General features: G+C 41.3%; 2 protein-coding genes and 1 pseudogene across 13 annotated transcripts; 1 reads left to right on the forward strand and 2 right to left on the reverse strand.

Annotated features, from left to right (window-relative positions):
* Positions 1 to 12189: 12189 nt before the first annotated feature.
* On the reverse strand, positions 12190 to 41798 carry ankrd13a (ankyrin repeat domain 13A). Of its 2 annotated transcripts, XM_078554395.1 has the most exons (15): positions 41558 to 41798; positions 38339 to 38474; positions 36045 to 36169; positions 33816 to 33861; positions 32108 to 32251; positions 31166 to 31355; positions 28105 to 28171; positions 27350 to 27431; positions 24635 to 24699; positions 24026 to 24156; positions 22040 to 22197; positions 21046 to 21165; positions 19246 to 19409; positions 17138 to 17205; positions 12190 to 13369 (listed from the first exon to the last, which is right to left on the reverse strand). In XM_078554395.1, exons 1-15 carry the CDS (start codon positions 41648 to 41650, stop codon positions 13180 to 13182), a joined length of 1779 nt encoding a protein of 592 aa, XP_078410521.1. In that variant the 5' UTR covers positions 41651 to 41798; the 3' UTR covers positions 12190 to 13179. The 2 variants fall into 2 exon arrangements, with proteins under 2 accessions (XP_078410521.1, XP_078410522.1); XM_078554396.1 differs by lacking the exons at positions 38339 to 38474; positions 41558 to 41798 and adding an exon at positions 38194 to 38332.
* On the reverse strand, positions 34270 to 34859 carry LOC144687857 (ATP synthase F(1) complex subunit delta, mitochondrial pseudogene; annotated as a pseudogene).
* A 507-nt stretch (positions 41799 to 42305) lies between the features above and the next one.
* On the forward strand, positions 42306 to 118635 carry git2a (G protein-coupled receptor kinase interacting ArfGAP 2a). 11 transcript variants are annotated; one of them, XM_078554407.1, is made up of 21 exons: positions 42352 to 42551; positions 57711 to 57844; positions 59419 to 59531; positions 62403 to 62508; positions 65373 to 65459; positions 66359 to 66489; positions 70145 to 70239; positions 71864 to 71909; positions 79752 to 79803; positions 81413 to 81485; positions 83898 to 83995; positions 85211 to 85322; positions 90041 to 90180; positions 91276 to 91425; positions 98051 to 98299; positions 101831 to 101920; positions 105312 to 105394; positions 106949 to 107137; positions 109637 to 109768; positions 113747 to 113810; positions 115736 to 118634. In XM_078554407.1, exons 1-21 carry the CDS (start codon positions 42500 to 42502, stop codon positions 115946 to 115948), a joined length of 2409 nt encoding a protein of 802 aa, XP_078410533.1. In that variant the 5' UTR covers positions 42352 to 42499; the 3' UTR covers positions 115949 to 118634. The 11 variants fall into 11 exon arrangements, with proteins under 11 accessions (XP_078410531.1, XP_078410533.1, XP_078410523.1 ...); XM_078554397.1 differs by lacking the exon at positions 109637 to 109768 and having other exon boundaries at positions 115736 to 118635; XM_078554408.1 differs by lacking the exon at positions 109637 to 109768 and having other exon boundaries at positions 42398 to 42551; positions 79755 to 79803.
* The last annotated feature ends 2333 nt before the right edge of the window (positions 118636 to 120968 follow it).

Genomic DNA, 120968 nt, shown 5'->3' on the forward strand with positions numbered 1-120968 from the left:
GAGGGAAGCAAGGGCATGGACTACTTTGGGCAGAGCGTTTCAAAGTCAATCGCTAAGAGTGGCTCACTGAGCTGATGGAGTCCTGAAGAATACAGTTGTCAGATTGTGCCTATCAGATGTTGGTTCCCTCACCATGGGGAACTTGAGCTCATTCTCATCTGTTGCCGACACCTTCCCATAATAAAATTGGCAGAGGTGACCATTGCATAGTGCTTGTGAAGGCATCCTCAATCATACAGAGTGGCACTATTGTAATAAGTTGGATTGATTTACAGTCCAAAACTGTCAGCCATTATGGCACAGAAGGAGGCCATTCAGTTTACCCAGCCCATGTTGGCTATCTGTAGAGCAATCCAGTCAGTCCCATTCACTGCTCAATCCCTGTAGCACTGCAAGTTTGTTTCTCTCGAGTGCCTATCCAATTTCCTTTCAAAATCATTGATCATCTTGCCTCCACCACCCTTGTGGGCAGGGTGTTCCAGGTCATAGCCACTCCCTGCATAACAAAAGTTCTTCCTCACATGCCCCTGTGTCTCTTGCCCAACCTTAAATCTGTGTCCCTCGCTCCTTGTATCATTAACTAATGGGAACCAATTTTCTTTGTCCACCTTATGTAAACCTGTCATAATCATGTAAACCTGTCAATCTTGTACACCTCTAATAGATTCCCCCTCAACCTCCTTTGCTCCAGGAAGAACAACCCCAGCTTCTCCAACCTAACCTTATAGCTAAATTTCTTCATCCCTGGAGCTATTCTAGTAAATCATCTTTGCACCCTCTCAAAGAATTTTACAACCTTCCTAAAGTACAGTGACCACAACTGGACCCAATACTCCAGTTATGGCCTAATCAGAGCTTTACAAAGGTTCAATATAACTTCGCTGCTTTTTTGTTATTCATTCACAGGATGTGGGTGTCGCTGGCTAGGCTAGCATTTATTGCCCATCCCTAATTGCCCTTGAGAAGCTGGTGGTGAGCTGCCTTCTTGTACTGCTGCAGTCCATGTGGTGTACACCTACAGTGTTGTTAGGGAGGGAGTTCCAGGATTTTGACCCAGCGACAGTGAAGGAATGGCAATAATTCCAAGTCAGAATGGTGAGTGTGGCTTGGAGGGGAACTTCCAGGCGGTGGTATTTCCATGTATCTGCTGCCCTTGTCCTTCTAGGTGGTAGTGGTTGTGGATTTGGAAGGTGCTATCTAAGGAGCCTTGGTGAGTTGCTGCAGTGCATTTTGTAGATGGTACACATTACTGCCAATATGCGTTGGTGGTGGAAACAGTGAATGTTTGTGGATAGGGTGCCCAGTGGGCTGCTTTGTCCTGGATGGTGACCAGCTTCTTGAGTGTTGCTGGAGCTGGAAGGAGCCAGGAGTTGTTGCTGCCTTTTGCTTCAGGCCTTTATTTGCCTGGTTTGCTGCTGCCAAGGGGACACTCGGAGGGTGCAAGACCTTACTGCTGGTGTTTTTGCCGGGGCTGCAGGGGCCTGAAGCCTGCAGGCTTGGAGGAGAGAGAGGGAGAGGAGGTGCTGCAGGACAGGGAGGCCAGGAGGCATGGACTTTTCCTTAAATAACATCTGAGGTGGGTGTCTATTTGGTGGGGGCAGAAGACAACCTTGTGCTCTGTTGGGGGAGGAAAGAAGACATTTGGAGAGACTTGGGGAGAAGGGATGTGTGCGTTTGTTTAAGATCTTGTCGCCCCCCCAGCCCCCGTCACTTCATCGGTGTCTAAGTTGAGGTAGCTGGTACTGCCTGGTGAAGAGCGACGATGCCGAATTTTGTGTGCCAGGCCAGGAAGTACTGGCTGCCTGGTGAACTCATCGTCCTCCCCCCACACGAAGATTAGTGAGACTTCCACCACCCCTACTCCACCAAGAGACACCCAGCCACCCTGCACCCTTTGTGTCACCCTGTCCTTTTTTCCCCTCTCCCTCCTCTCCTCCCTGTTTTTGCCATTCTGGAGGGTGAGGTCACACTATCCCCCTCTCCCCTGGGTGGGATATTTTTGACTATAGAGCATGGGGTGGGTGTGGCTCTCCCCGTATGGCGGCGACAGGGTCGCCTATAGCCGGGTCTTCCTGGGCAACTCTGGAGGCGGTGCTGTCACCAGCGGTGGGGTCCCCTAAAAAATCATATACGGGTGCAGTTGCTTCTGCTGACCCTGCTCCTCCTGTGGCCCCATTACCTTTCCTCCTCCTTGCAAAAACCTGGGGTTTAAGAGCTCCACCCGCCCTGACATGACAATCGAGGCGTGCGTCAAGGTTATGGCTGAGGTCGTCGGCCCCTCAGCCGTAGTTGCCACCTCGCAGATGTACGGCAAAGCCGTCTTTTTCTTGAGGTCAGAGCGGGTGCACCTGGCCCTTGTAAAGGGGCTCACTGTGGGCGGGACATTTCTGGCGGTGGACCCCTTGGAGGCCACCGCCCAGAGGATAATTTCAAATGTCCCGTCCTTTGTCCCCAGTGAACTCTTACTCCCCCATCTCCATCAACTGGGGGAGGTTAGGTCAGGGGTTGCGCCAATCCCACTCGGCCTCAAGGATGCGGCCCTCCGCCATGTATACGGCAACAGGTTTTGTCCACCTGGCGTGGGGGGAGTGCAGGGAGTGGGGCTTTAGTGCTGAGCACAAGGGGGCCGCCTACAGGGTATTTTGGATGGCGGACGGCCTGCAAAGAAGTGGGGCACGTTAGGAAGAACTGCCCCGCCTCCAAGGCTGCCAGTACCACCCAAGTGGCTGGGACTGCCACTTCCCTGCCTCCCCCTGCCACCAATCCATCTTCCCACAGCCACCGTCACCTCAGCTGCCAGCAAGGCGGGGGTGGGGTGGGGGGGAGGCGTGGAAGAGAGACCCCACCCCATTAAAAAGGTGCAGTGGAAGACCCACCATGCCAAGCTGGCACCCCCCCAGGTCCCCCCGAACCCACTTTGATCCCCAGACCCCCTGAAAACAGCGGCTTGGGGGAAAAACACCTTCCGGCCCCTGTGAGGTTCCAGCATGAGCTCCCGGGCCCATGTTCGCCTCAGAGCCGTGTGTGTGGCCCGGTGTCGTCCCTGCACGGGTTCCTGAGTCCTGCAGCGATGAGGTGTAAGACCCCCGAGCTGGCGGTAGTACTTGAGGGAGTAAAACTGCCAAAACCCCAGAGGTCGGAGGGTCCCCAGCCTACCCCAGAAGAGATGACATTCATTGGAGGGGGAGGACCTCGCGATTCATGGGGACCATTGTGTCTACCCCCCGCCCCCACCAGTCAAAAGGTGGTGGTGTCTCCTCCCCATAAGTCCTCAATCTGCCCTCTGGGGAGAGCCCGAATCCCTGACTCCTTGCCGCAGTCTCCTGAGCAGAGCCCCTCGGGGGTTGGTGAGGGTGTCGCCCTTGAGGCGACGCCCCAACCTGACCAGCCCTATACCCCCGAGATGCCACCCGGCCCACCAGGGACTGCGGTGATTCCCCAATTGCTGGGTCATTGGGTGGCGGTGGCAAGGAGGGCCTCCCCACTCCATCTCAGCTGGGAGCTACTGTTATGGATCCAGAACTTTTTCCAGATTCACCGGGCGACCTGGTGCCATAGGCAGAACGGGTCTCTGAGCCACTGCCACCCTCTGACCCAGAGTCCCGAGAGAGGACTCCTCTGGTCTTGATCCTGGGATGGGATTGAGGCAGAGCTAGAGCCAGTTGGTGGCTCTGGATCAGCCTCTGCACTCAATGCGGGTGAGGAGTTGGAAACTGGAGGCGACGACCTGGAGGAGGAGGCGGCTTTGATAGCAAGCACCGCCGACAACCTTGAGTCATTGGAGCCAGGTGAGCTGATGGAGGCTTTGGTGACCGCTATCGACTCCCCCCGCCACATCCCCCATTGGAGAGCTCCGGGATTTTCCTGTGAGCAATCGTGGTCACTGAGACAGGGTCCAGTTGGCCTTGGACCGGTGGTATTTGTATCCACTGGTGTTCTGGTCCGCCCTTAAGGCCCTAAAACCCCCTGAGCTGGACCGGAACACCTGACGGAGAGTCCACACCTTTCTCACTGGGCTCCTGGAGAGGAAGACTTAAAAAAGTCTTCTCCTTCTTGCACTCACACTGGGTAGCACATACTTCTGGCAATGAAGGCTACCATAGCTAGCCTCAACGTCAATGGCAGCAGGGACGCACAGCACAGGTTCCAGAACTTCTCAGTCCTCAGGGACGGGAAGTATGTGGTGTGCTTCCTGCAGGAAACATACACCGCTCTGGGAGACAAAGCTACGTGGCTCCTGGAGTGGCAAGGGGGGGGGGTCTACATGGGTCACCTAACCTCCAATTCTAGCTATATTGTTGGCCCCACATTTTCAGCCAGAGGTCTTGGGGGTCAAAGTGCCAGGCCGGTTGCTGCACCTTGCTGTGCGCCTAGGGGGTGCGGCACTTCACTTTGTGAACGTGTACACTCCCCTGGGCATGCAGCTGCAAGTGAGCTTTTTTGAGGAAGAGCCCACCTATCTCAGCTCCATCAATGCAGTTGAGTGCATAGTCCTCGGCAAGGTGGGGTGGTGGGTTTTAACTGTACCATCGGGACCAGGCACCGTCTTGGTGCCCGGCACCGCATGTTAGGTGTGAATAATTTGAGGGACCTGGTCGGGTCCTTCAACTTGGTGGACGTCTGGCGACATCTCCATCCTGACTCCAGCGTTTCCACTTTCCTGTCACCTGGAGTCGGAGCGTCCAGGCTCGACCGCCTCTATGTTTCTAAGGCGTTTGTGTCCTGCGTTCCATCAGCTTCTTTGCAGCAGGTGCTGTGCTCAGACCACCGTCTGGTGTGGGTGGAACTCATTCCGTGCTGCGCTCGGACAACGTCCGCGTACTGGCATTTCAACAACCTGTTGCTGGAGCACGAGCAGCTCCTGGACTCGTTGCGTCGTTTCTGGGCCGGCTGAAGAAGGAAGCAGGGAGGCTTCCCCTCTTTGAGGCTATGGTAGGACGTGGGCAAGACCTACATCCGTGTCTTCTCTCAGGAGTAGGCAAGGGGGTCGAGAAAGAGGCAGAAATCCAGGGTCGAGGAGTTGGAGAAGGAGGTGCTCGACCTGGAGGCATGTCTCCGTCAGCCCGATGCGGACCTGGCTCTGCGGCTGGCGTACAAAGAGAAGAAGGGCGCGCTGTGGGACCTGCAACTCAGGGGGCACACGTGAGATCACGGATCCAGTTCCTCAAGGACCTGGACCATAGCTCCCCCTTCTACTCGCTGGAAAAAAATGCATGGGGTCCATCAGCAGCTCCTTACGCTGCTAGCCAACGACGGATCCCGTGTCTCGGATCTGAAGGCCATGAGAGCCATTGCCAAAACCTACTACACTGCCCTGTTCTCACCAGCGAGGCTGCTCATAGAGTTTTGTGGGAGGACCTGCCACAGGTCGGCCCGGAGGGCATTGGAATGCTTGACTCCTCTATAAGTCTGGGGGACCTGACCGGCGCCCTCGACAGCCTCTCCAGGGGCAAGGTCCCGGGACTGGGCAAGCTGACCGTGGAGTTCTTCAGGGTGTTCTGGGACATCCTGGGGAACGACTACACAGGGGTCCAGGGGGAGAGTATCATGACCGGGGAGATGCCCCTCTCGTGACACAGGGCCGTCATTGCCCTGCTGCCTAAAATGGGGGATCTCCGCCACCTTAAGAACTGGTGCCTAGTCTCCCTCCTCAGCACGGATTACAAGATCTTTGCCAGGGCAACGTCTTCTCGCCTTGGCACCGTGCCGGACCACATGATCCACCCTGACTAGTCCTACACGGTCCCGGGCTGCACCATCTTTGATAATATCCATCTGGTCCAGGACATTATCCACTTTTCCCAGAGGACTGGTCTGTCGAGTGCCTTCCTGTCTCTTGAGCAGGAGAAGGCATTCGACAGGATGGATCACGAATATTTATTCAGGACTCTGTGAGCATTCGGGTTCAGCACGCATTTCGTCACCCGGATCTAACTTCTGTACGCTGCCGCAGAGTGTCTAGTCAAGGTTAATGGTCCCAGATGGCGCCCCTTCACTTCGGGAGAGGAGTGTGTCAGGGCTGTCCTGTCTGGTGAATTGTATTCTTTCTGCGTGGAGCCTTTCCTGCGCCTCTTGTAGAGGAAGTTATCGGGATTGGTTCTGCATGGGCCGGGCATCGGGGTGGTCCTCTGGGCTTATGCCGATGACGTGCTCCTCATGTTCACCAACCCGGTTGACCTGCGGAGGATGCGCGAGTGCCAGGAGATCTACTATGCCACGTCCTCTGTCAGGATCAACTGGGACAAGTGTTCTGGGCTCCTGGTCAGTCAGTGGCAGATGGACCCCCTACCTGAGGAGCTCAGGCTTTTCACCTGGAGCAGGACCAGTCTCCTCAACCTGGAGGTCCACCTCTGCCCTGCTGAGGAATCCTGGCCGGCAAACTGGCAAGAGCTGGAGGCCAAAGTCACCACTCTCCTGCAGCACTGGACAGAACAGCTCTGAATACTGTCTTACCAGTGTCAAGTGCTGGTCATAAACCAGCTGGTTCATGCCATGTTGTGGTACCGGCTGGTCACTTTGACCCCCCCCCCCAGATTTTGTCACAAAAATTCAGAGAATGCTCATCTATTTCTTCTGGGACAAAAGGCTGCACTGGGTCACTGCTGAGGTTCTGAGTCTCCCGCTTAGGGAGGGCAGTCAGGTGCTGGAGTGCCTTCACACCCAGGTGTCGACTTTCGGCCTTCAGGCCCTGCAGCAATACCTTTATGTTGAGCCCCCTCCGAGATGGTGTGCCCTGGCGACATACCTTTTCCAGCAGGTGCACAGCCTGGATAATGACGTGCAGCTCCTGTTTGTAGACACGAGGGGCTTTCGTGGGTCCTTGCAGGCGTTGCCCGCCTTTTACCCTATCAAAGTCTGGAACATGGTTGCCTCATGACGCAGCTCTCCACCGTCAGGAGTAGCGTTTATCGTCAGAGAGCCCCTGCTCGGGAATCCGCACCTCTGCCATTTTCAGTGGCTGGCGGAGAGGAGAGCTGTGTCTGCTGGGGTGACCAGGATCAGGGACATGCTGGGTGGCGGAGGAGTGGGCTGGATGGGTTGGCGCATCGTGCGTCGGTGGACGTTCGGCTCGCGGCCAATGCCACTTAAGCCCTTATGACGGTCATGCTGTGCCCCGATGTCATTACTGGGACTCGAGGTGGCACACGTGCTTGGTGGTCTTCCGTCCGAGTGCACCCCTGTTCGGACAGACTTCCACATTCGCCCGGAGCCCGCAACCTGAGTCACTCCCGGAAATACCCTCCATGTCCTTTAGCATGGCACAGAGGGGTTTCCAGTATGGGCTACTGCTGCACACCCTTCACTTCTTTGTCCTCGCCCCCATCCGGAGACACCCTGGCATGCCTTCTTGCCGTCCGGCAGCAGAGGTCCCCGATGGGGGACTCTCTACACAGGAATCCTCCCCCTTTCCATCAGGGACCTGGGATGGAGCATGCTGCATGCAGCAGTCCCATACAACCGTAGGATGTATCCGTTCATGGACTCCCAAAATGCCTGCAACTATTGCAGCCTTGTGAAATCCGTGGACCACGCTTGTATAGGTTGTTGTAGGCTTCCCCACACTCCTGATCTACAGGCACCCTGTGGGGAAGGGGGTGAGGAGGGAGGAAGACCTCCTCATGAACCTGCTCAAGTTGGCCATTAACAGGCCCAGGGAGCGGACGATTGAGGGGGTCGTCTGGCTCGACTGTCTGCCCCCTTCCGCGGCTATGTTCACGACTGGGTGTCCCTGGAGAGGGAGCACACGGTATCCGCCGGCACCATGGGGACTGGGGTGTTTTGTCAACCCCATTAATCACATTTTGATTTAACGTTGGTAATTTTCCTTTAAATGTTGTCTTTTGTTTTTCCAGTTTATATTTAAGGGGCTGCCTTTTAATTTGTCCTCTGATTTGTTAATTTGAGTCAAAATCAAATAAACTAAAACAGTTAGTGTTGTTAGGGAAGGAGTTCCAGAATTTTGATCCAGCGACAGTGAAGGAATGGTGATATATCTCCAGGTCAGGATGGTGTGTGGCTTGGAGGGGAACTTCCTGGTGGTGGTGTTCCCATGTATCTGCTGCCCTTGTCCTTCTAGGTGGTAGTGATCGTGGGTTTGTAAGTTGCTGTCTAAGGAGCCTTGGTGAGTTGCTGCAGTGCATCTTGTGGATGGTACACACTGCTGCAACTGTTCGTCGGTGGTGGAGGGAGTGAATGTTTGTGGATAGGGTTGCTTTGTCCTGGATGGTGACCGGCTTCTTGAGTGTTGTTGGAGCTGCACACATCCAAGCAAGTGGAGAGTATTCCATCACATTCCTTACTTGTGCCTTGTAGATGGTAGACTGGATTGGGGGAATCAAGAGGTGAGTTACTCATTGCAGGATTCCTCGCCTCTGACCTGCTGGCATGAAGCTATTAATGTATATATTATTGGAAAATATTTTTCGTTTAAAATGTAGGTTGAGTCTGTGGGTGTGTCTTAATTGGATTAAAGACAGCTAGTCTGGGTGCTTTGTGTACTAGTTTGAGATGTAAAAGAGGTAGAGTGTATTTGCATTTTTTTGAATAGAGTATTCTAGAAGTTGGGTGAAATCTGGCACCTAGCTAGCAGAGACCAAGCAATATGTTTATATTACTAATAAAATTGGTATTATGAAAGGGATTTTGTTAGAAGAGGTGGAGTTCAAAGGGGCTGGTGATACAATGAGAATTTACATTCAATGAGCTGTGTTTGGTATAACAGACAGCAGTTTTGTGTGTGCTGGGCAGAGGCAATGTAAGATCAAAGTAGCTGTAAGTCTACAACTGACTCCACAGGAACCAAAGTAAAAGGAACCTCATTTTGAATTTGTAAGGTGAAAATGCTTTGCCTGGTGTCTGCTGAAAGTCTTTGGGTTGCTGTTGCCTTAATGGAGATTAGTTTGGGAATTTTTTAAAAGTTATGATGGTAATAATTCGTAGCCATGTGTATATATTTAACTTGTGTAAATTAATAAAAGTCTCATGTATTTTGATATAAAACCCCTCGAGAACTGGTGGTCTTATTCCTGAATTTAGAGCTGCATCTCAAACATACAAAAATAAAAATATAAGTTATGACAGTTGTTTAAAGTTTCCCCTCTGGGATTTTTAAATAACTCAGCTTTACCAACTGCTGGGTCATAACACCTGCTGTTGTAGCCACAGTATTTATATGGCTAGTCGAGTTCAGTTTCCGGTCAATGGTAAGCCCCCCAGGATGTTGATAGTGGGGGATTCAGTGATGGTAATGACATTGAACATCAAGGGGTGATGGCTAGATTCTCTCTTGTTGGGGATAGTCATTGCCTGGCACTTGTGCGGTGCGAATGTTACTTACCACTTGTCAGTCCAAGCCTGGATATTACCCGGGTCTTGCTGCATTAGGATCTGGACTGCTTCAGTATCTGAGGAGTCGCAAATGGTGCTGCATGTTGTGCAATCATCAGCACTTCTAACCTTATGATGGGAGGTCACTGATGAAGTAGCTGAATGGTTGGTACTAGGACACTGCCCTAGGAACTTCCGCAGTGATGTCCTCCAACAACTACAACCATAATCTTTTGTGCCAGGTATAACTCCAACCAGAGTTTTCCCCGATTCCCATCGACTGCAGTTTTACTGGGGCTCCTTGATGCCATACTTGGTCAAATGTTGCCTTGATGTCAAGGCCAGTCACTCTCACCTCACCTCTGAAGTTCAGCTCTTTTGTCCATATTTGAACCAAGGCAGTAACGAGGTCAGGAGCTGAGTGATCCTGGTGGAACCCAAACTGAGTGTCAGTGAGCAGGTTATTGCAGACCAAGTGCCACTTGATAGCACTGTTGATGACCCCTTCCATCACTTTACTAATGATCGAGAGTGAACTGATGGGGAAGTAATTGGTTGTGTTGGATTTGTCCTGCTTTTTGTGCACAGGACATTCCTGGGAAATTTTCCACATTGTTGGGTAGATGCCAGTTTTGTAGCTGTACTGGAACAGCTTGGCTAGCAGCACAGCAAGTTCTGGAGCACAAGTATTTAGAACTATTGTCAGAATATTCAGTGCCTTCAACTGTTTCTTGATATCACAAGGAGTGAACTGAATTGGCTGAAGACTGGCATCTGTGATACTTGGGACCTCTGGAGGAGGCCGAGATGAATCATCCACTCGGCCCTTCTGGCTGAAGATTGTTGCAAATGTTTCAGCAGTACTTGTATATATGAAGCCCAAGATCCCATATGCTTTTCTAACTATTATCTCAATATGTCCTGCCACCTTCAAAGATCTATGTACATAATTCCCCAGGTTCCTACAAACTCTTTAGAACTGTCTATATATTGTCACTCCTTATCCCTTGTGCCAAATTGCTTCACCTCACACTTCTCTATTAAATTCCATCTGTCACTTGTCTGCCCATCTATGTCCTCTCAGTCGATTGGATTCATCCCGTTTGTTACACCAAGCTTGGTATCATCTGCAAATTTTGAAATTTTATTCTGTATTGCAAGATCCAATATATATCAAAAAAGCAGTGCTCCCAGCACTGACCCTTGAGGAACACTGTACCATCCTCCAATGTGAAAATAACTATTTACCATGAATTGCTGTTTTCTGTCCTGAAGCCAATTTTTGTTGGACCATTCAATAAGCTGATTTAAGCTGCAGTCTTCGGATGGTTCCAACTGACTTATAGGAATAGTTACCGAGGAAAGGTCAGAAGTATCCAAACCACTTCTAACTCCTGGGTAATTATAGTACTGCCCCTCACCCTCAACACCTCCTCGACTACTCTGCCCATCCATCTCGACCACCCATTCCACTAATCAGCCCCTCAGCCCCACCACCCCACTGAAGATATCCCCCCCATCCTACCTACTTACCTTATACACTTACCTTCTCCCTGGCTTCTCAAAGTGGCTGGACCTTTAAACTTACCTGTTTTGCGGCGGCTAATGCTATATTAAAAAAAACGGGCATGTCTTCTTTACCCTGGACTCTCCTGCACTCAACAGAAGGCCTTGGGAACCCGCTGCACTACACCTTTCTCACCTGGCCTGAGTCGGAAGGTTGGGCGAGAAAGGTGCGGCTACATTTCAGTGTAAGTAACTGGAGCGGAGTGACAATTTGCCTGATTGTCACTCCATGGAAGTTATGGCCCATTGTATTTGGCCTGTTTCTCACTTGAAATGCATCATACATGCTCTTTTTGTTTCATCATGTTCTCCACCTCCACACCCAAGCAGCCTGGCTTTGGTTGTCCTGCCTTTCCGTCTTGTGGAAATGTACCTAGCCTGAACCTGAAAGATCTCTTCCTTAAAGATTACCCATTGTTCCATTACAGTTTGAGAGAAACTTTTGTTCCATTTCACTCTAGTTTGATTATCTTTTGTCGATTGAAGTTAGCCCTCTTTCAATTGGGCATCCATCAGCAGTAGCAGAATTGTCTTCCAGCACACCCTAAAGTCATGGTCTGGCAGATCCCTCACACTGACGGCCATCTAAGCCAGGAGACCAGCTCTGGCTCAATGTGGAGTCTAGAAAGGCATGCTAGGACCAGCACTAAGAATACCTTAAAGTGAGATATGATCTAAAAGATGCAGTGCAGTAACTCACTAATGTTACTTCACTAGTTTCACCCCGTAACCTCTACTGTGAAGAGGATCAAGAGCAGCAATGTTGTGGGAGCACCTTCAAGTCACACACTATCCTGACTTGGACATATATTGGCATTTCTTCAAAATCACTGGGTCAGAGTCCTGGAATTTTCTACCTAACACCATTGTACAAATACCAGCACCTCAAGCACTGCAGTGGTTCGAGGGGAATGCCCAACACCTTCAAGGAACTAGAGATGAACAATATACACAATCTTGTAGATGTTCTGGGTTGTCAGGTGATTGCCTTTGGAAATCAGTAAGTATTTATGTGGAACTTTACCTCATAGAAATTTGAGTTAGGTAGAATTTATAACCAGGCAGATTATGTACAGTTCTAAGAAGTAAGGTTTAGGAAAATAACCTTCCTTGTTTTTAGGTTAAAGAAGATACATTAAAAAGAAACTCACTGAACTAAGGCAGATTTTTTTTACTAATATAATTATTACATCATTCAGAGAAAAGGGTAAAAGCACACTTCTGAAAACTACAGTGTACAGTTTCATTTCAAAGTATAAGTTAAACATTTTCATGAATTTATGATATATGAAATGATTAGGATATAGGTTTTATTTTCTGCCTTTTAAATGGATAAAAAATAATTTCACACTGCACCACAGTCAGAGCTATGTAGAAAAATAGGAGTGTGGGGCATTCACTTCTGCAAAACAAGAAATTGGCAAGATCAAATGCTACATTCATCAGTTATAGTCTGCAAACAAAGCTCAAGTGATTACTCAACATAATCCTCCCCGTTGGGTCTTTGGAGCTGGTCACAATATTTTGCTAGTACAGATGCGAAAGGTTCTCGAGCTGATCCTCAGGTATTATAAGCTTAACTCAGCTAAAGCTTAGGGGTGAAATAGGGCCAGGATTCCTGCTCCTGATCACTTTCCAGCAAGCACTGTTAGAAAGTGTGCAAATGCAAAGATTGCCTAAGCACAGGGTGAGACATGACAATGGGGTCCTCCCTTCCCCATGATCAAATGATCTGCAATCACTCTTCTCAGGCAACTACCTTTGGGGCAATAAATGTGGCTTTGCCTGCATTACCCCTGGTGCAGGGTTCAAATTTAATGCAGCTTCTATGAAATTCAGCATCATAAGTGCAAGTGTTTGCATACACACGTATTTTGTTGAAAGTTGTCTGCTTGCTGTTTGGAAGGTAATTTCAGTGCAGGAAGAATCTGGCTGTTTCCAATCACGCAATGTCATATTATAGCACTTTCCAGTGAGCTCAACAGCAAGACCATCAAAACAGAAAACTCATTGCAATGAATTTATACTTTGGAACCAAAACAATAGATGATATTTTGGCTTCTAAGGCAAACTTCGACTGCTGGGTTTGGGTGGGAGGCTAATTCCCATGGGAGCTGAATGTTATATTCCGATCAGCACCTTGAATCAGAGGAGGAAAGAATTGTCAACACAACCTGTTGGCTAAGTGTATATATACACACACCTTAAGAAAAGTCAGATTAATTTCATGGTTGTAACAGATTAATAAAGTGCTGTGCACCCGTTTCAATTGGCCATGAGGAGTCTTCATTTCTCTTGCAGAGAAAGCTCCAATATTTGCTTCAGCACGGCCTCCTCTTCTCTCAGTTTTTCCTCTTGCTCCTCAAGTTCTTTGGCAGAAAGCTCCATGGCAATTTGCAACTGAGTGCTGTAGCTGGAGTACCTATCTATGGAGTGAGAGTCATGGGAACCCGCTATAACGCTTTCATTGATCACCCTAGAAAAGTTGAATTCACAGAAAGGTGATGGTAACACTTCAGAACCATTTCAACAGAATAATTCAATTAAAGCAGCCTTTTCCCTGACTCTCTTTGTTAATGTATTCATCAGAAAGATCCCAATTCCAATCCTCAATCTCTGTTAACTGAGCCGAGCTTTGCAGAAAAGTAGCAGTGAAAGTTGGTAAATCCCCTAGACCTGATGATCTACATCCCAGAGTGTTCAAAGAGGTGGCTGTAGAGATAGTGGTTGCATTGGTGATCACCTTTCAAAAATCTATAGATTCTGCAATGGTGCCTGCAGGTTGGAAGGTAGCAAATGTGACTCCACATTTCTCACAGGAGAGAGAAAACACGGCTATAATCAGAATTCTCTGCCCCAGAGGGCTGTGGAGGCTCAGTCATCGAGTACATTCAAAGCAGAGGTCGATAGATTTCATCAAAGGATACAGGGATAGTGTGGGAAGATGACGTTGAGTTAGAAAATTAGCCATAATCTAGTTAAATGGTGGAGCAGGCTTGAGGGGCCAAATGGCCTACTCCTATGTCCTACGACCTACAATTGGTTGCAGTGCCTCTGCATTAGACAGGAAGAACCTAGTCAAATCTCTCTCTCTAGCAGTCCCTCAAAGCAAGGAAGACACTTGCCACTGAGTACAGTGGCAAGAGCTTGTGTGTGGAATCTTCCTGAGTAAAACAATTTCTCCTCATCTCTTCTTTAGATCTTTTGCCAAGATTTTAAATCCATGTCCTCTGGTTATTGGCCCTGTGTGCCAGAGGGAATAGTTTTTTTTCTTCATTTACTCTATCAAACCCTCTAATCATCTTGAATCTTGTCTCTGAAAGTGAAAAAGCATGTAATTTTCGGCACTGAAAGGTTGCTCAGAAAGTCAATTCCTTGGGTGCATCCAGTGCACGATTTTTGTTATTGCCTAGCTTGTATGGGCCTTGCCTTATATAAGGAGTCTTCTGACTTCTGATCTTGAACTCACACCTGTTGAATCAACTCCATCCATGTAAATTAAGTGATTCAATAGCAAAGGGAAATATGAAAAACATCACCACCCTCACAGTTACCAAACCTCCAATGTGAAATTGTCCATTTTGGGGACTGTTACACTGCACCTACCACATGTTTCTGGCTGACCAGGAAATGCTCCGCTTCTCAAATCAAATTATCAGGGTTCCCAATCTTGATTGCAAATCAGTGATTATCCTGCAAAGTGTGTGAATGTGGACACCAAGCATGAACAGGATTCATCTCCTTCCCCAGTTAACTAGACTATCAGTAATAACTATCTGGGCTCAAATCTGAAGGGCTATACATCTATTGTACTGTTCCCAGCACAAATCAGCACCATCAGGACAAGATATATAAAGCTTTTTGTCAGAGTTGTACAATATTTGCCACAATTTACATTCTTCCCACTCAACCATCCTGGCCTATAAAAAATGTGATGAGTAAGCCAAAAGAACATCAATGTTATCCTGCTCACAGATGTATTGGAGGAACAAACCACAATCCCAAATGTAGAAACTCAAGATTTATCTCCTCTCCCAGTCTAGAGACCCAGTTGAGGTTGTTAAGGCTTCCAAATCCCCAATTCACTTTTAAAACAAGTCCAAAGGCAAAGGTCAGTGAGAATATCAGACAGCATTTTGATCTGAGGCAACCTCTCTCTAGTACCTTATGTTCCCTTTACCTTAGTATCATCAAAAGAGCACAGAAGGAGGCCATCAAGCCTGTGCCGGATCTTTGAAAGAGCAAACACACTTAGACCCAAACTCTCACTTTTTGTCCATAGCCATTTAAATTCCTCATCCTCCCTTTCAAAATTATTTCGGGAATCAGCTTTCCCCACCTTTTTAGGTAGAGCATTCTTGATCCTGACAACTTCCTGTGTAAAACAATTTCTCATCTCCTCTTTAGATCTTTTGCCAAGATTTTAAATCCATGTCCTCTGGTTATTGGCCCATGTGCCAGAGGGAATAGTTTTTTTCTTCATTTACTCTATCAAACCCTCTAATCACCTTGATTTTTCACTTTGAGACAAGATTCATGTAATTTTAGGCACTGAAAGGTTGCTCAGAAAGTCAATTCCTTGGGTGCATCCAGAGCACGATTTTTGTTATTGCCTAGCTTGTATGGGCCTTGCCTTATATAAGGAGTCTTCTGATCTTGAACTCACACCTGTTGAATCAACTCCATCCATGTAAATTAAGTGATTCAATAGCAAAGAGAAATATGAAAAACATCACCACCCTCACAGTTACCAAACCTCCAATGTGAAATTGTCCAGTTTGGCAGGAAGATTAAAAAAAGCATATTATCTAAATGGTGCGAGATAGCAGAGCTCTGGGATGCAGAGAGATCTGGCTGTCCTAGTGCATGAATCACAAAAGGTTGATATGCAGATACAGCAAGTAATTAGGAAAGCTAATAGAATGTTATAGTTTATTGCGAGGGGAATCAAATACAAAAGTAGGGAGATTCTGCTTCAGTTATACAGGGAATTGGTGAGACCACATCTGGAGGACTGTGTACAATATTGATGATCTTATTTAAGGAAGGATGTAAATGTGTTGGAAGCAGTTCAGAGAAGGTCTACTAAACTAATACCTGGAATGGGCAGGTTGTCTTATGAGGAAAGGTTGGACAGGCTAGGCTTGTATCCAAGTTTAGAAGAATAAGAGGTGACTTGATTGAAACATAAGATCCTTAGGGGTCTTGACAGGATGGATGTGGAAAGGATGTTTCCTCTTGTTGAAGATCTAGAACTGCTTAAAAATGAGGGATCACCAATTTAAGATAGAGATGAGGAGAATTGTTTTTCTCTTAGAGGATCGAGTGTCTTTGGAATACTCTTCCTCAAAAGGCAGTGGAAGCAGTTGAATAATTTTAAGGCAGAGGCAGATAGATTCTTGACAAGAAAGTGGGTGAAAGGTTATTGGGGGTAGGCGGAAATGTGGACTTGAGGCTATAATCAGACCAGCCATGATCTTATTAAATGGCAGAGCAGGCTTGAAGGGCCGAGTGGTCTATGCCTCCTCCTAATGCGTATGTTCCTATGCTCCCAATTGCAATATAATTCAATGTCAACTTTGTGTGCCTGTCACCCAAATCCAGCTGTTATAGTTACAGGAAGAGCCTCACACTAGCAGAATATTTCTGGGGTTTTGGCGGGGGGTGGGATTGGCACTGGGGGGCTGTTTAAAATGAGGGAGAAGAAATGGAAAAAGTAACTGCTCATCAGACATCATTGTAAAAGTAAATGCCAGCCCTCCTGGTTATTAATAATAAGATAGTAATAAAAAAAATCAAAAACTTGCATTTTTATAGCACTTTTGACATGGTGAAAACACTACAAGGCGTTTCACATGAGCATCATAAGGCAAAATTTGACTCCAAGCCACATAAGCAGATATTAGACTATGACCTTCCCAAACACCAACCAAGGAAATCCTGTGAACCCGACTCCCTACTCTCAAGGGTGGAGAGAGAAAACATAGCTGTCCTAATAAAGATTAGGATAGTTGGTTTAACAAAATAGGATTGCATAATACTCTGGGACTTCGATACGCTGTATTCAGACCTGGACGTAATATTTTTCCCCATCTCTTTTGTAAATTTCTGATTTTATCCCAGGTACACCTCCACAGGAAGGAGGAAAAACCCCTAGCTCACTTCCTGCTCTTTACTGATTTCAGTATCAACAAAGAATGCAGAACAGAAAAAAAAAAAATTTTTGAAAAGTAACATTTCTTACCTTTCACTATCTTGGTCCAAGTTCTGCTCCAGCTGTAAAGTCCTGCTGGATGGCATCTCCCATATGCCCTAAAACACAACAACACTAAGAGTCACTTTTAATTGCTCCCAAAAACAAAGTTATTTACATTTATTTAATGAATTTTGTCTGGATTTCAAGAATTGCAGAATGAAGTCTTTGCCACACATCACAATTATGAGGTTTAAAAGATTGTTATGTTTTGGGACTTTTTTAAAAATTAAAGATAAAATGAAGGGGATCATGTGACCTGTTCTGAAGTCTGCCTGACAGCAAGCCTGGGTGGTTTGACTATTAGAGATTAAAGGAGGTCCATATTGTTTAACTGGGAAGAAGATGCAAAGTGTTTACATCTGGGGACAAGGGTGCTAAAAGTGGGTAGACTGCGAATCTCTAAAGTCCCAGAAAAATGTTGAAAATGTCAGGTTGTAAACTGTTCTGTTTTAAACTGTCCATTCACTTACAAGATGAGAGAGAGTTGGGCTCTCAAGAATAGCTAATCAGCATTTCTATCTGGATACAAGGCCCATGTGATCCATGTTGCCATGGAGATGGGCTTTGAAAGGAGAAGGGTTTGGAAGATATCCCTGAAAACTCTCAGACCAAATTAGTTTATTGGGATCCGGCAAAGGGAAAGCAGCTATAGGCAGCAAAATGCTTTAATTCACCACTCAGGAACATGGGTGGGAGCTCATGCTTGGACTGAAAAGAGAATTCATGAGTTAGAACGAGGCTGGAAGATCGCCTAGCATGCGCTAGAAGAATTATCTCTGGGGGAAAACCCTCATTGTGAAAGATGGTTCTAAGATCAAAAGTTCCCAGGCTGACAAAGGAAAAGAACAGAAGTAAACCCTCAGGAGCTAAGAATCCCTTTGGACTGATTCCAGGAAAATTGAATGTCTACTTACAGGAGAGAGTGAAGTATATCCATGAAGTTTGTTTTCGACGGTGTTTAAAGGGGCATGTTCTGTTTTGTGGTTTAAAGTATAAGCTGCCTACAGAAGAGACTGTTTAGTTAATAGTAATTTCAATCTTCTGTTAGAGTAAAAGTCTTAAGATGTGAAATCTTGTTGTGTCATCCTTTCAGCTATTAACTTTTAAAAAGAAATTCGAACGTCCAGTTATCAGTCTCTACGGAGATCATAACACACATCTTATGGAACAATTATATTGGAGTTTTGTGTTGAAGGGTTAGCTTGACTCAGTTGGTAACATCTTATCTGAGTCAGAAGGCTATGGGTTGAAGAACAAGGACAGACCTTTACACATAATCAGTACAGTTAAATCACAAGTTAATCTGATCCCTATCTATTTATTCAGATAGATGTCAGAGATGCCTTGGCAGTACTGAAATGAAGAACGGGAAGATCCTGGTGGCCTGGCCAACATTCCCCAACACCACCAAAACAGATTATCTGCTTATTTATTCACCTGCCATTTATTGGAATTTCCTGTGGGCAAATTGGCTGCTGCATTTCTCCAACTGTTAATCCATTAATTTTTCATTTTAAAGCTATTTAGATTTCTTAAGGAACTGAAAAGCAGCAAATGAATGTAGCGGACTTTGAATTTTTGGGAAATGGTGAAGACTTTTCAGGTGAAGATATTTTAAACTACTTGGGTTTGGTGTCAATTGCAGTGTAAATGGAACTGGTCTGAGCCGCCTTTTAAAACATTATAAAAAAAAAGCAAAGCACTCGGCCGGGTTTGATGCCTCACTTTTGCTCATCTCAAGCTAGATACAGTCTAGCCCCTTTTCTGCTTCAAGAATAAAATCCCAGATCCTCGCTTCAGATTGTTCTCCAGGATCCTTATTGGAAATTGTGTGTGTGTATGTGGACATTAGTTAAGGTTCAACTCTGATGGATTGCACAGTTACAAAGTTGGCTAGCCTCAAATACAAAGAGCTGAATCATGGGTGGCTACAATTATATTACCCACAGAATCATACTCCAGCAACAGAAACAGCAGAGAAGAAAACCTTTGGGGGGGGGGGGGGGGTAGCGGAGGAGTGAAATGAGGTGGGGGAAGAGAAAGACAGTGTCCCATTACACGTCTAGGCATTATTTCCTCCTCAATTTCACACTCACTTCACCACCATCAGGACGAGAATCCAGCAGACTCTGCTGGACTGCAAACTGAACCAGCCGATCATTCTCATCTTCAACTCCATGCACCACGTTCCTGCCATTGCTACGGACGTGGTAGTTTTCCGGTATGGCAAAAACAGATGGATCCACTTTAAAGTTCGAGTCTGAAGAGAGTGGAAAAACGGTACAGATTAACTCCACAAGCTGCAACTTGGCACATTAAAAGTGTTTGGGGTAAACATCGTGCAGGCAGCATTGCACGTAGCTAAATACACCAACAATGACACTGTGTTCCTTCAACAGGTTAAAAATTTAATACCAACGCAGGCAGTGCCTACCCACGTTGTTCAACAACAGTGACTTTGCTCCATAAGTTTACTATTAGTTTTATGAAACTGGAGATGGTTTGCCTGTACTGACCCAGTATGAATCTGTTCTAGGTGAGCTGCACTTCATGGAGATGTTTCCCCTCTACTGAGCTATATGGCTCAATTGGTTATATTAGCTTTCTTTCTACTTGTAATGTTTTCAGCAGTCTCAATTCATTTCTACTGCGATTCATCTGCAGCACCCAGGTGTCTCTACCAGTGTATGAGATTAACTGATCTCTTTCAGACAGGCTACCAGCAACTGGAAATGTATTATCAGATTGGTCCAGTAGCGGGCGCTCTCATTTTGCTGCACCTGATCTGGGAATGCTCAAGGCAGACATGAAATTGAATATTTTCCATTCTACATAACCAACAACCCTCATCTTGAGCACAGTTCATTAAAATATTGGCTCTGCAGGAATGGCAGCACAGCACAAGACAAAAAATAAAACCAACTCATGAAAAACAAAAGAGAAAAGGAAACGAGAACAAGAGATAGGGAGAAGAACAAGGAAGTGGAAAAAGCAGAGGGTAAACCAAAGACATATGTCATATATCCAAGAAAGACAAAGTGGGGAGAGAGGGGGGGCAAGGGCGAGCGGGAGGGGGGGCAAGGGCGAGCGGGGCCAAGGGCGAGCGGGAGGGGGGGGGCCAAGGGCGAGAGGGAGGGGGGTGGGAGAGAGAGAGGGAGGGAGGGGGGTGGGAGAGAGAGAGGGAGGGGGGAGAGTGAGGGGAGGGGGGAGAGAGAGGGGAGGGGGGAGAGAGAGGGGAGGGGGGAGAGAGAGGGAGGGAAGAGAGAGAGGGAAGAGAGAGAGGGGGGGAGAGAAAGAGGGAGGGGGAGAGAGGGAGGGGGAGGGAAGGGGGTGAGGGAGTGAGGTTGAGGGAGGGAGGGAGGGGGAGGGAGGGGGTGAAGGAGGGAGGGAGTGAGGGAGGGGGAGAAGCAAACCAAACAAATGGGAATCCAAAGCTGCAATTGATGTGCTGGATGCCAGCGCTTGGTTCCAGTGATGAACCTTTCCTAGCCCATGATTTTTTAAATGCTAGGTTAATGCTGGGAATCAGATAGAGCTCCACCTCAGAACTCTGGAGTGCTATCGTTAACAATATACAACCTGTCAATATAATCTTCCTAGTAAACAGTTAGTTCTGTTTCAATGCAATTTTTCCTCTCTCCAGATTTCCCTTCTTCTCAATATACTTTTTTAACTCTAACCTCACAGGAAGATTTAACTGCATCAGTGCACGTGCTTTTCATTTACTTATTTTCCCATCTCAGGTTAATGTTTATGATGATCTTATGGGGAAAAAATGCATATTTTTATAATCCTCAAACAAAAAGAATTTCCAAATTGCCTATAACATATACAAGAATCAAATTAGGAACTTTAAACAGAGTTGTTTAGCAGGGCAATGTACCCAGTATACAAACCTCCATTTGATGTCGGCACTTCTAAGTTGCTCTGTGATCCCTGATGTGCCTTGACAGTGCTGCACGCATTCACGTTTCCAAACGTAATTCGTGCATTCAATACATAGAAGAGTGGTATTTCTGGGACAGATAAGATAGTTTAGGTTTAGTTGTTTATTCAAATTATACTTTCTTGGCAATGGGTAACTGAAGTGTCTCAGCTAAGGCAAAACTGTTTTATAAGCATGCAATATCAACTCAAACTTTGATGGCCCTGCAAACAATTGTAGAAACTTAGTGACTGACATATACCCAGAAAGAAAAAAAAAACAAGCTTTCATTTATATAGTGTCTTCCATAGCCACGGGCTGTCCCAAAGTGTTTATAGCCTACTGGTTAATTAATTAAAGTGTAGTTGGTGTTGTAATGTAGGAAATGCGTGCATCAGGTCCCACAAACAACAATGAAATAAATGAACAGATTATCTGTTTTTTTGGTTAGTTGTCGGATAAAAGTTTGGCAGGACGCTGGGAGAATTCCCTGCTCTTCACCGAACAGTGCACCGGGATCTTTTATGTCCAGTCGAGAGGGCAGACGGGGCAGTGCAGCACCCCCTCAGCACTGCATTAAAAAGTGCCAATCTAGATTGAGCGCTCAGGTCTCTGGAGTGGAACTTGAATGCATGACCTTCTGACTCAGAGGCGAGATGCTATCACAAGTCAAGGCCAACAACCAGTTTACTTGCCCCCTCTCTCTTCCCCCAAAAACCCCCCAATCTTTTCTCCTCCTGTATCGACAGTGCTGACTCTTGATGAGATACAGCTCCATAGTTGCCAGGGTTTCCACTTCCTCATCCAAATGGGCAGTGATTTATGTCCGAGATATACAGCAAATGCTTGAAGAGCATTTTACATGGAAGGCAAAACTGATCCTCACCAACTGTGAACACACAGGTACATTCCTGCAGAGATTCCTGGATAGTAAGGACAAAAAAAAGTAGTAATTTGAATTTTACCTATTTTGACAGGAAATCCTGGTGGCAATTGCAATGTGATGAAGTCCCTGAGTTTTGCAAAATGTACACTGCTCCTTGCCATAAGATCAATGATTGGAATCACCTGCTCCACAAAGGACAGTGGGTATTCCTCGCAGAGCCACAGTGTTGCTTTAAATCTGCTTAGACCGGAGAGAAATAAAACACACTGAATAATGTGAAATAATAAAGCCCTGGATTTCACCCAAATTAAGTTATATAGTGCTGCTAAAGTGGAAAAAAAGTAGGAGGGGCAACACAGGAGTGCAATTCGACAAAAGGTTAAAACCAAGCAAAAGAAAGATATTGGGAACAGTAAATAAAAGTTCGGTCTTAAGAGAAGTAAGATGAGGAAAGTGAAAGGCAAGGAAATTTAGGGAAAGAATTCCAAATGCAGAAGGATTGCAGAGTTTTTGGAGAGATGAAGGACTGGAGACAATTACAGAGATGGGGACAGGGTGGGTGGCAAGACTAGAGGGGTTTGAACACACGGCTGAGAACTGTAAATTCGAGGTGTTGGCAGACCGGACCCAATATTGGTCAGCAGGTACAGTAAGTGGTGGGTGACGATATGGCAGAATTTTGGATGAGCTTAAGTTTATGGAGGGTGGAAGTTGGGAAGTCAGCCAGGTGAGCATCAGAGTAGTTGAACCTGGAGCTAACAAAAACATGGGTGAGGGTTTCAGCGGATGAGTTGAGCAGTAGCAAAGATGGATGATGTTACAGAGGTGGAAGTTTTGTGGTGGTGAGGATTATGGGGTGGGAAGCTCATCTCAGCACCAGACAGGGCTTCAAGTTTGTAAACACTCTGATTCAACCGGAGATAGTAGCCAGGAAGCAGGATGTAATTGGTGGTGAGGTAAATAGTTTCCGAGGAGAGAAAAAAGTGTTCCTAATTCCATTTGGCAAGGAAAACTTCAATCCACAGTGTGCAGCAGCAAGTGGGACTTGGGAGTGGAAACCAACAGTGAATGAGGGAAGATTGTTTCTGTGAACAGGGAGAAAACGGAATAGGAGCAGCATCTCCGATCAATGTACATTCACAAATATAGTTCAAAGCTATTATACATTTTGAACGTACCTGCAGTGTGCTGAGGCCATGGGTTAAATTTGGGACTCACCTTCTCTTTATTGGGACCTAAGGGGCAAATAGATCTGCATAAATCTTCTACAGCTGTCTTGGCAGACCAGGAATTACAAGTGCAGATATTCCTGAAAACGAGTTGACTTGAAATAGAGAAAATAAAGCAAAAGTAAAGTAGGAAGAAGTAAAGTCTGTGGAGAGGAAGGAAAGTCTGTAGAGAAAAAGAACACACCATGTGATAACAGTGAAACTGGTAAGCGACTTTCAAGTTGGGGCCAGTAATTTACTGTGTGCCTGATCTGGTTCCTAGACTAGCAACTCAAAAATGCATAGAATAGACAGATTCCAGTTAGAAATAGTCACCTAAAGAGGCTTCACTAGAAAGAGTTTGGTAAGCTGCTCTTTTAAAATGGTGGGGTGGGGGGGGAAAAGAAAGGAGGTGGCCAAATGCCAACTTCGCCCCAATGTTAGCTCAAGGTGACAAGTTGACCTGTTCCAACATCGGTTTCCTGGCCACGTCTTGTGTTTGCAAGTTACCTTCCTTTCAAGTACTTGTCCATTCCTCCCCCATTGACAAATCTATTTTCTTCAATTCTTTGGGCATTCTCCAACACTGCTCCCTGCCACCACCCCCAGTACCCCTGCCGACCTGTTATATTCCCCAACTCCCTGACCCCTATCAACTTGGCTATTTAACCGGATGATGGAGGCTGCCTTGCACTCTAATTTTCACCCTCATCAATAGCTTTCAAGTTAACACCTTTCTCAAAAGCCAGACTAAAATATTATAGGCGTGAACTGGGTATTCTACCACTCTGCAACATCTTGCAATTGCTCAAGACATTTGCTCTAATACTATTCTTCGTTATTGTTAAGGATCATACTTGCGTAATTTGGTACAGAGTTCCATGGGTCGACCAATATCTCGGTCTCCAAGATCAAACTCTGGGTTGAAATATTCTTCCGGCGTGATGGATGTGGGGTTATTAACGGTTGCGGTTTCTGTAATGAGGTGCTGCAAATAACAAAAGACAGTATGTAAGACTGTCACCAGCAAAACATTCAAACACATCAACTACCACAATAAAGGTACACGTGTGCATGGAAACCAGGACATATGACTATATCTGGACACTTTTGCCCAGAAATTTTGACTGGCCACACAATTAAACTAGAGAAACCTCAATTCACTGGGGTAATGTGTGTGTTCATGCTATCATCAAGGGAATGTAGACAATGCATTCAAAAATTTTACACAGAATTGTTCATGTGAATTGTTGAAATCTATCATCTAACTAGGTCTCAAAACCATGTCCATCAGTTGTCTAAGGACCAAATAGTGGCTACCCTACTTATGATGTTGTGGGGGCGGGGGAGTAGATGAGGAGGAAAATGTAAACATCTCCTCTTTGGCATTATGTTGATTTCTAGCAACCTTGAAATGGAAAATAAACACATGAAAGCCTGACAAGAAAGTTTTCTATGCAACTTACCTCGTTCGTTGGGTTGACGTGCTCCTCCACTTTTCCCAGCAGAGATTCAAGTAGATTTTTATCATCTGTAAGATAAACAAAATACAGTAAAATTAGGAAACAATGGGCGGTGTTTTGATGATTTAAAATTGAAAGAAAGCAAACTGCTCAGTGTTCAAATTGATCTTGTGAAATTGGAACCAAAGTGTTTGAAGTAAAGTGGTGAGAGCCTCACTCTATATTTACTTTGTGTTATACAAACTGCAAAGCTGCTAGCTCACTATAGCATCTCGTGGTCTAGGAATCAAACAGCTCTCAATGTTTAGCGTGTAACTAGAGCAAGGGCTTTTTCTGAAAGCTTTGATGTTTGATAAACAGTTGATTACTGATTCATTACAGGCAGATTTAAATGGGGAACAGTCAGATAAAACAGGTATGCAAAGGCCAAGTCCATTATTCCACTGAAGTGCTTATCTACATTCTTCAAAAAAGGTTGTAAGCTCACCTTTTCAGTTCTTCTGTTTGGCCAAAAAAAAGTATTGCATTTATATAATGCCTTTCACAATCTCAGGACATCCCAAACTGCTTTACAGCTAACAAAATATTTTCTGAATTGTAACCACTGTTCTAACGTAGGAAACGTGATAGCCAATTTCCAAAGAGCAAGATCCTATTAAACAATGGAACAAATGATTAGCTTAACTGTTTTAGTTGTTGGTTTAAGGATAAGTGTTGGCCATTACACTTTGAATAGGGCTGGAGATCTTTTCTGTCCACCGAGAGGTCAGACAAGAGCCTTTGTGCAACTTCTCACCCAAGGAACAGCAGCTCTTTCAGTGCTACACAGAAGTGCCAGCCTAGCACTCATGCTCAAGTTACTGAAATGGAGTTTAAACCTACGACCTTCCGACTTGGAGGCAAACATACTACCACTGAGCCAAGGCTGACAGTTAGTGGCAAGCACTGCTGGTTTACTCTAAACCAAACAAGTGGAGAAGACTGCCTGAGTTTACAACCCTTTTTGAAGAATGTAGGTAAGTACTTCAGCGGAACAATGGACTTGGCCTTTTCATACCTGTTTTATCTGATTATTCCCATGCCTGTTTTATCTGATTGTTCCCTATTTGTATGAAAGGGCAAAGAGAACCTCAGTAATTGTGAAACTCTTTCCTCAGTTTTCTCTTCCTCCTACAATTTACAGGCTTTTAGATTCAAGTTTGGCATCACCTCATTGCTACTTCTTCCAGTTGTGCTCCACAGTGTTGTCCAATAAGTCTCACATGTGGCGAATTGGCCACACATGGGGCAAATTGATGCTCTCCATTTTTGGAGCCACACAATACACAACTGTGTTAAAGTTGAAGCTGAAGGACCACTTGCTCAATGAAACAAGAAAAATAGTTGTCATTTGTTACCTTTTCTGTTCCTGTTCTCTTTCTGTGTGCCTCTAAATTACGACACATTTAGATCTGCTCTGTGAAAGCAGGGTTGCCCTTCAGAAGGACAGTGGTCCGATTGCTCTAGAAATTTCCTTGGGGAAGCTATTAACACAATATTAACTATTAACTGAAGAACATGTTTTTGTTTAGTTGGTGTTTGGAGTTTTTCACAAAACAGTTGAGGTAGGTGAGTGAGTGATGGACAGCGCTGCATAGTTACCAATGAGGGTTGAAACATGCAGTTTTGACAAGCTGGGGTGGTGCAGCAACATCCAAATGTCTTCAGCCTTCAACTTAATAGATCTGTAGAAATGAGCTTTTAAAAGGCATACAGCGTTTTGGTGTAAAAGGAGAGATTACAGGAGGTTGGCGATGAGTCAAAAGTCTTTTAAATAGCCAACTGCTGTCTTTGGAAATGGCAGGAGTAAGCAAAGCAAGAGTCAGAATGCAGATGCAAATACGTAGAGATTTGCCAATTCTTTTCCCTTCCCAAATCTCCTAATATATCAATTCTGATCAAAAACTCAGTTTACTCCTGAAGAAATTTGTTGTTTTTTTTTTTAAATAAACTGGAGCACACTGTCAGAAACAGGACACTTCAGTTAACAGATTGTCTGTCTGTCTCTCTCTCTCTCTCACAAAGGATAGTGAATGTACACAGCAGGCATGCTTTGCAAAATCCTTTTGAAACTGTTCTGCTGGCTCTGGCAGTGTGTGCACCAGTAACCTACTTCAAAAGGTTGTGCATTTGTTTTGTTAATACTGGATATATTTTGTACCACGTGGTGAATATGGTGACCTGGTCACCACAAGTTTGACGAGCATTGAAATCCTATTGGACAACATAGGTTGGACAACATATGGCTCTTCCTCTTTTCTATAAGATATTATAGCTCTGGTCCTCATGAACCACAAGAACATCAGCTGTGGTGTACAACAGGTCAGAGTTGATTGTAATGTTAGAGCAATAGCCTGGGATTTCTGCTCCCATTACATCTGGGGAGGAATTTTTTCTACCTCTTAAATTTTACACAAATTCACTGGCCTTCCTTGGGAGATTAAATAAGATGCTGTTTGGGGCCGGGAAGGCGGGGGGGGGGGGGGGGGGGGGGGGGGGAGAGAGAGAGAGAGAGAGAGAGAGAGAGAGAGAGAGGGAGAGAGAGAGGGAGAGAGAGAGAGAGAGAGAGAGAGATGCAAAGAAAAATGTGTGCCTGCAAAGTTACACAAGGTTAAAGAAGCAGGCTGCATGAATCAGCTGTTCTATCCTAAATTTCAGATTTCTCATTTCTACATGTACCTTTATATTTGGCCTTCTCATCATCAGTCAGGTGTTCTGTTCTGCTCCTGGTCACCACATTAACATTGTTCACAGTGAAAACCTAGAGTAAAAAAAAAAAATCCAAGTTCATAAATATAAGCATTAATTTCGCCTCCTTTAATCTCCTGGAGACGGAGATTCACAATGTGAAAGCCTTTTAGCATTTCATCGAAATGGTTATTCTGCATAAAAAAGACTAAACCATGACTGCTAACTTTCCAAAACAAAATTACTATTGATGCTGGAAATCGAAACTAAACACAGAAAATGCTGCAAATACTCAGCAGGTCAGGCAGCGTCCGTGGAGAGAGAAACTGAGTTAACATTTCAGGTTGTGACCTTTCATCAGAACTATCAAGTCTATTTGTTTGTGGAGAACATCACTGTAGGTGGATTGCCAATATTCTTATCCAATACCACTCAGTTCCCTTAAATTCTGCACTAATTTTTCTTTTTTACCCTCCTGCACACCTTCCCCCTCCAAAATAATTATCTAGCTAGAAGATATGGAAGTCCGTTTGGATTTTGATAAGCTATTTTCACATTGTCTCCTTCTCCTGACATCAATGGGACAGGGACTATACCCCGAACATGAAGTGATCACCTCTCAGAGAGTAAGGAGCTGAACAGGAGTAGCCCAGGATGCCTCCCTCCAGAGTTTTCAACTATGCGGAACACAGAAAATAAAGAAAACAGCAAAATAACTAATGGTGAAATTTTCTGTTTTACTCTACCTTGGCCTCATGTGCTTGGACAACATCAGTCTTGTCTGTCCGCCAACCCCAGAATCCAGACTTATTCCTGTAGGACAAGTAGAGAGTTAAGTACTTCACACTTCTCACCTTCTTAATACCATCACTCTGCCTTCCATTCACCTTTGAGAAGTACAGCTATCAACAAAACACACCTGGCTTTAAAATATTGAAGCAACTTTCTTTAAAAGTCATTTTTAAAGTCATTGTCTTCAAAAAAAATACTTGTGAGATCCTTAAAGCATGAATGTCACCATTACTATCTATATGATAATCATCCCTACGATCTGGGTAAGACTCTTAATTTTTTTAAACCCCATGAGACTTAATCCCATCTGCCAGGTTTTTACCCTATTCCAAAAAGGTGAAAGAGCAGCATTATAAATCCTGACCCCAAAACAGCATACTCTTTGATCCCAAGCTCTAAAGATACAACTCCACCAGCTCTTCCTCCTCTTGGACTCTTACTGTATTGGAAACAAGTCACATCCAATCTTCTAATTCAGTTACGTTAACCTCACAAAACTGGAAAAATAAATCACATGCAGATTAAGAGCCACAAACTTTAAAGTAGACTTGCTGATGTTTGCAACTATGGTTAGATTAGTCTATCTTATGAGGGGCTCATTGCTATTTAAAATGTAAAAATGTTGTTTATGGTAAGCAACATTTCAACTGTTGAGTGTCATTCAGAGGTGAAGAATGAAATGTTCTCAAGATACAAGATGTCACCCTTTTCAAATGAGCAATTATTGAAACTATACAAGGAACATTCAACAATTTTCAACTTCAAACGAAAAGCACTCATGTGACGTTTCCAATTATCAGACGTCCACCTCGGTCCGATTTTGTTAGTCATGAGAATGAAAACATGTTGGAAACTCCCATTTTGTTTTAAAGCAACAATTTCTCAAAACGAAACTATGTACATGTTTTACCTAAGCTTGATATTGTCCAACTTATTCAAATTCTCGTCCTGCCCCAGTCAAAAAACACCATTTTTCAAACAAGGATATTTTTTCAACAACTAAAAGAATTGTTAAGCTTCTCCACATGAAGACTGCACGTGACTTCTAAATATAGAAGCCTCTCGGTGTACCCCATTTTCCATAGCCATTCTTAATTGATTTTTCATTTCAGTGTGACACAAATTAAATGCTCGTCAGTGTCAGAGTTTTACAGCACGGAAAGAGGCCCTTCGGCCCATCGTGTCCGTGCCAGTCATCGAGCCCTATCTACTCTAATCCCATTTTCCAGCACTTGGCCCGTAGCCTTGTATGCTATTGGGGCTTCAAATGTTCATCTAAAAACTTCTTAAATGTTATGAGGGTTCCCACTTCTACCACCCTTTCAGACAGTGAGTCCCAGATACCCCCCACCCTCTGGGTGAAAACTCTTATCCTCTAAACCTCCTGCCCCTTACCTTAAATCTATGCCCCCTGGTTATTGACCCCTCCACTAAAGGAAAAGCTTCTTCCTATCTACCCTATCTATGCCCCGCATAATTTTGTACACCTCAATCAGGTCCCCCCATAGCTTTCTCTGCTCCAAGGAAAACAACCCCAGCCTATCCAATCTCTCTTCATAGTTGAAACGCTCCAGCCCAGGCAACATCCTGGTGAATCTCCTCTTCATCAGAGGTGGGGGGAATGAAACTTCTGTTAAGTAACTGCCTTCTTAAGTACATTGTGAAATTGCAGAAGATGGCATTATTTATCATAACATACTAATCAAAAGTATGACAACTTAGTCTGTGTGTTCATCACACCTCAAGGTGTCAAAAGTGTTTAAAACAAAGAGCAGTCTTTTCTTGCTGCTTTCATTTGAGGTGGAACTAAGAGATTATAAGTACATCCAATTCAAAAACTTCTCTCACCAAAAAAGGTTAATCCTTGACCAACCTTTGAATTCCCTCTTCCAAGATTTAGGCGACATTCATAATTTTTTAAAAATTCATTTATGGGATGTGGGTGTCACTGGCTAGGCCAGCATTTAATGCCCATCCCTAATTACCCTAGAGAAGGTGGTGGCGAGCTGCCTTCTTGAACTGCTGCACCCCATGTGGTGTAGGTACACCCACAGTGCTGTTAGGGAGGGAGTTCCAGGATTTTGACCCAGCGACAGTGAAGGAATGGCAATATATTTCCAAGTCAGGATGGTGTGTGGCTTGGAGGGGAACTTCCAGGTGATGGTGTTCCCATGCATCTACTGTCCTTGACCTTCTAGATGGTAGTGGTTGTAGGTTTGGAAGGTGCTGCCTAAAGAGTGTGGGATCGTTCCTGCAATGCATCTTGATGATGTGTGTGGGTCGGTGTGAAGGAAGTGAATCTTTGTGGAAGGGGTGCCAATTAAGCAGGCTGCTTTGCCCTGGATGGTGTCAAGCTTCTTGAGTGTTGGAGCACTCATCCAGGCAAGTGGAGAGTATTCCATCACACTCCTAATTTGTGTCTTGTAGATGGCGGACAGGCTTTGGGGAGTCAGGAGGATAGTTACTCACTGCAGGATTTCCTAGCCTCTGACCTGCTCTTATAGCCACAGTAGTTATATGGCTAGTCCAACTCAGTTTCTAGTCAATGGTAACCCGCCAGGATGTTGATAGTGGGGGATTCAGCAATGGTAATGCTATTGAATGTCAAGGGGCAATGATTAGATTCTCTCTTCAAGGAGATGGTCATTGCCTGGCACATGTTCGGCGTGAATGTTACTTGCCACTCGTCAACCCAAGCCTGGATATTGTCCAGGTCTTGCTGCATTTGGACACGGACTGCTTCAGTATCTGAGGAGCCACGAATGGTACAGAACATTGTGCAGTGATCAACGAACATCCCCACTTCAGACCTTATGATAGAAGGAAGGTCAGGGGAGGGGAGCGAAAAGCAAATCACTTGCACTAGAGGGTCCTTGGTAATTCACATAGGTCTTGGAATAAAATCTTCTCACCAAACCAGACCCTTAATGACTTGTTAAATATTCTCTTGTCACACTGTACACTGAACCTCAGTGATGACTAGCATTACAGGTTACTGTGCAAGGTTAACATTACCTCTCAAAGGAGATGTCTTTTGTATCAAGGCATGTAGAAACAATTGGGGATGTAAGACGATTTGCAATCTGATCCTTTGTTGGTTTTATGGAGGATAGCGTGAGCCCTTGTTGCTCCTGTGAGAGCGAAAAGTGTTCTCGGTCTATGACCTGGTTATCGTGGTCTACCTCTATAAACTCTGCTGAATCAGCTGTCATCAGAAAGGAAATCAAGGCAATCTTAATGGTAATGAGAAACTTAACAGGATATCATTGTAATTATAAAACCATTTATATAATTAGATGAAAAATATTTAAGTTATCGAAGACACATGGGTTCAGTTCTGATTTCTTTTGGCTTTAAAAACTTTCCTGATACTGATTTTCTCCCCTCATCATTTGAAGTCACTAACTCACACTGGGAGTACATCGTTACAAGGGTGGGCTGACCTCCTGTAAAAATGGAATTCTTCATGCGTGAACCTAGACAATTTGTACATGCGGATTATGTGGCAATGAGAATCATCACAAGTAAACTTGATACTGTCCTTTTCCAAGGTGCATCCATGCACGTTTTCCAGCAGGTGTTAAGGTATAGCAATCAGTGGGGGGGGAGCCCTGCCTGATTTCTCCCCTTCCCCCAATTCCAAGTCTATGAGCACAGAGGGGAGAAGCCAACTACAACACCGCTAATGCCACCCTAGTTAAGATCAGTGCTGACAAAGGATGGAACCTGAGATCTATTTAGTTGGTATGACTGGGAGTTGAACAAGGCAATGCATTTACCCACTAAACGAAGAGGTGATGGTCTTAATAGGCCTAATTGCCTTTCCTGCTCACTATACACTTAAGAATTCTGATTAGTTAATTGCTTGGTTTGCAATGTGGATTAATATAAAAGAAGGGGGAAAATAATTTTAAAGAACAAAAGCTAGCTACTTGACCTTGAAACTATAATACTTACCCTTGCCCTTAAAAATGTAGCTGCGACGGCCCCTTTCCCACTTCATATTCTCGAAGTTCAGTAAGGTTGTATCCACTCGCAAGTTGGCACCACTCTTCCACACACGGTACACATCGTTTGGGCACATCTTTGACACCAGGGGAACTGGGAAAATTGAGAAAAATGGAGGAAATGTGTAGAGGCAAAAGGAAGGAAGAAAAAAAGTGGGTTCATGAGAGAAAGGAAAAAAATAAATTGTTTTTATTCTTGCATTTTTAGCAACCTTAACTACCATGAAGCGTGTGCTTGTAGTGAAAATATTACTTTTGATTTGGTGTTCTCTCTTTACATAGTCACAATTCACAAAAAGTTTAAGAGGTAACTACAGTCAAATTGTGTCACCACTCTAAATTGATACAAATTTTGAAAGGCTTTGTCAGTCGTCCTCAAGGTTAGAACCTTCAGAATGCAAGCAATCCACATAATTCAATGTTGTATGATTGTTTTAACTATAAGCACGATTGACAATTACAGTGGCTTTTTTTTTTATATAGCTATCTGTTATTTAAATCCACTTGGCCCTGGCAACTGTTTTAGGGGTACTTCTGTTGATTCTTTCATATCAGGAGGAATTCAAATGTTTGAGTCCAGAAGTGGACTTGAAACTAAAACCAAAGGCATCAACGGATGATCCTAGTTCTCAGTGCTTTGAGTTACTGTGAGACTCGGTGGAGGAAGCGATACCAGCTGAGTCCAGTTCAAATAGACAAGCAATAGATTCTTACTGGATCCAATCAAATTATCTGTGTTAATCCTTTCTCAGGATTCCCTTTTCCAAAGACGTTGTTCTCCCTTTTGTGAGGCTTTAATGTTGACTATGATCAGCATCTTGGGATGTTTTACAATGTCAAAGGCGCTGTGTACATATAAGTTGTCATTCCAATGCATTGTAGCATAGGGTAATATGGAAACCTCTCAATCTTTATAAAACTCAAATAGTATGTAAATGATTGAGAATTTAATTCAACCTGACAATTTATGACCTATAGACTTTAATTCAAAATGCAGAGTGCAGTAGACCTTATACTTTTATTCTGTAAATTACAGAAGGCCTGCATTTTGCAATATATTGTAATTTGTTGTACACTGAATGTTCATAATTGTGCAATATTTTTATTTTAATGATTGTATAACATTGTTATAGACAGTGTGATTACTTGTTTCATCATCATAATTCAGCACATGCTGCCATGATGATTTTTCAATAAACCATATCTATCTGAGACAAGACCCAAGCTGAAATTAATTGTCTTCCTATTGCATCTCCTTGCACCCAGCTCAGGTAGAAGCATAGGAGTAGGGTGTCTGCCCACTTTCTTAGCTGGAAAAAAAAAAAATCCACATGGTGGCAGAGAAGGAAAAGATCATATCACTTATAGCACTACACAATTTTTTGTACCTTGGAAGCTCCAACAGTCAGAGCAGGGTCCATGCTCACAATACCCACATTAACCTCATAATCTAAGCTATGCCACTGTCATAGCAAGAATCCAGATATCGGCCCTTATAGGGGGAGAGTCACTTCAAGTAGCTCATTATCTTAGTAGTTCACTATTAGGGCAGCTTTAACTGGGAGCAGATGACAATGAAAACAAGAAAATAAAAGCCACCCGCAATAAATTCACTATCAATTTTGACATAGAGAATTAGTTAATTTAAGAACACTTACTCCAGCTGGTAAACTCCCATTTCATCTCCACGTAGAAATCAGAAGTCTGTTAAGATAATTTTTAAAACAAACGGAGGTTAGGCACATCAAGTATGAATGTAGTAAAATCAAAAAAGTGTATTAAAATTTTAAAAAAAGTTGAATCCAACATCTAAGAGTCCTAAGCCAGTTAATATAATTAAAATATATTGTAACATTCAGCAGATCAAAAAACAAATATTTTAATTTAAGTAGTCACTACTGAGAGATCATCAAGGGAACCAACAATGAGGTGTGACAAAGTCAATAAAGTGCCAAAGTTAATTTAGCAACACAGTCCACTGTCCTTTTACCTTATTCTCAGTTATTTTTAAGCACTGTAAATTAAGAATCATTTTGAAAGGGGAGAAAATACAAAAAGTCAGGAAGTGAGGGATTTTTTTTTTTGGTTGTTATATATTTATTTTTATAAATTCAACCCATTTAACTGTAAAGTTGTCTTCTTCCCAAATGAAGGTCAAACAATCAGCTTCATGACACACAGTTCGTCCCATTAATCAAGTCACTCCAGCGCTTTTATGATTGCTTCATTAGCTTCTATGCCCATTCTATCTCACCAGAAGCAATGATAGTTCAGCATTGGCCTTGCCCAGGTTAGATTTGGCAGCAGTTATGTCTAATTTGTCCAGAGCTGCTGCTTTTTCAGCCAAGAGCTGAACAGATGAATCTGCATTCACTGTCAAAGAACCACTGCTCACAAAATACTTGGGCTGTGCACCCTCTTCATCAAACACAGTTACAACTCCAGGTTTTAGCACCTGTAGCGTGGGTACATGGGCAGGGAGAATGCCAAAGCTTCCAGTTAGTGTTGGAACATCAACTTGCTTCATGCTGCCTTTATTATAAAACACCTCAGTGGGAGAGGCGAATGTAAAAGACATCTTGAGGGCCGAGGAAGCCGATGGTGCCACAGCCCCTGGTGAGAATTGCCCGGGCCAGGTGCAGCTGCTTAGGGTAGACGATGGAGCGAATGGTGGCTGTGAACATCCCAGGGGTTTATTATTGCTGGGAAATTGACTAATTTATCAAGTGGCATCAGGTATTCCTAGGTTAGATGGAGCAGGGGTTACAAGTCAAGCTTCCTCCATTAAACCCAAAAACGCCTGACTTCATAAAAAGCACTTTACAATATTGTGCAATATTACCATTTTCCCATTCTGGTTACCTTTATAATTTTATCTTAATTATCTCAGCTATGCGTTCTTTATTCACACCTACCCGTGGTCCAATTCAATTTGCCAAATTTAGCCAAATGGGTGCAAAGGCATTCATTCATCCTAAAAGTCTGGGCTGAATTTTAACCTAGCACCCTCCACAATGTGATTGGCAATAACTTAACTAAAAAAAAATTACTGCCCATTTTAAACATTATTTACCCAATCATGGGACTTGGGCACTGCTGGCAAGGCCAGGATTTATTGCCTGTCCCTAGTTACGTTTTTTCAGGTGGTGGTGGTGAGCCACCATTTGAACCACTGCAGACCATGTGCTGTCAGTACACCCACAATACTGTTTGGTCAGGAGTTCCAGGATTCTGCTCCAGCGATGGAGCAACTGCTCCAACGGTGAAAGAACAGTGATATATTTCCAAATCAGGTTGGTGTTTGGTTTGCAAGTGGTGGTGTTCCCACACACCCGATTCCCTTTGCCCTTCTAGGCAAAGGAGGTTGCAGGTTTGGGAGGTGGTGACGAATAAGCTTTGACGAGTGATATCAATCTTTCAGAAGCAACATCTCTTAAACAGACCGAAAATTTTCTGAGCAAACATAGAAAGGCAATAGGGGTGATCCCAGTACTCACTGCTTTGAGTTACTGTTCAAAGTTCAGAGGACTCAGTTTACCCAAACTGGGAATGATCAACAAGGAGACACAATGCATGTGTTTAAGGTTACAAAGATAGGATGGAAACTAAGCAGTGCTGTTTCTAAACACAGAGTTTATTATGCAATTCCTGCTATGATGTAAATTGAAGTTGAGCCAGACAGATCAGGAAAGTCCTCAGAATGTGCAGGGCTGACATCTCAGCAGCTGAGTTCTACAAGACGCTAAATTTTGAACAGATTTATGTTCTGAATTTAATTCTGAATACAGAATCACAATTGAAATGATAAGCCATAGCTGAATGGCCTTTATCATATCTAAAAACCTATACCTATGATACTAAAGCTTGAATGCAAGGGCAGTCTTTACCTTTTGTATCCTGCTGAGGAGTTCTGGAACTCCATTCAGCTGTGAATTTATTTGATTATAATCTCGATACTGAAGAATTTTCTCCAACAGCTCAGGATCTCCTGTGCTGACTGCCTCTTGTAGAACTGAAGAGAGTGAAGTATTAAAACCAATAATTAGAAATTGAGAATGTGCTTACAAGATCTTCTAAGACAAGAATGGATAGACAAGACTGGTACCTATTACCCTCCATGGTGTCAAAAACAATTTGTCTTTATGTAGTATCTTTAGCATAGTAAAGCATATCGAGATGCTTCACAGGAGCAATAATAAATAAAATTTGATACCAAACCAAAGAAATATTAGAGCAGATGACTAAAAGCTTTATCAAAGCTGAAGGCACAGCTGTCGACAGTGGAGCAATTAAAATCAGGGATGTGCAAGGTATCAGAATTGGAGGGGTTCAGAAATCTGCGGGTTTGAAGGTTGGAGGAAGTTCCATAGACAAGGAGAGCTAAAGAGTTTTATGCCAATGTGGCATCTTTTACAAAAATTCTAACATCTGGTTGGCACCAAGTTAGTTCATCGCAGCTGAGGCAGCTGCTGGTGTGTTACAAAATCGGGCTCAATGCCCATGGGTTGGGGAACATTGTCAACTAGGATTCCTACTCATGACTGTTATCAAATAATCCTTGTTGGACAGGACTGGACTCATCCAATTTGAATGGAAAAGTGAAGTCGGGTGGCTGATCCACAATGCCAGTTTTATGTCTGGAGGTCACGTCGATAATCTACTCCAGTATCTTCAGAAGAGGGAAACAAAGTGTAAGGGGAAGAAAAACTGGAAATCATTCCAACCAATATGGATTCTAGGTGATTTCCTGTCTTTTCAGCCTCTGCCTTAAATGCTGTTTCCTTGCTACCCAACTCCAACAACTCACTTGAACTGAACACCCAGCCTGCTTTTCAACCTCAATCTGAATTCAAACTCAACATCTATCCATCATGAAGACCACTTAATTCCATCTCCATGATATCATCCTGCTCCATTCCCACCTCAGTCCTCAAAACACTTTTATATCAGATTTCTCCAATGCACATCTTGCCAGCCTCCCATTCTCTGCACAAACTCCAATCTATCCTAAACCCACCTAACCATATCCATTGCCAGACCAAGCTCTACTTGCCCGTCACCCCATCCTCGCTGATGTCTACTGGCTCCCTGTCTCCCAACGCAATGAATTTAAAATGCTCATGTTGAAATCCCTCATTGTCCTTGTCCTACCTAGCTCTGCAGCTTTCTCCAGCCCTATAGTCCCCTTGAGTCCTCCAACGTAAAGATTTTGAGCATCCTGCTCCTTTTAGTTCCCCTACTGCTAGCAGAACCTTGTGCCACACTAGCCTTTCCTCAAATCTCTCTCTGCACTCACTCGTGCAACTATTAAACTCACTTTTCCACCAAGCTCCCTCTGCTAAATCTTCCACCATGGTTCTGCCCCCATTGCATGGCCCCTTTCATCTATTTTATTTTTCTCCCTCGCCTCCGAAGCATCTTAATGTTTTTTTACGTTGAAGATACCAAATGAATGCAAGTTTTTGTACCTGTATTTTACATGGCACTACTACTCATGCAACTCTCAGTAAATGGGCTGTTACAGCCTCTTTGTAAAAATGAGGTAATAAAGTGAAAAGTCCATTGATTTGTTGTGACAGTCAGCCCTGGAGAGCCAACCAGTTCTTCCCCATCATTAAAGAAGGCCTAAAAGCCATCAATTCAAAAAAAAAATAGGTCTGTTGACAAACTGAGAGAACAAAGCCAATTGTCTGTCAAGAAACATCCAAATTCAGGCCTGCTTAGCAAGGCTGCTAGAGTTAATTTTGATTCAGATTTCCAGTGCCTGCAGTATTTTTGCTTTTGTGCTAGAGTTAACGTGTGTTTTACTGAAGAAAATCTTCCTCTTCCCGGGTTGTTTGGTTTATTGCTGTACTGCCACCTGACCACAGACTATTAGGATGTGGAGTAACATGTTCAGTTTCTCACAAGTTTCAGCGTTTCTTGTCATGTTGGAAGCTAAGCACTTACTCAGGTTGGAGGCAAAAAAAAAGGAGGGAAAAGCAGGGCACCGCATAGGAGCAATGGGTCATAGTAAAAAAATACAAATTCCCTGACACTTTAGGCCTTTGGTGATCTTGCCTCTTCTTCTTTCTTGTGAAAATGGTGCTTCCCTCCTCCACTTCCTCCTCAGAGGCTCTCCCCACATGCCCAACATTGTCTTTGGTTCTGTGCCTTATGTTGGCTTGTTACTAAGCCTGACCTGTCCATCCCTTGGCATTCTCCTTGTCGACAGAGGCATTGTTTCGAAGCAGCACAATGACACATTCCAAGTGTCCTAGTGAGACAGCGAGATGCAATGGCGTCCGACCCCGTGGATCAACTGCTTCAATATCATGCTGCAAGGACAAAATGATAGTTATCTGATATCACAAAGTGCCGAAAATTGATTTTGAAAATGGTTCAAAGTGCATCACAATGTGGCACTGATCCACGAACCAGGAAAGTTTCAGGTTCAGTCCCTGGTCTATGTTGAGTTAGCAGATCTCAGAAAAGGCAGTGGAACCTGAGCTATGGGAGGCATGAACAGAGCTTATTGCCCTCTAGCTAGGAGAGTTTAAAAATAAGTAATAATCAGAGTCCAGACTTCTGATCCCTTTCCAATGACTCCTGTTCAAAAAAGTGTGCGCGCGCTGATGTCGGCTGAGGATTTGATCAGGTTCCGTTCCAAGTACATTCAATCTCTCATAATCTGTTCACGCTCATTGTCTAGGCTCGCGTGTGACTTTGGGCCCTTTGGCAAAGATGTTCAAGGGATAAAGAGGTAAAGAAAGAGGAAGTATTTAAAAGGTTGGCAGTGTTCAAAGTTGAAAAGTTACCAGATGGGAGACATCCCAAGTTTCTGAGGGAAGCAAGGGTGGAAATAGCAGAGGCTCTAGCCACATTGCTAAAATCCTTCTTCGATACAGGAATGTTGCCAAAGGACTGGATGGCTTCAAATGTTACACCCCTGCTGAAGAAAAAGGGGAAAGGATAAACTTGACAACTACGGTGGTGGGAAACTTTTAGGGACATTAATCTGAGACAAAATTAATTGCCGCATGGAGAAACAGAGATTAATTAATAAAAGCCAGCACAGATTTATTAAAGGCAAATTATCCCTGTCAAATTTAAATGAGTTCTTTAACATAGTAACAGAGAAGGTAGATGAAGCTAGTGTGACTGATGTGCATATGGACTTTTAGATAGGGTTTGAGCACCACATAATGCAAATTTGGTAACAAGTGTATCCCATGGGGCTAAAGGGTGAATATAGAATTGGCTAACAGACAGAAAGAAGGCTGGAGCAAAGTTTGCAGTTGTGTCCCCAGGGGTCGTTATTTATGACCACTGCTTTTTTTGATACATATTAACAACCTGAATTTGGATATAAAGGGCATAATTTCAAAGGGTGCAGATGACAAAAAAAAACTCGGGAATATAGTAAACAGTGCGAAGGATAGTAGCAGTCTTAACAAGGACATAGAAAGACTGGTAAAATGGCAGACATATGCAGATGAAATTTAATGCAGAGAAATGTGAAATAATACATTTTGGAAGGAAAAATAAAAGGCAAAATAAACTAAATAGGACCATTTTAAATGGGGTGCAGGAACAGAGGTTGAATTAAACAAGTCTTTGAGAGTAGCAGGATTAGTTGATCAGGCTGTTGAATAAAGCATATTGGACCTTAGACTTTATGAATAGAACACAAAAGCAAGGGAGTTATGCTCAATCATTATAAATCAATTGTTAGGCCTCAGCTGGAGTATATCTGGGCACTACACTTCAGGAAGGATTTCAGAGGAAAGTTATTAGAATAGTACCAGGGATGAGGGACTTCAATTATGTTGAGAGACTGGAGAAGTTCCAATTATTCTCCTTAGAGCAGAGATGGTTACAGTGAGATGGTCAAAATGATGTAGGGTTTTGATTGAGTAAATAGGGAGAAATTGTTTCCACTGACAGGAACCAGAAGGCACAGATTTAACAACTGACAAATGAACCAGAGGGGAGATGAGAAGATTTTGGTTTTTTTTTCAAATACAGCAAGTTGTTATTACTTGAAAGGACGTGGAAGCAGATTTAATAGTAGCTTTCAAGAAAGAATTGGATATAAAGTTGAAGGGGGAAAAGGGCAGGAATATAGGGAAAGTGCAGTGTACTCTCTTTCAGGGAGCTGGCACAGGCATGATGCACGTATTGACCTCCCCTTGTGCTGTTTGATTCTCTAACTATATTAAAGGGTTAAGTAGTCAATGCCTTCTGGTAAAGATGGTGAAAATGGTGAGGCCAAAAAATGTATTCTGATTCAGTGTTTTATGAATATTCTTCAGCACAAACTTGGATCAATTCCTCATCCCTCCAATTATCAAAAAGGGCAAAATAAAACAAATATTAACAAGGATGGAGAAAATTGGGTGGGAAACAAAACAATCATGCAAATGCAGATAGAATCACAGATTTATATTTTACACTCAAAGTGCTGACACATTTTTAAACAAAAGAACTATACATCACTTACATTTTTTTCCTAATTTAGGCAGAGAAAAAGCTAACCTATATGTTACTATGATTCAAACCTTATAATGATAACTTCTGATGTTGGAGAACTAGAGATAATATCCATGGAAGTACCAGTTACATACATAATTTATTAAAATGATAAATGACATTGGCAGAGTCTGCCCTCTGTTTAAATAATAAACAGACTTCACATTATATAACTGTAGAACTAATTGTAAATTTATACCATTCCTCATAGTGGAGGGGAACAATGGCTTTTGGAACTGTCCTTTCTTTCCACCTCACTCTGCAGGCCATACGTAAAACATAAATAGAACAGCTAATAGAAAAAGATTTACTTAGGGACAAGATAATAAAGCATGAAATGCTGAAATGAGAAAAGGTATTTCAGCCTATCAAGTTTGTTCTTCTCTCAGCCAATGTATTTTTGCTTGATTTTTCATGATAGGGGAATTTTATTTTAAATCAAGGCTGGATTATGTGTTGGTCTCATATTTCTATTATTCATCCCCAAACTTCTAACCAGATAATCAAAGGAACTAAATTAGCTTCAACTGTCTAGCTTGAGGAAAGAGTTCTAATCTTGCCTTGAGAATTTTTTTTAAATGTGTTGGCCTCAAAGTTCCAGCCAAATAGCCTTTTACATTAACTACTCAAATACCTCTGAACATATTAAACACACCCTACTTCAATAACAACTGAACGGAAAAGGGACCCGTTTGTTTACGAAATGGTGAAACTTTTCAGTTCAGAAAATTCGATCTTCAAGACAGTTATAGCCTCCAAATAATAATTTCATCTGTAAACACACACAATAAGTTGTTGGGGTTTTCCAACAGTTACTGCGAAGTTAAACTCCTTTCCAATTGTGATCATACATTGAATAAAGCCTTATCCATTTGTATCAGTGACCTACCTGTTTCAGTTCTTTCTCAGCTTCTCTGTACTGATTGTGCCAGACCAACAGGTGAAGTTTGTATTTATTCCTGATGTCTTCCAATGAACACATCCTAGTTCTTCGGCTTCACCGTGCAGTGGACCCCCGCCCCGTCCCCTTTAACCCTCTCCCTCCAAAATGAAACAGCAGCGGTGGGAGGTGAAGAGAAACCAAAAACAAAACTTCTCAAACTTTCCAACACAAAAACTTTACAGGAAGAGATACACAACAAGGAAATGCAATCCGTCCAATTTAGAGGAGAGGGCAATGAAGGCATACAGGCAGCTCTTTCAATACCTGTTGGCATCTTTGCCCATCCGTGCACTTACTAAAGCAAAAGTTGCCATTTATTGCTCCCCGAACGATCCTAAGACTTTGTTTCATTTTCCTAAACTATTAACCATTTAGAAACCATCAGCATCCCCTCGTCCTCCTTCACAGTGTGGTTCGGTCCAAACTGAAGTCGCCTGTGCTGCCAGCAGGTAAACACTGCTGATAATTACCCTCTCCACCTACCAACAAATTGACATCCACACATAGTTTATTCAACCTGACACTATACTTAAAAGTATTATGATTACTTTTTGAAGAACAGAATGCTCTGTGCCAGGATTTCCTCAGGAAACAGCATTCAAAAATTCCAGTCCCCCCCCTCCCCACACTCGGGTGTTTGGATTCGTCGGCTGGCGCATGCGCGGCAGCGGGCGGCCCTCCAGGATCCCAGGATGCCATTCGGCGGGTTTCCAAGCCGCCGCTTCGCTCGAGCTGGGGGCGAGTTTGACAGGAACTGCAAGCCGGACGCAAACTGAACGCCCGATGGCAGCTCGCCGTCAGGATTAGAATTTCGGACCTTTCCTTTCCGTGCATCAGGCCTATTAAAAATCCAGATTGAAAGATACAGTTGCTCGACTGCCTCTGTCCATGTCGAAAAGATTGAGGAGTAACGACATCTGCGCCGACTGCAGCGTCTCCGGTAAGTCCAGTACCGGGGGGCTGGGGCCGGGGGCCGGGGGCCGGGGGCTGGGGGGGAGGGGAGGGGATGTAGAGGAAGGGCCCTCCCTTTGTTTAAAAAAAAAATGTTTTTAAAAATCGAGGCTTATTGTGCTGAGAACCGGGGGGTGGGGGGGAAGGGAACTGGGAGAGGAAATGCAAGCAAGCCCCGGTCCTCTGTTAATGTAACGCGCGCACACACACAGAGGAAGTGAGAGAGCTCAAAGATGCATAAAAACTACAGTCCAACCAGGATGCAGTCAGGAAATATCCAGTGCCGGTTTGTGTTCTTTCATTTCCTCCCGACCCCCCCCTCCTCTCACTCTGGGACCGTATTTACAAAGATAAATATGGCTTTCAGTATATACACACACACACACAAAAAAAATCATCCCTCGCACCCACTTCCTCGAACTTGTGGCCTCCCTATCTACGTTGCACAACCCAGGCTTCAGCTGTTAACTATTTGATTTTTTCAAATGGGGTCCGGTACGTTACAAAGGGTGCCTGGAGCACCATATTCCTGTCTGTCTGTCGGAGTGCACATTGTTTCCTGTGACAGCCGTTTGTGTGTTCTGTGCTTGATCCCCCTCCTAAGATATTGACTCACAAGTTTCTCATTCATTGCTGTACTTTAATAAAATGCATTTTCCGTAAGGGTGGCACACTTTCCTTTATGTATCAGATGGTATATTTTGGAAGTTAAGGAATTCCTATAAATGTATCAATATTTACAGGTATCCCATGTAAAATAACTACATAATTGTATACTGCCTTTGTGCAAAGAGTAATAAGCTTTAAATTAATTACAAATACAACATAATGCAAATTACATCGAGTTAAATTATGATGAAAATGTATTTCTGTTCTCCCTCCAAAGCAATGACAATTTGTCAATATTTGGTGATAATATCTTAATTACTAATTAATTTCTTCCTCAAGTCTTTTGAAATCAAAGATATTGTTCAATTGCAGATTGCAGGGTGTACCGTACATTTTTCAACAGCATGTCAGCCAGTAGCCTGTAGCTACAGTAGCAGAGTATTGAGTAATGAGGCAGTTATATAAACTTATGAAGTGACATAAAAAAAATTGACATTTGTCTTGCTACATTTTTGTATTTTGCCTCTCCTCCACTTCTACTCTTCTGCTGTTTCTAAATTATCAGACTGCTTGAGCAACATCCAGTACTGAAATTTCCTCCAATTAAATGTAGAGAAGACTGAAGTCATTGTCTTCAATCCCTGCTACAAACTCAGTTACCTAGCTACCAACCCCATCTTTCCCCGGAAACTGTCTAAGGCTGAACCAGACTGTTCGTAATCACAGTGTCGCACTTGACCCCAAAATGAGCTTCTGATCACATTGATGCGCCACCACTAAGACTGTCTATTTCCACCTCCGTAACATCACACGACTCTGCCCCTGCCTTGGCTGATCTGCTGCTGAAATCCTTATACATGCCTTTGTTACCTCGACTTGACTGTTCCAGTGATCTCATGGCCAGCCTCCTATATTCTATCCTCCCTAAATTTGAGTTCATCTAAAACTCTGCTGCCTGTGTTCTTACTTATGCTCAGTCCTGTTCACCCATCAATCCTGTGTTTGCTGACCTATGTTGGCTCCCTGTTGTGCAACATTCAATTTTAAAATTTCCATCCTTGTTTTCAAGTCGCTTCTTGGCTTTGCCCCTCCCTATCTCTTTAATCTCCTCCAGCCCCACAGCTCTCCAAAGTAACTGTGTCCATCAAACTCTGGCCTCTTGAGCATCCCTGATTTTTAATTGCTCCACCATTGGTGATTGTGCCTTCAGCTGCTTAGGCACCTAAGCTTTGGAATTACTTCCTTAAACCTTTCTACCTCTCATTCATCCTTTAAGACACCCTTTAAAACTTACCTAGTCGACCAAGCTTTTGACAATCTGCCCTAACATCTTATATGGCTCGGTATCAAATTTTGTTTTTTGGTGCTCCTGTCGGGCATTTAATTACGTTAAAGGCATTATATCAGTACCAATTATGTTCTATAATACCAGCCATTTCAAATCTCAAGATTGAGGGAGACTCTACAACTGCTGGACATATAAAATAAAAGAAGCCAGAAATACGGGGCAGGCTAGCCAGAAGCTGAAGGAGAAAGATGGGTTAATATTGAGTGAGATCCATCATCACTGTGTGTTGTATTTTGTGAAGTACTTTTATTTTGTTTAATAATTAGAAACTGTTAATATGACTACACCAGCTTTGCATTTATGAACTTATCTATTTTTGTAATGCACCATGGCTGGTTACTGTGTATTTTAAATAGTTCAGTAATAATTGAATATGGTTGTCTTCAGTTTTCAGTTGCCTTTTGATCTGAAAATAATTAAGTTATTTTTAAGACTGTTGGTGCTGGTGAATGTGGGTTAGCTGTCATATGATTGGAAGAGAAAAACAGCTCTTGGAGAGCCTAAAAGGTTTGCAGCATTTGGTTTGCAGTACTGCTGTTAGGAAAGGGCAAGAAATACAGTTTGTTCTACTTCCCTGACAAAGGTTGAATGTATCTGTTGCCTTGGGGTTAACTCCCAGCACATACTATACAGCTTGAGATGATAAACTGAATACGTCAATATTTTTATTTGCCTTTGCAGTATGTGAAACTGTTAGATATGTGCTCAGTTGTCTTTTGCAGGAGATTCAAGTTAGGTTTTTCATCCATTTTATTTGTGATGTGAACCCCAATTTGAAGTATATATCAGTCTATCTGTACCCTAAACAAAGGACAATATTTCAAAGTTGGTTTGTACACTGACTAGTATGTATGTCTTTTTAAAAAATATTCCTATCCTTTAAAGTGTCTGAATTATCTTCTCTAAAGGCCTGCAAATTTCACTCCTCAAAGGGCAATGATTGATTTTACTTTCCAAGTTTCAGTTGAAAATGTATGTGACACTCGTCCATGCAAAATCAGTGCATTCATCCCAGTATCTTGTTAGTCATTCCTATGTCTAATCCTTTGTGACTATATTATTTCTTTCCTACCTGTTAACTGTCTCATTGTCTATGTTTAAGATATTTCGTATTTTTCTTTTACTTCTCCAAATTAAAATAAAACAGCTTACAAACTTCAATTATTTGCACGTTTTTAAAAAAAATGTCTATTTGCAACACAAAGTACGAGCTGCTTTGGTTAATTTTAGATTGCTCCTACTGTTCATCTACACAGTAAGTTAATTGCAGTTGCAAGATGACAGAAGCCAGGTTTTGCCTTGAGAAAAATAAAGTCTTACAAGAAAGAAAGAATTGTATTTATATAGTGCTTTTCACAACCACCAGATGTCTCAAAATGCTTTACAGCCAATGAACAATATAGTCATTGTTGTAATGTAGGAAATATGGCAGCCATTTTGCCCTCAATAAACTCTCACAAACAGCAATATGAAAATGCCCAGATAATTTGTGTTTTGTGATTTAGATTAGGGGATTACGATTGGTCAAGACACTGGGGATAACTCCCCTGCTCTTCTTTGAAATAGTGCCATGAAATCTTTAACATCCACTTAAGCAGGCAGATGGGGCTTTGGTTTAATGTCTCAGCCAAAAGATGATACCTCTGACAGTGAAGCACGCCCGCACTGTAGTGTCAGCCTTGGTTTTGTGCTCACGCTCTGGAGTGGTACTTGAACCTGAGTGTTTCTTCAAGTTTCACTTGGATTTTAACAAGCAATCATGACTATGTGAACTTTTCATACCATTTCCTCTTGAATTGTGGAAGAACCTAATTAGTAATTATTAACTGCGTCCTTCAAAATATTGGTCAGGTAAGGAGAAAACATTCTGAGCTACACAATAATAGGATGTTGGTAATAGGCCTGTTACTGGTGGTGAGAGTAATTTGATGTCATGCATTAAGATTGTCCCACAAAAAGTGGCAGTGTGCTACATTGAAAAGTATTGGTTTAAATGCATTTTCTTTAGCCCACCTCCATAGTATCACTATGCTAAATAATCCTAGTGCTAGCACTGGTGCCATCCATACCACTCTTTCAAACCACTTTTTTGTTTCTTCATGGGATATGCACCTCACTGACGAGGAATGGTGATATAGTTCCAAGAAAAGATGGTGAGTGACTTGGAGGGGAGCTTTTCAGTTGTTGCTGTTCCCATGCATGCACTAGGTAATGACAAAACACTGTTGGTTTTCTGATAGGTACAATAGACTGTAAATGATGTATGATCTCCTGTACAAATTAAGTACTGTTTGAGACATATCGTGGCATACACAAAATATTCCTGGTGTTCTTACACTACTTTGAACTAAAAGTTTACATCAGTAAATTAATTTCAAAAAGGCTATAGGCTCATAGTGTGTTTTAGCTTGCAATTGTTGAGATTTTAGATGAAATCTTTCATTAATTAGAATTTAGTTTCTGCAGAACTCATGTACTGCCAAAAGTATAGCAAAAACCCCCTTGTTGATTGTTCTCAGACAGTGAAGTCATTGAAAGAAGTTAGAGGATGATGTAATCCTCCGCAATGTGTCTGTATGATCACTCACCATGTTCTGTCTAGAGAAGTTTAAAAAGGTGACTAAAGGTACCTTGCATGATCATGACTATTTGCATCACTTATTGTCTCTGAGGCTCCACTTGCTTTGGTAGAGTTGTCTTGCAATCAAGACTCCTGGCGGAAATGCATCCGGCTAACTTAGCAATTAGTCCCTCGAGGAAGTGTTTATTTAAAAATAGATGTAAGTGTTTTTACAGACTTGGGCTTTAAATTATTTAATTACCTGCCCTCCTCCAACCATCCTTTTAATTACAAGGTTAGAGTATAAACATGGAAGGAGGTAGAGACTTACCTGGCAGGAAAGAAATGGTAAGGTTGCAAAATAGAATATAATTTTATGCCAAGCTTTTAAAACATTGCTGAACATATACTGTTTATAGCATATTTCAGGCCCTGACTTTGAGATCTGGAATCGTGCTTTATTCCAAAACCATTACTGACCTAGAAACTGGAGTGACTTCCTTTTTCAAATCTATCTAATAAATTGATATGTTTATGTGTGAATGAAATTGATTCTCTTTATTTCCCTGTTCTCTTCTTTCCCCACCACCCCCCACCCAACCCAAATGAGCTGGAACACAGTCCTGTGAACCACTCGTTGTCTTCCAGGATCTCAGTCAAGTTGACCTATGAGGTTTGGTAGATTACACAACTAAGCAGGAATTGCTGCTGAGCCACATCCTGACCTCTTACCCAAAGTCCTGCACTTGTAGGAGTGTTCGAATAGCTATGAAAAGCAGGAATCCTGGCTGATTTTCCACTCCCTACACAAGGGCACGGAATTGTAGCATGACAACTGCTACTTGGTTGATATGATCTAACTCAGCATAGACTAGGGATCCAATTAGTGTCCTCCAGCAACTCACTTTCTGAATCACTTGAACTGTATGAAGAATGATTTATTCTTCACTTATGCAACCACTATTTTGTGCAATAGTCCCACATGTCTATTAACAAGAATCTCGACATAGTTATCAATGGGACTGGAGTTAACCAGCTTTTGACTTTACACAAAATCATGAGAGGTGTATTTATAAATAATTTAGATAAACACAAATCTACTTGCAGGGAAGTGCAAGATTTTAAGCAGACTGCATTCAACACCACAAAGTTTGAAGGATTACTATTTTGGATATGGTAGATTGTGGGAAGTGTAATCCTTCTTATCCTACAGATGTGATGTATCTCTTGTGTTTATTTTCTTAGAAGTAATTTCTTGGATTCACTAGTAGATCTCAGAGTTGTTCACAGGCTGACGAGGCCCATAAAAAAGAGGAATTGGCATTTATGTAATACCTTTCACTTCCTCCCAATGTCCTAAAGCATTCCACAGACAATTAAATTCTTTAAAGTGTAGTATTTTTATTCTATAGGAAAATGCAGCTTCCACAAACAGAACATGTGACTAGTTAATCTGTTATAATGGCGGCGGTGGTAGTGGTTTGGGGAACTTTTTTAATGCTTTCACTGGGTGTGGGCATCGCTGGCTAAGTCAGCATTTATTGCCCCTCCCTAGCCAGGAAGGGTCTCAGTTTAACATTATATCTGTAAGACTGTACCATTGACATTCCAGCACTTTCTCAGTATACCTCAGTAGACAGAAGGTGGCCAGTTTAACACCTCATTGAAAGACAATACCTCTGGCAATGCAACGTTCTTTTAGTTAAAAGCAAAATACTGCGGATGCTGGAAATCTAGAACAAAAACAAAAGTACCTGGAAAAACTCAGCAGGTCTGACAGCATCTGCGGAAAGGGATACAGTTGACGTTTCGAGTCCATATGAACGTTCTTTTAGTACTGCTCTGAATTGTCAGCCTAACAGTAGAATGGCATCAAAGATTGAGGTTGGAAGTGTGATGGGATAGAGATGAGGATGTGCTAGGGTACTGAAAAATAGAGGTATTTTTGTATCTCTGTTGGGTTGTATACAGATTGAAACAGAAGACCATAAGACATAGGAGCAGAAATTAGGCCATTTGGCCCATTGAGTCTGCTCCGCCATTCAATCATGGCTGATAAGTTTCTCAACCCCATTCTCCCGTCTTCTCCTCGTAACCTTTGATCCCCTTACCAATCAAGAACCTATCTATCTCGGTCTTAAATACACTCAATGAACTGGCCTCCACAGCCTTCTATGGCAACGAATTCCATAGATTCACCACTCTCTGGCTAAAGAAGCTTCTGCTCAACTCTGTTCAAAAAGGTCTTCCCTTTACTCTGAGGCTGTGCCCTCGGGTCCTAGTCTCTCCTACTAATGGAAACATCTTCCCCACGTCCACTCTATCCAGGCCTTTCAGTATTCTGTAAGTTTCAATCAGATCCTCCCATATCCTTCTAAACTCCATCAAGTATCGACCCAGAGTCCTCAAACGTTCCTCCATATGTTAAGCCTTTCATTCCTGGGATTGTTCTCGTGAACCTCCTCTGGACCCTCTCCAGGGACAGAGCATCCTTCCTGAGATACGGGGCCCAAAATTGCTCACAATATTCTAAATGTGGTCTGACCAGAACCTTATAAAGCCCTGCTTTTATATTCTAGTCCTCTCGAAATAAATGCCAACATTGCATTTGCCTTCCTAACTACTGCGTCAACCTGCAAGTTAACCTTAAGAGAATCCTGGACTAGGACTCCCAAGTCCTTTTGCACTTCAGATTTCTGAATTCTCTCCCCATTTAGAAAATAGTCTATGCCTCTATTCTTCCTACCAAAGTGCATGACCTCACACTTGACCATGTTGTATTCCATCTACCACTTCTTTGCCCATTCTCCTAACCTGTCCAAATCCTTCTGCAGGCTCCCCACCTCCTCAATACTACCTGTCCCTCCTATCTTTGTAACATCTGCAAACTTAGCCAGGATGCCCTCAGTTCCTTCATCTAGATTATTAATGTATAAAGTGAAAAGTTGTGGTCCCAACACTGACTCCCTGCGGAACTCCAATAGTCACCGGCCGCCATCCTGAGAAGAACCCCCTTATCCCCACTCTCTGCCTCCTGCCAGACAGCCAATCTTCTATCCATGCTAGTACCTTGCCTCTAACACCATGGGCTCTTATCTTACTGAGCAGCCTCCTGTGCGGCACCTTGTCAAAGGCAGTCTGGAAGTCCAAGTACATAACATCCATTTGCTCTCATTTGTCTAACCAACTCGTTACCTCCTCAAAGAATTCTAACAGATTTGTCAGGCATGACCTCCCCTTGATGAAACCATGCTGACTTTGCCCGATTTTACCGTGCACTTCCAAGTATTCTGAAATCTCATCCTTAATAATGGACTCTAAAATCTTACCAATGACCAAGGTCAGGCTAATCGGCTTGTAATTTCCTGTCTTTTGCCTCACTCCCTTCTTAAACAGGGGGGTTACATTAGCAATTTTCCAGTCCTCTGGGACCTCCCCTGACTCCAATGATTCCTGAAAGATCACCACTAACGCCTCCACTATCTCTTCAGCTATCTCCTTCAGAACTCTGGGGTGTAATCCATCTGGTCCAGGTGATTTATCCACCTTCAAACTTTCCAGTTTTCCTAGCACCTTCTCCTTGGTAATGGCCACCATACTCACCACTGCCCCCCGACTCTCTTGAACTTTGGGGATGTTACTCGTGTCTTCCACCGTGAAGACTGACGCAACGTACCTATTCAGTTCCTCCGCCATTTCTTTGTTCCCCACTATTACTTCTCCAGCGTCATTTTCCAGCGGCCCAATGTCCACTTTTGCCTCTCTCTTACCCTTTATATATCTAAAAAAAAACTCTTGCTTGTCATGTTGGTTGAAAGGGAGTTGAACATTTTGATCCTAAGTGTTTGTGAAGAGCATTTGTTTACACAATGGAACACTAAATGAATTACTTAAAAATATCAAATATCGGATTTCCAGCATCTGCAGTTTTTTGCTTTTATTTTTACTTAAAAATATATCCTGTTTCATATTAGAAACACTGAACCCAGCAGAGCAGAAGGATGTTTTGCTTTCTCCCCCCCACCTGTCCCTTCCCCATTCTGTGAGTGGTTGTTTTTCCTTCGCAAATGGTTGAAAATGAGGCAGCCTTCACATGTATACTGGTGAAACTCAGCTTAAACAACTGTTGCACTGCTGTTGAATATTGAGTAGTGGCTGACCAGAAATTTGTGCAGCTTAACATTGGCAAGATCAAGGCTACCTGTTCAACTCCTGCCAGAAATGCCATCTCTTAGATGTCTGCCCCACCTCCACATTCCACACTCCCAATTTCATCCCTTCTTCTGGAGGCCCACCTGAGTTCACTCTGGCAGTGTGCACACTCAGTATCTTGCTTAAACCTGAGCAGACCTCCAAATCTCATCCAGTCCTATTCACCATTGACTTCTATTCAGGGAAAAAAAATACCCTGTCCGACCCATCCCCCTCGCCTCTGCCCTCACACCTTCCTCTCCCTCCCAGAACCATGATAGGGTCCCCCTTGTCCCCCTTCACCCCACCAGCCTCCGCATTCAAAGGATCATCCTCTGCCATTTCCACCAACTCCAGCATGATGCCACCACCAAACACATCTTCCCTTCACCCCCTCCCCTGAGGGTATTCCGCAGGGACCGTTCCCTCCGGAAAACACTGGTCCACACCTTCATCACCCTCAACACCTCATCTCCCTCCCATGGCACCTTCGCATGCAACCACAGAAGGTGCAACACCTATCCCTTCACCTCTTCCCTCCTCACTGTCCAAGGGCCCAAATACTCCTTTCAGGTGAAGCAACGCTTCACTTGCACCTCCTTCAATTTGGTCTACTGCATTTGCTGCTCCCAATGCAGGTCTCCTCTACACTGGAGAGACCAAATGCAGACTGGGTGACCTCTTTGCGGAACACCTTCGGTCTGTCCACAAGCATGACCTAGACCTTCCTGTCGCTTGCCATTTTAACACCCCATCCTCCTCTCATCCCCTCATGTCCGTCGTTGGCCTGCTGCAGTGTTCCAGTGAAGCCCAACGCAAGCTAGAGGAACAGCACCTCATCTTCCGATTAGGCACTTTACAGCCTCCCAGACTTAACATTGAGTTCAACAACTTCAGACCATGAACACTCTCCTCCATCCTCACCCCCTTTATATCCCCTTTTTCAATATTAATTCTCATTTCTTAATTTTTATTTTTTATCCACTTATTTTTATTTAAATTGGTTTTTATATTGGTTTTTATTCATTGCTTTATCCTATTTTCAATTTTTTTTCCACCATCGTCCCCTCCCCCCACTCCACCCCACCCCACCCCATCCCCACCCCACCCCCACAAGGGCCATCTGTTACTTGTTCATGTTCTTTCCAGGGTGCTTACCCTTGTCCTGCCATTATCACATTCTGCTCTCTGACCTTAATGCCACCACTAGCACCTCTTTTAGCCAGTACCACTATCATTAACACCCCTTTGTTCTTTTGTCCATGACACCTCTGGCAATCTCTCCTTTGCCTCCACCTGTTGCTGGCCTTCTATCCAACTTCACCCGCTCCACCCCTCTTAAACAGTATAAATTTCATTACATTTTACTTCTCTTTAGCTCTGAAGAAGAATCATAAGGACTGAAGAATCATAAAATCGTTAACTTTTTTTCTCTCCATAAATGCTGTCAGACCTGTTGAGTTTTTCCAGAATTTTCTGTTTCTGTTTTAAAAAAAATACCCACCTCTGTTTCTGCTTTAAACTCATTGCTGGTGAAATCTTCATTTGTCATGTTCATTTCCATATATTTTATATACCCTCTAGTAAAGAGGGCGTATAATGGAGTTGAATCATATGCATTTCTGCAGGCAAGTGAGGCCTGTAGACCTGCATATGACATCAACTCCATCTCATCCAGAGCACCACCCCTCTCCTCCTCTCATCTTGTTCTGCATAAAGCCCTGTTCACACATCAGTCTATTCCCATTGACCTTAATTTGCTACCCATCCCTCAGCATATCAACTTCAAATCCTTGTCTAGAAATGCCTCCTCTACAATTTCTGCCACCTTCAACGCCCACTTTTCTGTATGTCTATTTACACACTTTGCTCTTCCAATTCTAGAGTACCGTGAGCTCCACCGCACACACACCCTTGCCATCCACCAAACACACTATCTTTACCTTCAGTTGTCTTGCCCCCACTTTCTGGAAATCTCTCCATATCAGCCTTATCTGCTTTAAAGCTCTCCTGGAAACCTAACTCTTTGGACACTTGCCCTAATTTTCCTCAACCCCAGCTTAGTGTTTTGAAGTGTTTTGGGACATTTTGTGAGGCATTGCTTTAACAACTTGCGCTTATATAAAACTAACAGAAAACCCACATAAGATAACACACAATTAAATTTAGGTGAGCACTTGAAACGCCATAGCATACAGGGCTACGGGCCAAGCGCTGGAAAATGGGTGGAAACTGTAATTAGAATAGATAAGTGATTGATGGCTAACATGGACTTGATGGGTTGAAGGGCCTGTTTCTGTGCTATGTAACTCTGACTCTATGACTAAATATTTACTCCCTCCACCACTGGCACAGCGATGCACGATGCATTCCAGCAACTTGCCAAAGTTCCTTCAACAGCATTTCCCAAACCTATAATGTCTACCACCTGGAAGAACAAGGGCAGCAGACACACAGGAGCACGATCACCCCCAAGTTTCCCCCCAAATCATGCACCATCCTGACTTGAAAATATATCAATGATTCTTCAACATTGCTAATTCAAAATCATGGAACTCCCTACCTTCACCACATGGACTGCAGCGGTTCAAGAAGACCCTCGCCACCACCTTCTCGAGGACAATTAGGGATGGGCAATAAATGCTAGCCTTGTCAGTGACACCCATGTCTTGTGAATGAATTTTTAAAAAATACACAAAAAAACTCCTGTTATCCACAGATAAATTGGGATTACAGGAATGTGGCATTAAAACAGAAACTCATGGCCTGCTTATGGCACTCTCCCTTGTTTTCCTTAATTGGTAATGCTACTTCTGTGGGCTGGAATTCTAGAATAGACCTACACTTTGTGCATATGCACAGGCAGGCCAGAATCTCTGGAGATAAAACAATCTGCTTTGAGTGTTTAACCTGCATACCTTAGATCTTCCAGTTTACAGAGTGATGAGGAAAATTACTGATGGGGTCACTTCTACTCCAATGCTACTAACCAATTGTCGTAGCCACATGGGGCAGGTTCTCGTGTCTGGATTCAAAAGCAAGATACTGTGGATTCTGGAAATCTTAGATAAAAACAAAAAATGCTGGAAATACTCAGATCTTGTAGCATCTGTGGAGAGAGAGAAACAGAGTTAACATTTCAGGCCTGTGGCCTTACATTGGGGTTCTGTTCATTACTGCCATTGGCAGAAGGGAGTTCCAAACTCCCACCACCATCTGCATGTAGAAATATTTCCTAATTTCAGTCCTGAAAGATCTGGCTCTATTTTTAATCTATGTCCCCTAGCCCTAGACTCCTCAACAGGTGGAAATAATTTTTCCAACTATTCTGTTTCTCTTAAAACCTTGAAAATGTCAATCAATCACCCCATAGCCTTCTAACTTCCAGGGAATGCAACTCTAGTTTGTGATCTTTCCTCCCAATTTAATCCTTGGAGTCCAATTTATAATTTTGATAAAGTTGTGCTGCATTCCTTTGAAGGCCAATATATCCTTCCTATGATGTGCTGCACACAGTTGAACACAGCACTCTGTGTTGTCTTACTTGGGCTGTATTGCTGTAGTTTGTATTCTAGTAGTCCGGTTATAAAGCCCAGTATCCAATAAGCTTTTTGATTATTTTCTGCAACTGTCCATGACATTCTAATGATCTATGTGTCTTGACCCCCAAAGTCTCTTTGGACCTCCACCATTTTCAGCGTTTCACCATTTAGAAAAAGTGTTCTATCCTCTTTAGGTCTAAAGTGAATGATCTCTCACTTACATTGAAATCAATTTCCACATTTCTGCCCATTCACTTAATCTCTTAATATCTCCTTGTAATTTAATGCTTCCATCAACACTGCTCACATTGCAGCTTATTTATTGGTCATTAGCAAATTTGCTTACGTGATTCTTTAGTCCATTGTCTAAATCATTAATAAACACAATGAATAGTTGAAGCCCCCACACTGTTTCTTGTGGGGCACCAGTAGTCATCTACAATGACAGCTTTTATTTATGTAGTGCCTTTAACATATTGCAACATCCCAAGATGCTTCACGGACATTACAGAACAAAGTATTGACACCAAGGCACATAAGGATATATTGGGCCAGATGACCACAAGCTTAGTCAAAGTGGTAGTTTTTAGGAAGTATCTTAAAAAGGAAGGTGAGGTGGAGAGGTATAGGGAGAGAATGCCAGAACTAATTCCAGCTAACTGGAATACCTGGCCATTATCCCTGCTGTTTCCTGATACTCAGCCAGTTTGCTAACCAGGTCAATAATTTGCCATCAATTCCATGAGTGGGTAGAAAATTGGGAGGGAGGCAAAACTCAGGACAGGCAACCACATCACTTAACCAGCAAATAAAGGGAGTATTGACAAATTTGGGAGCAAGCCACTCCCACTTGGCCTCTTAGCAGTAGAAGCATAAAAATCAGGTGAATTCAGGAATCGAGGAACAATCTAAAACAACAAATCCATTTTTTAAAAATGCTTTTAATGTTCACATTAACTCTGCATTTCCCAACTTTTTTTGGAGTGATTCTGTTGAGTAAATTAAATTAGTTACATTTCCTCTCTTTACATTTCCTCGCCTCACCACCCCCCTGCCACGCCCTACCCAACCCGACATTAAACAGAACAGTGAATATAGTGAACACTTGGTGTTTGGGTACCTAGTCATTTTGGTTTGTAGCACAAACTGAATTTTTTTTTTGTTAAATCTGTGTATGCATTTACTTCCTGTTCAGCTTCGTCACAATTTTTGCTCACAGTTTTATGCATCAACATTTTCAATCGGAGTCGCAGAAAATGTGTTGAGTAGATTCTTTTTTTTCTTAATTGTCTTTCTGTCTCTTGCTTAATCCACAGCAAAAGGCTGACCATGCCAGTTCTGATAACCATTAACTGCCAAGTTCAAACTTATAATAAATTGGGTAGGGAGAGGCGAGAGAGCTGAGTACATGTGTTGCAGAAAAAGGCATAAGCAAGCATTCACCTGTAGCCTCCAGCTGCAAAGTTTCCAGTTGTTTTGAACATCGTCATAAATTCCAGTGAGTGGGTAGAAAACCCAGTGTAAAATCCAGGGATGTGTCTCTTAAAATTCGTGATCTGAGACACTCTTCTCCCCACCCTCTTCTTACTCTGGTTATTCTGTCAAAAAAGTGGGACCTATTCACAGGACTTGTTTTTTATTTGTACAATGCATGCCTCATTGTTCAGCAGTGCCAAAATCTGCAGATTTTAAATTAAAAGCTAAAGATGGCATTGTGGTTTAGATTCAAACAGAACCCGTTCACTTTTTCTTCTTGGAATTGTGGGATTGTTTTTTGAGGTTGTATCGAGTCATTAATAGCTAATTTTGACTTGACCATGTTGAGCGGTGATGCTAACGTCCACTTTCACAATATTGCCTGTGTCGGTCCCTTTAATTACCCTCTATGCCAGCGGTGTGCTGTGTACGCTTTCTCTCCATCTCAGAGGTGCTATCCTGTAAAAGATCTTGTAATAATGTGTGTTGTGGGGACAGTGTTGAGACCATCAGTGTCACAGATAACAGGAAAATCAATTAAATTTGGAAAAATTTTCTTTGGTTTTGATAGATTTCTCTGTCCCCTTAACTCTAATAACACAATACCAGCATTGATTCTGTGTATTAAATTAAAGTGTTGCTTGAGATGGAAAAGCAATGTCACCAAACCAATTTTTATGGAATTTTAAAACAAAGCAAATTTATGGTAACTCAAGCGGACAATTTAAGCCCTTTCCCTAGTTCACTTCTGAGTTTCATCAAGTCTGTAAGAAAGTATATTTTATCAGCTAAATTCAAAAGCAGAACTTGTTTTAATTCCTGTTCTTCGACGGTTGTTTATGTGAGCTCTCTTTCTGCAGTAACAGAGCTAGGCATGCTAAATTCTGGGTCTATTTGTGCTGTGGAATTGTGTCCTTTAGGGACTGGATTAAAACATATTTCTAGCGACACTGCTAGATCAGTATAGGTGCAGATTAAACCTCCTTTTACTATGCAGTGAAATCCCTCTAAAGGATATGCTGGTTAAACAGTAAACTTGATAATCTATTTTGGGATTGAGATATGAGGGCAATAATATGACTACCTTCCTGTAACTTCATTCTGAAAAAAAAATTAAAGCTTTTAAGAGTCGGAGTTTTACAAAATATTACATATGCATGTTTTTGTGGCTATCAAAATACTCCTGATATGAACAATAATATACTTCTGATAAAAGTTGCTTTAGTCTTTTGCTTTCTGTCAGAATCAGGATTTCAAATCTGCGCCATCAGTTTTTTGGCTTACATGGAAACCTTGCTCATTTATGTTGACATTGGAGCTTTTTGCTGTTTTGAGGCATGTGAAAGTGTCTGGAAATTAGTGTAGCATTTTAAAATATATATATATATATATATATATATATATAAATTGCTTCTGTTCCAGATCCTCGCTGGGCATCAATAAATAGGGGTGTTCTGATCTGTGATGACTGCTGCAGTGTACACCGCAGTCTGGGCCGGCATATCTCTCAGGTACGACACCTGACACACACTCCTTGGCCTCCCACCCTGCTACAGGTAAGAAATATTTTGTTGTATAATCACATGCTCTTAACGAGTGCAGATTTGCTGCAAATTTTCAGAAGGGAGTTGGACGATTCCCTGGCTGCGCCTGATTTTACTGCATACAAAATCTAGTTGGACTGATGGGTGGTGAAGTTTCCTGGAGCAGAATTACCAATTCCAATTGGCTTAGGTTTAGGGGATTTTTTTTCTCATTTGTGTCTCTCAGGAGTTGGGTAGGTAAAAGATCAAATTGGCTTCAAAAGGACCAGATGCATCAAGAAAGCAGCAAATTAAATCTTGCAGAAAAACGCTGGTTACTCAAAGAAGCCTGAACCATACAGTCATGTTGAAGCTAAGCATCATGATCCTCCAAGCTCTCCAGCTGTTAAGAGCCCTGTAATCTCCTGAGTGCTGCATTTGGTGGGGGGGGGGGGGGGGGATCTCTAAGCTGGTTGTGGGAAATTCATCTTTGTACATAGGAACCAAACCACTTAAATAATGGTAAGATGTGTCTCTGTGGCCATGACTATCTATTTGCTCAATATTTGATCTTGATACTTTTGTGGAAGGGACAGCTATTTCCCAACAAGGGTGGGAAAATTTGAAGGTGAGTTACTTGGGATCTCCCTTGTGTACTCCTGGTGGCTAATAGTAGCGTTGCTGGCAGGGATCAGAGAGAGGAAGGAGGATAGGAGTAAGATGACTTGCAGGGGTCGGACCTACTGCCTACTGGCTTCAATGGGCTGGCAGTCCCAGATTGTTCAGTTCTATTTGTGTTTACATTACCATATTTGGGCTGTTGAATTTTGTAGGCCTGTCCATGTACAAAAGGCAGTTTTTAGTGTTGTTGCCTCATTGGTGGAAGATCCTTAACCAGTAACTTGAGATGAATGAAAATTAATGGGAATATGATGTGAACTTTATATGTGGCTCCTGTGTAATCACAATATGCATCTTTGTAGTCCAAAGGAAAAAAATAAGACAGGAAAGTGGGCAGGAGAAAAGATCTTAAAAGAAGGAATCTTCATAAAAAATAAGAAATCCTAATTTGAGAGTGGCAGTGGCGCTTATGTTTTACTGCTGCCTTCCTAACCTTTAGTGTGCTGAGATCATTTGACACTTTATGGGGTGCTAAAAATGGACATTCCTTACTGATGACATTCCTTTTTCAATTCATACTCTGTCTGAGAATGACTAGGAGTAACGTTTTTGCCCCAAGTGTCACTTCATCCAAGCTTGGTAAAAATCCATGAGGCCTTAACCTAGCACATTACTTCCACACGATTGTTGTGATTCTTGATCAAAATTATTATTTGTAATCTACTTTGTACTATTATTGTGTATTGCAAGGCAATGATTTCTATAAGGCTAATTGTGGATATTCCATATCCCAACATTTCAATCCAGCTTGAGGTATTTTAAGTCCTACTTACTGCTGTTTTCTTCAAACAGTCTGAGTAAAGTTTTGAGTCTCCAGAAGAGAAAAAAATGCCCATGCTGAAGCTACATCATTTGTAAAAATTTTGATAACACTAGGTGAATATTGCATTCCATTCCAGCCTTTTTAAAAATGTTTTTAATTTCAGATGGTACAAACCCTTGTTAGCAATGGTGCCAATTCAATCTGGGAGCATTCGTTGCTGGATCCTACGGCTGTAATGAGTGCAAAGCGCAAGGCCAGCCCTCAAGACAAAGTACAGTAAGTATATCTGATCCTGCTTAATGCATATATTTCATACACAGTTCAAATTAACAACAAGTAGAATTCACAGTTCAGGTCTGATTGGCCCACCGAATCAGTAGATGCATCTCGAGTTGTCTCCAACAAATAGTTACACATGTACAGCACTAGGTACAACATCATTTTTTTGCCAAGACTCTTATTGGCTTGTGGTTCTGCAATCTCAACTTTGAGCCCTGTAACCTCTGCTGAAGAATGAAAAATGTCTCCATCTATTATCAATTTGCACATATTTGATAGTAGTCAGAAGCAGTCAAAAGCTTGTCTTAGACCACTCCAAGTTATCAGTCTTATTCCCTCTTGATACTGGTCTAATATTTCAATGTCCCATAATTATTCTTATGGTCTCTGCTGGAGATACCTTCTGATTGAAACTCAACTAAAACTGTTTATTTTCTGAGATAAAAAACTGTTAAAGTTGAGACTCGTTCTGCCTCCATTACAAACATAAATTTTATTCACCAGGGAAATTAAACTCAGCCATGAAATGATTAAGTTAACTATTTGTTGTCTGAATAAGAACAGTTTCCAAGGGTTAAACAGTCCATTGCAATAGAGGGATTTGGGAGCCCTAGTGCATGAATCCCAAAAAGCTAGCATAAAAGTTCAACAGGTAATAGGGAAGGCAAATGGAAGTTGGCCTTTATTTCAAAGGGAATGAAGTATAAAAATAGGGAAGTCTTGCTAAAACTATACAAGGCACTAGTTAGCCCACACCTAGAATATTGTGAACAGTTTTGGTCCCCTTATCGAAGGAAAAATATACTGGCCTTGGAGGCAGTCCAGAGAAGGTTCACTAGGTTGATTCTGGTATGGAAGGATTTTCTTATGAGGAGAGGCTGTGTAGGTTGGGTCTGTACTCATTGGAGTTCAGAAGAATGAGAGGCAACCTTATTGAAACATATAAGATTCTTAGGGGGCTTGACGAGGCAGATGCTGAGAGGGTGTTTCCCCTTGTGGGAGGGTTTAGGACCAGAGGGCATAATCTCAGAGTAAGGGGTCACCCGTTTAAAACAGAGATGAGGAAGAATTTCTTCTCTCAGAGGGTAGTTAATCTGTGGAATTGTTTACCGCAGAGGACTGTCGAAGCTGGGTCATAAGTATTTTCAAGGCTCAGATAGACAGATTTTTAACCAGTAAGGGAATCAAGGGTTATGGGGAAAAGGCAGGAAAGTGGAGTTGAGGATTATCAGATCAGCCACAATCTCATTGAATGGTGAGGCAGACTCGACGGGCCGATTGGCCTGCTTCTGCTCCTCTTATGGTCTATTGCTTTAGATATACATAAGTTGGGTGCATGTCTCCCTCACTACCAACCTTCCCTGGGAATTGGGAGGATATTTCTGAAGCCAAATACAGGCTTGCAAAAACTATGTTAACACTGCATGAGCTGTGAACAGTTAAAAACTTGCTTTTCAAAATCTCTCGTAGTATTGCAACAATATTACAATGAGCAATCCTATATGCTAGGTCCCAGGATCAGAATGTTACATAGCTCTTGGAAAGTATCTCCACCTCTTTAAAAGAAAAATCTGAGAAAATTGGTGATAACACAGGTTAGACACAAGTGTTTTAGCATCTTGATACCTTTTTAAATGTCCCAAAGTCCTTGTGTGAACACAATAAAATACGTTTCATAGAATCATAGAATAGGACAACACAGAAGGAGGCCATTCGACCCATTTCAAAGAGCAATCCAGTTACTGCCACACCTCTACTCTTTCCCCATGTTGAATTTATCTATTGAATCTATCTCTGCCTCCCCCCCACCCCTCCCAACACAATCAGGCAATGCTTTCCAGATTTTAAACACTCGTTGCATAAACGTTTTCCTCATATCAACTCTGGCTCTTTTGCCAACACCTTAAATCTTTGTCTTCTGGTTAGCGGCCCTACAGCCATTTGAAACAGTTTTTCTTAATTTACTCTGCCTAAACCCTTCGTGGTTTTAAACTGCTCTATCAAATCTCCTCTCCTCCATGCTCCAAGGAGAACAGCGCCAGCTCCTCCAGTCTCACCATGTAACTGTAATCCCTCATCCCTGTAAGCATTCCAATAAATTTCCTCTGCACTCTCTCCAAAGCTTTCATATTGCTCACAAAGTGTGATAACCAGAACTGGACTCTGACTGAGGCCAAGCCCATTTGTTTAAATGTGAAAGCTTTGATTCTTACTGGGGTAGTACCGCGGGTGCCACTCACCTTCTGGTACTTCACACAACAGGCTTATGTATACATTAAAATAGATTGGGAGGGGGAGAGGGGGTATCACCTGTGTTGCCCATCATGATTACCACATTTATTGACCAAGTTCACACATGAAATGTGATCATTTGAGTGAGGTATTAGAAAGTTGCCCACACCCACAAAACTATGCTTTAGCAAGAGTGAGTTTGTATTGTCTCAGATCAATTTTGGGAAGGCAGTTGCTATAGGACAAAGCTGTTGCCAGTTCAGCACTTATGAATGTCATATTGACTCCACTGCCAGATAATGGCTGGTATGGGCTATTTGGAAAATGTCCCACCGGTATAGTCATGTATTCTGTTCAAAAGGCACATTATGGGGACACGGTCATGACAAGTAAGACGGGGTGGAGATAGTATTTTGACATCTAGCTTTTCTGCATTTGTATCTTGGGTTGAATGAAATAGGAAAATATTTCATTTCCCAGTGCTGACACCCTTCACTGTAATGAGCATACATTTCTCAAGGCTCTTTTTGCTCCCTACAAATCAATTATTTTATTTGTTCCAAATGTATATACACTGTAGAGTTTTTAAAACATGCCTGCCTTGTCAAATTGGTCATTCTCTCTTTCACCATTTAGCCCTAATAAAGCAGAATTTATCAGAGCCAAATATTCGATGTTGGCATTCGTTCATCGCTTGCCGTGTCGAGAGGATGACAGTGTTGCAGCCAAAGACCTGAGCAAAGTAAGCATCTTAACAGAAAGCATTAGCTTAATGAAAACATTACAATATTCCTTGGAAGAAAGGTGCAAAAGTTGTCTTAAGCTCCTCCAGAGCATATGGCTGAGTTTAAAGTTGCTTTGTTTAAAATAGAAATATTTAATGTTGCTATTATAATCAGAGAACCTCTTGTATTGAGCATCTCAATTTAGTTATTGTGAATGCAACTTTTCTATCTAATTTGGAAGTGCTGTTGTTAACCAGTGAAAGCGAATTGTGCTATTTTTCACTGACTTTGTCACATGCTAAAATGATTGATTGTAACTTAGAAGCAACAGCTTTGTTCAAAGTGTCTCCTCCTCCCCCACTGCTCTGATATCTAGAAAGCGATGATTAATATGCTGCCTCTTAAAAATTATCTATTAATTTACTGATTTTGCCTCTTGACTGCTTTGGTGATCTCAGGCAAGGATTGCCAGGGTCCTGAAGTGCCAATGAGGAACCAGCACTTTGGGTAGTCTGGGTACTGCACATCCCAGGGAACCCTTTTACCTAGAATAAAAACAGTAAATGCTGGAAAAACCCAGCAGGTCTGGCAGCATCTGTGGAGCGAAAAACAGTTAATGTTTTGAGTCCGTATGACTGTTCTTCAGAGCAGCCTGTTTACCTACATGGGTTTGCAGCAGTATTGCCTAATTGTATGTTTTTACTGGAGCTGGGTAGCTGTGGTTCAGCTCCTAGACTGACCCAAAGAACCAATTCTCATTGGATTGAATGGAATTGTTTTAAAACATGTACAACCCACACCATAACTTATGATGTGGGTCTCAGTGAGACAGTAAATTTGATAAAATCATTCCATATAAACTAAGACTAGGATTGGGAGAGAATTTGAACAAAAAACACAACCCTGAGATTTTCCTTATTAAGCATAATGGGGATTGATGCAAGCATTTTATAAGATGAGGTGAAAGAGCTGCTACACAGACTATGGGTAGGATTTTCCAGCCCCACCTGCCCCCGAGATTGTCTGGTCCTGCCAAAAGTCAATGGACTTCTGGCTGGGCCACCGAATCTCCCTCAGCAGGTCCCACCATAACTGGGCCAGAAAATCCCAGCCTATGAGTGGGAAAGTGGATTTTTTTTTTGTTGCGCTTCTGTAAATAAATTTTAAATGTGCTGCTTTGAAGTTTAACTATCTGATGCTGTTGGGAATATCTCAAATCAACAAATGTGCTTACATGTATACCTGTCCTGACAAGCAACTAGTAGGTTGTTGAATGAGATTAGAGCTCCTATTGATTTTTTTTTGACATAAAACCATAGCACCCACTAAGAGTGTTGCAGAGATAAATCATCTTTATCTTTGATGATCCTGGTTTTGTCTGTCTTATGGGATTTGCAAATTAGTTTCTTTTCTCATTTGTAAATAGCACGGTTTTGGAGTTAACTTAATGCAGCAGCAAGTTTGTACCAAGTGACACATTATTGTGTCATTTTCTATCCCACACCCTTCAACGGGTCTTTTCTCTGCTTGGTGCATTACTCCACAGTTTCAAAAAAACCATGCTAGAGAAGGGTTGTAGTTTCAGCATCCTGGGTCAATGTCTTGCCACAAACAGATTTTTTAAAAAAAAGCTTCTCTAATTTTCTCCACTCCTCTCTTCAGCATACCAACTCATGTGAGGATATGATTCTATCAGTGCTGTGTACTCTTATACCTCAAACAAGTATTCATTTTCATGTGTAAACTTAAATACTGAATGCTACCAGCGTATTTGATTACTAAGGAAATTGCAGCAGAGTCTCTTGTCTTAACCTGATATCTGTGTGCACATGTACACTCCTAACAGAGGATAATTGTCAAGTGTGGAAGCTCTGGTTAATATTTTTTACTTAACTTTGAAAAAATAGTTTTCTTTCTCACTCTAAGAGGACTGGGGATATTTGAATTGCAGCCTTGGTTGAAAGAAGTCAACTCAATATGGACAAGGAATCGAAACTGAGCCATTCATGTTCTGTATGGCTTACTATCTGAGCCATTGGGAGAGCTGGATATATGTTTAGCATTTTATTTAGTTGCAATACATAATTAATGAGATGTAGAGGTGAAAAAGTAAATATTTGAGCTCTAATTTTGTGCGACAAATTGAGTGTATAGAGTATCCTTGTGGACTGTTCGAATTCCCAAAACCAAAACGCAGTGCAGTGTAAACAATATTAATAATAGCCTCTAATTGTATCAAAATGTTTGTATGCTTCACACAAATTCCTGTTTAAGTGTGGTGACTGTTGTAAGGTAAGGAAATGTGTGCCAGTAACGTGTCTCAAATAATCAAGAGATGAATTCTTGTACAGTATAAAAGGACTTTTTCAAAATGGTATTAATAGCAGGCACTGGAGTAGTTTTCTGTATAAAGTTTCATAGAGCGTTACTGAAAACTGTCATCTGTTTGTCAGCATTGCTGTCAATATATGTCCAAACTTGTGCGAGTGATTGTATTAAAGAATTAGAAAAAAAAATGCTCATTTCTCTTCAAGTTCCCCTGTGATGAGGAGGTTCCATAATTTTGGCAGCTAGCTTGTGTGGTTTTAAAAAGAAAATCCAGAATAAAGTGTGCAACTAAGTCTGAGATGGTCTTCTGTGAAATGGTTCTGCAATTTAAAGTATCTCTTAATCACATTGAATAGGCAGCTCATCATAAAGTAGACTGATTAAGCCATTTGGCTCCAGGGATTGAATTACAGAAGTAACCAAACAAATAATGAGCTATAAAATGCATTTTCCTTTAAGTTTCCTTTTCACGTATGACTTGTTAAAAAAGATTAAGTGGTTCATGTGCTCCCAGTTCTGTTGCCTGGTGTTCAGGTGTCTTTTGTTATTTCAGCAATTGCACTCAAGTGTGCGGACCGGGAACTTGGAGACCTGCTTGCGACTGCTTTCGTTAGGGGCCCAAGCTAATTTCTTCCACCCTGTAAGTCCTTACCGTAAATGTTTTTGGTACGGAATTTCCACTGCAGTTTTTGTTGCCTCTGCTTCTCTGTATATTGGTTGCACACGCCAAACAGTGAACAAAGTACTGGGAAATGTAATCTAAGCAAATGTCAATGCAGCATTTTTTTAAAGTCATCTCTTTTGTTCATACTTTACTTTTGCAAACTCAAGATATCTTTTTTAAAATGTAAATTTCTGCAATATATTCTCCCTCCAGTGCTTGGCTTTTAATGGCCACGATGTAATGAGTGTCCATGACCTTTCCCATCCAATCAGCAGCTGGATTTATCAGAGGTCTTGGAATAGGCCATTGGTCCCCTCCCTGTTGGCTTGGGAAGTGAAATGGCAGAAAATACCTTTCTTTGAAAAAAGCAAAGATAACCTGTTGTGTCCCCATCAGCTGCCATGTATTTTGAGGGTATGATACTCTACTGACAATCCAGAGGTTGTGAATTCAAATTCCAGCATTAAAATTGCGAAACTCAATAATTGTGTTTTGTGGGCTGGCAGAAAAACAGCTGCAAACTGCCAGATTGTCATTTAAAACCCAACTTCATTATGTCGGCCTCGGAAGGGAAATAACTACCCATTACCTCTGATTTGAACTGTGTGGTTGACTCTTGATGTTCTCTGAAGTCGTCTAGCCGTCACCCAATTGTAAAGCTAATCACTGGAAGAAAGCCTACTTTACCCTTCTTGGTATAAGTAAACAATAAATGTAGCTTTTTTAGTGCCACCTACAGCCCAAGAAAAATAAAAATGTATTGTGTAGAAATTTGCCTTTCCTATGAGACTATACTTTTTGGTGCAAATAATTGGTTATTTAATGTAAAACTGAAATGGCTTCAGTGCCTGTTTTAAATTCCTTTTGCATTATAGGAAAAAGGGAACACTCCTCTTCATGTGGCAAGCAAAGGAGGACAAATTCTACAGGCTGAGCTGTTGGCAGTATATGGTGCTGATCCCGGTGCCCCTGATGCAAACGGCAAGACCCCAAGTGACAATGCAAGGTTAGGTAACTGAAAAGGCCATGGAGGTATCTCCCTATGCCTTTACTGCTAAGAAAAATATAAATCTTGTGCAACAATGGCTTATTTACTATAATATCAAATGAACACACTTACCAATACATGATTGTGCAAAAATGAAGCATTTTTGTCACTGATTTAATTTGGTGATGACGAATTGACCTTTGTTAAGAAAGGTAACAGATTAAAAAAACAACTTAATTCAACTTAAAACATACCCTATATATTTTAATATAAAAGTTACAGATTTTAGATGTTTCTAAGCCAAATGTCTAAAGGAGGGCCAAGCCATTCAGTTTAAATACAAATATCTTGAAGTTTGTTTTGTCAACTTTTGAATTTAACAAACTATTATTTAAAATTTCCTTGCCTTGATTGTTTCCTGGTAAGTATTTTTTAGCTGGCTGGTTCAAATCGAGAGTCCCCTTGAAGCCCTAAGAGAAAAATAGTTAGGTAGTGGATAATAAACTGATGAAAAGACACATTATAGCTTAGCAAAATAATCGCGAACATTGCTTGCTACTTAAGATATTTAAGTTTAATAACTACCAAAATCTATGTTATCACTGCTACTCTGCAGGATGACAGAGAGGTCTAAGTTGTAGTCTCCCTCGGAGGCATGACATGGATTGGAAGATAAAAATGTAGCCCTGCAGTTCAAGTAAGGAGGGAGAGAGAAAACCAAGACCAAGAGGCCAGTTAGCCTGACATCAGTTGGAGGAAAAATGCTAGAATCTGTAATTAAGGTAATGGGGAACTATATGATCAGACAGTTTCAATGGTTTTATGAAAGGGGAAATCGTGGTTCACCAATGTGTGTTTTGAGGGAGTAACTAGCAGGGTAGATGAAGGGGAATCGGTGGATGTAGTATCTTTGGATTTTTGGAAGGTATTCGATAAGGTGCTGCACTTGAGGTTGTTCCACAAGGTTAGAGCTCATGGGATGGAGTAATATATTAGCATGGATTGAGGATTGATTAACAGACAGAAAACAGTAGGAATAAATGTCTTTTTCGGGATATCGGTGTAACTTCTGAATTAGTGCTTAGGCCTTAGCTATTTACAATCCATCTCAATGACTTAAATGAGGGGGCGAGGTGCAGGCTTGAGCAAGTATAACCTACTCTTATTTCTTATGTTCTTAACCTTTTATTAATTTGTTTGGCATGTTACTCTGCCACCTTCAAAGGGAGATCCCATTAGGGGATTTCATAAAACCAGTAAGCCAAAACAAAGTAGAGTTCTTTGTTAGATCACTAGGCATTTTATTCATTTTTTCCAAATATCCAGTTAAGTGAAACTGTCTTCTGGTGCACAGGGAGCAAAGCTCACCCATGGGAGTGGTTTTTGACACACAGCTGAAAAAAAAACCTGGAATAAAATGAAACTTTGAAAAATGTGGCAATCTTTTCCGCATATCATTCTTGACAGCTCAAAACCAGCGAATATGTAAATAAATGTTTGCATCCAAAAACTAGAGCACTACACATGATGAAGTAGATTGTCCATGATCTACAGAAGGAACATCTTTAAGCCTTGAAAAATCTTTTCTCTTTCCATGCTTGCTTCCGTTTGTATGTTGCAAATACCATGCTTATTTGAATGACTGTTACCAGCTTATGAGTCTACAGTATCATGGAACTGGGAACAGGTTGACACCAGTATGAACACTAACAGTCATTCAAAAGGGTTCCACTGCATAGCAAGGTTTAACTGTGGCCCAATTTTAAAACCAACATAACTATTAAATTAAAGTATAACCAAGGTATGTTAGTGTAGATACTAACCCTACGAAGATGAAAAGTATACAATAACATGCATTAATATAACACTTTTAATGTAGTAAGTGCATAAGGCAGGCCAGAGAAATGGAAAATATAGAATCGTACATTTGTTAACACGGAACAGCGTGTTCTGGCTCTCTGCAAGACCAACTCAGCTAGTCCAACTCCCTGCCTTTTCTCTTGCATAAACTTGCAAGCTATTTCTGTTCAAATAATTATCCAATTCCCTTCCGCCAACGGGAACAGTTTCTCCCTATCGACACTGTCAGATTTTAAGCAGAACAGCCTCAGCTTCTCCAGTGTATCCATATAACAATTCTGGGCGCAGCACTTTAGGAAGGAGGTGAAGGCATTAGGGAGGGTGCAGAAAAGATTCACGAGAAATCGTTCCCGGGTGAGGAATTTCAGTTATGAAGATAGATTGGAGAAGTTAGAACTGTTTTCCTTAGAGAAAAGAGGATTAAGAGGAGTTTTGATAGAGGTATTCAAAGTCATGAGGGGTCTTGACAGAGTAGAGGGACAGATAGGGAGAAACTGTTCCCACTCGTGAAAGGATTGAGACAGAGAAGGCACAAATTTATAATAATTAGTAAAAGAAGCAAAAGTAATAGGAATTTTTTCTTCACACAGCAAGCGGTTAGGATTTGGAATGCATTGCCCGTGTGTGTGATGGTGGCAGGTTGAATTGAACTGAAGGTTGAAAAGGGAATTAGACTGTTACCTGTAAAGGAAGGACGTGCAGCATTACAGGGAGAAGGCAGGGAAATGGCACTTAGTGAGTTGCTCATTCGGAGAGCCGGTGGAGACATGATGGGCCAAATGGCGGTCTCCTGTGCTGTAACAATTCTGTGATTCTGTAACTGAAGTCCTTCATCCTGGAATCATTCTTGGAAATCTTTTCTGCATCCTCTCGAATGCCTTCACATCCTTCCTAAAGTGTTATGCCTGAATTGGACATTGCATGCTGAGCAGTGGTAGAAGCTTCAGGGAAGGTGACTAAAGAGATGGTCAAAGAGGTAGGCTTTGAGAAGTTTTTATGAAGTTGGGTGAGAGATAGCAAGATAGAGAGCTTTTTCGGGATCAGGGTGTATACCAGGTGTTTTGATGCTGTAGACACTGACAATGAAATTCAAACGGTTCACATAGTCATCAGAAGTTCAGATAGTCTTGTAACAATCAGCTATCCTTTAGTAATCCACCAAAACAATCCAAATATTCCATATTATATTGTATTCTTTCCAATCTTTCAACCCTTTTAATGCACTGTAAATCTCTCCAGTCTAATGAATTTGTAAAGTGCTTTGGTATTTTGACTGTTTCAAGGGAGGATTTCTTTGACCATATAAAATAAAGGGGGGGACTGATTCTCTGGCAAAAGGGAATACAGTTTTTCCCCTTCAATTATAAATAAGTGCTTTCCAGATCATGATAACCCGCTGCATAAAAAATGTCTCCTCATCTCCCCTTGTGGTTCTTTTGCTAATTAATTTGAATCTATGTCCTCTGGCTGCTGATCCTTCTTAATGAAAACAATTTCTCCCTATTTACTCTATAAAAACCACGTATAATTTTGAACACCTCTATCAAATCATTGATTTGAATAATGTGGATTCTGTTCATACAGTGCAGTCATGTAAGAATGAGAGCTGTAAACAGTGCATATAAGTGCTATTGTGTTTGTTGTAATAATTCCACTAGTTGGTACTGGGGTTGCTAAATATGCACAATATATTTTCCACTTTTAACTTCATTTCACTTCATGTCTTGTAATGTTTGGAGATCCAAAAACTCTTGACTATTTCTCCTTTTCATTGCAGTTATCTTGACATAAAAATGTTATCTTTGTTTTGTAGGCAAGCAGGGCATCATGAGCTAGCAGACCGTTTAGTAGAGATCCAATATGAACTCACTGACAGACTAGCCTTCTTTCTCTGTGGAAGGAAACCAGGTGGGTGTGAAAGAAGAGTATTGGAAATTCTAGATGGCAATGTTGCTTGCTAATGTTTTGAGATGTGTGATTCTAACCAATATTTTGTTCAAGGCTCCTCCCAGACATGTATAAACCTTTTGTGTGGCACCTTATCAAATGTCTTTTGGAAATCCAAATATACCACATCGACAGGTTCCCTTTATCTACCTACCAGCTACATGTTCAAAAAACTAATAAATTTGTCAAATAGGGTTTCCCTTTTGTAAAGCCATGTTGACTTGTTCTAATAATACTATGTTTTTTCTAAGTGCATTGTTAAGACTTCCTTAATGATAGATTCCAGCACTTTCCTGATGACTAACTGGCCTGTCGTTCCCTGTTTTCTCTTCCTCCTTTCTTGAAACTATATTACAAGTGCCAATGATCGAGAATCTAAAACAGCGCTCAGGAGAGAATTAATTATTCAACTTCAAAGTTCGAAACTGTACAAATTGAGAGACGGATGAGTTATCTTCAGTCCTATGTGAAAAGTGGGCTTCCAGTTTTAATTGTTCTGATGAAAGACACACTAGGGAATAAATGTTATGAACATGAAGCCCTTGCTTATTAGATATGTACGATGCAACACCTCCTTCGCAGGTGAGGCCAGATAGTTTGTACAATTTAGGGGTTTCCTCTGTGAACGCTCTCCATTTACACAATTTTGTCAATGTGCTGCAGGGATATCAGCTAATGAGGTAGTCTTGTTTCTTACCATTCATTGTGGTATGTTTTGTCTATACTTGGATGTTCTGCCATTCATAGTGATGTGTTTTGTCTGTATTTGAATGTTCATAAATGTATTTTTTCTGTGTTAACCCTTTGTCGAATGTATCTATATATTTGCATACGCTGAGCAGGTTGCGTGTAACTGCTATTAAACCAACTTGGCACAGAAATGCATAATGGGTTTGGAATTTCCATTGCATTTGTGGTTTTGAGAGTAGCTTGACTTGTGCTTACAAGTGTAATAACTTTAAGTTACGGTTCCTCTTTGTGTGCTCGTTGTATGCCATGTCCAGTGATGCCTGCTGGGTAAAGGTGCCCATTGAATTGTTGATTCTGGTTCTGACCTTACTGGACAGGCACATAACTGTAAAGAAAAATACAAGATCGGCAGGTCCTCCATCAGATTTTGTATTTAAGACTGCCACAAAGTTACACCTTCCTGAATTTGTTGCATGTACTCTTTCCTGTTGCTTTTCATTATTTGGCATTCATCTTCAAAGCATTGTGACCCTGAAATTGTGTAATGCGCAGCATTGATTGCATGCCAGCTGTTAAAACTAGTCAATATCCAATGATATATTTCTCAAAGTTCAATTTTAAGCTCCCTTGAAGTGTTTATATTGTGCTCTATGGGATAACTTGCCTTCCTCGTTAGCAATTTCAGATCATAGATGATAATGATGCCTGTGTGTTTCGAGCCCTATGCGCACGTCCCCCCCAATCTAGACTAGGCATAAAATCTAGTGAGATTGACCACATCTGAATGGGTTATTTGTTTATTGCTTTTCATGATTTGCCATTTATGCTCAAAATTATTGTGCCTGCGTGCTTTGTTTAAATTGTACCGCAACTCAACTATCTCCTTCCATTCCAGATCACAAGAATGGGCAGCACTTCATAATTCCACAGATGGCAGACAGGTGAGGTGGAAAGATTTTTGTTTATTATGGCAAAGTTGAAATTGATGCTTGGTTGCCTTCTCAAGAGAAATCACAGATGGATAATAAATGCTGGCCTTGTCAGTGTTACCCACATCACATGAATGAATTTTTTTAAAGTGTGTTCTCGCAAACTAGGTTCACTGCTGACAGTTCTTGGCTAGCAAGGATGGTTTTGGTGCTTCTAAAAGATAATTCACCTTTAACATTACAAGCTCACCAGAAATGGTGGTGACTGTAGTTTAAGGGTTGCAGCTGTTTGTGTATAGCATAAAGCCTTGCAGCAAGCAGTAAAGTTATAAGGCCAGAATATATAATTTTATATATCTGGCATCTATGTGTGCACCCTGTTAAGTTTTCCGATAATAAACTCCTACGTCCGTATTTAACCTTTGTCAGGCTATAATTATACTCTGCTGCTCTTCTAGACCCAATTTTTGATTATTTACTTGTCCTATTAGTTCATCCACCCACCACCACCATCTTTGTCTTGTAGATCAGTTCTTCTGTTAGTTAATGAGTCCTGCCCAATCATAACCCTTCCCTATTGTTCATTCCTCCTCTCCTCCCCACTTTTCTCCTGTACTTACAAGTTTTTCTCCTAATCTCCCTAACTTCTGATTAATGGTCATCAGCCTGAAACATTGACTCTTTCTCTCTCCACAGATTCTGCTTGACCTGCTGAGTATTTCCAGCATTTTCTGTTTTTCTTTGTATCTGTAGTATTTTGCTTTTGTATTTCCACCTTTCCCAGTAGAGATGTTACAGCACCATGACTTGGCAGAAAATGTAATTGCACCTTGACAAGGTAACTCAGTTTCCATCATAAATGTGCTGATTGGAATTTATGATGGCAATATAAAGTTAAAGACAAAATATCTTCAAAATGAAGACTGAATTACATCTACACACACTGATCCAAATATTCCCAGGCCTCTAGCATCCACATTATTTATTTAAACACTATTCTTGATCTTGATTCAAAATCAAAATACTGCAGATGCTCAAATTTTAAAATAAAAAGGAATGCACTGGCAAATACCCAGCAGGCCAGGTGGCATCTGTGGACAGAGAAACTCACTTAACCTTTCATTTTGATGAACCTTCATCAGAACTGGAACATGTTGGAGATTAACTGTTTTTAAGCAAATACAGGTCCAATGGAAAGAGAGATATGAAGGGGGTGCAGGCAAGAAAATAAGGAAAGGTCTGGGATAAGGTCAAGTGCAGGAGTGATTAAACAACAAAAACGGGATGGCAAAAGGAGGATGGGGTGATAATGGGTCAAGAAATGAAACAAAAATCAATCCATAGGAGATGTAAATGGTTACAGATGACTAGCAGATGGAAGCATGGAAGCTCTAACTAAGTGAAGATTGCTCCCATGAGCTGTGCACTTGACCTTGATTCCACAAGTTCAGTGTAACAAAAACCATTAGTATGAGTGAAATTTACTGCTGGGAAAGTAACTGGCAAAGGTGTGCATTTTGCTTTATCAAATTGGCAATTCACTCATAGATATGTGCAAAGTTTGGGATTTTGCACAGTTGAAGATCATGCTTTGGATGGGGGAACGTGCTTGTAGTTCTTAAAAGAATGTGGCTGTGGTGCATGTGCACTATATTGATACTGAGAGAATTCCGAAACATAGAAAATAGGAGGAGGAGTAGGTCATTCAGCCATTCGAGTCTGCTCCGCCATTCAGTATGATCGTGGCTGATCCTCTATCTCAACGCCATACTTCCACTCTCTCCACATACCCCTTGATGCCTTTAGAGCCCAGAAATCTCTTTATTTCTTTCTTAAACATATTCAGTGCCTTGGCCTCCACGGCCTTCTGTGGTAGAGAATTCCACAGGTGGTTCTTCACCCTCTGAGTGAAGAAGCTTCTCCTCATCTCAGATCTAAATAGCCTACCCTGTATCCTGAGACTGTGGCCCCTTGTTTAAGACACCCCCCCCTCCCCCCCCCCAGCCAGAGGAAACATCATCCCTGCATCCAGTCTGTCCATCCCTGCCAGAATTTTGTATGTTTCAATGAGATCCCCTCTCATTCTTCTAAACTCCAGTGAATACAGGCCTAGTTGGCCCAATCTCTCCTCATACAACAATCGCGCCATCCCAGAAGTCAGTGTGGCGAACCTTTGTTGCACTCCCTCTATGGTGAGTATATCCTTAGGTAAGGAGACCAAAACTGCACACACTAATCCAGGTGTGGTCTCGCCAAAGTCCTGTACAGCTGCAGTAAGACATCCTTGCTCCTGTATTCAAGTCCTCTTGCAACGAAGGCCAACATACCATTTGCCTCCTTATCTGCTTGCTATGCCTGCATGCTTGCTTTCAGTGATTGGTGCACAAGGACACCCAGTTTCCTTTGTACATCAACATTTCCAAATCTATCACCATTTAAATAATACTCTGTCATTCTGTTTTTCCTACCGAAGTGGATAACTTCACACTTATTCACATTATACTGCATCTGCTATGTATTTGCCCACTCACTCAACCTGTCTAAATCGTCTTGAAGCCTCTTAACAAGCCCCCTCACTGCTCACATTCCCACCAAGTTTTGTGTCATCAGCAAACTTGGAAATATTACATATGATTCCCTAATCCAAAGCACTGATCCCTGTGGTACCCCACTAGTCACTGCTTGCCACTCTGAAAAAGACCCATTTATTCCTACTCCCTGTTTCCTGTCTGTCAACCAATGCTCAATCCATGCCAATATATTACCCCCAATCCCATGTGCTTTAATTTTACACACTAACCTCTTATTTGGGACTTTATCAAAAGCTTTCTGAAAATCCAAATACACCACCACCACTTGTTCTCCTTTATCTATTCTGCTAGTTACGTCCTCAAAAATCTCCAGTCGGTTTGTTAAACATGATGTCCCTTTCATAAATCCATGTTGACTTTGTCTAATAATTGATATTTTCGAAGTGTCCTGTTATCACAGCCTTTATAATAGACTCTAGCATTTTCCCTACTTCTGATATTAAATATTTGTGTCTCTGTTCATTGTCATAAATTAATGTAATATAGTTTTGCTTTGAGTTACACTTCAGGGTGTTTCCCACAGTATCTTAGTGCTTTTATTTTGATGCACTTAACCCCTGTAAACAGTGTTAATTCTGTTCTTTCACTGAATTAAATAATACACCATTGGCTGCCACCTGCTGGATTATTGAGTTCATACACCTCAAGTGCAAAGCTGAGGAAGAAAGAGCCAAATACAGTAGTGCCTGTTGCATTACTTTTGGGGTTAATGTATATCGAAATTTTATAGAAAAGAGACTGAAAGAAATTCACTGAACAAAATAGAAGTCTCCCTGACAAAAATTAAACTAGAATGAAACCGGACGGACCACACGGCATCAACCTAGGCACTGAAAACAGCAATGGCAGTCTCAGCCCTGTTGACCCTGCAAAGTCCTTCTTACTAACATCTCGGGGCTAGTGCCAAAATTGGGACAGTAGCCTCATAGACTAGTCAACCAACAGCCTGTCATAGTCATCCTCATGGAATCATATCTTACAGATAATATCCCAGATATCACCATCACCTGTCCCACTGGCAGGACAGACCCAGCAGAGGTGGTGACACAGTGGTATACAGTTGGGACGGAGTTGTCTTGGGAGCCCTCAACATTGACTCTGGACCCCATGAAGTCTCATGGTATCAGGTCAAACATGAACAAGGAAACCTGGTGATTACTATGTACTGCCCTCCCTCAGCTGATGAGTCAGTGCTTCTCCATGTTGAACACCATTTGGACGAAGCACTGAGGATGGCAAGGGCACAGAATGTACTCTGGGTGGCGTCTTCAATATCCATCACCAAGAGTAGCTCTGTAGCATCACTGCTGGCCGAGTCCTAAATGACATGGCTGCTAGACTTGGTCTGCGGCAGGTGGTGAGGGAACCAACAAGAGGGAAAGACATACTTGACCTCATCCTCACCAAAATGCCTACCACAGATGCACCTGTCCATGATAGTATCGGTAGGAGTGAAAACGCACAGTTCGGGTGGAGACGAAGTCCTGCCTCCACATTGAGGATACCCTCCATGTTGTGTGGCACTACTACCTTGCTAAATGGGATAGATTTCGAAAAGATCTAGCAACTCAAGACTGCGCATCCATGAGGCACTGTGGGCTATCAGCAGTAGCAGAATTGTACTTGAACACAATCTATAACCTCATGGCCTGGCATATCCCCCACTCGACCATTACTGTCAAGCCAGGGTATTAACCCTGGTTCAATGAAGAGTGCAGGAGGGCATGCCAGGAACAGCACCAGGCACACCAAAAAATGAGGTGTCAACCTGGTGAAGCTACAACACAGGACTACTTGCATGCCAAACAGCATTAACAGCAGGTGATGGACAGAACTAAGCAACCCCACAACCAATGGATCAGATCTAAGCTCTGCAGGCCTGCCACATCCAGTTGTGAATGGTGGTGGACAATTAAACAACTTGCTGGAGGAGGAGGCTCCACAAACATCCCCAACCTCAATGATGGAGGAGCCCAGCACATCAGTGTAAAAGATAAGGCTGAAGCATTTGTTACAATCTTCAGCCAGAAGTGCCGAGTAGATGATCCATCTCGGTCTCCTCCAGAGGTCCCCAGCATCAAAGATGCCAGTCTTCAGCCAATTCGATTCACTCCACGTTATATCAAAAAACGGCTGAAGGCATTGGATACTGCAAAGGCTATGGGCCCTGACAATATTCCAGCAATAGTACTGAAGACTTGTGCTCCAAAACTTGCCCCGCCCCTAGCCAAGCTGTTCCAGGACAGCTACAACACTGGCATCTACCTGGTTGTGTGGAAAATTGTCCAGGTATGTCCTGTACACAAAAAGCAGGACAAATCCAACCTGGCCAATTACCGCCCCATCAGTCTACTCTCCATCAGTAAAGTAATGGAAGGGGTCATCAACACTGCTATCAAGCGGCACTTGCTTAACAAAAACCTGCTCACTGATGCCCAGTTTGGGTTCCGTCAAGGCCACTCAGCTCCTGACCTCATTACAGTCTTGGTTCAAACATGGACAAAAGAGCTGAACTCCTAAGGTGAGGTGAGAGTGACTGCCCTTGACCTCAAGGCCGCATTTAACCGAGTGTGGCATCAAGGAGCCTGAGCAAAACTGGAGTCAATGGGATTCAGGGGGGAAACTCTCCACTGGTTGAAGTCATACTTAGCACAAAGGAAGATAGTTATGGTTGTTGGAGGTCTGTTATTTCAACTCCAGGACATCACTGCAGGAGTTCCTCATGGTAATGTCCTCGGCCCAACCAACTTTAGCTGCTTCATCAATGACCTTCCTTCCATCGTAAGGTCAGAAGTGGGGATGTTGACTGATGATTGCACAATGTTCAGCACCATTTGCGATTCCTCAGATACTGAAGTAGTCCATGCCCAAATGCAGCAAGACCTGTACAATACCCAGGCTTGGGCTGACAAGTGGCAAGTAACATTCGCACCACACAAGTGTCAGGCAATGACCATCTCCAACAAGAGAGAATCTAGCCATCGCCCCTTGATGTTCAATGGCATTACCATCACTGAATCTCCCACTATCAACATCCTGGGGGTTATCATTGACCAGAAACTGAACTGGACTAGCCACATAAATACTGTGGCCACAAGAACAGGTCAGAGGCTAGGAATCGTGCGATGAGTAACTCGCCTCCTGACTCCCCAAAGCCTGTCCACTATCTACAAGGCTCAAGTCAGGAGTGTGATGGAATACTCCCCACTTGCCTGGATGAGTGCAGCTCCCACAACACCCAAGAAGCTTGACACCATCCAGGACAAAGCGGCCTGCTTGATTGGCACCAAATCCACAGACATTCACTCCCTCCACCACCAACACACAGTAGCAGCAATGTGTACCACCGACAAGATGCACTGCAAGAATTCACCAAGGCTCCCTTCCAAACCCATGACCACTACTGTCTAGAAGGATAAGGGCAACAGATAGATGGGAATACCACCACCTGGAAGTTTCCCTTCCAAGTAACTCACCATCCTGACTTGGAAATATATCGTCGTTCCTTCATTGTCACTGGGTCAAAATCCTGGAACTCCCTTCCTAACAGCACTGTGGGTGTACCTACACCACATGGACTGCCACAGTTCAAGAAGGCAGCTCACCACCACCTTTGCAAGGGCAACTAGGGATGGGCAATAAATGCTGGCCCAGCCAGCGAAGCCCACATCCCGTGAATGAATTTTTAAAAAATCTATAATTGTGGAATGTGTCATGTGTACACTGATCCTTTCACTTTTTTTGGACACATTCTCAGAGGTTTTGTACGGTTCTTTCCCTTTTTGGGCTGGGATAAACCCTCCCATTCAAATGGTACCACCCAGAGCTATATGCTCTCTGCCACTTGTGGTGGGATGATTTCACAAATTGTTGCAAGCCGACAGGATGGAAGATTTTAATGAGAACTGCCATTAAGTGTTGCACTCCTACCTGTATGAATATGTATATACTCAATTGTATTCTCTCTTCCTCCTTTCCCAGATTTCTGCTAGGGTGCAGTATCACAACTATCAGCAATCCTCTGGTACCTCAGCAAATGGTCACTCTCTTCATATGATTCAGAGAGTTTGTTCATGAACTATTTGGCTGCTAAAAGCACCATAGACTCTCTTGAGCTTGTCTTCATCCACTGTCCAGTAATCATTGATGGGAATGGGGCCCTGGCTGATTTTTTTTTTCTCTACTCTTGCTTGTAAGGCTTTGAAGCCAATTGCAACATACAACCCTAGTCAAGATCCAATGGTTTTACGCAGGCTCATGACCAAAGATTCGTCATTATTCCTTAGTTATTATTGCTCAATTCCTGCTACATGTTGTACTTACCGGCTGAATAATGAGCCTGAATTACATTTTTATGGCGAAAGAGATCTATACAGTTTGCAGGAGTTATTCAAAATTAATCGATGATCGCTATGTAAATTTGATTTCATGCTGTTGGTGCTTCAGCCATTTTATTAAGTGTTTGTAATCTTATTGGATAGCCTAATCAATAAATATCTATGCACTTCTTTCTTGAATGCAACTCTTGGGATAAAAGGCACCTGTAAGTAATGCATAATAAAATAGCTACTTTTAGGCCGGATCATTGAAGATCAGTGTAATGCGTGCTGTAATGCTCGTTCTTTTTTTTAAAACTGAAATATTGTAATGTTACAAGTACTCCTTCCTGCAGCCTATATTATGAGTGACTCCGTCCTGCGTGGCCTTATGTGACTTCATGGGATCGCAGGTCATCATATCCATCAAGACACCAAACCTCAGCATTGAAGACCATAAAATATTGTGCCAATGTTGGGTTTCCTAACTGAGTAATAAAGGAAAACATTGCATCTTTGTGAAATTGTTGAATTTGATTTGGGAGGAAGAATTGGATCTATGCCAAAGGACTTCTCTCTGCCCTTTCAAAAAGACACTGGAATTTATACCAGGATACAATCCAAAGAATGGAGCACTGCACAGCTGCTCCAGCAGAAGTAAGCTAATAGAGCAGAGGACAAAGGATCTAACCTGGGATGTTCCTAGTCTGTGACTCAATACCAGACCAGGTTGTGAACTTGTATGCAGAACCATCTGGGAGTACCACCTTATTTTTATCTTAAGTAATGCCCATTTCACTTAAAAGGCTTCATGACTTAACCAATGCCAAAATTTGCTGGCTGCACTTGTTTAGAAATCGATATCATTGAAAGCTGTTAAAAATAAAATACTGCTTAGTGTTTATGTTACTTCATTAATTATGGTGCTCTTTATCTTCTATCTTTAGCAGTTTAGATTTGTCAGAACTAGCGAAAGCAGCAAAGAAAAAATTGCAGTCGGTAAGTTTTCTTCTTGGACTCTTGCAGCCTTAACTGTCTTGTGGCAGAATACAAGTCTGGCCAAAAAAAAAGCCTGAATTTGAATCCTAGCCATAAAAAGATTATAGTAAAATGCCTATTACATGCATACTTGGCACGATTTGGTTTCCTGTGCTCATTACTCATCAAGAACTACACATCCTCATTCATATTGCACTCAATATCCTGCAGATCAAGTTCCCAAAAACTGCAAATAGATCCTAGAAAAAGTATGTAAAATGTGTAATTTACACATTACACAGCAAGAACTATACAAGTATCTTCTAACTGTAAACTAAGTAATAGGTGCAGTTTTATTGCTGCATTTCCCATTCGGCCTGATTAGTTTGCCTGTTGCTGGTGCCACATTGATCATAATAAGAGTGTTACATTATTGTCCTTTTACTTGTCCATAATGTGAAAACCTGAATAGAAGGGATTTCAACTTCTTCCTGAACAATTTCAAACAAGATAGGAATGTAGAATTGTGTATTTAAAAATAGCATCACCATTCACCTCTCCCTTTTTCCACAGAACCATCTAGCTCTTGCCAAAGTGTAAAAACTGGCTTATACTCATGGTTCAAGGGTTTGGCTTCACTGGTAGGAGGCAGGAATTGTTGATGTCACCTTTTTCACCTTTTCCAGCCTCTTCCCCATGTGGGGTGATGAGCGCAATCTCAAAGAGTCAGTTGGAATGTTCCCCAGGCAGCTAACTTCTTGCATTCAAGTCTGCAGGGATAGTTCCACCATCACCACATCTGTTAGTTCACCACTTGGACAGCCTTTGTGGGGGGGGCTGTACTCATCCAACAGAAAAAGAAAAATGGTTTTAAGTGAAATTAGTTTGCACTGAGCCATTAATACACATCATCCCTCGATTTGTGCTGCTAAGATAGTGGTTAACAATCTTAAAATGCAACCTTTGTGGCTTAACAGAAAATCTTTGAGGCTCCTTCACCTTGTGGTGTAGCAGTATACACTTTTGCGACTGGGGTCTGAGGATTTTCCATCTCTGTAGCCCTAAATTTGAGCCCCCATATAGGATGGTCAGATTGGTCACTATCCAAGCACAATCTCCCTTAACCATTTCTGCTATTTAACATGCCTCTTACCATTTGACCATCCCAGTATATATGGCATTATTGGCAGCAAGACTACCATTGGTATTGCTCTTCAGGTTAGAAGTCACACAAACACCTTTATTCATTTAGGTTGTACTCAAGAAAGAAGCAAGAGGGAGAGAAAGGTATGGAGATATTTTTGGGAACCAAACAGGAAGATTTCAGCCTTGCGATTTCTTTTTGGTATTTCTTGAGGAGAAAAATGAACTGGAAGGAGTTAAGGCCCATGAACTGGAAGGAGTTAAGGCCCTCGTGATTTTTTAATGCAATACATGCAGTTCTTTCATTTAGTTCATAATTCCTTTTCCTAGTGTTTTTCAAACTACCTTTCTTGGGTTTAATTTTGAATATATATTAAGCAGCATCTTAAACATTCTCAAAGTACAATGAATGGTTTATGTAGTTGCATCTCAGTTGCATTTTTTTCCTCAAAGTAGTTTAAAATGCTCTTTCTGCTTCTATTTCTAGTTAAGTAATCACTTATTTGAGGAGCTAGCTATGGATGTATATGATGAAGTAGATCGAAGGGAGACTGATGCAGGTGAGGATTCAGCTGTGAAGCATAAGCCAATATTGTGATATTCTAGAAACCGTGCTTCCTGTTCTGAAAGGAGAATTCTGCTTTAAATAGTTTTTTAATAATTGCCCTTACCTCTTTTTTAACATTTGCAGGTTTTTCTCATAGCACAGCACATGAAAGTTGTGGGGAAATAGCCCAGTAAGAATGATACTAGATCATAAGCTTCTCAAATTAGAACCTTCAATGTTTAATTAACCTTTACTCCAAGCTTGAATCTTGTCCCTGGAAGGTGAGTTTGCCAGTATTAGCTGGACTGATGGGTTAGGAAGCCAGATTTGATTGAGAGGCGCTAACAGATCATGTCCCTTTTCAGGATTAACTAGAATTAAATTAAGGTACTTTGTTTTGTTCTTTCACCAATCTTATTTATATTGTACATAATCACTTCTCTTACAAATATCTTGAAGCACTTTGCATGCAATGGATTAGTTTGAAATGAGCTGCCTTTGGCTATCTAAGCAAATGCAACAAGGGGTGGTGTGGTAGGGGCTGGGGGTCAGCAAGGCAATGTTGAAAGATGTAGGCTGCTTTTGGCCAATTTCACTGTGTATACTTGAAGATAGCACTTTCAGCATAAACTTGGTGTGGGGGACTAGTGTGTGTGGGAAAGAGGTGGGGATAAAAAATTGATAAAGAATAACATCATTAGAATGGCTGTCGGAAGAACAAAAGGGCACCCTTTCCCTTTTGAGCTAGGCAGAACGTACATGTGGAAGAGCATGGGCTTTATAGAGATTCAGCTGGAAGGGAAGTTGATATGTGGAGATACTGCCAGTAGAATCTGGAATTGGGCAACATTTGCAACAATGGAGTTGGATGGCGTTGCAACAATTTTGGAGGGACTAAATACAGGCATTAGTGTTACCTATTATAATCATGTTTCACAAGTTATTTATCAATGTTATAAAAGCGTTACTAAATTGTGACAGCAGGACCTAAGAGAGAGAGACAAATTTAGGAATTTATATATTTTATTTATATAATATTGTTTAAGTAGCTTTCTAGATTGCACCCATGCATTTTCTTGAAAGCAAAGATACTGTCAAGGAGCTAAGATCTCTCACTAAGGAACTTTCTGATAATATCCAAGAAGCTGACACCTCGTTATCTCTGAAGAGATGCTAACCACCCCTGTGGCTGCAGAGATCAAATTCAGAGGGAATTATACAAAGGCCATCTATATTCCCTGAGCCAGGCCTGACTAATGGAGCTACCAGCCTGCTTGGATAAAGGACCCTGCAACCCGCTTTGCAATTCTTAATGGTTGAAACATTAGCAATCTTAAGAATCCAGGCAAAAGAATATACATCCTTTGACAAAGCTGAAGTGGAGAGGTGTAGTCACATGACTCTCCCCCACCCCCCCACAACTCAGTTACACTGTCTTGCTGTACTGCCACACTTTCTGCCATTTTCCCTCTAGCAAGCAGCAGCTCATGAAAGGGCTCTGTGCAAGTTTGAATGCCTGCCCCCATCTACACTGTTTCTACTGGAACTTCTGTACCAGCGCCTACAAGACTAATTCATCTCTACCTGTCTTTCCCATTGTGGAAGTCATCTCTACTGGAAAAGTGAATTATTCAGCATCGGTCTTCAACCTGCCAGCCTCTGTAAAAGAATACAGCATTGGACTTTCTGAACTCAAGTGAAACAATAATTCTTTATTCTGTGGTCTTTGCCTCGTAAATCTTCCTTTCTCTATTTCTCCCCCCCTTCTATAGTATGAGTGAAAAAGAGGCTATGTTGCATCCCTCCTCTCGTGTCTGAGTGTCTGTGAATAAACTATCCCCCTGAGTTTACCCTATTTCGAGGTTGCTGTGGGGTTATTAATAAAAAATTGGATCACACTAAAACTGAGGGGCTGGGAAATGCACCACCACTTATAAAGGGAGAATCAAAATCAAAACACCTTTCTATTTACGGACAGGTGGTGAGAGGAGAAATCAGGGCTGTTTAAATTAAACTCCCTCCTGTCTGTAACAATATCACCTTTATTCAGGTATAATGGACACAAGGCACCACAGCATTAGCATGTAAAGTCACAAGTAAACTGCTTTATTGTGGTCATTTTAATTTCTGTGACATGATCAAAACGTGATCACATTAAATCTTACAAGAGATGGATTAAAAGTTAATTATTCCAATATAGTTTGTATCTTTGCATTAATTGTGTTAGAGTGTGAGAAAGGAAAGAATGGATTTATATATCAGCTTCTTTACAATTACAGAATCTACTTGGATCAGCTTCTGGATTTGGTTTTTGTACACTGTGATGCAATGGCAAATCATGGCTGGAATGGTTGCCTTGTGTTTCTACATAGTTTGTACAGTACTGGATAAAAATGTTCAAGTTAACATATTTTTCTGTGCACAGTTTGGCTGACAACTCAGAACCACAGCACCCTGGTAACTGAGACAACAGTCATTCCCTTCCTTCCTGTGAATCCAGAGTACTCGTCAACTAGGAATCAGGCAAGTTTTCAGTAAATGCATCGTTGCTGCGAGCACTGTAAACTTGTAAAAATGGAGGAACTAGTCTGATGAATTGTCACGTAATCCAGTTGGTACCCGTATGCTTACTGGTATCATAAAAGTCAATACTGTGCAAATAAAACAGCTTGTGAAAGAGAAGGAACAGATTAGCATTTAGAAACTCTTGTCAGTTTTACAAAGTTTCCATGCAAAATATGCAAAATTACTTCCAGATATTACTGGATCTGCTGTATATTACCAACATTTTCCATTCCAAATTTTCAGTATTGAGTTTTTTTTTATCTCTGTCTTAGTTGTTTTCTGTTTCAAGGGGCTGGATTTTGTGTTTCTTGGCGGGGTGCAGAAGGCAGAACTGAGGGGTTGGCTCACTCCTCCCACTGCCCCAGCATGTCCAATTCAGATGGCCAATTAGTGGCCGTCCAGCAGGAATGAGGCCGATTAGAGGAGCAAAGAATGGCTCTGCGCCCAATTGAGTCAGCTCATAGTCACGGAGTCGGCTGCCCCTCATGCAGCAGTGGGGTTATGCCACAAACAGGAAGTCGGTCACACCTAGAATTGTAAAGGCCCCTGCTCTCAGAATCAGTCTTTTTTTGTGTGCCAGTAAAAAATTAATTTTTTTTTGTCATCAAAAAAAAACACACAGAAGATGCCACCTTCCCCAGCAGAATTTGTGGGTGCATTCAACCATGGGCCTGGTTCCAGGCCTTTTCTACACTCTTGTGTTTCTTCGTTATAGCTGGCGTAAAAGAGTCCCAAACTTTTTAGTGTCCGATGCCCAAAAAATGGAGCGGGCAATGAAAAATTGTGAATGATTTGGTTGTTAACAAGTTTAATAGGTTGTTAATTAGTGATTTCAAAATGGTAGACAGGCTGCCAATTTCTGCGCCTGTCCGCCTTCCATAATTTGGGAGACTGATGCGATAACATCATATTGCTGACACGAGCCATTGGGGCCTAAATTTCGTCCTGGTTGGGGAGCAGCCCACCCATTTTATGGAGGTAAAATCCAGCCCTAGGTTTTTAATTTGTTGCCTAGAGGAAGCTTATACTTGCTTTTCCATGATGTAAAGTCAGGAAGTTCAGTTTTGGAGATTTTGATTATCATAGAACTACTGTCTCCATTCACAGCATCAGTGCTGCTAAGATGATATGCACATTTGGACTCTATACTTTACTCATTATTTTAAATTGCAGGGAAGACAGAAGCTGGCACGGTTTAACGCTCATGAGTTTGCCACCCTAGTCATTGATATTTTAAGTGATGCCAAAAGGAGACAACTAGGGAATCCAATCGCCAGCCCCAAAGGTATGTGTGTTTTTACTTTTTTAAAATATATCGACTTTTAAAAAGCATTGCACTGGAGTCTGCGTTAAAATGCAGAATCCTGATGTACCATTCCCATTCACTGTGCATATATCATAAATCCAAAGATCAGTTGCTGGTTAACAGTTAGAAAAATTAGCAGAGCTAGCTTCATGATTATTCATCTTTCATTTATTGTGGATCATTGCCAATGACAGGGCGTGTACTGGCTGCCCATTCTGTAACAGCCGTTACTACAAAATAAGAAGAAAATGCCATATAAGTTGTGAAATGTGTGTTGTCAAAAGAGCAGCTAAGTGAGAATTTTAGAAAGCCGTGATCTAGTCAATTTTAAATGACAGTTGAAACATATGCATCAGTAAGATTTGTTTTGTGATTATCTTCAGCTATCTATTCCTTGTTTAGAATTTAACTTGTTTTTTCATATTTATCATAAAATCAGATGAGACATTTTCAACCTTTTTTTTATAGCAGTTTAGACTTTATTCAACAGTTTGCTGTTTGAATTCTTGCCATACCATGCTGTATTTTGTTTTATTCAGCAGCATGCTATATATTTCAAATGGCAATGCTGTATACTTTGTCTGAACATCATGAATATTTTCTGAAGGAATCATATACCCTTCAAAAAACAATTCAAGTTGACTTACCTGTTTAATTGGAAAACCCTGGACAAAGGTCCAAGGCTTATAGTGGAGTTTAGCATTAAAGTTGAAAAAATTAGGGTAGAAAGAAAGACTTGCATTTTTAGCACCTATTACGACCTCAGGATATCCCAAAGCCCTTTACAGCAATAAAGTACTTTATTTTTTGAAGTTTAGTCACTGCTGTAATACAGAAAATACGGGTGCCAATTTGTGCATCGCAAAGTCCCATAAACAGCAGTGTGATAATGACCAGATAATCTGTTTTAGTGAAGCTGGTTGAGGGATAAGTATTGGCCAGGACACTGGAGAGAACGTACGCTTCTTTGTAATAGTGTCCTGAGATCTTTTATGTCCACCTGAGAGTGCAGGCATAGGGTGGAATTTTGTTGAGACGTTGTGGGTATGGCCTGCTAGCTGGAGAGCTGGCGAGAGAACCATGCTACCTTTGAACCACAAGCCAATCAGGCAGTGGCGAGGCTAGCGGCAGGCCTTCCCTTGGAACCAAGACGCTGGGGGCAGAAGTCTCGTCAGTCTCAGAGACTGGGAGCTCTTGTGCTCAGCAGCGCCACAGGAGACGTTGGCTGCTGCACAAACAATACATATCGGAGCCCCAGGATTGTGGAGCGACCCAGGCCACAGGCAAGTAAGGTGAGGGGGGATTTCACGGAGTGGGGGTCATTGGGAGAGGAGTGTAGGGAGGTCAGTAACAAAGGCAAGGTGTGGCTCGTAGCGGCCCCTCCCCTCCACCCTATTCTCAATGTCAAGTTCCTCGATCAGGCACTGAATGCCTTTGATCAAGGACCCCCTCCCAGAGGTGACAAGCTGGCTGCACAGTTTTATCTGTTGTGTGCACTGCATGTCGGCAGGCCTGCCTGCCACTGGATTAATACCGGCAGAGATGGGATGAGGTCCTTAAATGGTCAATAATTGGCCAATTAAGGGCCTCATATAGGTAGAAGGGCAAGAAGGTCAACCATGGACCTTCCTGCCCAGAACTTAATTCTGACAGAGGTGGGAAGGTGGCGGGGTTCCAGGACGCTGTTATCCTGCCTAATTACATGTCCTTCCCACTTCCAAGCTCGCCACCAGTGGGAGCACAAGATTCCGCCCACTGTCTCTTTTTTAACATCTTATCCAAAGGACAGCACCTCCAAGAGTGCAGCACTGTCTGTACTTAAATGTTAGCTTAGATTTTGTGCTCTAGTCTCTGGAGTGGGTCTTGAATCCATGACCTTCTGACTCAGATGAGAGCGCGGCAACTGAGTGTTATGGTATGACAGGTGGTAATTGCTTGGCTGACCAAATCCCAAAGGGAAACTTGGCCGAACTATCACAACGCTTTGCAATTTGTATTTTTATTATGAGAAGGTATGTGTACTGAAGTCAGAAGTAAAGATTCCACTACCACTTTTGGAGCTTTTAAATATTAAATTAAAATATTTATGAACAAAAAAGAAAATTTAAACACACAAGATTAGAGTTACACAGTTAAATTTAGCCTTATAACATTTACCAAAAGATTTCTACTTAGCTAGACTCACATATAAACACCCTTTTCCAGGCAACAGTCCCTATAGATTCTTAATCTATAAAACATCCAGTAATATTACCACATGGCACCCACTGTTGTTATAAGGCAGGTATTTCACAAGCTTCTCTCTCCCTCTCTCTCAACAATGGAAATCCAAGGCTTGTAACAAAACCTTGCTTTCTGGAACAACCAGACACTTCTCTGGAGTGGCTGGAAGCTGCTTCCTTCACAGGACTGTATTCACACAGCACACTCCTCAAAATCCCAGGGCCACACGGACCCCACATACAACTTTCAATCTTTCCTTAAATATGTTTTCCTCTTTGATCTTTAAACTCATTGTTCCTAACTTCCTTTGGAAGTTACCTTTCCCCGAATATAAAAATATTTCATGTTGTCTTTATGGCCACCATTTTTGGGAAGAATAAACTTAGTAACTTTGCTTTATTTATGATCTTTGCCAGTTGTAAAATTTTTTCTCTTTGAAATTCGATAGCTAAAACCTCACTCCTCATTTATCTCCTAATGCAAATTCCTATTCATGCTGCATCTACGGGTATGCCATCTGGGCTCATTCATCTCGACTTCAAAAATGCCTGCTTTACACCTAACCCTTTGATGATTTAAACCTTGCAGTCTGACTGTCTTTAGTCTAATTAATTTAGACACACACACACAGCCCGCCACAAGCCTGCTTCACTGTATCCCACACAAATACTGGAAAAATGATATTTTCTTTACACTGTGCCACAGCTGATAATCTAAGAAGACAGGGCAAATCAAGAAATAGAGATTGGATGGTGCCAATCTTGGATTTTAAAAGCTTGCACACTGTTAGAGGAAAGAAATTGGAGAAGTAAGGAGTTGCACAGGTTTGAGTTCTGAGGGAAGAACGAGTTGCAGAGATAATTCCTGATTTAAATACAATGAGGAAGCTGGGAGGCACAACCTACCTAGGATGCTGCATTAAGAACAACAAGGAAAGTTTCAGAGAGGTAATGACTATAGAGTTTTTATTTTAAAATAGAGGTAGGCATTAGAATCAGAATTGCACAGCTCAGTCAAAAACAACTAATGACATTTTGTGCATCTACCGACAGTTTGTGAAGGGTTAAAATGGGAAGCGTGTTTGGAAGTTAGAAATCCAAGAATGTGAACCACCTATTATGAGCTTTTTCTTGTTTAGTGTCTGAGTGAATAAGAAGTGTCAGACTGCCCATATATGAGGGCAGCACTGAAATCTTGCATAGCCCCAACCAAGACACAGAGTTAAGAAAGTTAGTGTTTTGCGTTACAGATGACAATATGCTTCTTGACAGCTTGACAAGGAGATGCGGGAGGACTAAGAAAAGATTAGCTGCAGGAGGAGCCGTTCACTTCATAGTTTGTTGGCATTGTATCCTGGGACATCACACTGCTGTGATATCCCCATCTATTTTTATTGGTTACCTTTGCCACTGACGGTGGGTGAAGGTAATGTTTTTGTCCATGAGTCTGTTTGTAAACAATATATCTCACAAACTAATGGACGGATTTCAACAAAACTTGGTACAAAAGATATGGCCCGAGGAAGAACTGAACAAGGAATTTGAAACCGGGGCTTCCTTAGCCTGATAGCTGTGTTTCACGCTGGCTCCTGAATTTACTGATATGTTGAGTAACTGTCTGTTGACTGTGAATGCTGCTAGGACTTAGCCCTCTTTTTGTATTTAATCTCATTGTGAAATTTAATGTAATAGAGCAGTTTAATGTGGGGTCAAATATATCATACTGACTTATTATGGTCTGGAAGATGTGTGCTGTACCACAGCAAATCCCATTATCATGTAGTTTTGGAGCTAATACTTATTGTATTGAGGAGTCAAAGGAAAGAGTGCCTTAAAGAATGATCCCAAGTCTTAGGGGATGAGTTAGGTGGAAAAATTAGAGAAGCTCAAGCTGTACAGAGGTTAAAGTTGAATCAGATCAAAGTATTAAATGGTTTTGATGAGGTAATTAATATCCCAGTTAACTAGTAGAACCAGAGATAACAGTTTCAGTGAAAAGTATATGATTGATAAATGTTTTTAATAACAAACCAGGACAAGGGTGTTGAGCATTCCAAAATACAGCTGGATGCTGGAAGGATGAGCTCTCTTGGGGAATTGCTCATCCATGATTATTTTAAGAATGATCATAATTCATTTCCCCTATTGCTTGCAGAGAAGTGTGCCATACTACTTTTAGTCAATTGGGAATGAGTTAATGGTTGTTGTCAGGGGTTCTATTTCAATTGAGCCGTGGACAAAACTGAACTGCAAAGGTGAGCATTACTGAGGAGAGATGCAATTATTGGTCATTATCCAATACATTATATAATCACAGGCATTCTGATACACTCTGATCTTCATACCAGAGATTGCTGTTGTCTGTAGTTGTGTAAAGATTGTTGTGACAAGTTAGTTCTCTTCGATTTTGTTCAGTTTCTTCGTTCTTGGCCCAATCAGTTTGGAAACTGTTCAATTTTTTTCTCATTAACATAGATAACGTAGAACTTGTACTGAAGAGCGTTAATGATCGTCATGGCAGTGAGAGCCATGACAACGATCAGCCAGATTATGACAGTGTTGCTTCAGATGAAGATACGGACCAGGAACCAACAGTTAAAGCAATCAGAGCAAAGGTACCTCTACTGTATCATTTTAATGGAGTTCAAGATAGATGGTGCCCTGATACTAATTATACTACTCCTGAATCATGTCCAAAATTGACAATGAACATTTAAATTCCAGTTCATTTCTAAAGTGTATAATGCTATGCATATCAGTGTTATTTACAAAACATTGCACTTATAAAAGGAAGAAAAGCTAGTTGAGTGTTTTAAATTCAGAATACTCCCCCTTTTCATCAAATCAGACAAGTCACCCCAGTCACTTATTCAAAAACAAATTTTGTTATCATGGGAAATTCCAAAGCAGAGTTTCCTTCCCTGCTTGGTAGCTCTAGCGATATTGGTTGCTGAAAACGATCTATCACATCCAACTGCAGCTCCGTTGCAAGCAGCAATGGGTGAGATTTCAGGTGGGCATGAGAGCTATTCCAGAATCATCCAACATCAAGAAGCTGCACTTGGTGTTGCTTTTCCAGGATGTGCATATGTACAATCTCTACTGTTCATTGACATGTTGACAACTCAGTCTTTGGCTCTCACAAAACTTCAACAAAGCAGCTATATTTTCAGTGCCATGCATCATCCAGCAACAAGCTTTATTTGAATTTTTGTTTTTATTTTTTATTAGTTTCATCCATTGTTATAAATCTAATCATTTTGTTTGTGGGCAGTGCCTTGGAGGAATCAACTGATGTACTGTCTTTGAGATTAAATGGGAGTGATTATAAGGCAGTAATCTCAAGTAGGTTCACATTATTGTGGTAAAACTTCAGATTTTCTTGTCGCAGCTTGATCCAAACCTATTCAATGTGATTACTATTATTATAATTCAGCTATTGTTTAAAAGCTTAAAAAATCCAAATGCTATCTCGCATTTGAATCTGTTCCTTCTGTGTTTTAATGTCATGGTTCCAGTGGCTTTTTGGCAGCTTCCTAGCCATTCTACCAGTCAAGTTCAGTAATGAAGGATTTTTAGAGAGATATGAGTAAAAATTATTTTAGGAAAGAGGGAAACTCACTGCAGCTTTAGCCACCAAAAAATTGATTCTTTTAACCATATCTGCAAAGAAATAGAATTTTGTTCATCAGATGCACTTCTTATTGTAGAGCATGGACTCTGACCTGTCAGACGGACCAATTACATTGCAGGAATACATGGAGGTGAAAAATGCACTTAGCGCTTCTGAGGCAAAGATACAGCAGCTAATGAAAGTGAACAGCAACTTGAGTGATGAGCTGCGTTTGATGCAAAAAAAAGTAAGAATAATTTTTTCAGACACTCCTTGAAGAGTTCAGTGTGTTCTGTAGCCTGGGGGGAATGGTAAATTTTGAGAGTTAAAGATCCCAATTATTTTTTTGTAGCTTTGTGGATTACTTAAATATGCATTCCATTTTCCTTTTGCCTCTTTATTTGAGGCAGTGTGGTGGTGGGGTTGAGGATTTTTGCCCTAAATGCAACAGTAAATATCAAGAAAACAGTACCTCAATGTGCTTCAGATTTCTCATTTCTCTTACAAGTTTCATTTTTGTTTCTATCTGCTCATTGAGTTGGACCTGAGCTGGTACTGGTAGAATCTTTGGGTGTCTTGATTCCTTTTGAGAGAGAAAAAAGTGATGCTCTTTTGCTTCTGCCCCCTCCAACCAACTGCTCGGTATCATTAATTTTCTGCACCATGCATGACTTGGGGTGGCTGACTTGGTGAAAATTAGGTTAGTTATAGCCATATTTAAGGCTCTGAATACCTGGGTCTTTTGAGTCTGAAATCAATGCGTACTTCAACCACAGAACACAATTGCAATGGCTTTTGCTGGCTACCTTAGTGCAAAACTTTCTAGTCAAAATCACCATTGCTTTCCATTGCTGCACTTTTTCCAGAGTCACAGTATCCTTTCTGATGTGGAGAGGGGTGGGTGGGGGGTGGTGTTGGTGGTGGCCCGGGGGGGGAAATTGAGTATGTTATTCTAAACTATATCTTAGAAAAGTCTTGTATAATCCTCTTACTGTGGTCCTAGTATTATAATGAATGACAAAATCAGACAGCATAGAAGCATGTCATTCAATCCATCGTGCTTATGCCATCTCTTTGAATGAGCTATCCAATTATTCGCACTACCCTGTTCTTTCCCCATAGCTCTGCAATTTCTTTCCCTTTTGAGTACATTTCTAATTCCCTGTGGTTACTATTCAGTCTGCTTGCAACACGCTTATAGGCAGTGCTTTACAGTCCTGAACCATGACTTCCTTGGCTGCAGCCTCCTGACATAATGCTTGTGCTTTGTGAGAGTGGTCACCAATCACTTAACAGTTTTCCTTTCATTTGTCTAAAATTACAAGCCATACTGTATTCTATTTCCTTTGTTTTCATCTATGTGTATTATGAAATGTTTGCCTGTATTAAAGACCAACTGCCAATCTTGGGTCCACTTCCCCAACATATTTAAATCCACTTGCAGCAACGTGATGCTTCCATTTGTGTCCAACTTTTTTTTTTGCTAATCTCTGAACTCTTCTAAGTTATTGACTTTGTTACACAATTTGGTGTTATCGGAACAATTAATTACTATGCTGTATGCCCTCCTCTGTCACATTAAGCATCATGTTCAGGAGAGAACGTAATACTGAGCCTGGGGTTGACCTAATTGTGACTGGACCCCTATGGAAAGCTACCTCCTTCAAAATTGTCTTTTATTTACCTACCTTGCCCTAAAATAATGTAGAATAGAAATTATACTTTAATATGTAAAAGTCCGTTTAATCTTTCTCACCTTTGCAATTCCAATGTTTCAACACTTCCTTAGAGGGAGAGGTCCTAAAACTGCATACTTATTTTTCCTTTTCAGACTGAATTATAGCAAATAGTTTTGCATTTCTGCCTGGTCCATTGCTGGTTTTACTCTGCAGTAATGAATAGAAATGAAGGTTCAGAAATGAAAAATATTAGTCCTCAGTGAAATTTTTTTCACCCTTTTTTGCGGAAAAAATTAGGATTTAAATGTTCTTTTTTTAAAATAAAGTACTTCAACACAAGTGTGAAAAGATAAGCAATTTGTTAGTCTGTCTCAGTAGCCATCCCTCATCTGGTATGTTGGAAGGTCCTTGATCCTGGTTCAGCAGCAGTTCTCTCTTAGGCTGTCCTTTTGGGTTGTGAGCACAGGAAGATTAAACAGACATAATCACATACTGGCTTTTTTTTAAAAGGAAGAACTGAGATGGCAAACATTTACCAACACTGAAAGTTAGAGTGCAGGAAGTAGATAGGTTTAAACTGAGAAAGATGGTTCACCAATGTGGTGAGGTGTAGAATGTTCATTTGTACTGTTCTGCAAAGGAAATTTGTGCTGATTGAACTAAGTGAGTTTGATCCTAACTATTACTTTGTATGTTCACTTGCAGTAATTTAAAACTTTAATTTAATATAAGGATGCCGTTTCTCAGTCCACCTTTGAAAAGATTGGAGAGGAGTATGTTGCATAAGGCACAAATATTCAGTTCAACTACTAGGATGTCCTGTTGCTTCATTCCTAGGTTATGCTATTGCATAGTGCATATTGAGCAGTAAAGGAATAGACCTGAATATTAAGCCTTAGACTACTTTTTAAATTTATCCATGGGATATAAGTGTCACTGTGGAGGCTAACATTTGTTGTCCATCCCTAACTGCTGTTGAGAAGATGGTGGTGAGCTGCCTTCTTGAGCCGTTGCAGTCCATGTGTTGTAGGTGTACACACAGTGCCGTTAGGGAGGGAGTTCCAGGATTTTGACCCAGCGACAGTGAAGGTACAGTGATATGGTTCCAGTCAGGGTGATGTGTGACTTGGAGTGGAACTTGCAGGTGGTGGTGTTCCCATCCATCTGTGGGCCTTGTCCTTCCAGTTGGTAGAGGTTGAAGGAAACTCTAGTGAAGTGGTACTGCTGTAGCTGAGAAAATTAAAAATGCAAGACCCAAACTAGTAACACCTCACAATGTCACTCCTGCAATTCCCCAAAAGAAGCGAGCAGCGTTCTGTGACATGTTTAGTGTAGAAAAAGCAGCTGTTTTAATAACCACAAGTAGGCTGATCAGAAAGTGAAATCACAATAGTGATAATTCAATGAGTGGTGATTAAAAATTAATCGTGATCTGACGCAGATATAATCTGTTCAGGGATTTGAAGCTCAGTGGAGAAGGAAATACAATAACCATTTTACAATAGCTGTCAGACAGTAGCAGGATCTGAAATTACAGCATGCATGGTTGAGAGACGTAACGGAAGCTGTTACAGTCTCTGAAGGAGAGGGAGGAGAAACCTGAGCAATTCAGCTCAGTGATTCATGAAAATGTCATAGCAGTTTACAACGAATAGAAAGACATTTCCAATACAATGTATTTTTTTAAATTGAATGTGCAGACGACACTAAACCTTCCTTTTCACTTTCTTTTCCCTTGTATAAGAGGGTTGTTGTAATTTGATATTCATTTGTATTGGTAGTCAAAAATTAAACGCAGCCAGAATTCTCTCTGAACTGAAATTTCATCTGCCTTATTCTGTCTCATTAACAAACTAGCGGGTTGGAACTGACAGATTGTTTAACCCCTGGTAAAATATTTTAAAATGTGCAGTATCCTATTAAGATTTAACAGCCCCCATTGTTCTTTCTGAGTAAAAACAAGTGTTGTAAGGCATAAGATGTTTTTTTAAGTTTTAATTGAACCAACATGATTCCTATCCTAACATGACCTCCATCCAACATGAAAGCTGTTTTTTTTTTTCAGTGTAACAATTAATAAATTAAAGCAATTTGGCACACATTATTGAAATTGAAATAGTTGCTCTAGAATGAAAAACTAAAAACAAAACTGGAAAGTCCCAGGTTTGATTGGTCTCTGAGTTAGTTGGATGGCAGCAGAGAATCTGCCATTTTCTAAAACATCACTTGTGAAAGGAAGAACTTGCATTTATATAGTGTCTTTTATCTACTCTAGATGTCCCAAAGCACTTCATAAAGTATATTAACAGTTATGTGGTTAAATGCAACAGTGAATTTGTGTAACAGGATCCCAGAAATAATAAATGTGATGAATGATCAGTTAACCTACTTTTAGAATGTTGGTTGAGGGATGATCTTTGGCCTGAACACTGGAGAAACTCCTCCTTTAAATGGTGTTAAAGGATCTTTCCACCACCTGAATAGGAAGATGTAGCCTAGATTTAATGAACCATCTGACAATGCAGCATGCTTGCAGTATTACAGTGAAGTGTCAGCTTTAACTGTATTGCACTTTTGTACCCACAAGAAGTGAATAAGATGAGTGTTACCAGCTGAGCCAAACTGATACTTTAAGAGAATTAAATATACCTAGGGCAGCATCTTCCGGCTGGCGAGCAGGGGCGGGGCCCACTCGCCAACGTGTAAACTGATGCGGGGATACGTCAGGCGTGTGTCCTGACGTCACCCTGCGTCATTTAGATTCTCAGTTTGGTGGGCATGCAGCCGAATCAGCTGCGTGCCCGCCAAACTGTCAACGGCTAATCAAGGCCATTAAAAAACTAATTAAGGTGATTAATGGACCTGCCCGTCCAACCTTAAGGTCGGTGGGCAGGCCGGGAGCCCAGGCGGGCTTCGGAAAAAACATGAAACCTCATCCACGAGCGGGATGGTGTTTCATAAGGGTATTTAAATTTTTATGAAATGTTATGGACATGTGACAGTGTCATATATGGGGACATGGCAGGGAAATTTTTTTTATCACCTTTATTTAAAGTTTTCAATCGAATCTGATCCTATAACTCACTTAGCCCCAGGGAGATCTGGCGAAAGAGCACACTCCTGGCTGAGGGAATTCCCCCAACTCGCCCACACAGGGAGCGCACAGCGCCTCCTGGCGGACATCACGCTGGGCGGGCCTTAATTGGCCTGCCAACATAAAATGGCAGCGCCCCGCCCGACTGGGGATGCTGATCGGAAGGCCACCCGCCTGCTCCCGCATTTCCCCCCTGATTGGTGGGGGGGAAATGTTGCCCCTAGAATTCCTGCTTCTAATTATTTCCCAATGATCCCTATTTGAAAGTGCACACGTGCAGATTTTTGGCTCATCTATAAAGCCCCCAACACCACACTGGGATAGCTGGTCCTCATTGCTATCCTTCACAGGTGAAGGTGGATAATGTGAGTGAAATGCATGAAGACCTGCACTTTTGGAACCATACTGCATTGAGAGTCAGCAGCCACTTCAGGAGAGTAGGGAGGAAAATGTATTTAAATTTATATAAAAAAGAAAGTGAGAGACTGCAATTTCTCTGGACCCTCCAGCAGTCTTGATCTTAAATCTGTAATTTAAACTTTTGCAAAAGCAAAATACTGTGGATGGTAGAAATCTAAAATAAAAACAGAAAATGCTGGAAATTCTCGGCTGATCTGGCAGCACCTATGAAGAGAGAAATAGAGTTGTTTCAGGCCTATGATCTTTCATCAGAACTGCCAGACCTGCTGAATATTTCCAACATTTTGTTTTAATTTAAACTCTTGATTTTGCTGACATGGGCCAGCCAGTGATCTGAGTCACATGATTTTTGAGTTAGTACTTGAGCCACAGTTAATATGGGGACAGGTCATTTTGTTTTGCTCTGAGAAACAGTGAGCCGCTCTCGCCTTCATGTAAAGGATCCATTGTACTATTCAAAGAGGATAAAAGTAGTTTTCTCGTTGCCCTGGCCATTGTTTATTCCTCAACCTACAACCAACAGAAGACACTAATAACTGATAATGATCAATTATATCAGCTAACTGATCATTTGTCTAATTGATCATTCTGGGACCATGGGATGGGCAAACTGTTCTATTAAATAATTCTACCCTTTGTAGCCATACTTAGTTGAAACTGCAATTCCTTCCTCTACCTTCTTTTGACATTTTCTACTGGAGATCAAGAAAAGACCAGGGATCATCAACTTGCATTTACATAGCGCCTTAAAGATGAAAATGTCACAATGCAGCTGTGGACTTGACAATGTTGGGAAGAAGTGAGGGGGAAGACACACACAGTCAGAGGACCAAAACACCTGGCAGGGAGTATAGGTGGAAGCAGGCTGCAAGGCTGTTAAAGGCTTTTGGTGCCAGTAGAGGTTAACAACGATGGGGTTGATAGGTGAGCAGGATTCAGTGCAGAACAAAATATGTAAAGTTAAGTTTTAGTTGAATAAAGAGAGACATCATTGAATAACTGCTCAGATAGAATCTTATGGCCTTACAAGATATAAATGGAGCCCCAGAGATGTGGAGCAGAAAGATTGCCAAGGTTCATAGGAACAGGAGAAACAGGTCTTAATGTCCTTAAGACTGTGAGATAAATATTGCTGTTTTGTATTGTAATAAATGTTACAGAACTCCTACAAATTCATATTACACTTTTTTGTTCCATGTAATCAAAACACTCTTGTGTTACTAAAATCCTTTTTTATAAGAGATTGAAGATAGAATACCTCAGAAGTTAGTACAGTGAAACCTGTAAATTATGGACACTTCAGGGACTGGCATCAGCTGACTTTTTTTTGCAGGCGCCTTTATTTTGAAACCTGTCATTGTATGTACTGTGTGTAAAAAAAAAAGAAAAACACCGGCATTCATAGCACTAGAGAAACTAGTCTATCCATGTGATAGAGCCGTGCAAACATTCAACCTCCAGGTGGAATTTATGGTGTTCATGTGCAATTTAGTCCGTGCTTCAGCTCCTCCTACTGAGATATTCATTTGTTTATTTCCTCTATCTGTCTCTCTGACTTTACTTGTTATAGCAAAATTTCATTTATGGCGTGCACAATCCACATTGCAGTAATCGCCAAAATTTGTCCAGCTTTGCTTGGTGCAAGAAAAGATTATTGGCTAAAAAAAAATTTCTTTCAGCTTCAAACGCTGCAGAGTGAAAACACCACCCTCAGGCGGCAGGTCACTACGAATATCTATCAAGTTCCCAACAGTTCAGAATACCCAGGTCCCTCCAATCCTTCGTCCTTAAAACGGCGCCCGTCTGCACGTGGCAGCCGGCCTATGTCCATGTATGAGACTGGCTCTGGTCAGAAACCCTATCTCCCAATTGGGGACGTCACATACCCAGAGGACAGTATTGCAGGACTTCAACCCTTCCCTCAACACGTAAGTAAATCGCCGTCAGCTCTGGTAAGCAACTTGTGCTTTATTTTTCTCCTTTTCCTCTTTGTCCTAAGTTCTGATTTTCTTTTCTAGCTTGCAAAATGCTATCTTGTGGTTTTTTTGTCATTTTCTTGTTTTACTCCTTTTTATTGCAAAGCTTTTTTTTAATTATTGAAAAATGCCTAATTGAATATAAATGACCCCATTGCATGTTAGCCTTTAAACCTTGTTCCTTTCAATGTTGTTATTCCAAGACTGTTGTGCTAACATCATCATTATACTTGAATTGGAAAGGAATAAGGCCTAAAAGACCTTCACCTAAACTTTTTAACTTTATTTGACCAAATGTTAATAGTGGAAGAAAGAAAATGCCAGCTAGGAGCACTAGGTGGCATACCAGTATTGTACAGGTCAGGCAGCATGTGCGGAGAAAACACCAGGTTGATGCCGCTTCATTAGAACTATTCTGATGAAGGGTCGTTGATCTGAAACAGTAATTCCCTTTCTCTCCACAGGTGCTGCCTGACCTGCCAAATGCTTTCAGCATTTTCTGTTTTTGTTTCATATTTCCAGCATCTGCAGTATTTTGCTTTTGTACAAGTATTGTACATTGAGCTAAATCATGAAGATCCTATTAATTCTGTTCTTGAAACAAGCAGGTTATTTTGGCAGTTCAAAGTTTCAGCTCCTCCACGATGGTTCAGTTTGTGTATGCACCATGAGGGCAGTGTCGAGTAAATAAGACCAGGCATATCTCTGATTCTATGCCTGGTCTGTGCAAAGTTAGTTATCTCAGCCATCAGTTGGAAAGGTGGAACCCAACTGTGTACCTCAGCTGGAGAGGTTTGCTACTCCTGACCGACATTGAGTCAGCATGTTGCAAACTGTACACTGCTTGGTAGATCAGAACTGAATTGGGCTTGGCTGTGGTGCTTTCTATAGATACTTGATACATGGACAGTGATAATTTGAGCAAGGGTTTTGAATCTTTGTCTTCAGAAGGGAAGAGATGGAAAGGGAGAAAGCCGGCATAAGAAAAATAGTCAAACTTGCACAACTTTGTTTTTAACAATTTAAAATCTTTGAAAATTAAAGCCCTCCTAAAATAAGAACTGTGTATTTAATTACCTTTTTAAACAACCTGATGACACTTTATCATTGAGACTGTTTAGTTTCTCCAGTTTATATAAACATCAGTGTAAAACCTCACTTAATATAACTTAATATAATAAACTTAACTATTGCAAAATATTTTTTCCAGTTCTGGCAGGTAGTTGCACCATTATGAAAAGATAGCATTTGAAGGTTTACAGTCCTGTAGGTGTTACTTTTATTGACAGTCCTGTTCATTTCACGAATGTTGCAGGTTGAATCCCCTCTGTGATCTTGTGTTCTGTTAAACGCACTACACTATTGTGCAAATAGGGAAAGCAATATAGTTGTTGGTACTTTTACTCTTTTTTGCATAGTATAATACATTTGTCATTTTTGAATCTTCAGATATTAAGTTTTATAAAAGCATTCCATTGTTTGTTATTTAGACTGGATGGGGGCTGGTAGGGGCGGTTAGCTTTTTAAAAATGGATTGAGAAAACTGCTTTTATCCAGGCATTGCATTGGGGAATATTGGATTACACTATTCCTTTGATGAGGAAGAACATCTGTAATAGGTTATATAATAAGAAAAATCGTTACCCTAAATGGAATTATGCTAAATCTGGATTATGCCTAATTTGTTTGCCATCCAGGTTGGGTTTGAGATTGGAATATTCATCCCATACTACAAATTTTTCCACAGGCTTTGTATAAGAATGATGTGGGTTACACTAAACTTCAATAAGCTACAAAATTATTTGGGTTCAAATACAGAATAACCTGGCATTTAGCATCATTAGAATTTTTACTTGATGAAATTCGATACAGAATCTTAAAACCTCCAGCACAGGAGGAGGCCATTGGCCCATCCTATCTGCCAGCTCTTTGAAAGAGCTAACCAATTAGTTGCACTCCCCTGTTCTTTAACCCCAGTCCTGCAAATTTTTCTTTTTCACATTTAGATTGGGGTAAAATTTTTTTTGTTTCATTAAAAATGCACACATCTTATGCTTTATATTTAATTGCCTTTAAGTTTATAAAATGAAACCTTTCATTGGTAGCCCAGGGTAATATTTGGTTACCACAGGCAATTTGTTCCAAACAACACTGAGGTCCTAATGTTTGAACTGAACCAGACTGAACTGGAGGTAAATGGGTCATTGACTAAATACATCCTCCTGATTATTTTTTAGTTCCTAAAATCCCGGCCAGCTGAAAATCACCAAAATGTGTCATTCTTAGTCATTAACTTAATTTCAAGAGTAACATGCAGAATTTTGTTTTCACTGTGAAGTCTTGTTGCTTTTAAATGTCAACTTGTTGATTTATTTTGTTTGTAGGTATGCCAAGTAAAAGCCATAAAACCTGAATTGTACTAAATGTGATTCTTGAATGTGTTGAAAGAATATTTTGTAAAATAGTTGTAGTATTTTTACATCCTCTGCCCTTCAAATGTGCTAATTTAATCTAAAGACATTGTTACACAATTTGAATTTCCTTGCTTTGTTAATTTGTCATAGATGTACATGCTTTTTTTGAGATCATAAGCATTCTCACAGTAATGGGAAGTCTGCCCTCCTTGGATTTGTTATGCTTAGTGCTCCTGTGGTTTTTTGAGATGTTTTGTTTTAAATAGATGAACAAGCATTTTGTTTTTTATTCATCTCAACGTAATGACTCATTTTAAAATAATCCATTCATTAAGTTTTTGTTATTCCAAAAGGTACAAATTAAGTGCACTCAGATCAGCCTGTCTACTACCTCCACATTGTCTGCATGCAGCTGATCATTCTAAAGAGGATATTTGTATCAGAATTTCTACAGTTTCTGATTGTTTCGTTGGTTTTCATTTTGTTCTTTGAAATCACTGTTCAGGAACAACCATTTTGTATAGAATCCTACCTTCGGTTACAGCATGACTTTCCCCATCAATTACATTATAAAGCCAACCATGATGATGCCACAGGATGTTTTTCGACCCTGTTTCTAACCAAACAAAACAGGGAAGAAATCAATAGATGCCAGTAAATGGGGCTTCATATATCTTTTAAGAGCTTTGAGTTAATTCAGAGGAATATACTTCACTTGAGTACATTTGATGGGCAGAACTTTGGTTGGATGACTACTAATTTTTATGCAATATTTAATATTTTAATTGGCAAAGTGTTCATATCACTTTTGCAATATTACAAATTCTGCAGGTAACCATACCAAATAAGGCAGCCTATTCAGTTAAAGTGAGTTTTGTTCACTGTGTTTTAAAAATGGTTTGCAATTATAGTTTTTTTAAAACCCAGCGAAAACATTCAGTTAAAGTCTCTGTATAAAACCTTGGCATACCTATATTTATAATTCGGTTTACAATTCGTGTAGTCGCTCTTTTGTTGTGTTTTTCTTATGTTTAATTTTTGCCCGAGTGTTTCTTCTTTCCCCTTTCAGATTGGGAGGAGTGCCTTTGTGACCTCCTCTTCATCTTTACCTTCCTTCCCTTCCACGCTTTCCTGGTCCCGGGATGAGAACACCCGAAGGGTTAAGTACCTTCTCAGTTGGTCTGTACATAGGAGGAGGCGGTGACCATCTGCAGTGCCTGTTGCTGCCTCTTTCCCACCTTTTTGCCCTATTTCCTTTCCTTCAACTCTGCATGAATAGTCACTTTCACTGGAGTTTCCTTCACCCACTGCATACTCTGATTATTCTTCTCTGCCTTTCATTTTTATTTTTCAGTTTATTAATCCTGCTTGCTCCCAAACCACAGGTCGCAATGCACACCAAGCTTAATTATCCTTTCAGCCATCAAAGCTTGACCCTTTGCTACAGCACAGGTATTAGATCTCCATTCAAGAGATATTGTCATGCTGCCCTGATGTTTAGTGGGTGAATTCACTCCACTGTGTTGTATTGAGCATATAGAGCAGGCATGTCACAGGTTCGATCTCTGGTCTCTTGTTGAATTAGTTAATTTCAGCTAGAGTACAACTGGCCTCCACCTGGGATAGGAAATGGATCTAAAGGGCCTGAGATCCTGTTTATTAACTGGCATATGTATTTTTATGGGGGTGAGCGTGTTGGGTGATGACTGGATTTAAGCTCAGCTATGATGCAGGCAAATCACCTGCAGACACTCTGCCTGAGTTCATATGTGAAGAATGGCCACTTGGGCAAGGTACTGAAGCGCTACTTGAGCCCATGGAGCCATACACCACATTCAAGAAGGGATGTGAGAAATTTGAATAAGAAACTTTCAGTATAATTATAGTGGCTATAATTTTTTCTTCCCAATTTTCTCCCCTCCTCGCTCCTGCAGGCACTGATTCCTTGATGTCGTATGATTCCATGAGCACTGGTCGCTTTTTAGTACCTCATATGGCCATTTTACATGTGTAAGCCTTGACGTTGAACATTGGCAAGCATCGCAGCCAAATCAATCCTGTCATTACCCAAAGTCCACACTTCAAACATGGATCGCTGGATATTGATCAGAAGCAAGAACCTTAGCTGGTACCAAATCCAGACACTGAGGACACTTATAGCACCCAAACTCCATGCTGGCTGAGATCAGCTAAATCATAGTTCAGGGTTAGAACGGGCATGATCTGAGTTTATATGTCTCTCTACGCACTGGATTAACACACACAGCCATCAGAGGAGCCCAGCTGTAATGGTTTACTCTTGCAAAGAGTGATGCAAAGGGGGAAATAACATTGAGTCATTTATACCAAATATTCTAATTTGGCAATTGATGGCTAAGTTTGAAAGGATAATGTGTGTTTTAAAAAAAAAGTAAAGGATATGTTCCTGGTGGCATACATGTGACATTCTGAAATTAAAAATTAAAACATATTGTCTTAAATTAATGCAGGGTACAGATTTTCTGTGTTCAACATTCCTTTTCCACCCCCATAATCTAACTTGGAAAATCTGATGTGCTTTTTCAATGGGTTAAAATTAAAACAAAAAATTCCATTTTCTATTGCAATGCTACGTAGTGTATGCATATATGTGAATTGGGATCTTCACGCAACTTGGTTGCTGTACCATGAGGTGAAAGCTTTCAGAAGAAGATCACAGTTGACTTCAAAAGCTTGCTCCATTTTCTAATTATGCTTTCATCACTAAGGAGTTTTTGGACTTCAGTATTGCTTTAAATGAACTGTGACTGGCTGCTGGTGGAACAGAAGGAGCCCTTAAAATAGTGCCAATTATTTATCTACCAAAGATTTCATGGTCCAGTAGCCTAGTCGTGGTGATTGTGGCATCTTAAACCAGAGGGGTAACCATCATCTGTGCTGGCCTTATGCAATGCTCCATTCCAATATGGGAAGAGCCTTGTAGCAATTGAGTTGCCATTGGCTACAGGGATCCCCTATACTCTCCAAGCAGATGCCTGGATGAGCTAATTTTTTTGTTAAAATCTAATCTATCTAGACAATCGTTCTTGGGCAGCCTATTACTGTAAAGATGGTACCAGCCACAGTTTCATTAGCATTCTGCCTTGAGCATGGTCTGATTTATCTCACATTGTAGCATGTATTCACTCTTAAGTCTACTGGTTTTAAAACTAAAATAAACTTTCTTCTTCCAAAGTCAGATTGTCCATTTTTTAAAAATGAATTACTTGAATGGAAAGCTGATTCATGTTAAATGTTTTTCTGTCATGTGCTAGAACAATGTGTTACTTACGAACTGCTAATTTTGTTGAATTTCTTAATTGAGTTTCAAATAAAATTTTGCTATATACAAACCTAAGAGAAATATGGATACACTTAAGTGACTGGTAGTCCAGCTATAAATATCTTCGTTTAACTGTATCTTTCTCTTCAAAAAGATTGTTTGAATTCAACTGGAATGAGAAGATTACTTGCATTTATAAAAAAAACTGATTAAAATAACATCTGTCATAATTAGGAGGGTCTAAACTAATTATACAAATAAGAAGTGAGGGTTAAAATATGAGACACAATTCTTAAAATTGGCTCTCTCACGAGCGCAATGTAATCTTCAAGCTGGGCATTTTTTTTAACCTTGCCCACTTGCCCCCCCACCGTCCCCCAGTCTTTAGAATCTCCTGCAGTCCTCTGTGATATCTGTGCTCCTCCAGTTTGGATCCTTGAGCACCCCAATTTTAATTGCTTTACAGTTAGCAACTGTGCCTTTAGCTGCCAAGGCCCTAAGCTCTGAAGTTACCCTCCTTTCCTCCTTTAAGAAGCTCTTTAAAATCTACATCTGCTCAAATATCTCTTGATGTGGTTCAGTGTCAAATTTTGTTTAATAACACTCCTCTGAAGTCCCTTGGGATGTTTTACTTTGTTAAAATTGCCAAATAAATGCAAGTTGTTGATGTTGTCCAGTTGCTGCATTTTTGGCCTTCGTTGTCTCAAGTTCATAAGAATCTGCTTTTACTGGGGATCATTTGTGCTTTGTAACTGCAATGCATAACCTTTATTGGGACATTTTCTGTTGAGAAATATACTACTTTCAAACACTTTCTCTAGATTATGGTGTACACAATAGACCCATGGAGTGCAACGAAAAATCATGGTAGGCACAAGAAGCAAAGACTCCCTTTTATCACACTACCTTCCTTCTTTCTCTTTCCCCCCACAACCCCTCACGTCAAAATATGTTCAAATTGCAACGCAGCAAAACTTGGTTCAAAAGACTTGCAAATAATTTTGTTTCAAATTTATAATTTGGGAATGACAAATGGCGTTCTTTTTAAGCATAAATGCAATTGCTTTAATATTGATTAATTATTAACCCTGGCTGCATTTTTTGTGTTACTGACATCAAACATTTTGCATTTTCTTTTTAGTTTCTGTCTGAATCAAGATTGACAACTATTAGGTGATATACAATCTATTTGAACACTTGAGGAGTTACTATGCTTTTTGTATCTTGGGATCTGTTTTAACTTCTTTAGGCATCAAAGCTTGAGAAACAGAACAGCATGCCGGACAGTGACTACGATAACACAGCAACCGACTTGGAACCAGATGAGGCTGGGTATGAATTAAGTATAGCACAATAAGGCACAGAGAAGGTCCGCACGATTGCCTATATAGAATTCAAAATGGCTTAGAAATAATGTCCAAACCCCATGTGTTACTGCTTTGAAATTCACCCTCTGAATAATAATCTTCATAATTTAATAGCTATGGTAATTGAGTTGAAGGACAGCTTCTTGGGATGTGTTTGGGGTGGGTATAATGAATGCATTTATGAAGTACCCATATGAATCATACTGCAAAGATATGAATTTTCGGCTTTTAGTCTAGAGGGAAATTCCATTGAATCACTAATAGCACTTGCCACAAGATCTTTTGGCTCGGTGTCCATTTAATAATTTTTAAAAATAGAATATGTTCAGAACATATGGTATCCAGAAGGTGACACAACGTTAAAATGAGAATGGAGTTCTGATAACAAGTAAAAATGTACAGTGGCTTAAGCTACTAATTGTCAAATGTCTGAAATAATGGTGGATACACATTTTTATCTTGTGTTGTCTAGGTTTCCCTCTGTTTCCATTTATATATTTTTTAACCTTATTATTATAGTGTGGTGTGTTGTATCAGTGCCATAGGCTGTCAGTTTGCATGCATTTATCAGTAAATTAAGTTCTAGGTTGTGATCTGAGAGCAACAGTTGGAGACTCGGCTGCATCCCATTGGAAAAGGAGAGAGAATCTGAGGAAGTGGTATCCTGTGATTTACTATTCTTGTATGCTTCTTCAAATTTAGTGATATTGATTGAAGCCTGAGGCATCACCTTGCCACCTACAAGACTAGGAAGGAACAGAGTAGAAAATCTGCCTTTTGTTTTTATTCAGAGAGAGCAGCATCTGGATATATTTACTCACAACAATGGCTAAACAATATTTTTGGGCAAGCTATTTCCTTAATGATGGTGGTTAAACATTACTCTGGATTGATTTCAGCGCTGGAATGTTTTCAAGAGAGAATTTTATGGAAATAAAGATGATGTACTTAGTGTGAAGATACCAGTAGAATGTCACTCATGCGGCTGTTAAAGACAGAAGTAAAGCGCATTTTTAGGAAAAGATTGTTAGTACTTTACAGAATTATCTTCAGCCTGGTTAAGCACTTCTAAAAGCTATCACTCCTATATAATGCAGCTATTACGTTTTGAAGTAGCCTGGAATAAAAATGACCCAATTTCCATGCCTCCAGAGCAGGAAACACCCTCTCAGAATGTATTTATTTGCTGTCTTGGAAAGACTAAGCAGTGTTGCTGGCAAGGCTAAAGGTTTAACATTGGAGGCCTGTATGGACTGCTGTCTTGACATCTAGGAAAGGTCCAGGCCCAGTATGAAATGATGCAGCATTAAACTGAACAGGATCATACTATTCATAATATAAATGGAATGATGTTATTCTTTTGAAACAAGTTTTTGAATCTTACTTTTCACCCAAAAATTATTGAGAGTAATTTTAACATTGAAAGGTGATCAGTATATTTGAGTTCCTACCTGTAGGAGGACAGTATAATTCTCAATTAAAATAAATTACCTGTTTGTTTCTTTTTGCCTAATGTAAGCTCTTGCCGAAAGGGTAAGCTAAAAAGCATAGGACGGCATGAAGAGAACCTTGTGCTGGAGCTAGACAATCCAGATGCAGAACCAGATTCCACACTGCCAAGCACAGAGGATGTAATTCGGAAAACAGAACAAATCACCAAAAACATTCAGGAGCTGCTGCGAGCTGCACAGGAAAACAAGCATGACAGGTAAAACTTTATTTTTTAGTTTTTATTTTGTATGGATTTTTTATGCACCAGTAGCATGCGAGGTTAACCAGATGGTAGAGACATGGAGATGGATGTCGCAAAGTGTACATGTGGGTGCTATTACATTATCTACAGATGATGTTGATGAAAAGGCAGAGGGGGCCAATGATGTCCTTGGGAACACAGGTTATAATGGGTCGAGAATGAGAAGAGCTTTACTCGGGGTACTCTGACTGTGATCATATAGGTAAGAGTGGAACCAAGTGGGAGCAATCCCAGTGAGCTGGACTGCAGAGATGTTGGAGAACAATGTCTGTGGTCAACCATATCAAAGGCTGCTAAGAGGTCAAGGGGAGAGAATGTACCAGAGTCACAGAGGATGTTATCTGTGAATTTAATTGGCTCCATTCGGATCCTACGTCAGGGCAGAAATTTAATTGCAGAGATTCAAATGGAATTGTAGGAAAGGTGGGCAAGGATTTGGGAGGCAACAATCCATTCAAGGACATTTGAGAGGAAAGCGAGGTTGGAGATGGGGCAGTAAGACACAAGGGGTCATCAGTGGTCTTTTTGAGGAGATAGGGTGGAGGGATGGTGTGATGGATGATGATGATGATGGTGATGGCCACCACCAACAGAAAGGTCACTTGCATCTTATCAGCCGGGACTGGATTTGAACCTAGATCCCAGAGTGAATGCAGTGTCTTCCCCACCGTGCCATCCTGTTCTTTGATTTTTTTTAGTTGAGATATTTGTGAGTATCACAAGACTGTAACCAAATCAGTATGTTTGTATAATGGCACAAGTTAATGTTACTTGACCCTTTAGGATTTGGCTGTAGTCTAAGCATCTCCTATGTATCTTGTAAATCATTGTGAAAATTGAAGTTTTTAAAATTCATTCCCGGGATGTGGGCATTTTGCTTGTGTGAATGCAGTATCTAAGTTTCAACTCCGTGATCCCACTAGATGTATTTTGTGATTTGACAGCTCTCTAAATAGTACAACGGGATATTTTTGCAACTTACAGTATTAGGAGCTATTATTGTCATCATACCTCCCTTTAATCATCCAGTTCTGTGCACAATTGTTGTTTTATGAATTTCTTTGCTTTGTGTTTTTTTTCCCAATTTTCTTCCCCCTCCTTTGCTGGAGGTGCTGATTAGTGTTAATAAGCCCAGCAGTACTGACAGCCATCCAGTACTTTGCCCAAATGAACATTTTTTGTGCATTGTTCTTCTTTTCAAACTTTGTGGTGTTTTGGGCTTTAGGCTTAAACTTTCACTTGGGCCTTTCAACATTATTTTTAATAAAATGTTCGCATGAATCCAAACACCAATTTGATTGCAGAAAACCACCACAACTGAGCCTGATACTGGCATGCATTTGCAGTTCTAGCACAGGCATGTATCTGTTTACTTCTCCTCACTTCTTTCCTGAAAGTGATGCCTCCTTGCTGAGTTGTGCTACCACAGTCCGCTTCTATTGCCTCACCCAAGTGACCATTATTCATATCTCAATCGTGTAAGTGAGAATTGTTTAGAAATTTGACCACCAAAGCCAAGCCAGATGCTGCCCACAGGCGCACATACTCCAGCAGAGATCACTGGATACTTATCAGGAAGGGGAATTTCCTCCCCCCTAAGGGTTGAACCTGAGACCTCATGGACGCTCATTCATCTGGTCACTAGATAATCTTGCTGAGCCATTAGGCAAGCTCTATGGATAAATTTTCTTTTCTGTTCTTTTTGGCCCAGGAATGCAGAAGTAACTATAGGTATCCCCACAGCACACCCCAACTAAGATCAATGTAGCCAGGGTTCAAACCTAGGATTGTCCTGGTTTATGTGGCTTATTTCCACACCATATTGGACATTTATGCACTAACTCATCAAAAAATATCAAGAGTCTTCATGATATCAGAGAATACTGACTTGGAGGACTTACTGAACCCAATAGGCTGAGGAAACTAAATTATTAGTTTCAGCTAAACATGTGATACTCTATTTTTGGCACAAAAAGCGTGTGCATAAACTAGCATTCTAGCCCCTCCTATATTAGATGCCCATCCTTTCTTCCTGGAATTTGTTCTGTCCCATAAAGTCGACTAACTGAGCAATGATATGAAAAGTCTGTAATGTGTTTACATGCAGCCATAGATGTGTTTTGATCCGTTGCAGTGTCCTTTTTTCAGAAGTCTACATTCACCATTCTCATTCGTTATTAAAGCAGTTTAAGAAACATTCAAACAAAATGGAAAAATAAAAAGGAAATAGGTCTGAATCCAGAACTAACTTTGCAGTATGTATGTGGATATATTGGAATTGTCGGACTAGTGTGCATTCTGCTATTTGCTAGTCCACACTGTTTTCATTTGAAGTCTTTCATTTTGATTTCATTCCACTTGTAGTTTGATTTCATTTGTGCAATCACTTCTTTCTTTTTCTCTCCCTTTCTCTTCCCTTTCTGCTTCCGATCCTTATTTTTCCCTCCGTTCCAGCAGACAGATTGAACGGGAGAGCCTGCGCAAATTCAGGCACAGCCTTGGCTGTTTCAGTACATTGGTTCTGCGCGCCGACAAAACTTCCCTTCAGCCTCTGACCCTGCAGCAGCAGCCTGACCCTGCCACCTGGTACTCTGACCTCTGTCTCTGCCTCCCAGGCACTCCATCTTTTCTCTTCTTCCCTGCATGATTGTCACTGCGGTTTGTTAACAGAAGTAATGAGTCTAGTGGAAAGAAAATAAAATCCAGTGGCTGCTACAGAAATGGTGCACACAAACTTAACAATGGCCAGAAATTGCAAAATAATTAGTTTCTTGCATTTGCAAATAAGTTGGCAATACATTAAAAATTGTAACTGTTATATGCATTATAATGGATAAAAAGGTAGCCTCTTTGGCTTTAGCTTTCCACTGGTTCAGTTCATAAGTTCAGTGCATAGAATGTAACGAGCCATGCAAAAAGAAAGTTCCAGAGCTAGGTCTCTGGTCTGTACTGACTTAGCTTATCTCAGTTAAAATGGTTACCAGGGCTCTGAGCAAGCAAGAAACAAAAGCAGCCATGATATTCACCCCTAATTGCATCCAGTGGCCTCTGCTAGGAAGTGTCTATGTGTGAATGTCAGGTGAGGACAGAATAGGATTTAGCTGTGATGTCCTTGAGAACTGATGTCACTGTCGAAGTTAAAAATGGCTACTTCTGTGAAGTGACAGTGTATGCCAAGAGGTGTTTTTTTACATGAACACTTTTGGCTGTTGGTTACTGTTGATCAAAGTGATTTATTTCCACTATGGATCACGTGTTGTCATGGAGTGTGCCTTCAATGTGTTGGTATTGCCTGTTCACCAGACACCCATGTGGCCAACTCTCCAAAATCAAAAATGAGTCACCAAAATCCTTTTGTTACGGGAGTAGCCTCTGAAAACCATACAGTAGTTTTGTGACTTCCTAGAAACAAGACCTGCCACTTAATTTAAAAGTGTGCACCTCCCTGATGACTTAGTGGGTAAATGGACTGTCTGGTATGGTATTGAATCATACAGAATTGGAAAATCCCAGGTTGGATCCCGTCTGTGTTAAGTTATCTCATCTCAGCCATGATAACGTTAGGAGTCCTTCAACTGACCTCTTGCCCACTTAGGGGAAGGGGGCAATATCAACCAGTGTTCAGCGTACATGCTGGATACATCACAAGTGGATGTCAGATGAGAAAATGATCAATGCTCCTTTGCCAAATAGCTTCCTATACTTTATTCATACTTGCACATGAAGAATGGCTACATGAGTGAAGTGTTGCAGGGACCCAACAGCATTATTTTGTATTTTATGGGGGGAAGAAAAGGAGTAAAATCCTCACGTAAAATAACACATATTTCATTGTTCCTAGAATAAACAGTTAGATTTATTTAAATTAATTTTACAATGTATGTAACTCTTGCCAATCATTAGTATCCCTCCTAACATTTTCCAAATGTTGACATCATGAGTAATTACCAGCACTACTCAGAATATAGATGCTTTTGGATTGACCATTTAATGCACTGCTTACCTATATCCTGTGCTGGTATCATTTTTTTAGTTCAAAAGCCGAAGGACTGTTTAACCTACTAGCTGTGATTGTGATTAGTTTTGCCTTCTGGGAGAGATGCCAAGTAAATGGAATGAAAGTTGATTGATTCCAATGTGGCCTATACTGAGTCAAATCCCTCTTGCTGGATGACATGAAACTTGTGTGGAATTCTGCTGCTGTTTTCTCCATTGCATGAGTTGAGGCTAAAGATTGGATTTGGGTGAACAGGGTAGTGATTTCAGAAATCAATTGCAAAAATTAATGGAAAACCGTTCAGGTCAGAATCAGTACATTTCACTTCTTTGACACCCTATTGTTTAAAAAACTTGAACTTTTCATCAGCCCTCTGTGTCTGTTTACCAAGTCCACTCTCATTACATATAGGGGTGGTGAAGTTGGGCTTTTGATTTATTTCGTTCTTTGCTACAGATTTTACATTTCCCTGTACCAATTGTTGTAGACTTGTCACTTCACCATTTTTTACCAAATCAATTAAAAAAATTTTTTGCATTTGTTCGTGAGATGTTGGTGTCGCTGGCTAGGCCAGCATTTATTGCCATCTCTAATTGCCCTTGTTCAGAGGGTATTTAAGAGTCAACCACATTGTTGGTTGAAGTCGCTTGTAGGCCAGACCAGGTAAGGACTGCAGATTTCCTTCTCTAAAGGACATCAGTGAACCAGATGGGTTTTTACGACAGTTGGCAATGGTTTCATGGTCATATCAGACTTTTAATTTCAGATTTCTGTTGAATTCAGATTTCACCATCTGCCATGTAGGATTCAAACCCAAGTCCCCAGAGCATTAACCTGGGCCCCTGGAACACTAGTCCAGTGATAATACCATTATGCCACTCAAAAAGTTCAAAACATTGCTAATTCCTGGTCTCCCAGGAAGAAGTGTCCACTGCTTCATGTCCACAGCCCTTTCCATGGTGAAATCCTGGTGTCTTAGCCAGGCTGTTCAGATGGCACCGAGTGAAGGCCAAGTGCTCCTCCCCAGGGGGAGGCAAATCAGCCTATTCCATTATGGTATGCTGGTTTTACAGCAGTACGTAGAAGTCACCTATCCATCTATTTGGCTAGAGAATGGTGAATGTCTAAAGGGAAAAGTGGAGAAAAGTTTATTTTATCAAGCTCAAATTCATCACAAATATTAAACAACAGTTAACTAATCAGACAAATTAATTTTGATGCATAATTTTTATTTGTAATATATTTTGTTCCTACAACTCTTAGTGCAATCACTTACATTGACACTGAACTGCAAATTGATTATCTGCTATCTTCAGGATGGTTATTTGGCTGAGGTATCATAAGGTTATTGGTAGTTGTATCAAATGAACTCCAACAAAGTGTTAATCATGCATTTAGGAGAGAAAGTTGATAGAGATGTAGGAAAATATTGTTCTGCTTCAGTTGATGGTTATGCCCTATTACTGGGATAATGTCATGCATATCTTACAATATTTTGTGAGAGATTTTTAACTGAGTTAGATTTTAATGTTGCACAGGTGAGCCTGGTTTAAGTTAACCCTAAGAAAGTTGATTCCATAAGGGGTCTTAGCTGGGATACGGATGGGAGGAGTAGATGTGGTCGAGCATTTTCATGTTGGAATATGGTTCTGTGGGATCTGGTAGCTTGAAGAACTGTCCATTCTTCATGTGAATCTAGGATACAAGCATTGACAAGGGAAGGGCATCGCAAGCATGCTTAATCCTGTCCTCACCTGACGTACAAAAATGAAAACTATCCAGCAAATGTGAGTGGATAGCAATCTAGAACTCTCACCAAAGAACACTCAGACCAGTTGTAATGTCCCAACGATTGCCCTGGGTGAGATCGACTAACTCTACACAGTCTTGTATATTGGGACCAAACTGACCATACAATGGAAGTGTCGCACATCGAGTCATTTACTCACCAAGCTTTTAGAGAACCCAATACCACTGTTAGCAGAAGAGGTTTAAAAGTATGTGAATGTTCATCCTAATTAGAAAGTGGATATTGATACAAAGTCCATTGCCACAATTTCAGCAAATATATATCACAGAGGCAATGCCCAAACTTTCTACCTTCATGTACCATTCAGGTGGATATATCATGGGGTCTTGTCCACAAGTTTAAATCAACGTTCCTATAATTTAAGCTATAGGTACTAACAATGTTCTCATCCTAAGATTTATCCACCAGTAAGGCAACAGCATTAAGAACAGCCATTTCCAAACCTCCAGATGTACAAAATTCAATCAGTACAGACCATTTATTAAGAAATTTAAGCACAATTAAACGTGTATGAGGTGGGCTTTGTGGGCCCGTTTATCAGCACTTGAGGGCCAGATTGGACACCCTGCCGTAGAGAATCATTGGCATTGCATGTCCCATCTCAATCCCTGGTATAATTTGTTCAGTGGCATACTATTAGTGTAGACTTGCTTGAATGTTGCTTTAACTCCAATCACACACCAGTATATTAATTGAGTGATTAATGGTTTCTCTTTTTCCCCTTTTCCCTCTGCTGTTTTACTATTTCACCCATTAGCTTTATGCCCTGCTCGGAAAGGATACATGTTGCTGTAGCTGAGATGGCAGCTCTTTTCCCAAAGGTGAGTCATTTTTTAAAAAATGTTTGGTTTCCTTGTTTTCTTTGAACAAAAACCTTGTATTTCAACTGATGTCAAGTTTGTGTGAAACTGTGAATTTCTCCAATATAGAAAATAAGAAAATTAAGTTATTGGATCAAAAAGGTTAAAGTGTTCATTAATTCTAAAAAGTTAAGTCTTCAAGCAAGCAAAATGTTTGGTTTGAAGACAGAAGCTGCTAGTTCAGGTTGGAAAGGAAAAGAGTAGCATGAGTCTAGTGAAGGCTGTGGAAAGTTGGGGATCTGAAAGGTCACTCATTCCATCCCTTTAGGATGTTGTAGGACAACCTGTATATACTATATCTACTGTCTCCTGGTGAGAGCTCATATTACTGTTTATAAGTGGCTCCACAATGTCACACCTGGCAATGAAAATACTGAACAAAGACAACCTTCTTTGGCAAGCTCATTGATCTGATACGAAGCCAGGAAAGTCTGCAAATAGTTCAGAGTACCTTTAGTGGTTGACCTGCCGGCATGACTACTAATCAAACATGGAGTGACAAATCTGCGACTGGGAGTTGATACTGCTCCCACTTGGCACCAGGTAAATCCTGCAAGCTAATGCCTTGATTGATAGGCTGGTTTTGACAGTAAAGCAGTGACAAATTTACTGGTGCTCTGTCTAGTAGGCTGTGTGGCTGTAGTCTAGTTGATTAAATTCCAGAACTACTGCTGCCAACTTGTCCTCTGGATTTAGGTTAGTGTGATGTCTTTCTTAGAGGAGAATGTACTCTCCACAGAAAAGGAAAATATGCAAATGTTGAAATCAAAACAAAATGCTGGAAATACTCAGCAGATCAAGGAACGCATGTAGAGGGAGAAACAGAATTATCATTTCAGGTTGATGACCTTTCATCTAAACTGGAAAATATTAGAGATGCAAGAGCTTTTGAGTAAGTACAGAGGCAAGGGAAGAAAGAACAAGAGGGAATGTCCGTGATAGGGTGGAAGGAAGGGCAGATTAAATGACAAAATGGATAATGGTGCAAGCCAAAAGAGGGTGATAATAGGACAAGAAAATATACAAAAGATGGATCTAGAGGAGCTGAAAATGACATAACCAGGATCATGGCCAGCAATTGATGTCTGAAGAAATGGGAGCAGTAGTTATGATCTGAAATTGTTGAATTCAAGTGTCAAGTCCAGAAGTCTGTAAAATGCCTAGTTGCAAAATATGGTGCTGTTGACTGAACTTCATTAGGGCAGTTTAAGAGGCCAAGGACACAGAGGTCAGAGTGAGAATGGGGTGGTGAATTCAAATGACAGTCAACTGGAAGCTCTAAGTCACACTTGCAAGCTGAACGGAGTTGTTCTGCAAAGTAATCAACATATCTGCATTTGGTTTCCCCACTGTAGGAGATTGTATCATGAACAGCAAGTTCAGTAGACCAATTTCAATTAAGTCCAACTCCTACCCATTCCGCCCCCCACCTACACTTCTTTCCTTGTCTCTGTAATTGCTTAAAACCTGATACCTGTTCTAACTTTTTCCAATTCTAATGAAAGGTCATCGACCTGAAACGTTAATATGATCGCTACCTGTGTGTACTTCTTCATAACTTGGTGTGGAGATTCTTAAATATGGTCAATAATTTCTGTGCATATCAGAAACCCAACTGTTCAAAATAAAGTTATTATATATCCCAGTATTGTGTCAGATTTTCTATTTTTCTTGTCATATTCTCTGGACTTTGAAAACAATGGCCAACATTTTCCAGCCCTGCCGTGGCTGACCTGCTGCGGAGGATGCGGTGGCCCAGCCAAAAGTCAATCGACTTTCGGTGGGACCGGACGACCCCAAGCGGCGGGTGGGGCAGGAAAATCCTGTAGAGTGTATATTTTTCTCGTGTGGATGGTAACAAATAAAGAATGCTTCTCTCTGTGTAGAAACCTCGTTCAGAGATGGTTCGGGCTTCACTGAGGCTATTAACTTCGAGCGCGTACAGACTCCAATCAGAATGCAAGAAAGCACTGCCTGCAGAGCCCAGTCCCGTAACTGACATCCAACTGGTGACACAGCAAGTGATCCAGTGTGCATATGATATTGCCAAGGCAGCCAAACAACTTGTTACTATAACAACAAAAGAAAACAACAACTAACTAGTTTTTTTCTTTTTTATTTACAACATTTTTTTATATAAAAGAAAACTGTTCTGGATATGTACCAGAATTTCTCTGGGCTTTCTGTCAGTATTATGTTTGCATGCTTTTTAATAACGTTATTTACAATTTTTGAATATTAAAATAATCTTCCTTCTGCCTATATGTTTGCAGCAGAGTTATATTATTTTTTCTGGGTGCTATTTTCATTGTTTGACCTCCATATCCACTGGCAAGATATTGCTCTCTGGGAGTTAAAGCAGGCAGACAACAATTGGTTAGAATTGTGCATATAACTGAAGTGTAGTGATAAGAGCAGAAATATGTAGAAACTTAAACTGCCTTTCTTCCGCCGTTATAAAGGTCAGCAGTATTTCCTAAATAATGCAAAGTCAGGGGAAATATTGTTTAAAGATGCTGCATTGGCTGTGGGGGAGGCGGTGGAGAAAGTTTTTTTATTCACCAAAGCTATAAATAAGATTTTAATTATTGAGAAAACTTGTTAATGGTACAAGACCCTTAGTGAGGGAAATAAACTCAAGTTGCAATGGATATGGTAAAGGGCAGGGAAAATCAGTACGTATTGGATAGGTGATGTCAAACTTGGGCTTAGAAAGTCTTCAGATTGTATAAAGGAGAGGGATTAAAATCGGCTATTAGGCTGCAGTTGAAGGGCTGCAATGCTAAACTACCTGCGGTTATGAAAGTGACCAGAAATTTTAGCTGAAACCAAAAGACTGAAAGGTATTGCTGAGCACTTGTTTTTTTCTTAATCGAGTGGAGAAACTTGAAATGAGTATTACCTGAAGTGGAAATAAAACTGCAGGACTATGGGGAAAGACCAAGGGGAGTGGGACTAATTAGGTAGCACAGATACAATGGGCTGGATTGTTCAGCACAGAAGCAGACCATTCAAAAAGTTATGAAATATTACAGAGAATAGGTCCATATTTATTTAGCTTTAGTAAGTGAGCTACATCAAATTTTTTAAAAAGTCACGTTTTCTACTTTGCTCTGTCAGCAGGGAATTGTCTGAGTTCTTTATAATGACATACTGTTTTTAGTTTTTCTTAGTGCTTCAAAAGAGCATTACAATATCTTAAATAATAGCTAATGAATTCTCTTGTACGTAAATAGTTTTAACCAAGCTCCTTCGTCCAGCCACATGCACAAATTTTAAACCAGGGGCTGTATAAATCAGTAAAATCAGATTGGTCAAAGTGTAATTGATTTAAAAGCTATACTAATCATTGTTTTATGCAAATTGTATCTCAATATTACAGCTTGTGAGCTACATGACTGACAGCATTGTATTTATGCAATGTATAACCAACCCTTAAGATTAATTATGCCTTTTCTGTGGAAGATATTTTGCATTTTCGTGTCTTGTTCGTGTATGCAGAAGCTATTTATCATCAATCCTTTGCCTGTTGTTGTACAGCATTTTTGGTCAGTTAATTCTAAGGAAGATCATTTACTTTTCATTGCTAAACCTTTAATGTTAACAAATTTGTGAAATGGTCGGTAAATTGTAGTGAAACTTATAATCTAATACTTTTTGCATTAAATTCCCATTTCTGTGAAACTGTCTCTCTCAGTCAGCTGCAGTGTTTAGAACCCTTCAGGCATGGGTTTTTACCCTGTTGATGTAGAACCCATAACAGACGAGACTAGCACAACCTCGTTTGGCCTGGTGCAGCTATGACTTCCAATTCTCCTTGATGGTAAATGAATTAGCAGATGGAGGAATGGTGAAGTTACCAAATTTTTATGCAAGTGATTTTGAAATGGTTAAACTGGGCATCCCAGTCAACTTTGTATTGATGATTGAATCACACCTAGACTAATGCAATGCAAAATATGGTGTGGATTTGAACTGGCAGGACCAGTCCAGAAGTGCACTTCCTGCCAGCAACTCAGAGTGTCATTGCTAGCAGCTATGAAGGGGTAGGGGGGGAGGTGGTCAGGGTGGGAAACTTCCCAGGTCATTATAATCGTTTGTAAAGGAGAAAATGTAGAGAGAGAAAGTAATGAGAACATTTAATGAAGAAGGGGTTAATCACAATTGCGTCAATTTTTTCCTGAGCATAGTGATGGCAGAGTCGATGTTTATGAACTTCTGGTTAGGTTCTAAGTGGGAGAATGGAAAAGTCAGTAAGATGATGTAGATCGGTTAGTAGTTGTGATTGAGGTAAGTGGATTAGTATATTCTTGCAGGTTGTACTCAGGATCTTTTTATTTTGAACATGAAAAATGAAGGGAAAGATTATTTTCAGGTGAGGGTGGGTTTTGTGGTACTGTATTGCAATATGAATTAGTAATTAAATGTTCCTTATAAATGACTACACAGGAATTGGCACCACCAAACTACAGCATGAAATCTAGGCACCAATGTAGTTCTGGGATGAAATTTGACAGATTTGTTCCAGTGCAAGTCTCTTTTCTCTGTTCTAGAAACTAGCAGCCTTTGAATGGGGGGGCATATTAAGAGATTTTTTTTTCTCTTTTCTCTCCCAGAATGAGTGAATCCCCTACATACCTTTGCACTGTACCTGTCATGTGGCTCTTCCTATGTAATATTTGTGTCACTTTCAGCAGCTAATGGTATTTCGAAACCAACTAAGCATGGAACCGTGTACAGTTTGTAATGATGTGTTTATTCTTTATTAAATACATTACATGATGTACATACAGTATCCGTGGGATTCTTTATTTTCTTCCTGTAGTCCACTCGTTCTTTAGACTTTTATTTACTGTAACTTACACAAAACTAGATCAATATTAATGATGTGTCTGTGTATATTTAAATATTTCAAATTAGATCATATAACACTTCTTTATTTGTTTAGCTTCTTTGTAATAAAATGTCCCAAGGTGCTTCACAGGAACATTATAAAACAAAGGATGACACCAAGCCTCATGAGATATTAGGTCAGATGACCAAAAGCTTGATTAAAGATGTAAATTTCAAGGAGGAAAGCGAGGTGGAGAGGTGTAGGCAGGGAATTCTAGAGCGTAAGGTCTGGGCAGCTGAAGGCATGGCCATCAATGATGAAGTAATTAAAATTGGGAATGTTCAAGAGGCTAGAATTAAATGAGCACATATCTTGAATGATTGTGGGGCTGGAGGACATTGGGGCGGGTGAGGCCATGGAAGGATTAAAAACAAGGATGAGGATTTTCAAATGAAGATGTTATTGTTTGCCCTAGAGTAAATGTAAGTAGCTGGGAATGCTCCTGACTCCCTTAAAGGAGGTGGTGGCGTAGTGGTATTGCCACCAGACTAATAATCCAGAGAAACAAAAATACCTGGAAAAACTCAGCAGGTCTGACAGCATCTGCGGAGAGGAACACAGTTAACGTTTCGAGTCCATATGACTCTTCAACAGAACTAAGGAAATATAGAAAAGAGGTGAAATATAAGCTGGTTTTAAGGGAGGGGTGGGACATGTCTAGGCTTTTTGTCTTGCACTCAACAGGACACTTGCAAGAATACCAATACATGAGGGAGAAAACAATTTATACTATGTGAAGAGAGTGCTGATTGGTTGGCAAGTGGCATTGCCATGGAGAATGCACCACTGATGGTTACTGACAGCTAACTGCCAAGCATTGTTTGACTGGTCAAGGCATTGGCCTGAGGAATGATTCAGCGAAAAAGGCAGTCACTTATTTTGTTTAGCTGAAACAGGCACAATGTATTTACATGTTCTTTCTGTCTGCGAAGAACACAGCCCTGTGTATTAATATATGTAGCTTCCAGTACAAGCAAATGTGCCACACTGAGAGCCTGATTGACAACCTTAAATTTGTTGTCAGACTAATTCTTAGCACATTGGACAACATTTGCTAAATAATCCTCAATCACGGAATCATATCTAATGTTGGACACTCTGTTTTGAGTTTTGCAAGCACGGGTTGGTCGGGTACAGTCTGTACCCTGCCCATTGCAAACAGTGGCTGGGAACATGCTGTTTGATCCCAACCATCAGTCTTTGGGACGTACGGCCTACATACCTAGCATCACATTGGCACTGAAATTCAAATACCACATTATCAAATAGTATGTCCCAGCCGCTGTTCGCAACGAGCAGGATATAGACGGTTACCAACCAGCCCTGCTTGCAAAACTCAAAACACAGTGTCCAACATTAGATGTGATTCTGTGATTGCACAACATTTGCTAAATAATTCTCAGTGTGCTAAGAATTACACTGACAACCAATTTAAGATTGTCAATCGGACTCGCAGTGTGGCACATTTGCGTGTATTGGAAGCTGCATATATTAATACATAGGGCCCTTTGCAGACAGAAAGAACATGTACATACATTGCGCCTGTTTCATCTAAACAATGTGACAGCCTCATTCTCTAGAGGACCAACACTAGCTTTAGATACTCTTTTCCTTTTTAAATATGTTATGTTTTTATATTACTAGCTAGATTTTTATCATACTCTACTTTCTCCCTCTTTTTTTTGTCATTCTTTGCTGGTTATTTAAATCTGACTAATCTTCTGACCTACCACTAATCTTTGCAGATTTGTTTAGTGCTTCTATTGACTTGATACTATCCTTAACTTCTTTGTTCAGCCACAGATGATGCATCCTTCTCAAAAAGTTTTTCTCTCACTGGGATAAATTCTTGCTGAGGGTGATTAAATATCTCTTTAAAAGTCTGCCACTGCATCTCTACTGTCCTATCTTTTAACCTAATTTCCCAATTCACTTTAGCTTTCATACCCCTATAATTACCTTTATTTAGGTTTAAAACACGAATCTTAGACCAACACTTCTCCCCTTCAAACTTAACGTGAAATTCTATCATGTTGTGATCACTGTCACCTAAAGGCTCCTTTACCATGAGGTTATTCATTTATCCTATCTCATTTCTCATTGCCCATTACCAGGTATGGTATAGCCTGCTACCTGGTTGGCTCTAGAACGTACTGCTCTAAGAGCTAATTTTCCAGGCCAATCTGATATGCCCAATCTACATGTAGATTAAAGTCACCCGTGAT

Source organism: Cetorhinus maximus, chromosome 12 (genome assembly GCF_964194155.1).
Source record: "Cetorhinus maximus chromosome 12, sCetMax3.hap1.1, whole genome shotgun sequence".
Classification (NCBI taxonomy): Eukaryota; Metazoa; Chordata; class Chondrichthyes; order Lamniformes; family Cetorhinidae; genus Cetorhinus; species Cetorhinus maximus.

Coding starts and splice junctions, on each gene's coding strand:
- git2a (XM_078554407.1), top strand. CDS start 42,500: ATGTCGAAAAGATTGAGGAGTAACGACATCTGCGCCGACTGCAGCGTC. Junction 81,486..83,897: donor TCGAAGGGAGACTGATGCAG/GTGAGGATTCAG, acceptor TTCTGTGCACAG/TTTGGCTGACAACTCAGAAC. Junction 91,426..98,050: donor TGCGTTTGATGCAAAAAAAA/GTAAGAATAATT, acceptor AATTTCTTTCAG/CTTCAAACGCTGCAGAGTGA.
- ankrd13a (XM_078554395.1), bottom strand. CDS start 41,650: ATGTGTTCATTGGAAGACATCAGGAATAAATACAAACTTCACCTGTTG. Junction 24,700..27,349: donor TGAGAAGGCCAAATATAAAG/GTACATGTAGAA, acceptor TTTATCTTACAG/ATGATAAAAATCTACTTGAA. Junction 24,157..24,634: donor ACGTCAACCCAACGAACGAG/GTAAGTTGCATA, acceptor TGTTATTTGCAG/CACCTCATTACAGAAACCGC.